Here is a 144,179-nt window from a genome sequence, read left to right as displayed (position 1 = left end):
TTAGATGGCATCGACATCCTCAGTGCAGTGATTTCAGTTTCGAACTGGAGTTCGTATATCAGTCGCATCATAATTTAATTTTTGAATCCATTGAATATCTTGCAGGAAAAGAAGAAAATGCTAAGCTTTAGTTTAGTTCAGATAATAGCGTACATTTAGATATCAGGGGCTATTATGTATACACTAAGTAAACATATAGATCCCCTCCCATGAGAAGGATAAATAAGCGGGTTATGGCTTCATCTGGGGGTATAATAATGGCGATGGTGTTGTATTGGTTCCATCTGAAATTGTGGTGGTGGTGGGTTCCTACAGAAGGACTCTGTGCTAGAGCTGGTGATGATCATGCCCATTCTAAATAACCAGCTTTGATAACTATAACTTAGCGTGAGACAACAATATGCTCAGATGACTCATACAATTGCGTATAACTGTCAAGCCCCTTCTGAAGTGGACGTCACGAGAAGGAAAGTAAACGAATTTTAGTTCCTTCTGGATTTTATACTTATAAGGTAGTTTTGTACTGATTTCATTTTCAGAAGCAGGGCTTCTACTGAAGAGGCATGTATTTGTTAGATAACGGGGCACATTAAGTCTATAGCTTAGCTTAAGATGACAACGTACATTTAGATAACAAACTTGGTTATGTGTACTGCGCAATTTCCTCCCCCTTCCTCAGGAAGGAGTACCACAAGAAAGATAAGTAAAAGATTTTTGGCTCTTCCTGCAGTTATAGTAATATGATGGGGTTGTATTGGCTCCGTTTCCAATGGTGGGGTGTATCTACTACCTGAAGGAGTCTGTGCTTATTAGGTAACAGGCTACAGTACATCTATAGCTCAGCTATTACGAACACCTCATCTGTCTCCTCCTGGGTAGGTAGGATTAATAAGTGGTTTCTCGATCCTCTTGGGATTATAATAATATTGATTGTAATGTGTTGCCTCCATAATTGGTGGTGGGGCTTTAACATCCTGCAAAAGAAGTCTTTACTATGCCTGGTTTTGGCATTAAGTAATGTCACAGTTCCTGTATTACTGCTTCGACCGGTGGGAAGGGGGTGATTATATTTTTTATGGCTTCTTCCATGCAAATGTGGTGAAACATGAATAGATTCCCTTAATGAGGAACAAAAAGGCATTATACAAGAAAGAGGAGTAAAGATCTTAAAACATTTCAGACTCACATGTTTTTTCTTTATCTCAATTATGATTTTAATCTGTTACATGCCTGTAATAATATAAAATTTTAAAAATGAAGAAAACAAAACCATTTATTAGAGAGTTTATTAAAATTAAATTCAATCAATACCCTCGGTGAATAAAAAAATTATTAGTTCATTAAAATGTAGAATAATTTTTTAAATCAAAAATTTAGTGGTGAAAGCGGAAAGCCGTAGAAGTGTGAGACGCTGATGTAAATATAGTAAGTAAAAAACATCCCTAATATATTTTGATTTTTAGAGAGCTCTTAAAAACTTGCTTTTTTATATTAATTTAGAGTTCATTCCGCAATTGCTTTCTATTCAGTGTCTTAGATTTTTTCCGATATTTTGCTTTAAATTCTACATTTTTTGATAATTAAGTTCACCATCTTAATTTTAAAATTAAGAAGTTGAACATATAAACGGCTTTTATTATATAATGCTATTTAATAAAAGCCGCAGTAAGTAAGTAAAAACGATTTTTTTAAAGATTTACTTTTAATTTAAATTGTATATGTTATGTTTGTTTATTATGAATATTATCTAATTGTAAAAATTACCTAATCTTATAAATAACTTCCTAAAATTAAGTACGTGATGTCATCTCTAAAATTAAATCAAATATGAAAAAAAAAAATTAAGCAATCAATAGATGATTAAATTATGAAAATGTAGCATTGTTTTCGGAAACACTAACATCACTTTCGGAAATTAGAGATAAAAAAATTGCGGTTTCATATAGAAAAAGTGAAAAATAGCAAAGATTTAGAGTAGAAAGTCTTTCATTTTTCTGAAATGAATACAATTCCTGCATAAATATTTATTCGCTCATCTAAATATATTCATATATATATAATATAATATATAGATTCATATATACATACAAATAAAAAAAAGCATAAAACCAGCGGACTAATAATGGTAAATAAATTAAAAGGTTATAGGAAAACACTTATATTTATTAAAAAAAGGAGAAAAATGAAAAAAAAAAAAAAAAAAAAAAAACACGGAATTTTCCATTTATATTCTTAACAATAGATGATGCTCCTTCCTTCGTTAACATTTAAAAAAAACTGACGTTAAGCCAAGTTTTATATTAAACTAATTTGAGCAATGTAATTAAGTAAATTGTATTAAGAAAATATTCCCCCTGTTTCGCTTCTAAAAAGAAGCATTTTTTAACAATGAATTTCTCATTGTCTTAAAATAATTCAATCACTCACGATTTAAATAATTGTTTTTTTATCAAATCACTCGAAATGATTGTATATTTAAGCTCTTAAATATTAAAAGATTTTTATCCTAGTATAAATTAAATCTTTAACAAATTCTATTAAATATGTTGGATTTTTTTCATTGATAATCATTAAAGAACACACACTTAAGAACACACAATCACTTAAAGCACACAACATATGGGTTTGCAAAGATGAAAAGGCATAAATTAAGATAATACATATTATTATGGTCATTGCAGTCTCAGTAACCCGATCAATTTTATTAAATCGATGCTTTCGAAACCTGTTGAAATACAAGTCATGAACCGTTCAATGGTTCAAGGTAAATTCAAAATAAAAGTAATGAATTGCAAAACATGAAGATTTTCCGCAGATCTTAGTCCAATAAAAATAATAACAGAATTGAAAATAATTCGGCCAAAGCTTCGTACTTCTTTAATACGAATTCATCCTCGATTAAAATATAAAGAGAAAACCACTAAAATTTTATGCAAAATTTATGCAAAAACAATTTTAGTAGCATAAATTATTACGCACTTCTATGATAAAAAAATATTTCGTAACCATATTGTTAATAATCATATGCCAAATACTCGTGGAGCCAATGATGGAGTCAGTGGCGAATTTAAGTATTTTGCGGTTTTATGTAGTGCATATTACGAGACCTTTATTTTGATAAGATGATAAATTTAGTTTTACATTTTAGCACATTTTCAATACATTAATGATAATTTATTTAAGGTTAATATTCATTTTATTAACTATGTGAATAGATATTTTTATTTATCTAAAACTGCCCAGGCAAGAGATTCAAGAAGTTCATCTCCCCGATTCACTTTTAATTGCTATAATTTTTGAAGGAGATTTTTTTTTTACAGATATGAGGAAACCTAAATGATGATATAATCTTGCAATCACACTCAAGGCATCTCGTTTGTTGTAAGATGCTTCTCAGTGATTAGACTTCAAATATGAAAACAACCTCGTACAGACTTCCACGTAATGCCTAATATTCTTATTGCTGTTTCTTTCGATAATAAAAACTAATGTCCTTGATCATTAGATGTATAACTGTTACGTAACTCCTTCGAACTGAAATTCCATTTATTCAGGCATTTTACAAGATTTTAGCATATTGCGCAATTGTAATTGAAAATACTCCGCGTTTTCTAGGTCTCCTGACATTGATACTATAAGAATAATAGCCCCCTCTCGGAAATGAAAGTGAGAAACTTCCGGCGTGGTGGTTGGTTCCTGCCGCCTTGGTGTGGGTACAAAAATGGTGTGTGGTTGATTACCTCCAAGTGATGGTGTGACTTCTACGAGATCACTGCTGGTGAGGAGCATTAAGACTGAATTATAGTTCATACTGTCCCGGAATAAATTACAAAAAAAAATACATGAACGTTCAATTTTGCTAGGTTTTATGTTACTGTTTAGAAAAGATTTTCGTGTGATAATTGTGTTTTTATTAATGTTTTCTAACATTTGAGCTCGCTTTTAAATCATTTAAATTGGGAACTTCATTAGAACTTAGGTTATAAAAAAAACATTGCCGCTGTTATTTTTCTAATTTATTAATAACAATGATTAAAATTAGTGCATCTGAAAGATTATTTCTATCATATTTCAGAACTTTTAACCAACGAATCTTTTCTTTATACTGTCAGCTAAGTTTCTCAAATACTTGGCTGAATAAATGATTAATATTACTGCTTCTAAAATGTCGTTAATTCCACTAATAATTTATTTTCGAATCTTGTAACTATTGCATTGAATAGTGAATCGAGAATATCATCAATTGACTGTAATTCCTTTGCAGAACCAGATAATGAAGAATTTAGATAATGTGATTTTTGTTCTTGCAACATTTGAGTATTCGAAGAGATTAAATTGTTAAACTGCAATTTGAACTCATACTTTCCTCATATTTTTCCGGAAATTTTGAGAGAGGAATTTCTGGTAAATTCGATTGTTAGAATGTTTGAAAACGGAATTGTATTTTGTTTGGAAGCTGTTGTTCCTTCCTCCAACAATTTGATTTGCCTTTAATTTTTACGCAACATTTAACCCTTTGCACTTGGAAAAGTAATTCGATGCATAATTATTCATCTAATACAAAGACTTGATTATTGCTTTTATATAATTGTTTTAAGTTGAATTCTCCTGTTTCATTAATTTGCATCTTCTTACTACTCTGCAAGTATTTTTAACAATCAAAATTATAAATAAAACGTCAAAATGATGCACCGTCTTGAATACTGAGTGAGAGTCACCATTCGCGTGAAAATACTTTTACTTACTTCCTTAGTTTCATTTATTTCCTTATTATACTGATTTGTATCCGATACAGTTGCTTCTATTTTAGTACTCAAAGAATTTAACGAGTTGTCTTTTGAGTTTAATTGTTGCAAAAATTAAGTAAAAGAATCCATTTCCTTCACTTCCGATTCAATGATTTTAATCAAAATCTGAGATTATATTTGTAATGGCATTTCTAATTGAAATGTGCTCTCTATTAAATGTTTTTAATTTTTCTAAATTTGCAAGTAGAGAAGAAAATTAGAAAATTGTCCTACCTTGCTGGTCATCTGAGGAAGATAATCCAAATCCTTTCGTAAGCACTGCTATATTGAAATAAACTGATGTATTTAATCCATTTGTGATCATTAAAATTTATTTTTCTTTTTAAATGCCATCTTCAGTCTCGACGTTGGACAAAATGTTTCTTTTAGGTCGCTGTTCTTGAAATAAACAGAGGGTCGCATAATATATAAAGATTATTGAGTTGTTAAAAATGTGACACATTAAAGTCGTATGGCTTAACACTGCGATGCGAAGAAGTACTTCTACATATGGGAGCAGAGATATAACTGAGTGGAGACCAGAAATTCCAAAATTGCGATTTCGCCGAAAGAAGAGGGTGACCCTATTTAGAAGGGGCGTGAGTTGCTACAGCAATCTTAACATTTTGGCACCAATAAATTTCAAACTGAGTTCAAACATTGAGTGTTACAAAACTTTTGCCGATATTTTTCAAATTATTTAAATAAGAGCTTGGTAAAACAAATGAATCGAAGTAGAGTAAGAACCGACAATGTATCGAGGATGGCGAAATTTCAGGGTGATTATCAAAGCCTCAGAATAAATGAGCAAATTACCATTGTCAACAAAATGCGAAAAATTTCACAGAAAGCTATTGTCGAAGTTTCAAAACTTGTAGCGGTAAACGTCTGTGTGATTACGAGAAACCTAAATCATCCGACCTTTGAAAGGCAAAGGTTTTGAGATATCTAGGCCCTAAATTAAAAAATAGCGAAATGTAAGAGAAAATTCACTTACCTGTCTTTCCAGGAACTTCTAAATCAAAAGAATTGAGGCATTCAAAAATGAATTAGTCCACAAAACATCGAGATCATTAATACGATAACGGTTGAGCATCCTCTATTTTATCATCTTTTTCATTTTCTGGACGAGGACACAGGCACAGATAATTATTTACAAAGAGTATTGACATGTTTCATTTCACGTGCACTCATTCTAATATTCGAGATTTCTTGACATGGAATACAACCCCCTTTCGTTCCGTTCTTACACACACTTCACTAACAAACTTAAACTTACTTTTCTGTGGGATCATGGGTGTTTTTCCTGACGTCATCAAGGCGCGCGTGCGCATAAGAGTTGCATCATATTATGGTTAAGCGAGGAATTCCAACACAAGGCCTGTATCATGACAACGCGTCGGCTTTCAGTTGTTAAATATTTTACCAAAACGTTCCCCCAATTCCCATCCAGCTTATTCTCCCGATCTCGCACTGTGTGATTTTCTTTGATATAAAGTATTTCCATAAGGTCTGACAATTACTGAGTTACTGAGAAATGCAGTGAGTAGCAAATTTCAAGGGGATATAGAAAATATGAAGCTTATAATTTGACTTTATATCATTGTTCGAGAGACGTCAAAAATGCATACTTACACAGGCGGAGGCATTTCTGACTTGGCAGCTGCCTGAGTCCGTTGAATAAAGGGATGATGGCTGATATATCAGTTAAAAATATAATTTGCTTATACTTTTATAAATAAATTTGTAAAAGTTATAAATTTCATGAATTACATTATATTATATTAGATAATTATTAATTCTGTCAAATATAATTGGACCTTCACATAGTTTTTACGGTATTTATAAACATTAAGAGTCAATTGAAATGCAATTATAACACAATTATGAATGTATGCATTCTTGAGTCGTTGTAAATTAATCTATACCTATATCTATACTTATAATAAAGCTCAATGTGTGTGTGTGTGTGTGTGTGTGTGTGTGTGTGTGTGTGTGTTGGCTCTCTACAGGCCAGGTCATTTGGCGTACAGCTACCAAATTTGGTACATGTATACATTAGAGGTCGGGAATATGCACCTGGGGTCCCTTTTTTTGGATTTTTAATTATAACTTTAATTATTAATTAAAAACTAACTTTCCCGCCAAAAAAATCTTCCATTTTCTCCACCGCCAACTTTCCCGCCAAAAAAATCTTTCATTTTTTACCATCGCTAAATGAGTAAGGCTTCAGTTTTTTTCCCCAACAGTAATGAGGCTAGGATTAACATTTTTCGGCCGATTATTTCAAACGATTCTGTTTATTTTCTTAATGTTTTATGCATTTAAAATTAAACATTGTTAATTAATCGATCTTTTAGATTAATTCTGAAGTACTTTTGAATTAAAATAAGACAGAATAAAGGAAATTAAAAATGTCTAATCTGCATAGCGTTACCCCAACTGGCGTAGAAAAATTCACGCATTTGCGTTAACGTAACTGGCGTTGAAAATTCACGCATGCGCATTGTGTTCTGATTTTTGACAATATTATCAACGGATGATTCTTGATTTAAATTATTTTTAGGTTAGTTGCATGCTTTTGTAATTAAATTGTATTTATGTTAGTTATATATTTTTTGTAAATGCTTATAGTTTTAAGTACATCAATTTTTAAGTAGTTTTTTAAAACCTGTTTTCGACCGATTATTTTAAACGATTCATTTTATTTCTTGAGTGTTTGATGCATTTAAAATTAAACATTGTTAATTAATCGATCTGTTCCTGATGCATCTGAGAAAATTTTGTAGACAAATTCTTGAGATATTACATAAATTAAGAAAGATATTCTTTAGTGCCCATAAAGTGTAAACGCTCAGTGACTCTATTTTCGGTAATCATATTATAAAAAAATGCTTTGTTTCTGTAAAAATATATTATTATATTAATTGTAGATTAATTCTTTCCACTTTAATTTAAAGCATAAATTCTACGGGAGCTAACAGAAAATTAGAGAGATACATATTACGTTATGATTGAAGGTCTTTATAATGTTATGAGTGAATTATATGACTATCAAAATTTGAAGTTTTAAAGTATTTTGATGAAGAATCTATTAAAGTAGGAATTGCGTAAAATATTTAATTATTAAAATTTAAATGAACATTAAGATTGGCGAACCAGCTGATCGCCAAAGGCGGCTAGTAAATAAATAAAAACCTTCTACAGATTCACAAAGTTAACCAAAAACTGTAAAATAAATTAGCGTGTTGATTAAATTAAAAAATATGCTAAAATGTGGATTAAATTAAATTAATAGGATTTATTAAATTGATCAACTTATTAAAAAAAGCTACCTCTTAGCCACGGAATTAGCCATGGGAGTTCGGGGTAACATCAAATAAATAGCATCTATGTGTATTCTGGAACTTTTTTTACTTTCCCTTATACGTAGTATGGAGAAAGTATAGTAATCGTCAAAAATTCCGAATTCAAGATTTTGACGAATCTCCATGTTTTAAACCACTCTGAGAAAAATATATTTTTGGGAAATGTCCGTCCGTGTGTTTGTCTGTGACAAAGATAAATCAATATATGTTTGAACGAGACGGTTGAAATGTGGTATACATTTTTTACATCAAATATTCAACCAAATTTTGCGCAAAATCTATTCAGAGAAAGTTTGTCTGTCCGGCTGTTCGATTACAAGTTAACACGATAACTACGAAACGAAGAGAGCTAGATAGATAAGATTTGATGCACAGATTCAACATCTATAATGAGGACACCTGTCAAATTTTGTGCCAAAACCAACAACATATTTATTGTCTGTCGGTCTGTATTTTCAGAAACCTGTAAACACGATCATTCGAAAACGCAGTGACTTAAATATATCAAATTTGGTATCGAAATGTGTGCAAACAAGTCCAGTTTAGAGTCAAATTTTTGTTTCAAACTCTAAAACAGAAATTCGATTTTCGGATACTATTAATCTCTTGCTGGGGATTATTCTCCAAAAAACTTGCCAAGGATGACGTGACAGTGGCGGTAAAAATGCTGAATTCACGCCAAAGGTTAATATTTCGTAGATTCGAAATAAGCCAAAGTGTTTACTGGCATGACAGGTTTATTAGAGAGTATGAGAGAAGATTTTTGGAGACTATTCCAGCTCGTTTATATAAAAGAAATGAAATCGAAATAACTCATATGCTTGATTTTAAACTAGATTATTTAAGCTTTATCATATGACCATAACTATGTTTAGTCATAACTTTTGTTTTATACATATGGATTAGATTATTAACTAATTTATAATCTAAACAAATACTCGACTGATTGCTTGTTTTAATTCAACGCTGTGAAAAACTCTACAGTTTAAAACATTTACAAATGGGAAACAGTAAACTTAATTCAAATTTCCAGAAAAGAAAAGAAAAGACGCGGCTAAATTGATCGCGGCAGGACCTTAGCTGATTTTGGACGACTGCCAGGTCCATTTCTGTGGAGTAAAGAACTATTATTTATAACAATGACAAATGGAAAAATACCATAACATCTAAATGAAATCCTAAACAATTCCCAAATGATGAATGCTTTCCTTTCTACAAATAATGCATGAAAATGAGATGAGCATGCATATTACAAAAATTACCCAAAGAACCACTGAAATTATACCATCATTTCAAATTCATCACAGTTCAATTCCAGTGTTCAATAAGCATTACAAAATTCCATTTGTATTTCGAGGATCTTCTGTACGTTAATGAAGGAATGGATACCACTGTTTATACGAAAGAGCAGAATTATCAATTCATTTCCTAATATCTACATCTTTGTTTGTAGAAATATTACGCAAATATGACGGAAAATTTAATTGTGTGGAAGAATTCTGGACAACGGAAATAATGTCCTGTTTAGAAAATGGTAAATTGCAAAATAGAATAAAATTAAAGCACTAGTCTTGATGTCATGCAATTTTGTTAGCAGAAAATATATCGGTATCCACTCTGATCGTGATCCAACAGCTAGTTTTTAAACTGTTAGACGTATAAATGTGTTCTCTGTTGGAAAAAATGCTCCAAATAAAGCAAAGAGATATATTTTGTGTTGCTTGAATTAAAAAAAAAATGTAATGCTTACAAATTTAAGTTGTTTAATCTTTATAAAGTTCCCTGGCCCTTTCTTTAATCAATACTAAAGGTGAATACGTGTGTATGTGCGCGTGTGTGCCGAATTTCATTTGCCCAATTTATTACTTTGAATTACATGATATGGAAGTATAAATGACAGACATCCCCTGCGCGATCAATGGGAGTAGCCAGGCTCCTACTTTTTCGTGTACCCACAAGTATAGCGGGAACCAACCACCATGCCGAAAGCTTCTCATCCTCAATTACGAGGTCTCCCCCCCCCCCTCCCCGTGGGACAGAAGACAATTAAAAATTTTGACAATTAAAAGATTAAACAATTAAAAATTTTGACAATTAAAAGACAAGACAATTAAAAGACTAAACAATTCAAAATTTTGACAATTAAAAGACAAGACAATTAAAATTTTTGACAATTAAAAGACAAGACAGTTAAAAATTTTGACTGTTTGCCACGCTTTGAAACAGCGGGGAAGTTCTTTCTTCGATTTTTCCACACACTCAAACAACATATACTTTCTTTTCGGTTCAATTATAAGTCTGAATAATACAGGAGTTGAAGTAGGAAGTGAAAACCCTCGACGGTCACGGTAAAGTCTGCAAGGGGGAGTATTTTTCCGTCGATTTCATGTGTAGTGATATAATAATGTGAATTTCGGACGTCTTTCTTTTGACTAATTAGAAACAAATTTTAATTTAAAACTACATTTTGGCTACTCGGCCATCTATGCATCCGAGTTAGACAAGATCCAAATGAGATCGCAATACCCTATTCGTAATTTGATTCATTTAAGCTCTTGCGATTTCTAGTTGTCATGTTCAAATACACGCATATGTACAGAGAGACAAATGGTTATCCCGCAATAGATTTCTACATTTCTGGTGATAAGATTGCGATAAATTTCATCTATACAGCTCTTTGTAATTTTTAACTATCTTCTTCACATGCATGCTAACAAACAGACATTCTTTATACACATTTTATCAAAATTGGATAGAACTCAACAATGTGGTGCAGTCCACAAATTTTATCAACCATCATTCCTCTAGTTCAATGTATTTTTAAAATATCACGTTGACAAATATAATTCTAAAAATGTGTTTTTCAGACTCAGGACATCCAGCACATGGAAATTTATCAAAATTTCGAAGTCCAATCCTTTGATGATTATTATACTTGTTTTCATATAAAAGAATAAAAAGTGAACCGGATAATCGTTATAAGTAAAAGGCTTTTATTAAACTCTAAAATAATTTTATTTAAAGAAAGGTTAATAAATAGTTAATATAATTTAAAATGAAATATAATTTAAACACGCAGTAAATGCTACTTTTAACTTTAAAAATGTATATTGACCTGATATCTTGAAATAGCCAAAACAATTAAATTTTCAAGTGCTATTTCTGTTAATAAAATTGCCCTGAATTGAAAAAGTGCTTCACTTGAATAAAATGTCGTCCCATTTAATATTCGTCACTAAATAACTCATTTAAAAAGGATTATATATAAAACTTTAGATTTAAAATTAAAAAATTGAATTTTCAAAAATTCTATATTAATACATTTACTACATATAAGAAATTTCTTAATATGAACAATGTGAATGAATCAAGATTGCAGAAATTAGTGTGAGTGGTCTCTTTGAAACTTTCTCGCATACTCTCTAATAAACATGTTATTCTCTCTCCTTTCACATAAAGTTGCAAATCTGAGGCAAAGCCGTAAATACTATGAGTGGCCAGATTTTATTTTCACAATCCCGCACATGATGTTGAATTCTTCATATTATAGCAAAGAAAACTGAATGTGTGTTTTGGACATTCATTTCTCGAACAATTGTAACCAAATTTTGACGCAGAACTACAAATATATTCATAAGGTCACTTGCCATCTTTGATTTATTTAAATAATTGTGTTTTTCGATTAATTGGATTTACATGAATGCAGAAGAGCTGATCAATAGACTTTCAACTTTTTGATACAAAGGGGTTCTCGAAACAACACTGTGAATATAAATAAAGATTTTATTCAAAGTATATACCATAAGCACTAAGCCTGTGCACAACGATCCCATTGATTAACGAGCTGAAGGATTCTTTGTTCCCAGAATTCCTGTGGCCATGACGAAACTCAATCCTTCACAGCGTCCTTGAGTTCGCCATCCGAATTGAAGCACTTCCATTTCAAGTGTTTTTTCAGGGGACCAAACACATGAAAATCGCAGGGCAACATGTCCGGGTTGTAGGGCGGATGGTCAAATTGCTCTCACTTGAACTTGTCCAGTTCCACGTGTATGACCCTGGAGACGTGTGGACTCGCGTTCATGGATCAGAGCAAGTCTTTTGTGAGTAGCCCCGGGCTTTTGTTCTTGATGGTCCTGCGTAGTCTTCGGAGTGTCTCACAGTACACATCGGAGTTAATGTTTCTTCTGATTCAGCAAGTAGCGGACCTTGGACGGTGAACTCAAGGACGCTGTGAAGGACTGGATCTCGTCATGGCCACAGTAATTCTGGGAACAAGGAATCCTTCGGTTCGTTAATCAATGGGATCGTTGTGCTCAGGTCTATGGTGTATACTTTGAATAAAGTTTTCATTTATACTCACAGTGTCTTTTTGTTCCTTTTCATTTGAACACCCCATGTACATTTGGTTCAATATTTGATGAGGATCTATATATATGCATAAGGATTTAGATAATCAAACTGTATACCAGATTTCATTTATCTAAATTGTTGCGTTTACATGTATTTTGAAGAATTTGGATTTAAATTTGATATGGATATATATTTTAAGCGTTAAATCTGTGCACCAAATTTTATCTATCTAGTTTTTTACGTTTCATAATTATCATGCTCATAACATGCAGACGGATAGACATAAACTTTCTGGGAAATAAATGATTTAAAATTTGATTGAAATCTGCAAATTTGGTTGAAAACCAGGCACCTGTCTAAAATTTCAAAATTTATTTAATTATTTATCATTTATCTTATTCACAGATGGACGTAATTTCAAAAGATATGATGTCCTTCGGACTCCAGGAGGTCTGAAACGTGAAAATTCATCAGAATCTTTATTTCGAATATTTTAGTACGTCCTGTTTGTGTACTTCATATCCTAGAAAGTAAAATATAATGTTTGCTATTATTTGACTTCTCCGGCATTTTACTCATTTCCCCTAATTAATTACTATATTGATTCTGATAATTTTAATCTAACTTTTGGATTTTTGTATAAGATTCCTTCCTACATGCCCTTTATCAGTGTTCGACTTTGAAGTTTAGAAAAGCTGGTGATTTAATTAAAACTAATTTGGAAAATTAGGTCACAAACACTTTAAAGCTGAGAAGTGCTGATACAAATACTCATTTCAGTGCATATTTTATTCAATTCAGTAATAACAAATGTCCTCTTCAGCAAAGAGATATGTCCTTGATTCCGACAGCAATCATCTGAATCCTTCACGTGCAATCCTTCGACCTACATAAAGAGATCACAAGCCAAACAAAAATATCTTGCTAATTTAAGCCCCTTCTGTTGAGAATGATAAATGAATCTCGGCATTCTACAAACTTGAACGTGTTGAGAATCTCGTTAACTTAAGGTTTAAGGGTGGACACGCCTGGATTTTTCATTTTGACTGGGAGCCAAATGAAAGAGAGCAGTTAAAAGTCGATTAGACTAGTTATTGTTGATTTGAGGGGCATCATTAACTAGGCGTAGTGGGTGGTCGGGTCTATTAAGAATCTAAACACAGCGAGTGGCCGTATTTAACACACATTTAAAATGCTAGAAATCGAAATGAGCTATTTCAGAAATCGATTTAATATGGAAACAGAATAAAAAACAAATAATTTTAGGGTTAGAGTAATAAACTAGCTGAACAAAAGCAGGCCATGATGCAAAGTTGATTTGCCAGGCCTTTAAAGAAATTTCGTGCAAAAAATTAATTTATTGCATTTAGCTATTTATATATATATACATATAATATAAGGAATAAATGAAAACGAATTACTAATAAAATTAAAAATATATAAATAATTAAATTGTCTCTATTCGACGGTTCTTCGGTGGAATCGGGTCTCGAACCCGAAACTCTCCGGTTTCGAAGCCGAGTTTAATTTAGTTTTAGTTTAGGTTTAGTTATATTAACGTCCCGTTGGAAGCAACACTAGGGCTATTTTGGTACGGAACCGCGGTCAGATGACGAGGACGACACCTGAGCTGGCACTCCCCCTTTCCACACCACACCACACCAGAGGGAGGACGTTTGGTCAGGACGGATTTAACGTGCAAGAGACCCCCTTACACGACGGTTCTTCGGTGGAATCGGGTCTCGAACCAGAAACTCTCCAGTTCCGAAGCCGAGACCTTACCACCAAGCCACCGCGTCCCTTTTTATTTTCAGAGTTCCGCACATGAGCAATTTGTATTCCATATTGTAATGGAAAAAATTGAATATGAAATTTGACATCTTCTTTCTGACCAACTGAAATCAAATTTGGCACAGAATTATAATTTTAGTAAAAACATCACGTATAGAAATTTGTTTTTCTAAGTCATTAGGGTTTTGAACTATCAGATGATATAGGCGAATGCGCAGACCAAAACATGGTCGAAGCATTGGCGGACTTTGTTTTAAAAAATTTCTTTCGGATCTATATTTTAGGTGCTAAAACTGTTTGCCAAATTTTATCTATCTAACTCTTTACATTTTATAATTATTGTGGTCATTGGGATTTGGATAGACAAGTACACTTACCTGGAATGGATTTTGTTCAAAATTTGATAGATATCTTCAAATCATGTGCTAATGCCACGTAACAAATTTCATATGTACCTAGCTGAAAACATTTTATTGTATTCACAGTCATAATTTCTAAAATGTATTTTTCAAACTCAAAGAGTCTAAAATGTGGAGATCATCCAAATATTGAAATCGGATTTTTTTTTAACAAGTACAATACTTTCTCTTTGTATACTAGGAAATAATAATATCTAATATATAAAAAATAAAGTTATTACAGCATAAACTTATAAAATAAATATAAATTGATTTGCAAATAATACTCTTGTTTCATTACTTCAAAAGTTTTATGGCAAAAATCGATGATAATAACATCATAATTTAATAATATCATCATATTTTTTTTCTATTTCACTCAAATCTGATGAATAACACATCTAAGATTATAAATACTCTTAACCTTTGCTAGATTTAAAGTAATCTTTCTTTATCTTCAATCTTATAGTGAGATTCAAAGTATCCCTCTTTGCTTGTTGGACGAAAAATGGCCAAAATTCACGAGATTTTATTGAAATGTATGCATATTTAGATTAAAACAAAAGAAAAAATAAGTATTTTTCTTTTACAAAAAAAAAAAAATCAGTTAGTAGCTCGTGGTTTTGTTCCGTACCACTGTTCCGCCTTCCCTTCTCGTGCCCGTCATGACAGTGGCAGGCCGTAATGGATGATGGTCGTCCTTGCGACGCCATCTGGAGTTTCAAAAACTTTCACATAAACTACTTTCACATTCTTTAATATTTTTAAATAAAAAATTCAAAAACTTATTTTTGATATCAGCATTTAATTAAAATTCGCTTTCTAACTAGTTTAGGTTAATTTCATTTAACTTTCCATTGTTAAATTATTTTATTATAGCAAGATAAAAAAAATCCGAGAAACCTTTGAAAAATTTCAGATTGTATCTCCCATGCATTGGCGGATTTAAGCATTTTACTACCCTCGATCCATCAACATGTTAATGATTTATTGTAATTTTTTTACTTTAGTAGTTTTGTAAAAAATGTATATGTTTTTATTTACTTTTTAAAATATGTACATTATGGAAAAAAAAAGATAAAAGTAATAAATTCTTGAAAGATAATAATCTTATTCACAAATAAAGACATTTAGTTATTATAATAAAATATAAGTAAATAATGCTTCAAACAAAAATGATATTAAAAAATTATTACTTGACAAGACATGATAAACGAATTATAACATAATTAATTAAATGAATAATTAATGATCCAATATATTATGGATAGTAGTTAATTATATTTATATAATCCTTAATAGCCGAAATATTATTACGAACATGTAATACTGCTTCCCTCCACAGTTAATCTCATAGTAAGGAAGAGATATTTACAGACATTCTCAATGTATATATTCCAAATGAATGTATAGTCAGTGATACGCAGTATTATCGACAAGCTTGTCTCTCTTGTTCTAGAAAATACAAGAATTAGGACGATATCTCTATTAGGAGCAGAGAATTTTTCAAAGTTCGATGGAAAATTCTACACCATATTTGATAAAATATTTAAGTTATTGCATTTATGAGCTGTGTTTTTACACGTTCCTGAAAGTACCCCACAGACAGTCAACCCCTTATTGGATTTGGTTCAAAATTTGATAAGTCTCTACATTATAAATGTCAATTGCGTACACTGAATTTTATCCATTTTGTTGTCTTCGTTTTTTAATTATCATGTTAACTTATATTCCAACAGCCGAAAGGACAGATTTTTTTCTAATGTATTATGCTCAACATTTGATACAAATGTGATGTGAAGGTCGTATACTGAATTTCATCCATCTAGTTCAATACATTTTTTTGATCTTCTTGTTACAGATAAACATTTTCTAGAAAACTTTTGAAAAATCTCAGGGAGGTTTAAAACGTGGAGATTCAAAACCTCGTATTCGAATTTTATGATGATTATATATATTGTTACAAACCTGTAATTTGCTTCTTAGCACGAATAGTGTCATCGTAAGAAAGACCGTTGTACGATCTGTCCTGTGCATACTGAGCGGGTGCCGCGTCAATTAACTCAGAGCTTGGCTACACACTTGGCAATCATTTGGCGGCTTGGCGATGAATTTGGCAATTTTGGCGACAAAAATGGATCATACTGGAAAGTTCAAGAAGTTTCACGATCCATCCAGTAGGAACTTAAATCCACCCAGACACATCCTGATTGGTCTGGAAGATTCTAGCCCCGCCTCCCGGAACTATAAAAGACAGGCACTCTCAAGCTGCAATGGTGTGAGTGAGTAGTCGGAGTCGTCGACAAGTAACAAGTCTTGGAGAGGATAGAGAAGCAATGGCGGATTGCTAGCGTTGTGTGGGGGGAGTACTGAAGTGCTGTGTGCCAAATCCTGTCGTGTTTTTTTTAGAAATATATGTGTAAAGTTTTAGAAATAAGTAAATGCTATAATTCGAAAACACAGTGACTTAAATATATTAAATTTGTAATGAGAATTTGTGACTACAAGTGCAGCTTTTTGTCAAATTTTTGTTTCAATCGGTTGAGAAAAACATGTGTAAAACACAGACTTGATTAACGCATGCTAGGAATTAATCGCCAAAGAACTGGCCAAGTATCACACGATAGATTCAGTACAAATGCTAAATCCCCGCCAAAAGAAAATGTTTTTTAACAATTGAAAGCCGGTGTCCTATAAGACATTTTTTTGACATGACAAATTTAATTAAAGCATGCGAGAAAATTTTAAGGAGACCACTCCGGCTGATTTACATTTGGAATGAACTGAAATGAATAATTGGCAGGAGAAATATTACTAATAAAATAAGTTATTCTAAAATGTTGTAAATGTTCAATCATATATTATATTTACAGGTAGTAAAATTATCACCAATAAAATGAGGTAAAGTGAAGGAGACTCATTAAAAATTTTATGATCGTAGTAAGATTATCAGGAAACTGCCATAAAAGTTCCAAAATATTTTTTAGTTATTGATGATAATTTATGAAACATGATCAAAATTTTTGTGTTTTTTAATGATAGTGCAAAAATGAAATTCAAGGAAAGCACAATGAATGCGCATCAATTCAAGTCATCACTAATGAATATTATTTTGTTGTTGCTTATAGCACTTGCCATGGACAAGCCCGCTGTTACGAAGACAGCGATTTTATGTCGGTGGGGGAGCCTCTCTTGTTTTTTAGTAGCGCCAACTAGGGCCAAGAATACGACTTTGCTGCTCAAACATAACTCATTCGCTTGCACAACCTCTTTTTACAGGAGAGCACATTCTCACAGGTTTAGGTTTAGTTATATTAACGTCCCGTTTGAAGCAACACTAGGGCTATTTTGGGACGGTACTCGTCATTTTGAACCGTGGTCAGATGACGAGGACGACACCTGAGCTGGCACCCCCCTCTCCACACTACACCATTCCAGCGGGAGGACGTTTGGTCAGGGCGGATTTAACGTGCAACAGACCCCCTTACACGACGGTTCTTTTGATGGAATCGGGTCTCGAACCTGAAACCCTCCAATTCCGAAGCCGAGACCTTACCACCAGGCCACCTCGACCTCTCACATCTCACAGATAGAACAGAGGAAGAACAGCCATGCCCAAACCGGGACTCGAACCCAGGACGCCCATATCAAGGGGAAGACTCGTTACCCCTATGCCAGGACGCCGGCTATATATTATTTTAATAATAGCTATCATATTTTATGATATATATTATTTTAATAATACCTATCATATTTTCCGTCAGAATAAATGCTAAATAATGGGAAAATAATAATAATAAAAATATTCATTATATCTCCAACGACTGTTTAATAATCTTAACTTGATACCAAATTGAATATTCAGTAACTATCTTAAAAAAAACAGTTCTCACATTGTCATGTTTTATTCACATTGATGGGCAAAGGAAAAAAAAAAACATGAACAAAGGTAGTAACGATATTCCAACTGATACAAGACTTGCGGAACGCAGACCATCAAACATCCCTGTGAAGCAGATAAAACAAAAGCCGGAACCGCTGCAACAGGAGGGAGAGACTGTTAAAACACTGAAAGACCCCCAAACCATCTGTCACTGAAAACAGAGCCATTACATATTTGGCAAATGTTTGCAGATGATTCGAATAATACGTGAAAAAACTGCCCTCCAATCTGATATCAAATGAAGCTCTATTTGTCCGCCTCGTTTAATGTAGCCGATCAATATCGATTTCGCAAAGCACTTTTCATTTTCCGAGGGGGAGAGTTATTTTTGAAGCCAATCATTACACGTTCCATGTTTGAAATCGACCATTAATCTTCTTTGCGGGTCTGATCGAAACCGCGAGCGACGCCTGAATACGCCACAATTAAGCGGGATGTGTTTTAATCTTCGTGATAAATCTCGATTATCGTATTTTGGAAAAGAAAAAAAAAAGCCTTGGATATTGGTCACACTATTTATATCAAGGCGGTTTTTCTTAACTTGATTATGAGGATTCTGACCATTCAATTATTGTTCCCAGAGCAGATCGTTCCATCAGAAAGATGGGCGAGATGATTTACAGCGGAGCCGCGATGAGTCGGAGCTGAAATGCACCCAAGACGATTTGGATAATACGAAAAAGCGGGGGAAAATTACATTTGGGGTGAATAAATACATATAAAATGTATTACGAAAGAATAATCGAGGAAGATGCAAAACACCCACATTACTTTTTTACTTATACAATAGGATTCGGAATAAATTCGATTGAGTAGCTATCATAGTAAATTCTAGTATTTTTTTTCTAAACAAATGTTTAATATTCTTTTGTTACTATTTAAGGTATCTGTCTGCCTACGGAGACAGAGTTTTGAAAAATCCTCTAATCAGCTATTTCAGTTCATTTTCTGGATCAATGTGATTGCAAATAATGAAAAATAATGATCAGGAAATTTTGTGCCAATTCAGGTTCTGTAAAATGTGTCTTGGGTAAAAAAATATTGAAAATTGCAACAAAAAGCAAAACACTTTATAAATAATTCTGTCGCACATATTCCAATTATTTTTATACACAACATACTTACAGCTATGGTGAAGGGAATGAACAAGAATCTAAGAAATATGTGCATTTTCAAAAACGTTATAGCAAATCGAGTATTTCTGTATACGAAATTTCACAAAATTCGTTGTTAAAAATTATATTAGGCGGCTAGTTCTAAAACAAAAACTACTCAATTCAAAGTTATATCCCTAGTTAATTGCCTTTGGAACACTTAAGGTAACATATGTACAAAATTTCAAGGTAATATATTAATAAGTTTTTAAGATATCATGCTTCATGAATGAATTCTTTTATGAAATCCAAGTTTTTCAAAAATTTCATTGGAAGTTTTCGTTTGTCTTGTACTAAAAATGCTTTGTAAGCACAAACAATGTTCAAAAGCAAATGTAATTGCCAATCTTTTCGGTATAAAAACTATTCAAAACGTATTCTAACACGCGTGGCTTGCTGATAGAAAATATTATAAAATAAATTATAATTCAGAGAGGCGTGTATTTGATAAAAAGTTGAAAAACATCAGCTTCGTTTTCAGCTACAGTGGTTTATAAAAAATCACCTATCTCAGTTTCTATTTATCGTAGAATTAAAACAAACATAGATTTGGAAAACCAAATAAATGGTATTTAAATAAAAATAAATGTGCGAATTTTGACCAGAAACTGCCTTTTACACGTACCTTAGGATGAAAATTATTTAACTAAAATCATATATTATTTATATAAAATCATATAAGATACCCTTGCGTAAATTGACATGTGGTTAAAAAAAAAAAAAGTGGTAAAAAATTTTATAATAAAATCACCGAAGGAAAATATTTCTACCACTTTGGTCTTGTTTCGCGATGTAAACAGAGGTCATTTTATCATCTCTTCTCCTTTGTATAAATTATAATTACTGTGGTGAAATAAATTGAAATTAAAATTCCAAAAGTTTCTGCTTTTCGGCCACGCATCTACAAAATTATGTTTATATATACGTATGTGAGTTACAGTAAATTTATTAAACTGATGATTATGCATAATTATCTCTGATTATTCATAATTATCAATAAGATGATTATACATAATTATTTCTGATTATTCATAATTATCAATAAAATGATTATGCATAATTATCTGACTATTCATAATTTTCAATAAGGTGATTATGCATAATTATCTCTGATTATTTATAATTATCAATAAGATGATTATGTATAATTATCTCTGATTATTCATAATTATCAATAAAGTGATTACGAATTATCACCAGATTAATCACATGTACCTTAACATATATATTTTTCTGGAAGAGGAAGAAATAAAATGTAGAAATTCGTCAAACTTTCTAGGTTAAATTTATTGAGGACTGCAACATTTTGTTTATCCTTTTGTATATTTTACATGCTACAAAATAATATAAAGAGTAGTTCTTAAATTAATTTTGCTCCCTTTGAAAATACGTGCAAGCCATTTTTGTCTTACTTAATCCAGTTCTAGTAATATCACCGAATTAAGCTGATTTCTGCAGCATTCTAGTGCTCCCAAGCGGGTGCAATGAGTTAAAAGACAGCATTGAAACCAAAAATGTTTATTTACTTTCTAATGATCGATTGGGATATTGCATGTTATTATTATTATATTAATAGTAAATTCTAATCATAGAGAAGAATGTGTGTGTGTGTATCTCTTTGTGTGTTTGTTGCTCTAAAAACCAGAACGTTTGATTTATAGCAAATATGGCACATGAATGTCTAAGAAGATGACAATGTGCATCTCGGGGAAAATTTTAATTAGTTAAAAATTAAAATGAGTTTTGCTGTTTTTCCATAATTAAAATATTATCGCACAAAAACAGATTTTATTCCTTTACAAAATTTTAAAAATTGTCATCTTAATTATACCATTTTAATAATCGTACAATTTCCCCCGATTTTTGTTAATTTTTTTAAAAATATTTTTTGGCTTTATTTCCAATAACTAATATTTCCATACATCTATCAACTGTCAAAATTTGTGGTAACTATCGAAAATTCAATCATGATATCTTCATAAGAACCAATATAATTAAGATGTATAAATGGAATTTTTTGCAAATAATTTCCTTAAGAAAATTGCGCAGTGAATTCATTGACTAAAATTTTATTTTTAAATGTTCTTAAACTGCTGCTAATAATAAAGGGAAACGCGAGTGTTGGCGCTTTACAAGCCAAGGTGTTTAGTTAAAAATGATCGAACCTGACACATGCACACTTTGGACAATAAGAATATGAACCTTGAAGTGATTTTTTGTAAAATTAAACGAATTTATTTTAAATGCAATTAAAATAAATTCGCTTGATTCAAAAGTTTAACCGGATATGATTAAGTTTTTAATTACATTCGCTAATTAAATTAAATTTTAATTAAAAGTTAAGCGAAATTTTAAAGTTTTTCAACAATAACTTCCGAAAATATTACAGAACGAAAAAAAAAATTATATCATCATAAAACTTTAAAAAAAATAATCAAAACCAAATATTTTGCCATATAATTATTTTTCAATTTTAAAAAAAATATATTGTAAGCGTATTTTGCAAAGTTTCTTTTATTGAAGTGAAATGCAAATCGTTTTCACTATACCTACTAACATTTCATCCCGATTTTCTTTCCATTGTCGATGATTAAAATATAAAAATTCATTTTATTTTGTCATGTTTATGTTTCAGTATGAAGTATATCTTTAATAAAATTTTTAAATTGAGTGGTACTTAGAACTAAAGTTTAATTTCTGGAGTAAGCAACGATGAATCATGTTTAATGTTAGCACATTTTGAAACGCTTCGATAGTATTGTTCTTTTAACATGATGTTTTGCTTTTTTTTATGTAGCACACTAAATTCTATAAAAAAAATTAAATCAGAGGAATTTTTACTGAATAATCTTCTAATATATTACGTAAATCATGAAATATTTCTGCAAAATATATGAACTTCAGAAATTAATGATTCTTCTTTCTGTTCTTCTATCTTTTAAAAGAACGGCTTCGATTTAGCAAGTAGGTTTTTGAATTCATTGATGTTTGTACTTTAATTTGAAATAAAAAGTGATTAAATTGTAATCTGAGATGACAGAAAATGAAGGAATGTAGAATGAATTTTTAAAATGGTGCTATCAAAATTAGAAGTTTAAAAACAATTTACTGGGGAAGTCATTAATAATAAGTTAAGTTTAAATGAAATTTTACATTAGCAATAATTCTAGCGAATCAGCTGGTCGCCAAAGCTGGCAGTCACTAATAAAGAATTAGTAACACTAAGCTTATAAGAAGAAAAAAAAAAAAAAAAAACACTGAAACCTTTGCAAATGAGTGTTGCCTGATAAATAAATAATGCATATAAAGGGGGGAAAAAAACATGATAAACTTAATTATCATTCAGCACATAAAAAGAATGTCGCTGAATAGAGATGTAACTTCAGCAGCGAAAAAATTAAGTACTATTCATCAAATGAATACAATATATTCTATGCGTGTTATTTTGCATACCAGACACTTTGATGTAATTGATTGAATGGAATAATGTAATTATTAGACATTTTTGCAAAAAAAAAAAAAAAAAAAAAAAAAAAAGGAAAAGAAAAAAAAGATCTGCATAATTGCAACGAATGTCAAAAAACTTTTGTGCTAGAAAAAAAAGAAGAAAAAAAAAAAAAAACTTGTAGCTTTTCTAAAATCTTTTGGAATAAATCTTCATAGAATCCAGTCATTTGATGATCAGCTCTAATGTTTCTTTCTTTTTTTCTTTCAGAGGTTTAATCTATGAGTCGCATGCTCACTATAATTCAGGTAAATGTGAACAATATTGCTTTTTTGATTACAGATATAATTTAAAAAGTTATTGTAGAAAGCTTTTTTTTTTTTTTTTTTTTTTGCATTAAGGTAGCAATAATAATGATTCAAGTGAAAAACGTTGTCATGGCGATATCTACTTTTTAAATAAAGGGCAATGGTTAATAATAAAAATATCACCAAAAGCTACAGATAGGGTTGCTTTGGAAAATTTTAAATGTCACTTCAATGGAGATTTTATGAAACAAACATTACCACTGAGCAGTGAATAACACATTTACGCAAATATTGCTAGCAGGTGAAATTTTACAAAATCACAACCAAAATATTGAGATAACAATGGTATTGCAATATATTCCAGAAACGGTGTCGAAAAATTAGAAAAATTAAAAAAATGACTTCCACTTCGTAAAAAAAGCTATATTGTGAGAGAGGGTTTAGAACAAAATATTATTGCTATAAAAAAATAACTTGCTGATTTCCCAAGAAGCTAAATATATGATGTTCTTAACAATTTGAAAGAAATGCTGTAATCTTTATTTAAGGATCTAATAATAAATCAAGCTCGTGATCATTAGGATTGCAATATATATCTTGACCACCATAAAATACAAATCTTAACTCTGTGAATAAATATATGGGAAATGCTGGAAATGAACATTCTGTTTAAAAGTTTTTGTACTTTGTTTATCCAGTGCTGGTATTTTTTGATCTTAGATGCACTCCAAAACCTTTTAGATTCTATTTGTAATCACTATGCAGTGCAAAGTGGATTAAAGAGATCCTAATCAAATATTGAACTTACGTTTTTACTTCATAGACAAGATCTGTATCTCCTAGTCCAAGGATTTGAGCTTTTAAAATTTTGTACATATAAATAAGAATGAAAATAACATTTATCATCATAAAAACCTTTTTTGATTAAAATCCACAATTGTATCCGAAATTCAACGTTTATGATTAATGAATAAAATATATAACAATTAATTATTCAATAGTCTGAAGTTGCAACGAGTTATATTATTACGAATCTGTAATATTACTTTTCAGCACAGTAAGATTGCTGGTAAGAATGATAATTTAATAGATATATCTAATCTACCCAATGCGAAGTCAATGACCGCCGGTTATGGCAACCATTTGACGACAAAATTGGAAGTTCCCGAAACTACTGGAATTTTGGCAATATATCGATTAGGAGCGAAGATATAGTTTTCTAAACGCATCTTTGCCCTGTCACGAAAACTTTAAAAATTGGTGAGACGGAGTTGAAAGCAGTCAGTAGTGTGTCTGCAATTGATTTCAGCTTAAACAAGTAGTCAGTTTAGAACAGTAGGCGACGATTCGACAGACGTAAGTAAATGAGCGAAGTATCACTCCTGTGTGTTCTCCCAGAGCGATTCGTCTTGTTGCGGTGATTTTTTACCGATTTGCTAGCATGTTAGTCTTTATTACGATTGTTGCTCTTGTGTACACTTCAACTGTGTATTTTGTTTCTTGTGTTTCGTGAAGAACAAAGCATAATTATTTGCCATTGGGCATGCTGTTTTTTTTATCATGCAGCAAACGAACAGATTTTGGAGAGATTTCAATAATAACTTGTATAATATCAATAATTTTTTTTAAAATAAGTGTTAAAAATGGTGCCAATTTACATTCATTAAATCTTTAGTATAAAAATTTTAGTGCTAAAAATAATGGAATGTACTTTTAGTGGTAACTGTTTCATAGTTAAAACACTTGCTTTAAAACAATCTAATCTAGGCAGAAATTCGAATTCTGTGAAAGAATCCACATTTTCGTTCCAAGTTATGTACTTAGTGCAAATTAAATTTAAAAAAAAAAAAATCTTTTTTTTAATCACTTGTCCAGAGGGTAAATCGAGTGAAACGAATGAAAAGAGACATAAACACATTGTTAATGTAAAGACTAGTTAATTCTTTATTTGAAATGTAGCACTTACTGTTGATAACATTAAAATCTATAAATCCATATTACTGTACACTTATCAATAGCACATTCACATAATCCCGTTTAATAATTCTAAACCAATAAAAGAAACATATTTAAAAAAAAAACGACATCAAACTATACAATGAAAAATATATTTGTTCAGATCAAAAGAAGAAAAGAAAATGAGACCAAACACATGATGTTTAACGCTTATGGTTCAGGCCTAAAAAATGATTTTTAAAAAATTAATTTTATGCATGTAAAACACATATACAGTGTTTGCAAATACTCTCTAACATTATTACAAATGTGCAAGGTTGCAATACAAAGGAAAGTCTTGTAATAGTTTGAACTTTCAAAAGGTCCCTCTATGCATTGCAAGTAATTAACATTGGCAGTTTGAGAAATAATTTGAAAACAAAATTTGTTCAGAAATAACTTGAAATAAAAATGGTATACAAAATAAACATTTAATTAAAACACTATAAAAATTGAGAGCAAATAAAAAAAAGTAATCATCCATGTCACTGAATAAAAAAAAAAAAAACACACGATAAAATATCTCATAATTACACATAAATGAGTAATATCTTTATGTTTCTAAGAAATACTTTGTTATATTCACAATGACTGCAGAAGATGAAAATAGATAAATTGGCATAAGGCTAATACATAATCAAAATAAAAAAAAATGCTTTTATATAAAATTAAGATGATGCTTTTTTAAGCTACATTATACCACAGATTATTAGAGGCAGATTTTATGACGAAGAACCCAAACTTGCTTTCTGCAGGTCTTTGATTCTAGAGATTTTAATAAGCAGATTAATTATAATTACATTGAATCATATAAAACATTTGAATGAGGCAGGTACAGAAGAACACAATTTTCATTCATTGATGAAAGATTTTTTAAACTGTTTGTATAGTTTGGAGGATTGCTAAACAAAAATTTGTAATAATAAGAATATTTGTAAATAAATAAATAAAAAAAAAGATAATTGAAAGAAAAAAAATAGCATATTAGGAAGAGGAATTAGGAAATCAGATATTAGCATATTAGGAAATCAGATTACATTATGGTTTGAAAAAAAAAAATATATCCTTTTACAAAATTTAGATAATTCAAATAAAATTCGAAATTAAATCTTGATTTTTACAACTATTTACTAATAGAAGTTTCTGAAATTCTCAACAAAATCACTTTTAAGAATCAAATGATAATAAAGTATGGAATTTCAAAGCCACAGATGTTTACTTCTTATAAAATGGAACAATATATATATAATGCTTTTCTTTCAAATTTAGCAGTTTCTTTTTACAACTCTCAGCAAAAGGGGAGAACAAAGCCCATTCCATAGCCTATGGTGAAAATTTTTTGAACACTAACTCTAACAACTGGCTCTGTTATCCTTTTATTGAAATAAAAATATTGGTATTAACCAGTTGTCATTCATTTTCACACATCAATATTCTCAAAGTTCATTGTAATACATATGTTGCTGTACTTCAACATAGGAAGAATCACAGTGATGGATGATGTGTGATACAAACAATATGATAGCAAAATCAGATTATTTTTTGTAAGGTTAATTAGATTACTTAGCAATAATTAGGACAGGTTTATTTAGTTACAAGAAGAAGAAGAAATAATAATTTTAATAATAAATAAATTAGCAAAAAAAAAAGGGATAGTCTAAATTAATGCATATATATTTAAATAAAAGTGGCAAAATTTATGCAGTGAAACTTGGCTTTTTAAAGCTGTTACGACATGTGACTTTAATAAAAATTTCCTAAAATAATTCAAAAGATTAGCACAGTTGATATTTTTTTTAACTAAAAATAGCAACAACGTTTTGTTTTTAATTTTTAAGAAATAATAAATTTTAAAACAATAAGTAATTTTAACTATTTAATTAATAATTATAATTAAATTTTCAAAAAAAAAATTTAAAAATATATTTTAAGAAACAAATAGTATGCAACTGCTTGAATACAACAATTACACAATAAAAATTTAAAATAAATAAAATTTACATTTAACTTATTCAAAGATTTTTGGTAAATGAGAATTTATTTTTTACTTGTGTTTCTTTTAATTAAATACACTGTAAAAAAGTAAGTTCTTCTGAGCCTTATTAATTAAATTAAAAACAACATCTTTTTTTAACAGGACAGCAAAATCATGGGTACTGTTCGAAACTGGTTTCAGTCAAACTACTTGTATAAACAGATATTCACAGTTTGGTGGGAAAAGTGCTTCTGTAATTTTGATGATTATTATTTTTTAAAAATAACTTATACAATTTCATTCTATGACATCTAATCCTTTTTCATTTGATCCACAATTATAAATTCGAATTATTAATGACATTTTAAAATTATGTTTATAGAAATTCAAGGACTGAAGAAAAAATTCTTATTGTCAATGAATTTGAACTTAAAGAAGTAAATGAAATGAATTTGAATTTAAATTAATACCAAGTCTCACAGCAAAATCAATATGTAAAGTAGAAATTAAACAAATGATTAAATATTTTTCTCTGATAGAACATAAAAAATTAATCCATTTCTAAATTATCAGATTCAAAAAACATAAATGAAAGAAAAATATGGATTTTGCACATCTACTCTGTCAAAATAAAGTTCCCAAAGTTTTTTCAATAGAAATTAAATTTGTCTTTAAACTTTAGGCCGGTAAAAACCTCAATGTGGAACTTAATTTAAAATCCAGTGACAATAACTATAAAAATGGCTTTGAAACAAAACAATCTTATTTTATTTTATTAAATTCATAGTTAAACCGTAATTATTCAATAACAACAAAAATGAATTACGGATTTAAAAATTACTGCCAAAAATGTGAGACTAATAGAAATACTGCAAAATGCAGCAAACTTCCAACAAAATATGAAACCGACTTTGTTTAAAAAGTGGTTTTTCAGGAAAAACTAACATTCTACTTCCTCTATAACTACACTTCCTGTACATGAATGTAACAAACATGTATTCAACTGTAGTTATACAAATTGTGCACTCTGGAAATAGGAATGTAAAAATAGTTAATGTGCTTGGTCAATTGACTACAGTACAGGTTAAGTGCAAACTATAAATAGTGATTTAGAGAGATAAGAGAGAACAAGGAGGGAAAATAGGAACAAAAGCTAACTAACTTAAATTCTTCACCTTATACCATCCAGAAAAAAATAAAAACACATCTTTATATACAATTCATAACATCAACATACATAGTGTAAAGATATAATGCATGGTACTTATTCCATGGAAATACATGCTTCATAAATAAAACTGATGAAAATACAAATGGCAAATAGTTTCGATGCAAAGCACGATAAATTTTGAAAATCATTTGTTTAAAAATATTGACTTTCGATTAAAATGATAGCACCTAATAAAATGTTAAAATCCTATTTTCTATAAAACAGTGCGATGATACAATCTGTAAGAGACAATGCTCTGCTACAAAAGTTGCACATCAGTAACTATGGGACACGTATAAGTTGCTCAATAATGTCTACCATTTGCATGGATGAATGAATTGAACACTTTGATGAAACATCACATCACAATTCTATGTTCATGATATGAGAGAGGACATATAAGCCCACACACAGGTAAATTGAGAGGGGCATTTACAAATATTTACACTACAAGATACTCAAAGAGGGGGTATTCTGGCAAGCGAAAAAAAAAAAAAATTAAAATATAAATATATTTAAATTATGCATCTATTTAAGCATGAAGAATTAATTTTTCTAAAAACCTTTCCTAATAAGTAAAGTTAAAAATAAAAATTAAGGTAATTTGAATTCTAATAAATCATATTAAATAACTCTTTTTAAAATTTATTTTTGATAAAAATATTAACAATATTACTTTAATTAATACAAACAAAAATCAGTTTAAAGTTGTTTCTATTAGTTAATACTAATTTATGGATGAAATACTTTGAATAAATGATTCTCCTCTTACAGAAAATTTTATTTTATATTTTGTAGCTTGTTGGGTTTTTTTTTGTACATTCATGAGCAAATTAAAAATCTGCATTATTTACTAAATTTTAGATTTTTTTTTCTGGATGATCTTCATTTAGTAGTTTGGAAAAAGGATAACCAATCTCACCGATTAACTAAAAAAATTATTTTAATTAAATAATAATCTCATATAAAATGTATAAAAAAAGCAACCCCCCTAAAAAAAACACTTTTAATCAAACAGATAGCAGGATAAAAATTAAAAAAAAAAATGAAGTTGAAAGAATTTTGTTTATGGAGAATGCTATTAAAACATATAGAATTTTAGAATTTTTTTATAATAAAGCTATTAGTAAATTTTGCAGCAGTAGTAAATTACAAAATATTGACCCCAATGATTAAAAAAATTGTAATAGCTAACAACAAAATGTAAGGTTATTAAATTAAAATTAAAAAAAAATATATTACAGTATATTTTTAAAATATTTCTATCATTATTGAAATACATACAGATTTCAAATACAGTTTTAAGAGAACCATTTTGGAGAGTTTAAATATGAAAATTAGAACAATTTTTCATTTCATAATGTTGATTAAATTTTTAAAAAACTTATAAATTTAAAACATAGAAATATACAAAAGCTTATTTCAAAGGATTGATCAGCTCACTTTTTGCAAAAGCATATCAAAATGAGATAGGCAGTTAAAATAAATCATCAAGCTACATAATGATACAAAACAGATATTTAAAATATATTTTTAATATATTACTAAAATATATTAATTATAATTCGTTGTTAATACATACACTTTCAAGATTCACTTTGTCACTATCACAGGGATACATTTTAAACCAATGCTAAAAAAAATCATTTTATTCTATCAAATAATCAATTTTTAAAAACCAGAAACTGAATTAGAACTCTTAAATTAACAAATCATATGTATATATTTAATTGAAGAAGCATTAAATAACAATTTGTTATGTAGTTCAAGGAAGAAAAAACATAAAATAAGACAGAAATTTCAATTGAATGAAAATTTAAAACTTAAAATCATAGATTTGAAATAATTGCAATAATTCATTGCATTAAACTTTTCAAAATTGTCATTCTGTACAAACTTACTAATACAATTATAAAATTTTTCACAAATTAAAAAAAATTACAAGATTACATATTCATAAAAACATTCAAAATAATAATTGGGCAATCAATACAATTTTCACACGCATATATTAATGATTTATAATAAATGAATGAAATAATTTAAAATTAGCCGCATTATCACAATGAAACAGACATTTGCATTGTTATATTTTATTGTTAATAATTCCATTGTTTTGGAATTGTATTTCCTTTTAACATATTCATGTCATAATAAGGCAATCATTCTAAACCCTTGATCCGAGCCATAGAAGGAGGGGGCACCAAAGAATTGAAAGATCTAATTCTATCAAAAGATATACCATGTATATGAGCTAGTTGCACAACAGATTCATATGTATAAATGTACATTAAATCTATTGTTATATATCCTCTTGCTGTTGTGAATCTATGCAGAAGAGAGCAATGTTCAAAGGTCATTCTTGATATTTGAACATTGTTCAAAATTATAAGGCCCATTGCAAAATACGTTCTTATTAATTTGAAGTAAGACTTCATCTGTCGATTCTTACTCAATCCTTTTTAAAATTTTGTGCCTTTACCCAAATTTTCGAATTTTAAAATATTAAGTCAGGCAATAACTTTGGAATTATTTTATAAGTGTATTTTTATGGAGAAATTCTAATTTAACTTTCCTAATTTTTGGTTGAATTCTAAAACATTTTCGCTTTTGATATTGGTTTCTGCATTTATTTCCTTTGTATTCTTTTGATGAATTCTTTGCTCACTTCTGGAAAAAAAGGTACGAGCTCTACTAAGAAATACTGCCAACGAACAAACAATTGTATGTTTTAATACATACAAATTGATAATAAAACCCTTTTTTTTTCTCCTTTTTTTTTTTTGCAACTAAACAAGTGCAATTTACAGGTTATTTTAAAATTAACACAATGACCTTCAGGGGTATTATAAAAAATGGATAGAAATGAGTTTTGTCATTGAATGCATTGCAAGTTAAGCATTATGCACTGGAGTATGGTAAAATGCTTTTTAAATGCACTGAAGTACAAAATAAGTAATGCATACTTCTTTAGCAATTTCTCTTGAATCAGAACATTATTTTAGTGAAGATAAACAAATATTTTGGTAAAATTTTGGAGTTTTCCAGAATAAACAAAAATACTCATGCCTATTATGCAGTGAGTATATCAGATTTATTAGCAGCAATGCTCAGTAGCTTTTATAAGTAAAATTGTCAAGAAATTCTTAATATTCTCCATTGTCTTCGTAAAAAACCCTTGCTTGGAATTTTTATGTAAATTCTGCTTTTATATTGTACAAATTTATGCAAGTTTGAGAAAGAGATGAAAAAAGTTATTAGGTATATTCCACTATGCCTGAAAGATTCCTGCATCAATTATGAAACATCCTGCATAATTTCAAAATCATATTATATTCGAATAAATTATCAATTTATTATGTGGATCACTGGACATCAAACGGCACTTAAAGGATGAAAAAGCTAGCTGCCTCTTCACATATGATATGTGATTTTTAAACAGTGAAAAATTGAAATAATAACAATGTTACATAGGTTAACGATTCACCCAACGTCTCATAGTTTCTTCCCAATCAGTGTTGCAACCATCATCATCATCATCTGTTCGCACATAGCTTTCATCATCAGTTGTCAAGGAAGAATGATGTTGAAAGAGGTCCAGATCCTATAAATGGAATTCAATACTGGACACTTTCTTGTGGACGGTGCTTTATGAGGTGATTAAAGTTTGAGTCTCATTTAGGGTGCAGGAAATGGTGCAGGACAAAAGATAAAAAAAAGAAGGAAAAATAATAAACATAAAGTTTGTTATGTGGGTAAAAATGAAAAAAATAATGAAAAATATCATGCATTTTATAAAATTAAAAAAAATATATATACAGGCAAAAAAATTAAGGAAAAAGGGAACATGCAATAAAAAGAAATATGAAAATAAAAACAAATTAAAAATATTTTTAAGAAATAAAACTAAACAAATTGTCAATGAAGTGCAAAACTCGAATTTCCAGAAAAAGACTAAAGAAGTGCAATATAAAATGATATATGTTAAGCAGATTTCATAGCAGAATAATGTCTTTGAATTCTTACACAAAGGCAATATGGAAAAAAATTACAAACTAAAATTTTCAACCATAAAGGCAATTAATAATTCATAAAATATTTCATATTGCTTTATTATGAAATTATTATTATTATGAACTAATTAAAACTTTTATGGATATAGGAATTTATTAGTGAACTTTAAAGAAAAGACCAAATTCATATACTTATATTTTAAATTAGATCAGTCAGAGACATTGATTTCCATTGGTTTAATATTATTTCTTCTTCATTTTATTATTTTTTAAAAAAAAAAACAACAACATAAAAATCAAAATATGTCTGGAAAAAAAATGAAAATTCAAAAGTCAACATGTTGACATTGGTCTAGCAAAAGAAAAAAATAAAACTAAATGCAAATAAAATTTATTAGAAAATGTTTACTTTTTCACTAAACATTATAGCAGTTAATTTTGAGGAGAAATACAAACAGTTATAAATGCAAATCAATAAGATTTACTACTAATCTTCTTAAGATTCATAAAGGAGAACTATTTAGAAGAAAAGTGATTAAAGATATTTGCAACTTAAATCTTTAAAAGGCCCATCTAGATTATATTCTTCATGTATATAACTCTATTACGCACCTTAGTTTATAATATTTACTTTTTATATATAATATAAATATTAACTTTTTAGCTAAAATGTTAAATATACACTGTAAAGTTTATTTAAAGATGCCAAATATAGTTCTATGTGAAGACTTTAATATACATTAAATGATTCAATAACAAATTATCAAGTTATTGTTTATCCTATACACATCAAGAAATTAAAATCCATAATATCAAAACATTTAATTGATTAATTGATTATTTTAACAAATATATCTTTTGACAAAAATGAAAATCTGTATTAAATGTAAATCTTGAAACATAGTACAGTATTAAAATGTATTTTTTCTAATTTATGAATAGGAAATAAAACATTGATAGTAGAATTGTTAGCTTGTTTGCTGTTTTTTGGCGCAAGAGCCATATGTGGCTATTCTGCACCAAGCAAATACTGATAGTAGAAACTGGCTGTTCCACAAACTAGTTGCTCAAATACAGTTAACCCATAGAAATAACTAATAGACATTAATTTTTTAAATAAGGAATGCTACTTTTTGTCTTATTAGATCAATTGGCTCATTTTCTGTATTTCCTCATTTTCCATGATATTTTTAAAATAATCAGAACCTGATCACATTAGGATTTAATTTATATATTAATCAATGCCTTATAAAAAATCCTCAACTAGAATGGCATTTAAAAAATAGTACTTTTCTGCACAAATATTATTTTTATAATAATTAAAGTGCAACAGCTTGCAGTTTATATCTTTTTGTTCACACAATGTCAATTAAAAAATGGGATCAGAGAACAAATATTTTCATCAAATGATATTTCTTCAAGTGTCAAGCAATTTGTTAATAAGAAAATCAATATTAGATACTTACTCTAGGATCATTATCATACAATTCTTGATTATCTTCATGAATTTTATTTGTATCAAGATGTGAAGAATTATTACGTGCTTGTATTTCTTTCAAAAAATGGTTTTCTTGTGCTCTCTGGCGTTCTTCTCGCCAAAGAGTAACTCCACCTTCTAAACTTTCAACAGCACTTTCTTCTTCAGTTTCAAAATCTATATATTAAAAAAAGCAAGAAAAGTTTTAAAAATGCCATTTAAATGAAAAAATATTAAATATAAAGAAATCAGTTTATGTTTAATGAATAGGTTAAATGTGTCTGCTAAAATATAGATTAAAAATATTAATTATATAGCACATAATGGCAGCTGAATTTTAAAATTACTACTTAAATTATCATCAAATTAGAAAAAAAAATAAAGGTGAAAATAAATGCACTGTAAGGCTCAATAAATACAAAGCAGCATTAGTAAACACAATGGCCTTAATTTTTTTTTAATTTAAAAATATTTAGATATTACTTTGAACAATTAATCCAAAGACTTAAAACATTCAAATCGAATTCTTTTATTCTGCATATGATTATATATAAAAAAAATCAATTCATATTGAAAGGACTCCACGAGGAAAATTTATATATGCAATAAACAAAACAGGTATAAAATTATTATAGCTTTAATATCTATTCTAATTTGATATTCAAAAGTACTTTTTTGAGAAAATTATAGACATTAAATTATTTATAAAGCATTTAATTGAAATTAAATACAACCAATATTTACATTACATAACACATATTGGCAAAAGAATTTTAAAATTTCTACTTAAATCATCATCAAATTAGGAAGCAAATCATCACAAGAATTACTAGTTCAACATTATAACTAATAAAGAGTTATTTTTTGACTATATATAAATAAATATAAAAAGTTTTGAAAATTATTCATACAACTATAATATTAACTTCATTAAAAAACAAATTTAAATCATGAAATGATGTAAAATACGTTTTTTAATATTCTCAATAATATTTTTGGAAGTTATCCTGGAAAAATGCTAAAATTCAGCTTAAATTTTAATTAAAATTTTATAAAAAATTGCTCTGAGGTGCATATTTTCACCCTCTAAAGGTACATATGTCCAAATTTGGTAGCTGTAGATCAAACTATCTGGCCTATAGAGTGCCAATATATATACACTCACACACACACAAGCACACACTTAACTTTATTTTTAGTTGAGATTTACTACCTCTGATGACCAGTTGGCATTACTAGAATTAAAGGTTGCTAAAATTTTGAATAGTATATTTTGTGTTTAGTTACAGCAAAATATTTTTCAAATTTTAATAGAAATTAATTTTTGAATTTTAAATTTGAAACTTTATTAGAGCAAATTTTTATAAATAATCAGTTAAAAACTATGACAGAAATCAGATTATTACCTCGACTACTACTTAATACTTTGCTGTCACAATTTCCATCTTCATCTTCCGAGCCTACAAAATAGAAAAAAAAAAATAAAAGCTGAAATACATATTTTTTCAGATAAATTGAAAATACTCAGTCTGTTAAAAAGTGTAAAATAACATTAATAAGATATGCAATAAAAACTCATAACAAATTAATGCAAAAAGCTACTAAAATTTATCAATATGTATTTATTAATAATTAAACTATATATTTGTTCCTTAAAATAAATAATCCATTAAATGTAGATGATTTTTTTTATGTTCATTTCTTCTTCAAAGAATTTTCTTCATTTCTTATTCTCATTATAAAATAATTTTAGCAATAAGGCCTCCTCAAATTATCTGCTAAACAAAGGCTGAACACATATTTTGTAGCTTAAACAAACATTAAATTAGAAAGAGCTTTATCAAATTCTGGAAATATAAATACACAAGAAAGGTGGAAAAAAGAATACCTGAGTTTAGTTCTCGTACTAAAGAAGACATAGCATTTGTAACAGAATCTGCAGCTACCAGCAGATCATTCCTAAGACTCCTAGTACTTCCTGATTGGTCGTAAGCCATCATGGCATTGTTAGGAACTCCTCCAGAGCTCTCAGAAGTTGGAGGATTAGTATCAGGAGTCGTGGGAGCGCTGCGGGATGAAGACACAGGATAAGGAGTTGATAAAGGTGGAGATTTGGATGTTGCAGAACGAGGAGAACTATTTGGAGTTGATCGAGGAGATGTCTGATGATTCTGAAAATTAAGTTTTGCTATAAATTTGGTAAATCCCATAATACAATACTGAAACAAAATTTATTGAAAAGGACATATATGATATAAATTCCATCCCATCTCAAATATTTATATTTTATTTATATTAAGTGATACTAAAATCATCAATGATAATTAAAAGAGATGCTTTCCATTCTTTGATTCTGTCTTTGGTAACAAGGCAGATGAGTATATAACATTCGAGTTTGCAAACTTTAAACCTTAAAAATTTTGCACTTTGCTGATTTTCTTTTAATCTATTATAAACATAAGAACACAGACATACTTTAATTACTGTAGAAACACTGCTAATGATTAATGGATGGTACTTTCGTATGATTTTAAATTACAATTATTAGTCTGAACTTTTTGAAAATGTGTCTTTTTCCTTATTCATATCATCTAAATCTTCTTTAATTTATCTATGATTCTTACTTAATATTTCATTGAAATTTAATAAACAATTTTTGAAAACAATATTTTAAAAACATATATAAAAAAGTGTTTACAATTTTACTATGAAATTTTGAAATAACATTTTATTGGAAACAATACATTATAACAATTGATTCATTGCTTAGCTTCTTGCTTTCTTCTTTTTCCCTTATTGCCTGAATTACTGAATAACAAAATAATTGCAATAGAAAGTTAAATGCAAAGCATAATTGATAGACATGACAGATTTTAAAAATTAGATTTACACCTACTTTGAGCATTTTCATCAGTGCCTCCAACTGGACCATTAGTTCTCTTCGACTCTCTTGCAAAGTGGATAAATGACTTTCTAATTCTTCTTTTCTTTGCCTAAGAGCTCGTAATTCATTTAATAAGGTAGGATTCTGTTCATTTTGCATCACAGCATCTTCTTGCTCTTGTTGTTTTCTTAACCTCACAATTTCTCTCATAATTTCTCTATTTAGAAAATTAGCAAAGAAAATTATACAAACTATAATTAATAATATATATATGAGAGAGAGAGAGAGAGAGAATAATCAGCACATAATTAGTTCAGCACCCACCTATTTTTTGACTCTAACTGAGCAATCAGATCTCGTTGTCTAGTCGTATCCATATTTAAACTCAAATCAGATGGACTTCTCATCTATGAAGTATTTTACAATCTTATAAAATGGAAAATGAATGTATCTCTCTTATACATGAAAATGGATATAGAATATTAACTCTCTATATGAGTTTTTACAATTAAAATTCATTTAACTTGAAACCAAAAGTGAACTATTTTGGAATCAGACACACAAAGCAAACTACAGAAATCGAAAACAGAAGCTGAATATGAAAAAAAAAAAAAAATCTATATAAAAAATCATTATATAAAAAAATCTTACAAATAAAATTGGAAAAATAACGTCCATTTCAAGGCAATTACATGGAACTTCAAAATTATACGTTTAGAATTTTCAATAATTTATCAATTTAACTGAAAATTATACATTACAAATACAACAAAAACACAAATTTCGTGCCAATAATGTGACTAATTAATATTTATTCATAAAAATGGAAAATACCTTTTTAGGGAAAATAATGGAATAATAAAATAATTCCCATATTAGTTTTTAGAATTTAAACTAGAGATATGTCAATATCAAAACTAATTTTACAACACTTATATGCTGAATAAATGTTTTCAAGTTGAATGATGTTAAATTTAAGCTGAAATTTCAAGCTGCTGACACAATGTCGGAGCAGTTTATATCATATTTATTTTTATTATCATTAAATCTTCTAACATAAGATATTATTAAAAAATAGTTCATCTTTTGAAAATGTTAATATTAATTGTGGAATAGAAAGTCAATACAAAAAGTACAGATATGTTTAAATCTTATTTCATTTATTAGGTAATGTAATTTTCAAATCATGACATCTATTAAGGTTAATACCTATTAAAAAAATTCAACACTTACTGTACTTCTGGTATCTGCTAATCGTGCAGCATATCTAGCGATTAATCTATGTTCATCATCGCCACGATTCGATTCTAAGCTGTGACAACAAAATATTAATAAAAATTGAATTAAATGTAGTTATATAAGAATACACGCAATTTTTTTTTAAAAGAAATTCCTTAACACATCACTAAAATTAATTTCAATGCAAAGATTATGCGATGATTTATTATTAGCCTCATTTCATGAAGTATACTAAGGAAGAAATATGACAAAACTTATGAAATTAACATGTCAAGAGGCACAGCCATCTGATGGTAACAAATTACAAATTAGATTTCACATCCTATCACAATGTTCATTGGTTACTACTATTCATGGCCTAAACAAAGAGATAAACAGATAGGAAGAGAATTCGAGCAATATTATATATACAGTACATTTATTAACTATTTCTTGCATTATAGAACTTACATTTACTTAAAAATATGCGAGTTAAGCACATTAACTGCCTATATACATGAGACAATTCCTTGCTAATTTTTAGAGAATATTCCAGATATGAAAAGACTATGTCATATATTTTTATCATTATTTCAAATGTAGAATTTTTTTAAAAAAATTTTTTCAAAAAATTTGCTTTGATTCATTTTTGATTTTTAAGGTATTAAGACAAAAATAAATGTAATCATATTATTAGCAAAAATAAATTACATACCATTATCCATTTTATAAATTTTTGCAAAACATTGCATAACAAACATAAGATTCAATTTACAGATTTTAATTATTCTCTTTAGCAACTTTTCTTTAATTACACAATAGCTTTAATAAAGTATACACTTTTTTGAGATTCTAATAAAAAATATTTTTATATTATTACTATGTTTAGTATAAAAAAATGTGCATTATGTGATATTATATATTTTTCATTAAAAGTATATGATCTCAGATTAAATATATGAAATAGCACATTTAAAGAATGTTGGATCAAAACTAAATGGATAAAATTTTCATTCCTACCTTCTTGTAGTTGATCTACCATCTAATGAAGACATATCAAAAGAATTATTAGCTACATCATGAAAACCATTGTGACTGGGAATAGGAGAGGGAGGCCTAAAATATGGCAAATAAGTTGTCTTATTCACAAAATATTTAAAATGGTTTGTAAAATATCATAAACAAAACATTTGTGAAAGTATTAAATTATGTAGATAAAACAATTATTCAATATAATATGACTTTTATTTCTGTAGATTAGATGTAATCTGTGTTAAAAAAAATAATGGAAACAGAATGCAATTTATAGATTTCATGCACCTTCTAATTTAAAAAAAGCATGACAAAAATTTATTTGATGATTTAAAAAAAAAAAAAAAAAAAAAAAAAAAAAACGAGCTTGAGTTTTCAGATAATCCAACACTTCTATAGCTTGCATTATCACATATATTTTTTGGAAATCATTGCATATCTAATGTAGTTCTGTAATCGGATATTTAACAAATTGCAATTAGATGAAATGCTACTACAAAATGCAACATCGATTTTATATAATTTTCTAATTTACAATATAAATTTATAGTAATAATTACAATGTATAAAGAAATAACTTATAAAATAGCTTAATACAATTGCATAACAGTATGCTTCTTTCTTATTAAATTGTTAATTGAAATGATATCAATTTACAAATAAACTTTACAATTATAAATAAGAAACTTTTGTATTTGAAATATTCTCTAGAATATGAATATTCGGTGTAATATAATTATTTTAAATACAAAACAAAATGATGTTAGTGAAAAAAGCACTAAAATCAAGAATAAGTGTTAAAAGGACATTGGTAAATAGATTTATTTAAAAGCATATTTAAGTACTCAAGCTTTCTACTTTATGATTTTCAGTAATTCAAATCACAATTAAGAAACTAACTAAATAAAATTTAAAATTTGGAATTGCTTTGTTCCTTTCTTTGTTTTCAATGAGAATGAACTATGATACTGATATCACAACTTTAGAATTACTCAAAACTGATGAATTTATAAAAGGAAAAGTATCTTATGTTAATATAGAATGAGGAAAAAAACATGAAGTTATTTTGCTTCCCTTTAGAGACACAATGGATTTCATCAAAAGATTTCGAAGTTATTTTGATAATCAAAACAGTAATGAATTTTTTTTTTCAAAGAATTGAATTCGAATCATAAAGTTGCATATAATATTCACAGATAATCAACCAACCAGATAATGAAAAGATGAGAAGTTTTTTTTTTTTTTTTTGTTGTTGTTGTTGTTGTTGGAATAGATACCTACTTGAACTTCATATAAAATAATATATTATGCCACAAAGATAAATTTTTTCATTTATATAATGAATTTTTAGTTTTTAAACTTAATTATTCTATTTCAATACTATTAATATACTAATATTTGCTTAAAAACTTTAAAATTATTACTTTAAAAAATTGCATAAACATTTAAAATATTAAATTTGTAATAATATATGTTTTCGATATGTACCTTTATGTCAATCTGTGAAAGATTTATAGAGAGTGCTTTACTTTACCTTCAATAATATTATCATAAAATAATATTCAAAATAAAGATATGATTTCACATACACAATATGTTGTAAATTCAAAGTCTTTTCAGGCTCTTCAGGAAACCTAGGAATTGAGCTGGTCTGTTTTTCTGGTACACATCGGAATGACTTTTTCAGAGAATGACCTAATTGCTTGCTTGGTGATTTCTACAATAAATTCATTTTAAAAGTAATTTATAAAAATTCTCTATATATCAAATGATAGATATATATGAAGGCAACAGAAGATTTTTAATTATGATAGAAACTTGCATAATAAGTGTATTCCTTCATTTCATGCTGACTAGTATGATTCCCAGAAACTCGTCCCCTCCAAAAACAATCTTGGCACAACTGATAATTATAACACTTTTGGCATCTGTATCTGAATCCCAAAAATGCTTCTCGATTGCAGCCATCACATTGTACAGGATGTAGAACTAAATAAGAAAGAAAATATATTTTGAATTCCTCACTTTAATGATATTATAACCTCCATTAAAAAAAAAGGAAAAGAAATTTTCTTGCAGTTTTGAATACCTAAAATTTAAATGTGTCATTTGATATATTAAATGTAAACATGCAATCAGTAAATGAATAAATCTTTTATAAAAAAATAGGAAAGAGCTGATATAAGCAAAACAAAGATTCTAAAGCAGATAAATTTGTTACAAAATTTTGCTTACATAATAAACTCATTTCAATACAAATAAAAGCCATTATGGTATGTTCTACATCCCCGCCTAAACAAATGGGCTGATTTCAACGAAAAATTTGTATACTCATTTTTTGATATAAGAATACTGTTAACCTTTCAAAGAGCAAAAGTTAATTAAATATTCAATTAATTGAAATTTTATCATTTTTTTGCAATAAATTTGAAGAAATTATTTTGCAAGAAATATTTTAATATCATCTTAAAATCAAAATTTTAGACTTATAGTGTTAAGAAATTCATTTCTAATAATTTTTTCTTGAATTTTTATTACTTTCTTTCAAATTTAATGGATCTAATTTTAAATTACAATAATACTAAACAATTCTGTTTTATTTTATCATAATTTTTTTTAAATTACTGTTTTATATCTTTTGGAATTTTTTTTATTGGTTTAAAGTAGTTATTTAACAGTGTCTAAAAGAACTGACAAAAAATTGTTATACATTATATTTTCAAATGATTTCAAGTGATCAAGGCCAAAGGGTAGTCAATCAAATGGTGTGGTATAATAAAGGGATTGTATACACTATATTTATACAGAATTAGCTTTTACATTAAAAATTTGGAGAATTAAAGTATTCTAAGCAACACTTGATATATCAAGTAATTCTTTATAAATTCCAATAAAACTATGCATTTAAAGTAATAATTGATAAATGAGCCATTTTATATTCTCTTATCCTTTAATTATAACAAAAATTTGTACCAAAGGAAAAGACTAATTTATATAGCGCCCAAACATTCACAATACTAATAAGACTACTATATCAAAAATAATATGGATGTGCATTGCTTTAATGCATATATCTTAACATATTCTAACTATTTTGTTCACTACCATTTAAATAATGCTAAATTACAATAATTAAAATGGTTCAAGAATATATAATAATTAATATACAGTAAAATGCATTTTATATATTTTAATAACTTATACTTGTATATTAACAGGTAGCTATCAATATAATTTTCTTAAAATACTTATACAGTATGGCTTCGAAACTATAAAATTGTATATTTTATAAGCTTTTCTTTACATGAATACATTCAATTCACATACATAGCAGATTTTTTTAAAGTGATAAGCTTGATAATGGAGAAACAATAGAAAAGATGAATTGTCTTTGAGAAAATAAGATGCAATAAATCAGCAGTCCTTAACCTATGGGCTAAAGATTGGCAATTTATATTTGTTTTAGGAGCTGCTTTTTTAAAATTGAAGATGAAGGTGATTGGATTAGTAAGATTTACAAAGATTTCAGATTCACTGAACTTTTATATAATCAGATTCTTAAATTGCTTTTTTTAAGAATAATAATCTTAGTTCCATTTTGGATTAATGTTTAACAACAGTTCTACAAATTCTAAATTCGTACTTAGACATTAGAAAGAGTTTTCTACTATTTATTTGTGACAATGCATTTTCTCACTTTTCTTTAAACATAAGTACAGAAACAAACTGAGTAAGTGAGATATTTGAGGTTGAAACTATCTAATCCAGATATTGATTCTCTTGTGTGAACAAACTATGTCAAAAATCCCATCTTTTTCATTGCACTATTATAAATACAGTTAGTGGGACTCTATTTTTTCACAATAGGCAGCCTAAACAATCATAAAGGTTGAGAACTACAGCAACAAGATATTACTGATATAAATACTGATAAAATGGAATAATTCAAGTAAAAATAACACAACAAAAATTACATGGAAAGTTTTAAATAATACAAAAGAATGCCATAAAACTGTTAAATAAAGAGCTGAGTTTATAATAATTTTATAATGTTAAAGAAATCTACCGTTTTCCACACTAGCAAGCCTATGAAGTAATGGTAACCAAACTAGACAAGGAGGAGCAGGATCTGACATGATGATATCCAAAAAGTCATTCACAGTCACTTTGCTTTGCTAAAAACAATAAAAAAGATCATTGGGACAACTAGAATGTTTAATTGTTACTGCCCCCCCTCGTAAAATTAGCCAGGCTGCATTCACATTTTTTTCTTCTTATAATGCATATAAAATAAACTTTGCCAATTTTAAAGTATAAATTATGTGAAAGGGAGATAAATGCTTGTTTCATAGCAGTAAATAAACAGAGTGTGCAATAAAATACAAAGTGATATAATTAATTTTTCATCAAAAGCAAAATGTAATCAAAACAACAAAGATGAAAAATTGCTTAAATTAAATCTTTTTGGCTACATTTTAAATTGCTATAAAAAGAACATGAAGAAAGAATTGAAACTATTATAAAAGCCAATAATTTAGTTTCCATCCTTGAAACTATTTCATATTAAAATTTGAAATTGTGACCTTGCCTATAGACTATAGACTCATATTCAATGGATTTATTTCTTGAAATTTTATGGATGAAATATGTAATATATTAAATTAAAAAATATTCAACTTTTTGCAATATTAAAAAGATAATAAATGCTTTTTAATAGTTATAAGAGGAGGAGGATCCAACAATATGAAATTTTGAGCAGAATATTAGAAAAATTGTTGACTTATAACTAAACAAACATGTATGTCCCCCTTAAAGATTTAGTATTCAAAACATGAATAAGATTCGGCATTAATTCCTGACTGACAACTGAAGCTTCACACTGCATTTTTACTTTTTTTATTTGCTGATATCAATGTTTTTCAATTCAGATCTACCTACAATTATAACTTGCACTATGTTTATTTTTATACACCAACTTGAAGATTTTAATTCATTGCTTCACTATTTTATATAATAAAACAGAGAATAACTAAAATATGAAAAACATAATAACTAAAAATATAAAAATAATGATATTTAAGTAACTGATAGTTCAATCATAAACAAATGCATGGAAATTCTTAAGCATAAAATAGAAACAAATATCTGTAATCTATATTTTGGTATGAAAATAAAATAAGCAGCAAAACATCCAACAAGTATTTCTTCATATTTTAAAGAAATACATGCAAATAATGATATTTTAATTATGACATAAATAAAAAAAAAACACCGTTTCTGATAGAATTGTTGGATTATGAATAACCTGCTTTTAACTTTTTTTTTTAAATATTAAATTTGTTAATACATACTGATAATAATACAATAGCCTTTCTCTTATTTGTTTTTCATGATGTATTTTCATGTTTATGTATATATGTCAGATAGATGTAGAAATAAACAAATTTTGTTTCTGAATCAATGTGCAAATCTTCTTTAAATATGGTATAGTTAAGAATTAAAAATACATCAACTAAAAAGGGAAAACAGAAGTTTTTAAAAATTATGTAGAAATAACCATGCAATTTAGAAGCTGGAATTAGAAGAATATAGAAAGTAATCAAGGCAGTTCGATCATTTACTAACATACTTCAAAATGACTGAAAAAAGTTAAGATACCCCATCAATGATCATAGAAGGAAGATTATCACGATAGCCAAAAGTAGGAGATTCATGAACTGAACACGGAACTTGTAAAATTTCTCTCAGAAAGTCTGCAAATTTACTTTGAACCAAAAGCCCATTACCGTCACAGATAAGAGAAAATATATCTGAAAAGAAACAGAAAATTTAGCTCATTTGAGTTGAATATCTTTAAAAATAAATAAATAAATACAAATGACATAAGAGATATAAAATAAAATAAAATATTCTATTATTACATAAAAAATAACATACATCTAAGTTTGTCCATCAATTTCCCAGAGCACATAGTAGCTAAGGCAATTTTTATAGAAAAGACTCTAACTTTACCAGTTTCTTCCCTGAAAAAAAATATAAGTAATATTACAAAAGCAATGCTAAAAAGGAATTGCAATAATTACGACTTTTTGAAAAGCTGGATTTTGAGCTTAGAATATATACAACAGGAAAAACAAAACATTATCCTAAATAATATCATTTGAAACCATTAAATAAATCAAATGAAATATACAGAATTATAACAAAAGATTTTTTTAAAAAATAATCTGTTTTTGGTGACCATTATATGGAAATTAACATTAATTAAAATAACCAGCAGACACCAAACTGATAAATTATTTTCATTAAGAGATTGAAACACCCTTCTAGTATGTTTTTTTTTATTTGAATTATTAACGACTTTCATTTAAAACAATATTCTCCAATGAAATTACTTTGATTGATGGAATGTTTAGATTTCTTGCACGTATGTTTACCTTAACAAATTCATCACAAATTTGCTTAAAAACTGCTTTTTAAGGCAGTACTTTTCAGTACCAAAATATAATAAAAACTATGCTTACAAAAAATTGGAGTAATTTCTTAAATTGTATATTGTACTCAGAACCATCTTCAGCTTTTTGTCCACAGTTAATTATAATTAGTAATAATTTATTACACAAACGTCTAAATTTTTTTTAATTAGAGTTTTTTTTTTTTTTTTTTTAATTCTCCGCCAGTCCTATAGTTGTTTAAATCAGCAAAAACTTTAATCATTGTTTTTTAAATAGACCTACATTATGTATCAACTACCAGAATCTCAGTTGTTTAGAATTATGGTACTAGCTCATTTGTAGGGCCCTCGAGTTTACTTGGCGATTTTTAGCTTGGACTAAGAACGCCAAGACGATGGGTTTTCTTTTCGATTTTCAGATTGTACCACAATTGCCAAGTTCCATTGCATACAAGATGTCAAGATTTCTCAAGATGGTTGCATTCTCAAAATTAGCGATTTTGAGATTGTGCCAAGATCACCGAAGCCGAATTAGCAATCGACAAATTGGCGACGGCTAGCATTTATTGGTGATTTAAAAAGGGGTCCGTAAAAATAGGAGCATAAATAATAAATATGTTCCTATTATCAGATGTACTCAAATGGCAATAAATAAATATAATCTTTTTGAAAAAAAAAAAAAAAAAAAAAAAAAAACTTCCATTACAGTTATTTATCATAATTTTAGCTAACAAATTAAACATCTAAAACATTGCACTGTAGTTTTGTTATCAACAATAACCAACATTTTATCAACCAATTGTCCTATTCTTTTTTCTTCATAAAAATAATTACAACTATTCTATGAATCATGTTATCAATAAATTGAATAAGAGCTGGTCGTACAAATAAACAAATCTGAAGTTCAATGTCAAACCAGTTTAAGAGCTCATCGTTTTTCCAAATATCGACGCATGTGTAATCTGATAATCTCGTTATTGTTTCAAACCGATGACAAATTAATTAAGACAATTCATAAGAATTCAGAGAATGAATAATTTGGAAATGAATTTGTAACTTTAGTTGGCGATAAATCGCCAAATGTGACAAACTTCTGCATTCTAATAACCCTAAAAGCGAAAAATTGATGCCTCAAAAGCGAGAAATCGAGAATTTGTTATCACATTTCTATCAAATATCACTTTTTATTTCATTTCATACAGTCACGTGTTGAAAATTACATTTTTCTAGATTTAATTTGCAGTAGTAATTAACTTATTTATAAATCAAAGTTTTTGTAAATGTGATGGTAACAAGTTCATAAAAGCCAATTTTTTGCAATGCTCGTGCAGGTTAAATTTTATTTTTATTTTGTGCGAAATTAATTGTTGAAAAATATAATTTAATTATATTTTTAAAAATTCATTAAAAATAAAAATTTAATTTCTAGATCAAAACATTAGTATCATTAAAACGATTATTCTTTGAACTTCAATATGATGTAAAAATCAGTTTTGTACTGTAATATTTTCGCCAATAAATAAATCGCTAATTGTCGATTACGCATTTTGAGGCTTCAATAATTTGTTGCCTACATATTTTGAGGCTTCAAAAATTTCAAGCCAAAACAACATCATGTTGTCACATGATAACTTCCTTACTAATTCAATGATATTTTTAATAGTTCTTATTCAATGAATTCAGCAGTAGGAATTCACTATTCTTGAGAATTCCTTAAATTTAACCGTAATTCATAAAAGATTATTTTAAAAGGTAACGTGATAGGAAATTTTTTTCAAAATCACGATTTAAAGTAGATGACATTCTTATTTTTTCGAATGGTAAACTTCTCCAAATTAGGTTTGCCAACGGGCATTTAAAATGTTTCTCACATATTTGAAGTAAAGGCGTAAAGTGGGTAGAAGATACTCCCACACTATGGTGACTAAACAGTGGAAATGCAATATTTCAGACTGAAATATCTTTGCTGATAAATCTATCTATACTAATAATAAAGATGAATATGTGCGTGTGCGTGCGTGTATGTGTGTTGGTGCTATACAGGCGAGACCGTTTAAATTATAGCTATCGAATTTGGGACTTGTATACACTGGAAATCGGTAATGTGTAAATCATAGCGATTTAAAAAAATATATTATTTAAGTTTAATTAAAATTTGTTTTAATTAAAAATTAAAAATCGTGTTAATTTCTGAAAATAAATCTTTCGCGTTTATTTCCGAAAATATTATTGCACAAAATTAAATTTTACTTTGTTTCAAAATTTAAAAAAAATATATATCTTTTTAATGCTGTAATTTGATAGACGCAATTTTTTGCAGAATTTTGGAAATTAAAAAAAAAAAATTAAGCCCAATTTCCAATAATAGATTACATTACTACCCTGAAGTTAAAATCGCTTCCATTGTTTCATTTCGATCAGATTGAGAGATTTTCCCCCCTCCATTTTTAAAAACTAAAAGAAGATTTCGTTTATATCGTTATACGAATAATAAATTGAAGTGTCTAAAATAAAGCGAAATTTACAGAATAAATGAAACATATTTATGTTTTTAATATCGCTATGTTATAACAATAAGCAGAACTTAAGTAAGGGAGTTAAAATAAGCTGGCATTATTATCAGATAATTTAAACGAATCATACACATTAAGTTATATCTAAACCATTTACCTGGAATCAAATATAACCAATATACCTGGCGAACCTGGTCGTCCTTGGACACTAACCTCTAATAATAATAAAGGTGAATGCATGTGTTGTGTTGGCATTCTATATGCCAGAGTATTTAATATACAGTGATCAAACATTTCACATATATACTTTGGAGATTAAAAATTTGCACTATGAAGAATTTTTTAAAAATTTTAATCAATTAAAAATACTATTTCATGTCTATTTAAACTCTGTTGCTCTTTTCTCTAATTATCCGCCCTATCCGAACTAACTCCGCCCTACTCAAAGGCATTCGTATAAATCCGTATCACCGCAACAGCATTGATGAGAACTATGGTTGAGTTCTAAGGACCATCACTTGCCACGGTACAACCCTTCCAGTTTTAGATACGTATCGTCATTGATGGTGAGTAGCAAATGCCACAAAATTTCTGTAACCACCAGAGTGACAAGAACCAACCACCATCTCGGAAGCTTCGCGCCCTCATTTTTTTTATAATTGTAAATATAAGAATATGGACCGAAAATTAGAAGAATGCATAGTTTATTGTAGAGAATGGCGTAAGGCTTCTAAATCAGTATGTCTATGCTATATATCTGCTACATTTGAAATAAAAATGAATTTTGTTTGAAAATATTAAGATTAAATTACAGAAAAAAAAATTAACTGAAATTTTTAGCAATCATTAATCCTGGCAAACTAACTGGTCGTCAAAGGCGGTTAGAATTAAATATGGTGGTGTATTATGTTTTAATAAAAGAAATTGTACTCACGGATCATAAGCAGACGTCAGCCAGTTGAGCAATAAGGAAGTACATTGGTCTAAATCAATCTGTTGTGTTGATGGAAGGCGCTTATTGAGTTGAAAATAAATGGAGGATACAAGGGTTTCTAAACGAGGAAGATTGATTTCCATTCGAGGTTCTAAGGAATTCAAACCATTCTCTCGGAAAGCTTCGATCACATTCCATATGTCTACTAAATGTACTGAAAGAGCGAAAATGCAAGTTATATTAAAATAACAAACAACAAAGGATTAAATCTACAAGATTATTATTAAAAAATACGAAACAATAAATCACAGTAAAATTTTTCAAAGAATTTTCAATTAATTGAAAGATTAAATGCAAAAAAAAAAAAAAAAAAAAAAAAAACGCGAGGCGGCAGAGAGATTTTGTCAGTGAAGAACAATTTTAATTCAAAGCAGTGGTCGTAATAAGAGACTATTATAATCAGAAACAGGTTTGCAGTGCTTACTTGGTGCGATTCGAATATATATATATTTATAAATAACTGATAAAAAAATTTTGGAATAAAACTGACAAACTCTCAGAGTGGTAACCCTCAGTTTTCACTTATTTAGATCCATGAAGAAGTTCTTCAACAATCAGAATCTAAACTCTGAAGGCGACCTGAAACGGGCTGTGCAATAACGGTTCCACTCGCGTCCATCGTCGTTATACGAAACTTGCATTTTCAAAATGGACTCTCGATAGGACAAACGCCTAAATATGAAAGGCAATAAAGTCGAAAAGCAGTAAATTGGCAATATTTACACGTCCTTTTCATATTGTTATTCATTGTAGTTTTTGTGATCAAAATTATGTATGCTACTTGTTGATACCTCACTGAACATTAAAAATGGTAACTTAGAGCTAGCATTTTTTGTATAAAGAATAAGAAAATTACGGAGAAAAATCACAAAAGTAATAACTTACAGCTAATTCTCTTCTGTATGAACCTGAGTTTGCAAGCTGTACGGTAAGAAGAAAATTTCATAACATCAAAATTTTGAGCCTCTAAAAAAGAAAAAACAATATTAAGAATTTAATACTTTATTGAAAAACTGTTTCAACACTAGATATAATTTCATAACTTACTAAGTTCAGCCATAAGGTGGCAGTAATCTGCACTTGGTCCCTGAGACACAGAGCCGCCATAGCTCATGTTGTCGACGTACTGCGTAGATTCCATATGCAGAGATTCAACTGAAAGATAAAGATTCCATTTCTTAAAAAAACGATATAAATGATGTAACAACGGGGCTGATACAATATTTGGCATGGCTAATTTAAAAAAAAGAAAGAAAATCTTAAGAAGATTCGAACTTTTAGTCCAGGGACTGATATATATATTTCCGTTTTAAGAATTATATGTACCAAAATAATAATTTAAGGAGTCAAAAGCCCGTAACTTGAATTATAAAAAAATACCTTAGTAAAAAATTAGTCATAAAATGCCCCTTTATTTCACATTTTTTTGTATAAGAAGTTATACAACGCATAATAATCGTTCAAAAAGTCGACCTTGAAATTTTGATGAATCTCTACGTTTTAGACCCCACTGAATCTTAAAAACCAATTTTTGGAATTATGTCTGTCCGAGGACAAGATCATTCTAAATCACTTTGAGGTAGATGGATGAATTTTGGTAAGTGATTTTTATACCAAACTTGTAAATTTCTCTCAAATTTTGTTAAATGAAATGTGCTATTTTATCTTATAACTAAAATTATAATTATGAGTCAAATTTTGGAGCAAATCATTTTAAAGAATAGATATATTCTATTTTTTTTTCTCTCAATGTAGCACAAAGCACTCATCTGCAGTGCGCTGAACATAAAGATTTAAGTGGCAGTGGCATTTACGGATACATGTGGGTACGTACATTATTTAGTGGATACATGGCATTTACGGCTATGTCCAAGGTACACAATTTTTTTTGTGAAAGAATAGCAACTTTATTAGAAAAGAGAGAAAATTTTGGGAAGATGACCCTTAATTTCTTATTAAACTGCGTTTATTTCTGCTTCACCGAAAGGCACTATATAAATTTCACTACAATTTTATCATGTATTCTCAATGCTATAATATTTCATATTTATAACTATTAAATATAATTAAAAATACACATGTAAGTGATTTTAACAATTTATAAATTATTTAAATTAAGAAATAATAAAAATTACAATGCATCATAAAGTTTTCAAGGTAAAATAATACAAAACTATTTGTTTTTCCCCTTTAATAGCAAATTGAATATATATTGTACAGCGATAGTCTTTGAATATATTATCACAACGTAGTAATAAAAGATGTTCAAATAATAGAAATAATGTAAAAGCAGTCTAATTTCAAATAGTTACCAGTTGGAAATTAAAATCTCAACACTTAGTGTTTAAAAAAAAACGGGGGAATGAGGAGCTATATTAAACATAAACTTAATTCAGATCAGAGCAAATGCTTTTTCTAAATATTACTAATAGTGATTTATTCTTGCATGAAAAATCTAATCACAGTTTAATTTATTTAATAAATTTCAAGACATCTGTTTAAAATCACCAGTCACAACATCCTTCAACTGAATTCAATTTAAAGGCAGCTCAGGGCTGCAATTTTTTAACCAAGATAAAGAATAATATTAATAAAAATTATTTCTAAACCGATATTTTCAAATACAATATGATAATTAATTTATTAAATTGGAATTGGTTAAATTATTATTGTTTTATTTGTTTATTTAATAGGAATTTATTAAATTGGAATTTCCGTTATTTCTTAATCTAATAATAACAAATTACTTCGCGAAATGCATAGATTTATATTTTCTTTTACGTTAAAAATTTCTATGGGAACATGTAAATGACGTTGCATTTTTTTCCCCGTTTTGAAACTTCTATGTATGCCATTAGAAGCATTATGATTTAGGCTTGATTTGCTTATCTGTATTTTTTAAAAATTTACTTTAGTGATTTTATTTTTTTAGTGCGATCAGGTGCACTAAAAAAATGCATTTATTATCATCGCAACGCACATCTATATAAAAGCAGTTACTAAGAAAGAAAGAAAAAAAAGGAAGGAAATGTTGTAGAATATATTCAAAAGTAGTTTTTTTAAAAAATTTATTTATTAAAACTAAAGGAAAAATTATTGAAATTAAACAATATAAGTGGCAAAGTTAATTTTTATCTTTAAAATATTTTTAAAGAAAGAAGTGTTAATTTAAAGTAATCTTTAAAGTGGAAAGTGAAAAAATGTCCTTTTGTGTAATAATATGTTTCGAAGTTTATGAGGAAAACACAAACTTCGATTTATTTTTAATTCGTTTAATTTTGATTAACTTTAATCTAGTTAAAAAATTTTAAAAATATTGTCTCTTTGGGCATTTATTATCTTAACTACGTGCCAAATTCGATAATTCTAGGTTAAACAGTCTGTTTCTATAGAATATTTACTAAATTTTTTAATCATATATATCGTACCAAGTATGGTACAATTTACAAATAGCAAGAAAGCAGTAAATTTAAAAAGAAAACCTTACTATGTTAAAAGAATGATTATATTAAAGACACATTTGACTTCAGTGAGCTAATAAACTATTCTAATTTCTCCCTTATGGTGTCTATAAGTCAGCAAATTCCAATATTTTCAGCAGAATTAGTGATGCATAAAACCAATGGCGAAATAACTAAATTTTACGAATCACTATGGTAAATACCAATCAATAAATAATAGCATAGTAGTCATTAGCAAGAACAATTCAAGTGGAACACAGAAATATTTTCCAGTATACCAGTCAAAAAAATAATTTCGTAGCAGTCATTTGCAACAATTCAAATGGAACACATAACAGGTGCATTTTTCATAGCTTTTAGACTAAAACGTGTTTTGTTTAACCACTTCCTATTCTTCGATCATTTTTCTAAGCAAATACGAGGAAAAAAATTAAAATTGTATGTCTTCTCACTATGTTTTGTAGATCAACAGAAATTCATAAATGTGTTATCTTTTTCATTCTAATATCAATAAACTTTAAACAATACAGCCCAACCCCGTAAAATCAGCGGTAGATTTAGGTATGTTGTTGCTGCTTAAAGCAATGCACATTATGGAGTTCCTCTTTTCATATCTCAAAAAATTAATAAACATGTCAATTATTTATTTTAATTTATGTAAAAAGTAACGAAAATAATAAAGTTCTTGAGAAACTAACTATAATTATAAATTCATAATTTAAGTACAGAAACTAAAAGCCATTAGTTATTACAATGAGATTATACGGAAAGATTATACTTCAACCAAGTATTAAATTGAAAATTATTATTTTGAAGGATCTGTCAAGTAGAGTATAACAGAATTAGTTAGATGAACCATTAATATCCGAACTAATATAAATAAATTTCTCATCTTTAATTATTTACTAATGCTAAGTGTTTTTAGTTTATTTGATAATGATTTTAGTAATAAAAAGTAAACACATTCTACAGTTCTAACATTTTATAACTCACAAAATTTTTGATTTCACATATTTATTCATTTGCAACATATTTAATCAACACGCCAGCGGCCCTTTGCTGCTGTATAATCGGAATCCGCTACTGAGTAAAACCGAAATATTATATTTAACCCTTTAAAGGGCCATTTTTTTAGTCATATTATGTTAAAATATTTTTAGGCTTGAAATTAGAATAAGAAAAGGGATTTATTTAACTTATTAGATAAATTTAATTTGATTAATCAATTAATTTGGTTAATTAATAATTAAGTAACAAATCAAGACACATCATTTTGTGTGAGATAAAGAACTGAAGCATTTAAGTTTCCGTCTTTCTAAAAAAATTTGTCAGAACTTACGCCAACCTACATAATTTCATACAAAGATTGATAAATTTGGTGGGAAGCATACTTCCCACGGCCCTAGAAAGGGTTAAAGACACGAGTTTTAACTGACAAACGAATCTTGCTTAGATACTACCGTTTATACTATGACATTTCTACCTTTTTTTTTTAAAGATGTCGATTTAACAAAAGCTGGCTAAATGATTCAAATGGTTTCAATATTTATATTAATATATTAATTATTACTTTCACTCATAAAAAGATTTGTTCTTCTCAACGATGCCAACGGGCCAGTTTTAAACCCATGACTGAAAACTAAAATCAAGCAAAATAATGGTTACAAAGTTAATAAAAGTTATAGAAATCAAAATACTATTTACAGAAAAAGATAGAAAATCCACTCGATAAACATAAAATTCTTCACACAAAATATAGAATGGCAAGGAGTTTTTTCTTTGTTGGATATCAATATATTTACAAGACTAAACACAAATTGATCATTAAACATTTGGAAACCTCTTCAGTAATGCAGTGAGGGAAATAATACTTAAAAAGGTATCTTTTTTCGCCACGCTCGTAGAAAGACACCAAAATATGACAATTAGACAAATCAACAACATGTCGTGGTTTGTTAGGAATAAGGGCATACAAAAAGATTTGCATGTCGCAACCTTACAAGACTTGTGGCATCAACATGTATTTCCGAATATATATTAAAAAAACTATCAAATATTTCTAACAAAAAATACCACACTTTCTGATAATTTAAACATTGTATATTTAACTAAGCCAACGGAAGATTTTCTTATCAATTTTTCTAATCTTTCTTATCATTTTTTGCCAAAGATTTTGTTATCTATTTCAACAGTATGGGACATTTTGTCTTCAGGCTTTGTCGTTCAGTGAAGGTTATTAACTATTAATTTCAGCAGTAACTCTTTTCTTTTATCGACTAGATCAAAATTTGATACAGACACGTAACACCGCTAAGAGAAAATCCAATTTCTCTTGTTGGTTTTTCAGGTATTGCATTTAATAACGATTGACAATCGAATTAATTATGATGCATTTGGCCTAACATATGAAAAACGTGTTACGTCCAGTGATAAAACTATATGCGAAATTCCACCCAACTAATTCTTTTTGCTTTTGATTTGTCGCAATTTCACGTTCATGAATGATTGATTTTGCCAAGACGGATTTGATTCAAATTCTAGTCAGAATTCTATAATCTTGGTATTAATGCAATACACCAGATTTCATCTATCTACAATGATTAAGAGTTAACCTTTCGATAGATAAACATGAATCTTTTTTTTTTTTTTTCGCCCTGGAATGGAAAAATATCAAAATTGTGGATAATAACAGATTGAGTAGGGCCACAAAATGCCTCAAAGTAAGTTATAAAGTCTATTTTTAAGAATGTTCAATTTCATATTTGAACACATTTTAAACATTTTGATGATCCATGTTTATTATTTTAATAATCTTTTTATTTAATAACGTTGCAAAAATATATATGTTTTAATTATTATAATTTTATTTGTTTATTATTATTATTATTATTATTGCGTGTATATAAGGAAGAAATAACTAAAGCAGCAGAATTCTTTTTAAAAAAAAATTGACAAAATTATTAGTTAAATATTTCTATATACAAATATATTTAATAATTAAAGCTTTATAAAAATAATAAATTTCAAACAAATATAGCATTAACAATAAGTAATTTATAGGACATCAAATGAAATATAATATGCCTAATTAGTGAATAAATAACATTCCAACATATTATAAAGAAGAAATTTCTTATTCTTTAATTAAATATTATTATAATTTAATGCACACACTGTAAGCCTAATTTCTACTACAATAAAGATGAATCTGTGTGTGTGGTTGTTGATGTTCAACAGGTCAGACCATTTGACCTAGAGCTTTTGAACAAGGCACATATATATTTCGGAGGGTGAAAATGTGCACCTTGGTGCCTTTTTTTTTTTTTTTTTTTGTTATTATAATTAATAAAAAAAATCAAGCGAAATTTTACAGCTTTTCTGCCATAATTTCCGAAAACATTATAGCACAAAGATAATTTTTAGGTCATCATAAAATTCAAAAAAATTATCTTTTCAATAATATTAATTTAATGTGCATGCAATTTTTTTTCTGAATTTTGGCAAATTCTTTTTTAAAAATATTTTTTTACCCAATTTCTAACAATAAAATTAACCCTACACTGCATGATTTTTTATTTTTCCTTGAAAAAAATATATATGTAATAGAGTGTAATGATAAAACATGAAAAAATATTTAAAAAAAATTAAGTCTAAATTTTCATTATTTTTTAATTAAATGTTAGTTTGTTGCCAAGTGGCAACATCATGCAGTTAAGCATAAAAAATAAAAAAACAAACTGTGCCAAATGGCTACACCATGCATTCCAGAGAGAAAAATTACTGTAAATGATAGTCTCTAAAACAGTTCTTCTCTTTATAAAAACATAGAGGAATTGAGCATTTCATGCACTGTACTCTTGTAAATCCTTTACAATTCAACATTTTACATCGTTGTTTATTTGTAGAATGCTCTGGCCAGTGATCAATTCTGTCAAATCTAATATCTTTTGGAGGCTCTTTTCGACAAGCTTTTTTTGATTGTTTTCCAACTGTTTCCTCTGCACTTGATGGTCTCCCTCTTTTTAGTGATTTTACTTGTCCATGTAAGCACAAAGTTTCTGCTAACTGCAATCTAAAAGTAACAAGTTTCATAGGCTTTTCACTGTTACGCTTTTGTTTGTGCACTCTCTTATACAGCAACCAAGCATTGATAATCGTCAGGTCTAATAAATGATAAAACAACCGAAAATACCACTTTTTGCTTCGCATTATTATTTTATACCTTCCAATCAAACTGTCAAGTAAGTCCACACCTCCCATGTGCTTGTTGTAAGTTTTTATAACGTAAGGGCAATTTACTTTTACATGACATTTTTGTTTCCTGTCAAAGCGCTGTACTTCACTTACCGGGTTTGTACCAGCAAATGTAGAGAGCATTGTGACAGTTTTATTGTCTTTCCATGATACATTTGACAGTTCACAGCCATCATATTCAGCCACAAATTCAGTGATGGATCCACGAACTTGTAACTTCAGCTCCCTTTCAGTTGGAAGTTTGCAGTCTGGAATTCTATTTCTTCTAATAGTTCCAAGAGATAAAATTCCCTTTTTCTTCAAATATACTTGCAGAGGAATAGAAGTGTAATAATTGTCAAAGTAAAGTTTGTGATTAACATTTTCTTGAACAGGACGAGTTAATCTAATAACTACATTACTACTAGCTCCTAAATCAGGCTCTTGAAGTATATTAGCAACATCAAGTTCTTTGCCACCATAAATCTCGAAATTGTATGCAAATCCGGATACTCCACTCAAAATGAAGAGTTTGTAACCGTATTTATGGGGCTTGTCAGGCATATACTGTTTTAAATGGTGTCTAGCTTTAGTAGCACACATTTGTTCATCGACACATAAACATTCTTCCATAGGAATGGAAAGGAAAGATTTTTGAAGTTCATCAATCAAAGGTCTCAGTTTGAAAAACTTATCCTGGCCTCCTTGCAAATCAGTTGAAAATGCATTATTGTCATTGAAATGAAGATATCTTCTTATTTTTTCAAATTCGTTAACGGGCATAGAATTTTGAATGAGAGATATTCCAACAGCAGGATTCCAGTACAATCTAAAATCTTTAACACTTGATACAGAACTCAATATACAAATTCCCAAATATTTTCTTATATCAGATGATGTTACATTCAGAGGTTTCTCAGGTGTCTGTTGTACACTATATAGAATAGTTTGTTCAGAAATAAAAGTTATGAGATCCGGATGAAAAAAATATGAAAAAAACTCATAAGGTGTTTCCAAATTCAAAATATTTTGAGGTAACTGTGTATCTCCACTGAAAGTTATGATTTCAGGATTTACTTGCAAAGACTTTTTCTTCCATACAAGTTTAATTTTTTCCTTTTTAACTTTCTTACTTTTTTCCTCTAATGTCTTGTTACCTGAAGTCGAACTTTCGTTTTGAATATTCACTTCATTTTCAGATGATTCAGAATCATTGTTATTGTCAGAAATATCTTCTGAATTTCTATTGAAGAGAACATTAGGATTAAATGTAGGATCTTCATCGCTATCATCAAAATCATCATCGCTTCCACTCGAAAGAGCATTCCATATTTCATCTGTCAATAATTTCTTTTTACCATCTGTATCAACAAAGTAAACAGACCTATGCTCTTCCATTATTCTAGCTTATAGAATTTCAAAGAAAAAATAAATTGCTTCTAATTATATCACAAAACTCATAATTAAAACTGCAAAGACAAAAAAGAAAGACAAAATGTAACATAAGTAGTATAAACAAAGCACATGCTTTCTGAACTACAGTGTTGAGTTGAATTGTTCATCGCATCCTTCCTGCATGATGTTGCCAAATGGCTACAGATACATATTGTGGCTTAAATTTTTTTTAAATATTCGCTTTATCATAAAAAGCCTAATAAACGAATTTTAATAGTTCATTTTATGCATATGATTTTTTTAATGGACCTAGGAAAACATTTAATAGTAAATAAAAATTTCAAAATATGGCCATTTATGTGATTGCAAAAGTCTACTGCTATGTCTCCATTTACTGTTATCCACGGACACCTACCGCCATCTATTGAGAATAAATGGTGATAACTGAATCAAAGAAGTCCAAACTTACTTTTAATGCACAGTGTTGCCTCATGGCTACATTTTTCTGGTCATGAAGATGACAAATCGCCAGTGTAGCCAAATGGCAACATGATGCAGTGTAGGGTTAATTGCTGCCCTAAAATTCAAGCAGTTTCTAATGTTACACTAAATATTTTATGGCATGATTTTCTTCTATTATAGCAAGCTAAAGAAGAAGGATTTTATTTAATACTATAATTTACAAGCCGAGTAAAAATAAAATGAAATTACAATACTACGAAAGTTCTAAAATTGATGAATGGGACATTTACATTTTTAAGATCAAATAGCACATCTAAAAATAAATAAAAACATCGATTTTATTTATTTATTTATTTTGTCATTGTTGCACTTTTAATGGCACATACGGTTAGGAAGTTATTAGATTTTATATCTAACTTCCAAATCTATAGATTTCATATCTAATAACCCACCTTTTAGATTTCATATCTAAATAGTTCAAACGAAATTTTATAATTTGTAAAATAGGAAATTATTTCTATTTGTAATTAGTCTCAAATTATTAAAGTTAGTTTCATGTTCATTTCGGAGCATTTTTCGATTCTCAAAATCACTAAACTAAAAATATTTTTGAAAAAATTAATTCCTTAGTTGAAATAATTATTATCTTTAACTAATCATATCGTTTCTACTTATACTCCATGTTCTTTTTGAGTATACCATGACTTATCAAGACTAGGCCTTTTCTAAGATTAATATTACTATTTTAACACAAAGTTATTTTATTTTAATTAGAAGTATCGCACTTTATTGTTTTGTTGTTTTTCAGTAGATGATTGATTCAGTAGATGATTGATTCAGTAGATGATTGATTCAGTAGATGATTGATTCAGTAGATGATTTTGTTGTTTTTCAGTTCATTTTATGATGAAAAGATAATATTGATGAAAGAAATATTCTTAATATTTTGAAGAGATAACAGACTAGTGAAAACAAAAATTCTGAAAATCAACTTTCTGCGGATTCTAATGTGAAACTTCAGGATGCAAGTACAGCTATTGAGGAAAAAATTGAAGATATCCCAATTGCATCAAACCACGTTATTGTGGATATTGAAGATAAAACAATATTGCGAAATTAATGACACGCATATTCCTGTTTTATTAGTACTATGAGGTCATGGGATTGGTCTCCATTAGGAAAGTTCATATACACTATGAACAGAATATATGTAAGACAATTAAAATAACACGACTTTAATGTCTGATAATTTGACAGAATCATGGACATGAAGTTATATCTAAACGATTTAATTGCCATTAATTATAACTATCAATCTTGGCAAACAGCAAATCAACAAAGGCAGCTAGCATTCAATAATTCAAAAGAAAAGCATTTCTAACAAATTTATTTATTCGGCAACTAAGTAAATATTTTTTTAAAAATCTAACTGTCTGCGGCCCCTTTAGGCAGCTGCCTAGTTGAAAATTAAAATTTGTAAGTAGATTTAAGAAAAATATTTTAACGCCAAAACCAAATTTGACAAATAAGTCAATTTTTTTTAATCTGTCTGCGGCCCCTTCCCTTTCAATCTGGCGGATGTAGGCAGCTGCCTAGTTGAAAATCAAAATATAGAAGTAGATTTTTAAAAAAAGATTATTTTTATATTTTGAAAAAGGAAAAAATAAAAATCACAAGGCATTGACACCAAAAACCAAATCCTCCATGAAAATTTCCGCACACATAATCTCAGCTACTCCTTTTTCCGACAAGCCAGAGAAAATGTCCCTGTTTTATATTTACTCCCCAGCGGAAATCTGCTGCCTTTCAACGCAGTAATTCAATTAATTCTCCGATCGCGGGCCAAGGTGAAATTCCACCCAGCTCTATTTTGAGGAAGAGAGAGAACACCCTGAAAACATCGAGAGAGGGCGGGGAATGTTGCAGACGCAGGTTCTCACACTTTGACCCCTAAATTTTTTTTCTTGCTTTATTTATTACTAGCACCAAGCGATGGCATGGAACAGACAAGTATATTTTTACTGGGAGCAGATTTTAGGCGATCTATATATAGGTAATACGCTGCACAAGAATGCTGGTATTGACAATCAATTTCATGGAAACATCACTCTTTGGGAAAAGGCTTCGTTAACGTTCTACACTGCCGACGAAATTTCAAATAGAAAAAATCGTTTTTTCTCCAAAAATGTATAGTGATTAAGAAAATGAATTAAATAAAGATGAAAAAAAAATTCAATTAAAAAAAGAATAATCATTTAGCAGATATCAAGGAAAATTTTAACTCCTTTAAATCATTGTCCGAATGTGTTTAGTGCAATGAATTATAGCATTTTTAAATGTAAAATTAAGTCGTAGATATTTTAAAATAATGATGGTTAATCCATAAATATTTCAAGTGCTCTAAGGTAAGTTAATTGCTTAAATTCGACAACATATTGCCAAAAGAGAAGGCATCAACTAAGAAAGAGGAATATAGATATATATTCCTCTGTTCTATATATATATATATATGTGTGTGTGTGTGTGTGTGTGTGTGTGTGTGTGTGTGTGTGTGTGTGTGTGTGTGTGTGTGTGTGTGTGTGTGTGTGTGTGTGTGTGTGTAATATTTAAAGGGTTAAAAATCCAGGTCGAAGATTCTTAAAACTACAAGTCACAACTTTCATTTGGATTAACAGAATAATAGAAATATATCAGATATCCGAAACCTGACAAATTTAATTTTTAACGATTTAATTTTGTTATTATTGTCACTCTTATTGCAAGTTATGACCTCTTTTCTCTAGCATGAAAAGCAATAAATTTGAACAATAAAATGAGTCCTCAATATGTGATGCATATCACGTGACCATGAAATAACTCTATTTTACAAACAGCAGTGATGATTAACATGCTAAATAAAACCTCGGGGCAATCACAATATTTGAGAACAATCTAAAGGCTGAATAAATAACAGCGGCATTAAAAAGGACTATAAAATTTCGGCTTCTTTAATCTGATTTGGAACGAGTTCATCCCACGGCTAATTATACAGCGAAGGGTGGCTCAATTAATAAGGGGAAGAGAAGAATTTTATGGGCCATAAAGACTAATTGGTAAAAGGAAATTAAGGAGATGCCACGTAAAAAATCACGCCCGAGACGCTTTTTACAGTTAGAGTGTAAAGTTACCAAGTGAAAAGTATGTATAAAAAATTTTGTACATTGAAAGAAGTTTCAGCAATTTTTTTACTCTATAAAGTTTATAAAGTAGTCTACTGAAACTATAGCATTTTTTATTTGATTTATCTGTGAATATTCGTTCCAATTTACGATTAGTCAAAACCCACTGAATTCATCTGTCAAATCACATACTCCGATTCGACAGTACATTCGATAAGAATAAAGAGGCTAGCAACAAATACGGCGTAAATAATCTAACTCAAACTTTCGTAAATTTTATTCGTAATTTCTGACTTTTGGATATGAATACGCAAGGATATAAAGAAGTAATTAAAAGGGAGAGCACAATAAAGATATTATCTTGCTAATAATACCTCCAGTATGATAATCACAGATTAATTAACGCAATTTGAAGTGGAAAATTTCAGATAGATTAGCAGAATCTTAAAGAAATAAATAAAAAATTCTGTTCTCTTACAGTAGGATCTTCTGAATCCATTACATTCACGAGTTCATTATTCATTATCACTCAATTTTTTATGTTCAATCCATTATGTTCAAATAAAAGAAAAATAATAATCACTAAATTCGGTTTGAACTAAAAAGTGATCCTTTAAATGAAAAAAATTAGACAGAAACACAGGCTTGGAACAAACAAACAAAAAAAAAAAAAAACCAGTTAAATATCATAAAATAATGAAAAAAGGCCAAAAAGTAATTTAAGTATGATTAAATCTTACAACTTTAAACGTGCAATTCTTGTAAATATATAAATTTATTTTGTACATCTATGAAGCGGCTCTAACAATTTGGATCAAATTTTATATTTAAATAGGGTTTTGGTTCTTAAATTTATCTATACAGACATCTTTTCCGAAAAAAAAAAAAGTGATTCTAAATCCCCCTCTTTACCCATTTTTTTGTAAATAATTTTTAACCTTTTTCTATCAGCTTTCATGTTGGCAATGTCATATAGCGCCATCTAGTCAATTTTTATGGTACTTGTATTGTTGCCAGAGGATGATAACTTACTAGTACCTCAAAATTTTGTGAGATGGCGCTATATGACATTATCCAAATATGAATACGTTTGGCTCACAACCAATAGTAACAATGCAATTGTTTTAACCAATTCGAATAACACGTTAATCTAAGTGCATTCATGATTTTTTTTATTTTTTTTTTATTTTTTTTTATTTAAATGACCAGTTCATATGTAGGCAAGATTGAAAATTTTTTATATTCAAGCTGCATATGATTCGTATCAAAATATTTTCACCGAAAAAATACGATTTTACAACAACAACAAAAAAAAAATGCCAAGCGAATTTCGGTCTCCCTGGTACTGAACAATAAAATGAATAAACTTATAAAAAAGAAAATTAATCGAGCTCGAATGAAAAAATTCGATTCCAAAAATGCAGAATTCCGCGTTTCTGCGAAAATGCAACGCCATATACAAAACCAGCAGAAGTGGTCTTCCAGAAATTTTCTCGCATACTCTCCCCCTCCGTAAGCATAAAAATTGTGGACTTTGGTAATTTCGCGAATTCATTTCATGACATTGCAGAATGATAATAAAGAAACAGATTAGATCTTTGGTGTGAACCTAGCATTTTTATTCTATCTATCATGAGAATATGTATTTTTGACGCCTTTTTTGCAAACAGATTGACAGCAAAATAGCCACAAGACAATTTACCAAATTTCAAGGATTTAAATATCATTGTGTTTACATATATATGAAAATACAAAATTGTTTAGTATCTATATTTTAGTTCTTATATATTTGTTAAAATTTTTATCTCACTAGCTTTTTTCGTTTTGTAGTTGTCGAGTTCACTTGTACACCAGATAGACTTCCTGTGAATGAATTTCGTTCAAAACTTGATAGAAATCTACAAATTCGGTTATAATGTCATATACCGAATTTCAGCCGTTTAGTTCAAAGCGTTTTTGAGTTATCGTGTTCACAGACAGACAGACATAATGACAAAAATGCGTTTTACAGACTCGGAGAAATCTGAAACATGGAGATTTCATGAAAATCTCAAATTAGAATTTTTCGGTGATTACAATAATTTCTCTATATTTCGTAATATAGTAATAAAAGCAATGTTATAAGAAAATATTAGGAAACCTCAACTCAATAACTTTCCCGCATTTAAAAAAAATGCAAATAAAATGTGATTAAAAAAATGAAAATAAAATGTTCCATTATTATGTAACATTCAGGAATAATCAAATTACAACTAGTTATTAAAATCGGATAGAAACTAACAGTGATGTTGCATCAGAAAAAAAACGTATTGCCAAAAAAAAAAAAACTTTTTAACGGAAGAAAAGAAAGGGCTAAGTGCGTATTCATAACTTCCGGGTTTACTCAGGTTTATTAATCTAAAACATCAAAAATGATTAATAAATAAAATTAAATTAAAAACTCAGACATTAAAACAGAAATTAGCTAGACGCCAAAAGAGTGCATTGGACATTTGTAGACAATTTTTACAAAAAGCAACAATTCTTTTCATCACATTCTCAATTAAATCATAATCATCGTGATAAAGTACTTGGTTTATCTAATGAAAAGAATGTCAAGATTCGGTATAAGTTATTTTCCGCTTTTCTGCATGTCATATATTTAAGAAGAAACTCTATACCTTTTGGTATCTATATTATGACTTTGGAATTATCCACAATGGATGAAGCAACAAAAGACAAATTCTCTGATGGTGAAGGAAAATATGTAGAAGTTATTTTCCTTGCCTTTCAAGGAGGCCGCAGTGGTCTGGTGGTCAGGTCTCTGACCACGGTTCAAAATTACGAGGTTCGTTCGAAAATAGTCTTAATGTTGCTTTAAACATTAATATAATTAAACTAAACTAAACCCCGCTTTTTTAAATGCAACAGAATTCTATTTATGCTTTGATTACATTTTATTTATCAAAATCTTCCAAGAAAAAACATCCATTCGTCTCATAATGTTGTACTAAATACTTACTTACAATCAATATGTTAGACAAAAAATAAATATTTTTTTATGCACATAAATCGTATAAAATAAATGCATAATTAGTATTCAAGATATGCGATTTAAGTATAACTTTTCTCATTTTTTTTCTTGTATACGTAATACAAAAAAAGTAGAGTAATCGGCAAAAAATTCGAACTCGAGATTTTGACGAATCTTCACGATTTTTTAGCACGAGAAACTCATTTTTGGAAAATATTCGTCTGTCTTTCTGTGACAGATAACTTAAAACCCTTTGAGCTAGACGGTTGAAATTTGGTAAACGACTTTTACACCAAATTTGTAGATTTCTAATAAACTTTCAGTAAATTCTGACCAGAGGAAGTTCGTCTGTCTGTCTGATAGAATATAAGTTAACAGGATAACAACAAAACGAATAAAGCTAGATTCAGTACATAGATTTAACACCTATAGTGTAGATACCCGTCAAATTTTCATCCACAACTATCAAAGGTTTGACTGTTGACTAAGGTCGGTCTGTACTTTCTGAAACATGCAAACGTGACAATTTAATAACGCAATGACTAAAATATATCAAATTTAATATGGAATTTTGTGACTATAAGTGTAGTTTTGTGTCAAATTTTCGTTTCAATCGGTTGTTAAAAACATGTCTAAAACACAAATTCGATTTTTGAATATTCTTGAAGCATATCAAGGATTAATCGCCAAATAACTCGCCAAGGATGACATGATAGGTCGGTAAAATTAAATCGGTAAAATTACTAAATTCACATCAAGGATGAATATTTCTTAACTATTGTATGCCAATGCTATGCAAGCTTTCTCTGTAGATAATACTGTTACAAGCCTGTATAGTTGCTTCCCCGCACGGTTAGTTCTATCACCGGAAAGACCGATTTACAATCATCTGTATTGGACGCTGCTCGGGTGCGGTGCCAGTAATGCCAGAAGCTTAGCGTCAAACTTGGAGATTATTGGGCGATAATATAAATAATGCTGGAAACTTCGAGAATTTTAACGACCCATCCAATAGGAACTGAGATACGCCTGATTAACCCAGAAGGTTCTCGGCCCGCCTCCCGAGAACTATAAAAGACCGGCAATCTCAAGCTGCAAGGAATTGGAGTTAGAGTCGTCGAGAGGATAACGAAGCGACGGCGGAATAGTCCAGCGTTGTGTGGAGCTCAAGCGATTGCAGAACTGAGCTGAATGCAGAGTCCTGGCGTTTATTGCGGAAGCAGCATCGAGTCTTGTGAGGAGCAGCCAGTCCTGTAGTAGTGTTTCGGCAGTTGGATACAGCTAAAGAGAGGAGATAGTGGAGAAATTCAGCCATTTAGAGAGACCGTAGAGCGAAGCTCCGAAGATTCCCTCTCCTGCTGAATTCTATCTGACCGTTTTGTGTGCTGTGGTCGTTATTACTACCGAGTAACTACATGTGGGCAATTGTCTGTTGTAGTGTGCTGCTGTGTGTACATCTCGGCTGTATATACTTGTCGTCTGTGTATTCGTCGTCTTTGTGTTAGTGTCCTCGTGTTCAGTAAACGTCGTCGTTGTTTTCTACTGAGGCCTGCTGATTGTTTTCACACCATACACCCACTACAAACGAACCCAGTGGGATCCGTAACAATACTTTTTTTAGAGAGTATGCTAGAAAGTTTTGAGGAGACTACTCGCACTGGTTTCATTTCATTTTCATTTTACATTAGTCCGTTGAAAGATACATACATGTTTCTTTACTGTAAGATTTTAATTCAACGCTGAGAGAACGTGCATGATATAAAAATAACTATAAATATAGCTCCCAAGCGTGAAGATGTGTTGCGTAAATTCTCTCCTAGATGGCACATTTAATCTAAATTTGACACCTATTTACAACTTAGAAGTAATAATCAAAGCCTGAATTTTATCCAACCAGCTTATTAGGCTTTTAAATAACCATTTTATAAAGAAACCCGAATATTTCATCTTCCAGACAATGAAAAAATTTAAAATACTAATTAAAATCAGGTTGTCATATTTTTTGACGCCACATTACTTAAAATTGAGCCACTGCAGCATTATTACAAAACGAAATTACTAAACAGACTTTTTGTTCGTTTTATAATCTAATACAAGTTATATACAGTGAATTTATAAATAAAAATCCACTCTCGTTTAAACACTTTTCTTAGGACAGGTATTTGCTTCAGTGTAGTTAAGTGAATTATGATTTGAACTCAAATTTAAATAGAGAATGAACAAAAACATACATATACCTAGCAAAATTTGGCAACGAAAATTAAAAACAATGACTGAAGGAACTAAAACCTACAAAATATTTAAAGAGTCAAAGTATAGAATTTTTAGAACTGAATGCAGATGTCTTGCTTGCAACTTACCGGAGTTCTTCAAAGGTTAAAAGAAAATTCAGGGAAACACCCTAGTCAATAATACTGACTCAATCTAAATCAAATGTTCGCTTTTATGCACGTGCGCTATGACTATTAAAGTTTGCAAACAGGATATGTTCAAGTCAGATATTTGTTCGTTTTAAAACGGGTTTTAGAATAAAATACTCAGAATGAAAACAAGATATAGAATAGCAAAGAAAAAACATACGCTGACATCGTTACATGATTTAGAATATCATTTTATTAATATGCTAATAATTAGAAGAAAAAAAAAACCTCTTTACTTTCTCGCATAATAAAGTATAGAGAAAGTATTTAAGTCGTCAATAAATTCGAACCGGAGATTTTTAACAAATTTCCACGTTTTAGACCACTATAAGTTCGAAAATCACATTTTTGGCATTATTTCTGACTGTCAACAATATAATTCAAAAACACTTTGAGTTAGTAGGGTGAAATTTAGTATAAGGTCTTTACACCAAATTTGCAGATTTCTATTAAATTTTGAGCCAGATAAATTCAGAGGAAATCTGTCCGTCCAGATGTAAGTTAAGACGGCAATTACAAAACGAAATGTGCTAGATGAATAAAATTTGGCACAGAAATTTAATTAGGATGTAGATAATATCAAATTTGGAACGAAATTCATTCAAAAGGTTGAAATTTTATCGGTCCGTATTATCACAAACATATAAAAGCGAAACTCGAAACACAATAACTTTAGTCACTATCCTGGTTCATTCCTTAATCTTAACGATCCTGGTTCATTCCTTAATCTTAACGATCCTGTTTCATTCCTTAATTCTTAATCTTAAAGACCCGAAGAGTTTATATAATGAATTGCAATCTGCAAAAAAAAAAAAAAAAAAAAGTGTGGAAACTTGGAAACTAATTTGAAAAGAAAACGAAAGCCGTCAAAGTGAGAGAGAGATGCAATAAAAATAAGGAATGCTTCATTGCTCGTTAAGAAATATGAATATTATTAATATTTGTAGTCATTTCGGACGAGAAAAAACGTTAAATGAAAAGTTTCTGTGTATGTTAATTTGGAGTCTAACCCAAAGTTGTAATAAGAATACGTTTTGCTAGAAAGAATTATGAACTCAAACTGATTAATAATTTTATACTATCCGGGATTAATCGCGTAAAAACTCACCAATCATGACACGATAGACAAAAATGCTATATTCAAGCCAAAGGATAATATTTCGTAACTACTGTACGCCAATGCCACGCAAGGCGTTCTCTGGGAGTTATTTATTAGAGAGTATGCGAAAAAGTTTAGGAAGACTACTCCTGCTGGTTACAATATTTTGATGATATTTATTTTAATATAGGTATGTAAAATTTATCATTTTTTTTCTTTATCTGTTGCGGATTTGGGAACAAAAGAAAAATATCTGATTAAATTTCATAAACGTAGAACAGTTTCTGATTTAAGCAGCTCAGTTCCTGAATGGACTGCTATCGTAATATTTAATTTCAGTTTTTCTAAATAAGTGCATTCAAAATTATTAGTTTTCCCAAATTCCAGGAAGTAAAAAAAGATTTATGCATTTAACGAACTGAAGACAAATTTAATTATTTTATCAATAAAATTAAGAGCATAAAAATGCCTATTAAAGACTTAATTTTCTTTAAAATGATGTCCTCATATTCTCGCAAATACCAAATTCAGCAAATGTCTATTTTTTCACCCTTGAAAGATATTTGTAAGTAAACACATTATAAATAGGTATAAAAAATTAAATAATTCAAAATAAGCATTTATACTTAATTTATATTCATTATAATTATTCCACAAAGTTTCACGTGGATTCTGAAATATTTGAAGGAAAAAAACATGCAAGCGGATTCATGCTTTTAATATTAACAAATATTATAAATATAAACACTGAACATTACAAAAACTTTTGATTCAACTGCGAATTTTTTGAACTGCAAATTTGAATAGCCCAAATTCATATTTGCAACTCGCATGTTAAACAAGTTATTGAAGTCATGCACGGAAAGAAAAGCCCATAGGCAAGCCTATAAGTCGCCTATTTGTTCGGCCGCCTTCATGCATGCATATTTTGAACGATCAACTGAACCGAGCCTGTATTTACACACAAGGTAGCTTCTAAGTATAATCGATAACAAAATTCCATTTCTACAAACAAAAAGCAAATTAGACATGCATAATAATAATAAACCACGATTCTTCCGTTTCAATGAACGTAAACACGTAACACAACACCTTGTTTAGGCACAAGAATTCAAGCAAGCAAGGTTAATTGAAAATCAAATGAAGCAACTGAATCAGGAACAAATAGACGGACCCATCACAAGGCAGATGTGATTTCATCAGATGGCGAACAAACTGAATCAAGTTGCAATAAAAACCATTAACAGATGTCGCGAGATATCTATCCTTGGTTAAGGAAGTTAATGTGATATTTTGTCATGAAGAAAGGAAGCATAAATGTTTATGAAGGGAAGCGAAGTAAAAACTAATCAAATCTGGGAAGAAGAAAAAAAAAAAAAGGGCCACTCGAATGTTGATGTAATGAATCTCCTTTTGATCGTTTGAGAGAGCGAACTGATATAACAATCTTTCGCCCACATTTTACTTTTTTTTTTTTTTTTTTTGCATTCTTAAATAGTTAGGATGTTTTAAAATAACCATCATCCTGACATCATCTCGATCTCAAGGATTAAGTTACAAAAAAATTAACATATCTCAATCAAAACAGCTGACGACCAGTTTACTTCCAAAATAAATATCTCGATTAACAATATAAATGAATATGTTTGGTATTAACGCTTTTCAGTTCAGGCTATTGATATCAATTTCTTTCCGCACACCATACTTCAATTTAATTTTTTTAAAGTATATTTTACAGCTCTATCTTTCATTGTTTCAATAACTACTTTTATACACACGTGCATTGCAACATCTTATATTTCTACTTAGAATAAAGATAAACATGTGTGTGTTATTGGCGCAATACAAACTAAACTGTATGACAAAATAATAAACTTAGCATATACATATTTTGGCGGGCAAAAACGAGCATCTCGGAGCGAATTTTAAAAAATGTTAATCAATTTTAATTAATTAAAAATTACACGAAACTTAGGTGTTTAATCGCGATCATTTCTGAAACCAAAACAACATAAAAAAAGAATTCTACAACATCTTAAAACTCAAAAAATTATGTTTTCAACTATATAATTGTTCTTCGGCGGAATTATTATTTTATTTTATAATTGATTTTCAAAATATGTTTTAAGCATATTTTCAAACAATGTATTTCGTCTCTACTAGTACTAACGGTGAATATGCAGGTGTTTGTACTGGCATTTACAAGCCAGATCATATGATCTAGAGCTACTAAACTTGGCACATCGAAAGGATTTTGCAATTTTTTTTAAATATTTATTAAAAATTATTTTAAATTTTGAAAATATAAAGTAATTTTTTATATATATATTTTAAAACTCAAGAGAATTATCCCCTCAATGATGCCATTTTTTTAAAGTATAATTTTTTCTATTTTTCATCTTTTTTTTTTTTATTTATTTATGTATATTCTACAATAAATTTCATAGTTGACGTGGAATTTGGAATGCTTTCTTTCATTGTTAATATTAATACTTGACTTTTTTTTTTCAATCTTTCAATACTATTGCTCTGTCCTGCGACATTGTTTGATATATAAAAATACAGATAAAAAAATTAAGGATACAGCACAGGTAAGACCTGTATAATAGTATGATTAATATGTCTATCACAGTTTGAAGATAAAAAAATAATACTATTTTGCAGATGAAACCATTAAAACCAAATTATACAACATATTAAATAGAAATCTTTAGCGAAAACGTTAATTTCGACGAACCTTGATCTCCAATGGCGGCTAGTTTAGAAATAATATTTAAATAGCATTTTTTATTAATGTATGAAAAATGTAAAAAACTTTTATTTCAACGAAATCGTCAAAAAAATAATTATAAATAAAAGCAAAATTTGTAAAATAAGAGATGCTAAGTGAAATATTCTGAGAAAATGGAATTTTAATATATTTTAATTTTTAATAAAGATTTAAGTTTTTTTTATATATATTGCGGCTTTTTTATGCAGTATTGTTTCCCATGTCTCACGCCTTCTGTTCTGATACCCAGATTTTGAATTTAACATATGTTCATTCTAATGCCCAGATAATTCATAATTATAAATAAAATAGAATTATATAAAAAAATTTTCTCAATTTCATTTCAGATGGTGCCTCTAGCACTGAATTAAAGCTAAATTTAATTAAGACATCTGAAAAACAAATTTTAAAAACGTCACTTGCTATCTGAGAAAACAACGGCACAAAATTTCAGAACTTGGAAGTGAGAGAAAAATCGGTTACAAAATTCCATCTTTATAAACAAGAAACAAATCGAGTCAAGTTAAACCCTGTAAAGACATTATGTAAATCAGCTCGAAACACTTCACAAATAATAGTAACGAAATAGAATTCGAGTGGGTATATATTGGAGTTTAAAAAGGATTTATCCCTCACTGCCTAATCACAATAAGTTACAATGATCAGATTTCCTGGATTTCAAGTAGGGCATTCTAAATATCAAGAAGGGGGATATGTTCATCCCATAAATCAGAATATCTTATCGTCTGGCAAGTAATGTTCTGGATAATTTTATCAGAAGCAAGATATTTAATAAATAGGTATTATGAAATGAAACTGGGATAATTTGAAGAAATAAAATAATTCTACTCCAAACAGTATAAAAAAATGTAAAGGAGAATTCTGAAGGAAAAATATTTTAAAATCAAATCCAATTATCCTTCAAAAATGTTTAATGTTCATTACTTAATTTTTAATTTAAAAAAATAACAATCCAGGTCACTTCAGCTTATTCACGGCGGAGAATAATTTTAGAACATTTTTTGGGGATCGTTATGAATTGTTAACAATCTTATCATTGGGACAGCAGAAATGGCTAGATTCGGAAGGAAATAAACATAAGTAATAATAATAATGAATATGAGGATTTGGGGCTGCTTATATTCGTCATAGTAGAGCGTCCTCACAATGGTATGGTGCGGAAGTATTAAGAAAGGGTGTGGGTTTAGGCTCTTTCCATCATCTGAATAGGGTTCCAAACCACATGACATGCTCCAAAATAGCCTTTATGTAGCTTCAAGTAAATTGAACCGGGACTATTTAGTAATCCAAAACAAACTAACTTTTCGTTATATGAAATGATGATCTGAAATTTCAATTTCGAGGTATTAGTTTGATTGATAATCAAAACAGGACTTCCAATTTATGAAGTGTTGATTTTTTAGTTAAGTTTAGTTATATTAACGTCCGTTTTAAAGCAACACTAAGGTTATTTTGGGACAGACCTCGTAATTTTGAATCGCGGTCAGATGACGAGGACGACACTTGAGCTGGCATCTTCCTCTCCACGCCACACCCTACCAGCAAGAGGTCGTTTGGCCCTCACGGATTTAATGTGCAACAGACCCCTTTACACGACGGTTCTTTGGTGGAATCGGGTCTCGAACATGAAACCCTATGATTCAAAAGCCGAGACTTTACCACCAAGTCACCGCGGCCCTTTTGATTTTTGAGACAAGATTTAGAAAGTTATATAAAATTTAACTTCAACGGTACAATGGTATAAATTAAATCAATAAAAATGTTTGTATTAGCGTACATAGTAATTTAAAACAAATAACACATATGACAAAAAAATAGTGGCACTGTTATAAAAAATTTGTAATAATTTTTCCAAAAGAAATATCCTTTAGATGAATCTGTATATCATGTTACAATACAACTAACAATATAAGAAACGGGAAACTGAAATTGCTATAACATATAAGACTGTTTTCAGATTGAAATCTTCAAAAGATAATCTATATAAAAGTGAAAATTCAGATAAATTAATTTTCTATAGAAATTCAAACTACAGCAACGAATTTCTTCAAATTTTGCGCATAAATATTATGAAGCATAACAAAGATTTTAGTGAAATTTCTGTAAAATTTAATTAAATAAGTTTTTTTATTAATTAAAAATAAATTTTTTTCCAAAAATTGAATTCTTATTGAATGAAAATATTGAAGACATTTTAAGCTATTCTTATCTATTTGGCTCCGTTAACGTTTATTAAAATTTCACACCATCCTTAAAAAATTAGGAGGAAAACTAAGCATTCGGCCATTTAAAAAATGGTTTGGTGCAGCCTGTAATTTTTCAATTAACAGTGAGATTTAAAAACCTTTTGGTGCAACTCATATTTGCTTTTTAATTAAAAATAAAGATACAGATAATAAGAAAATTTTGAGTTATTAGATAGTTCGAAATTTTATTCGATAATTATGCAGGTTTGCTTTAATGTACTCCATAATGAAGAAACAAAACCTAACTTTTAAGTGGTAAATAAAAAATACATTATTTTTAATGTTAACCCAGCAAAAAATAAGATATGAAAATATTTTCATTCCAAGCAACACCAAGAATATAAAATATTAAAAAAAATATTTAAAATAAGTACAAATATTACCCAGAAGATTGAATTTATTTTAAAGAAATATAACATTTATTTAAGTAATGCATTTATTATCGGAAGTATATCTGAAAGCCCTATTCAGCTGTTCTTGTTTAAATCCCTCTAACGGGCCTCAGACATCAAGGACCTGAGTCAGCGGACAAGATTGTAAGGATATTGAGCAGCATAGCATTGAAAAGGCTTCCATAGATCATATAACACGTGCAAGCACTTTGGATTGTGACAGAATTTGTACTGAACTAAAATCTGCCCTCGGTTCTAGAATTTGCACTCAAATAATCCAGCCTATACTAAAATAAAGATGTAAGGGCACGGTTTCCAAAACGTTCTCAATCGCGATCCCATATTGATGGTAAAACATTTTTGAGATCACAAATTTTAAACTAGAATTATTTATTTACTTGCGAGAAAACCAATATACATTTCGGATGCTTTTTTTGTTGATTTTATAATAGCCGCTTTCGGCGATCAGCTGATTAACAAGGAATACTGGTTGTATTAATTCTCTTATGATGCTTAGGATTTCTTTAAAAAAGTATTTTTAAGCATCGTATTGCGATACATATTTAAGCCGTGCTATTAATAATAGTTCGACACTTGTTCTGTCAATTATGTAATGAGAAAATTCCTTACAGAGTAGAATTTACTAATATCATCATGTTATTAAAAAAACATAATTATCCAGGTAATCCATTTTTAATTACACGTTATCTTTAGCAGAGCTTCCGAGTTAAGTTTCACTTTATGATTTTACATGTAAACTGCGCGAATAAGTATCTTACTTATTCAGTTTTCATTGATGGAAGGAAGTCGCACAATTAAATATTAAATGAAATAAGAAAAAAAAGACTTAAATTTTATGCAAAAAAAAAAAAAAAATGCACTGCTAATTTTTTTTTTTTTTTTTTTTTGAAAAATCATTAACATTAAAAGGAAAAATTTGTAAGATTTATACCAGTAAAAATTTATTATAATCAGTAAGATTTATGCCATTAGATTTATACCATTTCTTTCTAATTTTAAAATGGCGTCAAATTTATTATATTATTATATTTAGCGGTCATCACAGAAAAAGGCAAAATTTTGCTTAAATTTTAATTAACAAAAATTTTAAAAAAACATCTTTTCACTCTCCAAAGTTCATATATGCCATATTTGGTAACTCTAAGTCAAACATCCAAGCCTATCACACATATTCTATTTCCTTATCAGTAGAGATAGAAATGATCTATACCAAAAAAATTATGAAAAAAATATCATTGTATGGATATACACAAAGAATTCTTGTAATAAAGCTGTTTAACTATCCATATGAGTTCATTCATTCAAATAAATCAGAAATTTATTAAAATAATTTAAATTTTATTAATATTGCCTGAAATTACAAATTTAATAATATAATAAATGATCATGAATTCTTATTCAAAAATATAATTACAACTTTATACTAGGCGTATAAAGCATATATATGACATTTCGATAGAACGTATTCGTCGTGATGGTGTAATTCATTTAACGACGTACTATCAAGATTTTATCGTAAAAGCCGCACAAATAATGAAATTATTCATAACCCAAAGAGAGGAAAAAAAATCCGTTTAAAATAAAAGTGCAGACGACGAATTAACTGCCTGTCGTCAGAGGCGAGACATGCGTTAAACGAGGCATTTCACGAAAGTCGGAATAATATGGCAATTTAGACGCGAGCACAAATATGAATGAAGAGCATCAGAAGAAACTGCAGCCTTAAAATCGCAGATTCAGATCTCGGTTCGTAGAAAAGGAACAAAGTGGTAGCTTTTAAAAAACAATGGGACTTGATCTGGAGCCAGCAGAGGTTGTTCAGCCAGAGTAAACACACTTAACATTATGCGGCACACTGAATAAAGGTATTATTTGCTGCCATTGACAGTCACGGCATAAATATTGTAAAAAAAAAGGAGGAAAAAAAAAAAAAAAATCTTCGTGAGCGCAAAGAGAATTTGTTGACTTGAAAAGACTAAGAAATTGGAACATGAAGTAAATTTCAGTCTAGAATGGGCAATTTAATCTGCTTCGTGAATAATAATTTCCTTTTCTAAAACCAGCGGGAGTGTCTGGACGAAAGTTTCTTGCGTACGCTGCAATTAAAGTCTTATCATCCCTTTCACCCACATAAAATTATGGACCTTGGGTAAAATCGTGAATATCTTGCATGGTATTAGCGAACCATAGTAACAAAATATAGATCTTTGTAATGAATCTAAATTTTTTACTGAATCTATCTTGCGAATATTATTTCCAATGCCTTCTTTTCTGCCGAATGAGAACACAATTTGTCAAGGGAATACAATTGTACTCACAAAATAAAATATCGAATTTCATCGATTTAAATAATTTCTTTTACGGATTATTGTGTTTAAATGCCCGCGAAAGTACAGCCCGACAGACGGTCAACCCTTAGATTTGATTGAAAATTTGATACAATCAATACTTTCTGCGAAGAAACTGCACACATTATTTTATTTTCCCAGCTCTTTGCGGTTTGGAGCTACCAAATTCACTTATAATTGAACATTCTATTGAAAGTGAGATTTCCCATGAATTGATTTCGTTCAAAACTTGACAGACATCTACAATTTTGATCTTGTGTCCGTATACCAAATTTCATCCGTCTGGCTCAAAATGTTTTGGATTTATTGTGTTCAAAGACAAACATAATGCTAAAATTGCATTTTTCGAACTCAGAGAAGTCTAAAATGAGAAAATTCGTCAAAACTTCGAGTTCGAATTTTTTTGATGATTAAAATACAGGGTGTTTATTTAGTCCCGGACCCATTTTGATGCTTAATAACTCATAAAATAATAAAGATAGATTAAAATTAATAACATAAATGGTTAAATAGACTCAAAAAGTTTCATGACCCTTGTCAATGAACTTTCACGTGTGCCCCCTTCGTCGCACGGAGAATATCAAGTCGATAGTCAATTTCACGCCAGGTAGCGGCAAGTATGTCCGCATCCACAGAGCCTATTGCGGTTGTAATTCTGGCTTTTAGGTCATCAATGTTCGACACTCTCCTCCCGAAAACGTTGGAGGATCTTTTTGGTAAATTCTGAAATTTCTCTGTGCTTGCACTATCGATTTCGTTTCTATGAACCACCATAAAATCTGTGCTTTCTCTTGTGGTGTATGCATTCTCATTAATATCCGCTCGAATAAAACATCACATACAAAAGTACTACATAGAACAAACACATCAAAAGTAAACATAACATAGCAATAGTTGCCAAAAACAAAAGAGAAAAAATGCAATTAATAAGCAGACGATATTTAGAAAAGTACAGATATTTAGACTGGAAAATGAAATTATCTGAAATTAACCACACGCGCAGACGATATTTACAAAAGTAAAAATATTCAAACCTGAAAAGGAAAATATATGAGTTATTCCATCGATAAATGCCATAAGTTTGTTTATATCTTCATTATTTTATGAGTTATTAAACATCAAAATGGGTCCAAGACTTTATAAACACCCTGTATTTCCTCTACATTTCATATACGAGAAATTAAAAAGGTAGTAATAGCTAAGAATGAACGATTACAATCACGATAATCTTAATACATCAACTGCGTTATTAAAAGTAAGATTCCGAGACATTAGGATCAGAGCATTTATATAGGGGAAATATTTTCATGAATTATAGTTAACGTGCGGCTAATTTTATTCGAAGTCGCATGTTTTACACTGTTTGAATAACAAGTTTGAGTTCTTTTAATTAGATAGTATATGGTATAATTCCATAAGAAATCAGTTTTTAATACAGTTAATATTCATGAAACCCTCTTCGGAGTAATTCACTCTAAGCGAAGCCGTAAGGCTGTAGTGGTCTGGTTTTAAGATCTGTTTCAAGGTCACAAGGGCCTAATACAGAGAATATTCGCAGTGTATGCGAATTTGGTTCATGCATATTAAATTTTCCGTGCAAAAATATTCACGCCTAGAAGGGATTGTCGGTATCTGCAAACCAAAGGTTTCTCTAAAACCCAATTGAGGATCATACATTAGAACTGCAGCACCCCTAAAATTATTTTAAAAACTTATTTTCGGCTTTGCCGAAAAAGTTATTAAGAGACTTAGATACATAAATATTTAATTGAAAATTTCAGAGAATACTAATCATGGGAACCAGTTGGTCGCCTGAGGCGGCTAGTATAACAATATGATGCTTTGTGTGTGTGTGTGTGTGTGTTTTGCATAATAAAGAAAAACGAGAACGCACATTGCGTCTCTTTCCAATGACCGACTGAGTTCAAAATTTGATACAAACCTCTTATTCTTTGAGATATAACTAACGAATTTCGTTCACCTAGTTAATAGCGATTTGATTTATTATGTTCATATGTATAATCTCCTGAAGGATTTGGTCCAAAATTTCACACACGTTTTTGATTTTGGTAATAAAGACATATACTAAATTTAATCGATCTAGCTTTTTACAGTTATCGCATTTGCATACTACAGCATAGGGTCCCGGCATAGGGGTAGTGCGTCTTCCCCGTGACCTGGGCGTCCTGGGTTCGAGTCCCGGTTCGGGCATGGTTCTTCTTCATCTGTTCTATCTGTGAGATGTGTGAATGTGCCCCCCTGTAAAAGGGGGTTGGCGCTACTAAAAAAAGAGACGCTTCCTTGGCTTAAAATCGCTGACGAAGTCATGTTTTGTCCATGGCAAGTGACATTAGAAACAACAACATACTACAGAAAAACAGACAAACAAACTTCTTTTACATTAGACAGAAATCTACGATTTTGAGATCAAGACCATATCATATTTCGTTCGTTTAGCTACTTGTTGTGTTGAATTATTATATCTACAAACAGATAGAATGACATAAAGAAATAATTCCAAAAAAGATTCTTTGACCTCGAGGAGGTTTAAAATGTGGAACTCATATAAAATTTTCTAGGTAAATTTTTTGAATAGTTTCTCTTTGTAAACCATAAAATAAACAGATAGAGAGAAACAAGTGAGATTACATAACAGAACATCAATAAGAAAAACACTAAAAAAGAAACATAAACGCAGCGATGTTCATATCTTAGCGCTGCGTTTAGAGAAACCACAGACGACCTTGAAACAAATTAATTTATTAATAAATTGAGGTTGATAAAGTAAAATTCTGATGACACGATAAATATTCAGCGCACCAGTCTGTACTAAAAATCTTGAATTTAAAGATCAAAGAACGATAACACATAACCTAATTTATTATCAAAATCAAACTCCAGTTAGAACGTTACAACGACGAAAGAAAAAAAAATATATGTTCATTCAATAAAAATTTTAAATCATCTTTTGGCACCTCTAAAACACTTTCAGCCTCAGTTCGCCTAAGGCGACAACTGATGAGCTCAAACAAGCCCAATGCATCAAAATAAGAAAATCGAACTTTAATCTTCTAGAGTAAATGCTTTTAAAGTGCATTTCAGAGAACTCATCGATCTGCGGGCTTTTAATACAAAAGGAATTTGAAATGTGTACATTTCAAAATCGTTTGCAAACAAAGGATTACGATCGAAAAATAATTTTACTTGAAATGGTTTCCGTTTTTTTTTTTCCCTTATTTTTGTCTAAGGAATTTGAATACGGACAAAGAATAAAATGAAGTGTTTAAAATGAAAAATGCCAATTCTATTTAAATAGGTATGGCGATTGAAATAATCAGTTCAATAAATAAAAATAAACAGATATAAGAAAATAATAAGGGATGTCAGTTGCCTACAAGTATCGGAAACATATTCAAAAGCGGATTTCCAACCAATGGTTGCCAGGGGTCGCTAGATTGAGATGAACCCAGAAATAAACAGATTTAAAAACTTTATTTTCCTATTTATCAAATGAATAAGACTGTAAAAATACAAATTCTATGAATAATAAAATATGAGGATTATATTAAAATCAATTTTCAAAACAAATATAATTGATCGGGCTTCTGTCTGTTTCATTACGTTCTCTTAGTTACTGAAATATTTATTAACGCAAATAATAATAATAATAAATTTTTACAAAGTTAATAATTTAAAAATGATTAATCTAAAATAAATAATTAACACGCTAAAAATGTAAGACTAAACTGATCAGTTTATGAAGAGAGAGGTCTTATAATGTGCAATGCCCAGGACCGCAAAATATCAAAATCCGTAATCGAGTGCGTTAGAATTAAGATATTTTTGTCAGCAAACTGCTCCTTTTTTTTTAACGCTTACTTCTATTTTTAGCAAATCCTTTCCAATGAGATAGCTTATCTCTAAATACCATTCGCTTTTACTACAAACACGGAATATCTCTTAAAGTTTCTGAAGGAAGAAATTAAAGCATATCCATTTTTCACAGAAGTTGTTAAACAAATAAAGGTAATAATGCTTATAAGCAGATAAGCAAAACAGAATTGCGTCATGCAACATGGATGATGACAAATTTAAACAAAATGCTCTATAGAGCAGACCATTGAATTTACTACTACCAAATTCAGCAGGTAGTTAATTTTTGATTTAGTAAGTGCTGACTAAGAAACTTTTCTCAAAAGCTGAGAAGCTAACAGTTTTCAAAACTTTAATTATTTTTTAGTTAGAAATTGATGAAAAATTTTAATATTTTTCCTTATGTTAAAATATTTTTAGGCTTGAAATTAGAATAAGAAAAGGGATTTATTTAACTTATTAGATAAATTTAATTTGATTAATCAATTAATTTGGTTAATTAATAATTAAGTAACAAATCAAGACACATCATTTTGTGTGAGATAAAGAACTGAAGCATTTAAGCTTCTGTCTTTCTAAAAAAAATTGTCAGAACTGATGCCAAACTACATAATTTCATACAAAGATTGATAAATTTGGTGGGAAGCATACTTCCCACGGTCCTAGAAAGGGTTAAACAGCTCTGTTCCTTAATTTTATTTAGCTATTAGCTGCCTCAAGCGACCAAATAGTTCGCCGGGAATATTGGTTAAATTTAATTTCTATTAAACTGTTGGGATATAACTCCATATCTATGATTCTGCCAAATTGTCTGACATTACAGCCAAATTATTTTAAAAGAATAACAAACATTTTTTATAGCCATGTTATTTTAAAAGAACAACATATTTTTTTTATTGTACACACGAATCTTTCTAATTTATACTAGTCTTAGGACATCATAGTGTTATTACGCAGTATCCGGTTCATGTATCATCTAAATACCAGAAAATTGTAGCTTCACTCCTTTCATTATTCTTTCGAATACAAAGTATAGAGAAAATACAATAATAATAAAATCGAACAAGAGGTTTTAACGAATCTGTAAGTTTTAGATTTCCCAGAGATCGAAAAACCCATTTTCAGTATTTCGTCTTATCGTCAGTTTGTGACAAAGGTAATTCAAAAACGCTTTGAGCTAGATAGATGAAATTTTTATAAGGTCTTTACACCAAATTTTCATCAAATTTTGAGAAGAAGTCTGCCAATCCGCCTGTGCGAAAATAAGTTAATATTATAACAAAAACGAAGAGAGTTAGATAGATAAAATTCCGTACACATATTTAATATCTATATTACAAACGCCAATCAAATTTTGACGCAAATCCAACAAACGATTATCGGTCTATACTTTCAGAAGCAACTAAAACAACAACGTTAATGAAAATAACTCAAAAATGCAATGACAAAAATATCAAATTTGATATGTGATTATTTTTTAATACACCTGTAGTTCTGTTTCAAAATTTGGGGAAAGGGCTTCTACAAAACACAAATTCGATTTTCGGGTACTATTGTAGCGAATTGTTATGAGCGAAGATAGAACCTAGGACCTTGTGGTTCGCAGCCGAGTAACAAGACAAAAGTAATTGCTCGTGTTTCGTAGCTGTTATCTGGCTTATAAGCTTTTCAACACACTATTAATCGCAAGCTAGGAATTAAATGCCAAAGAACTCGCCAAGAATCACACAATAGATTTAGTAAAAATACTAAATTCATGACAAAAAATGAAAACTTCGTAACTATTGTACAACAATGTTACGCAAGGCGTTTTCTGCGTTCCTTACCCAAATAATTTTTGCGAGGGGTTGGAGAATAATACCTTTATCAGAGAATGCGAGAAATTTTTAAGGAGACCACTCCGTTTGTTTGTCTTTTACACAGATAATTAACAAAATCTTTCTTCCATGGCTTTCAACAATGGAAGAAAATCACACCATTCAATATTTGATGAAGCGATGAAAATTTTTCAATTGCTGAGCAACAATGTATTATATTAATTTAGAAATTAGGCTTTGTTGACTTTTTTAGAAAATATTTTTAAAAATCATCAAAATTCAGGAAAAATTTGCATGATTATTAAATTGTTATCATTAAAAAGGCGTTTTTTTTTTTTTTTTTTTTTTTTTTAGGATTGAAGCGACGTAAAATTAATTTTTCAACAGCAATATTTCCGGAAATTATAGCGGAAAAATACCAGAACTCAACTTAATTTGTAATTAAATAAAATTCTAATAATTTATTTTCAATATATCTAAGAGGCACACTCCCACTTTCCAAGGTAATATTTGCTGAATTTGGTACTGTATGTCAAATTGTTTGGCCTTTAGAGCATCAACACATACACACGCATCCATCCTTATTGACAGTAGAGATGTTTTTGTATGGGTACACGTAAATGGGGAATGTTCTCTTTAACGAAAATAAATAAAGAACATCGTTATAAGTTTTTATTTCCATTGCAGCAAGTTTACACGTGGTGAGTCATACTCCATAAAAAAAAAAAAAAAAAAAAAAAAACCACAGGGGGAAAAAAAAAAAAAAAAAACTTAAGTGAACAAAGTAACGCTACTGAGGCTGAACAGAGGAATAATAAATCTTTGGAATTCTATTAACAAGAATAAATAGTTTTTACAACCAAAACAATAGGAAAGTTGAAGTTTTCATCTTTATCGCTGTATTGCGCAAGCTCCTCTACACGTGGTTGACTTCTGAAGTTCGTAACTTCACAAAACCTTTTTCCACTTCACAGTTGGAAGAAAAAAAAAAAAAAAACTGTTTATATCAAAATCATTTTAAAAACCTGGTCTTAATTTTTTTTTTTTTTTTTTCATTTGCCACTCATCCACTCCCCTTTCGACATCACACCATATTTATAAATGAAAAAATATTTCGAGTAGCCCATCCAGTTAAAAATTTAAATAAATAAATAAATAATGGAGCATTAATAAATGCCAGACACAAGAAAATTCGTTATACGTATTTCCTCCTAAATTTCATTAAAATGCTCTAAACAGATACAAGAAAATTGCTAACATACATTTATTTCTGAAGGTTCATAAAAATATTTCAAATTGAAATAGCTTTCAGAATTATTTATGACTGGTTGGGTACCCCTGGTGACCAAATTACATGCAAATACATTTATAAATATACAAGAAAACAACGAGGAATCATTTAGCATCGTGCTATATGTGTGTCAGAACGTATTTCATAATAATATTTCAGTCATTTTGTTTACTAATCAATTAAAATTCAAAGCATCACAGAATTATCATGGTTCATATTTAACAGCAGTCCTTATTATTCAGTTCGCATTCGATAAAATAAATTAAATTACAAAAACATTAATTTGGTCGTTTAGTCTATGTTTCCAATGAAATGAGTAACGTCAAAAGTCTACTTCAATCTTATTTCCATAACGGATTTTCGACTAAGCAGTTACCTGGGGCCCCAAGACAAATCATTAACCCTTTCGCATAGAATGACGTGTCTGACACGCGTATCGAATCATGGATTTTTTAATTTTAAGTCTGTAATCAAGCGAAAGTATTAAGTATTTAAAAAGACAGAAATCATTTTGAAACTCTTCAATATCTCAAATGCACCTTATATTATTATAAGGATTAAAATTATAATAAATGCTCAAAATAGAATGTGCTATCAGATTAGAAAGTTAAATAAATTTGTAAGTCAAGGGGTTGTAGCGGATTGTTATGAGCGAGGTTAGAACCTGGAACCTTGTGGTTCTCAGCCGAGTAACAAGACCACAAGACAAAAGCAATACCCGTGTTTCGTAGCCGTTAGCTGCCTTATAAACTTTTCACCACAGGGTTAAAAATGTATTTGCCGCAGTTGCAACATAAGCAAACTTGTAAAATAATACGAATTCTATGAATTATAAAATATTAAGATTTATATGTGTATTTATATTAATATCATTAAATTATTTTTAAATAAATCAAATAATTTTTAAAAAATATGTTGAATAGTAATTATTCATCATCTAATTATGTTGAATTTCACTTGATAAATACTGTAAAATAATAATTTTTAATGTTGTAAACTTATTATATCTCTATAACTTTTCATAATAATTAAATGCTTATTTTATAAGAGAGGAAATCATAATTAATAATTAAGGTTAATTTTTCAAAAATTTTATTATTTTATTTTTAAATAATAAAAACACATTTTTAAAAAATTTCTAAAATAAAAATATCGACTAAAATAAATTATTAACATGTTGTTTAAGTTTAAAATGCGATAAAGTTTGGAATTAAATTGACCACTTTTTAAAAGAGGAAGTGAAATCCTAAGTCAACAATATGCTTAAATAGCCCACTGATTTTAACACCTTCTATAAATCTCTAACAGATAGGTAACCATTCAGATTCTGTAATAATAAAACGATGCAGAATTCCTTGAAACCTGAAATTCCACCCATATTTCAACAACAACACCTTAAAATCAACAAATGACACCTGAATGTGACAATGAAATCCCAATCATTTGGGCAATAGTGCGCATCAAGAAATCGTCAAGTGATCGGATTTCCAACTCCAGTGAAAATAAATAAACAAAACTATCCTGTTACTGAAGTGGCGAAGAGCATCTTATAAGACAGTAGTGATAAAATTGGCGCCAAGCAAGTAACCAGATCTATGCAAGTCGGCGCACTAAGCACTTATTAAAATGCAACTTCACGTTCGAGCAAAACAGCATGCGGAAAGTGAGATGTGGTAAGCGAGGATAACACTTCTTTATCAATCTGTCACACGTGGGCGGAATGATGAGAGTGTGGCCATCGTAGATAAAATAACTCCTTTTGGATGTCTGTGATGGGATTCATCCGAGAAACATACCTGACTGTAAGAAATGATCTTTCGCCAAAAAAAAGAGCGGCCGACGAAAGACGATTTTAAGAGCAACTGGTTGTCACAGTTAATAGTGACTAACATTTTTTTTTTTTAATCTTAAGATAAAACGTTTTGAATTTAAAATTTATAGAGGTTGCAAAAGTTGAGACGCAGAACAAAATATGGTATGCTGCACAATATGTCTGGAAAAGATAAAACTGATTACAATTTTGCACAGTGTATGATGCATATAATTTATAATATGAATAACAGATGCTGCATGGGGTAAATTATATTAGCTTTAAAACAGCAAACAATTTTAAAACTTGAATTATGTGGAGTAGATTAATTAAAAAGGGTTCGACCTCGCATGCTTATCTCAACAATTTCCTGATCTCCAACTACTGAGGGAGATGAAGCAAATTTACATTTTATTTCTTCTTACAAAGAGAAAGAACGGTGATTATCAAAAAATAATGAGATCTAGAATCCGATGAAATGATTTCCTTATCAAAATTGCATTTCTTTCGTTTTTAAATAAAATGAAAGGCTACATTTAAATTTTTCTATTTCTGATAGATGCAACAAGGTTCTCGTTGAATCAGTTTTATACTGTAACCTTAACAATGTCACCTAATTGAAAAAAAAAAAAAAAAATTATGCGAGTTTGATTAATCTCCACGTTTAAGGTGACACACAGGTCGAAAAGAAAATCAGCGGGAATTGTCTGCCCAAAACTTCTTCGCATACTCTCCTATACATCTATCACGCAAGAGAACGCCTTACATGACACTGGCGCACAACAGTTACGAAATATTAACTTTTGGCTTGAATTTAGCATTTTTACCAAATCTATCATTTTATCCTTGGCGAATAATTTGGCGAGTAATTCCTGAGATGCGTTAACAGTATTCAAAAATCGAATTTGTGTTTTAGACATGTTTCTCAAAACCAATTCAAACAAAAATTTAACATAAAACTGCACTTGTAGTCACAAAATTCCGTGCCAAATTTGATACATTTAAGTCAATGCATTTTTAAATTATCGCATTTACACATTTCTGAAAGTACGGACCGACAGACAGCTAACCTGTCATTGGATTTGGCTCAAACTTTGATAAGTGTCTACAATGTAGATGTTAAATCTGTGTACCGAAATTGATTTATCTACCTCACTACGTTTTGTAATTATCATGTTAACTCATATTGGAACAACCGGACAGACAGATATAACTCTGAACAGAGTTACTCAGAATTCTTCGTTAATTCTTAACGATTTATTAAAAAAATCTTCGAATTTGGTGTAAAACCGTATATTGAATTTTAACTACCTAACTGAAAGTTAGTTTTCTGTGTTATCTTTGTCACAAATAGACAGACTGATGGACATTTTCCAAAAATGTGTTTTTCGAACTCGGGGAGATCTAAAACGTGCATATTCGTCAAAATCTCGAATTCGAATTTTTTTGATGATTACTATATTTCCTCTATACTACAAATAAAAGAAATTTTTAAAAAATCCAGAAGTCCCGTTTATAAATAAAATTATTTAAAAATGAGTTACCCCAATTTGGTTAAATTGTGTTAACATGAATACTCTGTTGACAGCAGAAGCCAGTCTCAATTTTCGCATCACGTTTCAGAAAAAATGTCTAATAAGAATATTTAATATAAGAATTGTTATTGGTATTCATAATTCTTTTATTGTAAAGCATCTATATGCGTACATATTTTTATGCGCAAGCACTGTGACAATTATTTTAATGTTCAATGTGCACACACAATGTTATTGCAGATCAATGACGGATTTCGGTATTTTGCAGCCACTGACAGAGCACACTACGAGGCCCTTCTATTAATGAAATAGTCAATTTAGTTTCACATTTCAGCACTTTTTTAGAGCATTAATCAGTTATTTTAGGCTAATGTCTTTTTTATCCTATTAATTTTGTGAATATCTATTTGATTTTATTTATCTATTCTGATTCCAGACTGTCCGGCACTTGTATTTATATACAATAATACTGAATCAGAGTGTCGATTTTATTAATTCTCAAAACTATAGCTACTAAGTAACGAATACATAGAAATCTGACTATTTATACATGATAAAGCATTAATATTAATATTATCCTTATATTTGACAACAAATAAAATTTGTTGTTTAATTGGCAACGAGAAAAAATAAAATTTTCTTATCAACCTGCTTGCGGTCTTCTCTTAACCTGGCGGTCCTAGACAGCTGCATAGTTTGAAATTCGATTGTTAACATATCCCATCGTGTTGATCTCCGAAAGAATTATAAAGAATGTTCACTCGTACATCGTAAGAGGAAAACGGTAGACTTTAGATCAATATCAACAAAAAGGTTAAAAAATGAATTAGAAGACGATTCAAAAAGATCAAAAATGGTTTGAAAGTTAGTACACATTTGCCAGCTACTGATTTATATTTCAAGAAGTTATAAAATAAGAAGTCTGGGTCTCATTCCTTTTTATATGTTACTATAAAAATATTACGCATAAGAGGAAAAATATGTTTGGAATGTTCTGATACTAAAGGAAATTGTTCGAGTATAAAAGGTGACTACACTAATCTTGGCCTAATAGCTTCTTTCTAAATTCTTAGATATAAGCATATAATTTTTAGTCTGGAAAATGCTCTAAATGATGTAAAGAATTATATTTAATGATGTTTGAGTCAATAAAAACACTCCGCAAAAAATTACGAAATTTAATTTTTACGTAACCTTTCGGTCTTATTAGGCACAACAAAATATTCTTGGCACATTAATATATTAAACAAAAAATAAAAGTACCACTCTTTTATGGCTAAAATTGGTCGAGTTGTAAACCTTCGAATTAAATTATTTACGGTTAGTCAACTGCCAACCATGGAACGTACTATACGTTGATCAGCGGATTTTACTCGAGACAGCCTTAGAAATCATCTAAAATCATCTTAAAATGGAAATATTTAAAGCTTCATAATTGATCGGTTTTAATCACAGAAGTGAGGAAGTTTTTAAAAAAAAACTTTGCAAACTTTAATAAAGTGTCAAGCATATATTATTAAATAATACTAATAGGATTGGAAGAATATATACAAATGTAGATAGTAATTCTTTCAACAATCTATTTATAGACTCATACAACGTGTTATAAATCTTAATATCATTTAAAGTATTTCTGCAATTAAGAAGTGCATGCCTATCTCTAATAGTTAAGATAGTAATTAGTAGGCCACCGTTTATACAGCACCCAATCTAAAACCCTCATTAAAACTTCAATAATTTGAGCGATTCAAAATTTGACGTTTCAAATTGCAAAACTACTGTTAATAATTGCTGTAAGACTGAATCAATAACGTAGAAAGATGAACAAACGACAAATTGAACTCAAGAGAAAATTAAAAACAAAAGATTATGCATTGTCGTAATTGTTTTCCGCAAGATTCTAAGAAAGTCTTAGGTTTTCTAGAAACAAGAAGAATCATCGGATAGGCATAGATGACTCACAGTATTTAGAGTCACCATTTCCAAGACATAAAATCTTAACAATGTATTTTGCCCCCCCCCCCTCCCTTTACTTTCTGTCCTCGTTTTAATCGTCTTGCTACTTAGTTCTAACGGGATTGGAGAAAGATTCAACAAATCAGTCGATTAACTTCGTTATTTTTCTAATAACTGAAAGTGTAACAGAATTTAACAATGAGTGGGAGCAGTAAAGTATTTCTCTTTTCGATAACAAGCAATCTGGTTTTCGGTGATAAATAGTCTTTTTAGTTTTGAAAAAGAAGTTGAAGTAAATATTTTTTTTAAATTAAATATTTATATTTTCCACTGCCATTCAATGGGAATAATTTAGTACTTACCATATTTTTGTACTTATATAAAATTCAATTTATTGTGGCCAGATGATTGATTTTGGGATAGAGTAACAAGTTGGAAAACTCAGTTGTACCAGAAGTATCCCAAGCACACGGGGCCATTATAAGCTCATGGTTCCTATCCATATAATCGGAATCAAATATGATCTCAATGATGTGGCATATATGATGGGTTCAGATATTTTGCAATCTTACAAAGACTATCGAAAAATAGCCCTAGCGTACCTTCAAAATGGGATGTCGATTCACCAAACATTAAATCGTTAATTTAGAAACTAATAAAAAAAATTAAGATATTTTTTTACAAGAAAATAAATTGTTCTGCAATTATGTTTGCAATTCCTTCATACGCTTTGGAAAAATTCATTAACTATTATGGTCAAAATTATAAATGAGAGAAAAAAATATATTTACAAGTAGTGATTAACTTCATAAACCCTTCCTAGGGCCATCGGAAGTATGCTTCCCACCAAATTCATAATCTTTGTGTGAAATTATGCAAGTTGGCATAAGTTCCGATAAATTATTCAACAACATAGATGCTTTAATTCCTTATCTTACACAAAATGGCGTGTTTTGATTTATTACTTAATTAACACAATTAGTTAATTAATCAAATTAAATTTACCTAAAAAGCTAAATGCATCACTTTTCTTAAGCCAAACTCAATCCTATAAATATTTTAACATATCATGACTAGAAAAATATTGTTTTTTAAAAAGTAAAATATGTAAGAAATTGTACATCTTTTATGTTATACAATATTCTAAATGAGTTAAACTGTTAAACTTTTTAAAACTACATCACAATATTCTTCAAATTTCCATACTACTAAAATGAGGGGACCAAAATTCATTATGCAATTTTAAATTATACCGAAATTAATAAATATTAAAGTACTTTTTTTTTTTTTTTTTTTTTTGCAAATATCGATTTTTAAAAAAAAGATTCGATTACCAATAGCTAATATAATTCTTCAGAGAACCTCGGGTTTCTCAATCTCCCCTTTACTCTGCGGCATCATTTTTCAATCCATATAAAGAGGATTTAGAATAAATTACGAGAAGAAGTAAGACATCCGAGATATGTTTTAAGTCAGAATACAATTTCCAAAGAAAATTATTCAGGGAAAAACATGACTCTTAGACTAAAAAGGATTGTTTTTCAAAAATGATCGACATGCTCTAGTTACATTCTGTAAGCAAAAGAAAGACCGTAAGATGATTATCATTACATAAATAGTATAACAAAGAGGTAAAAATAGGTCAAATGTAATTTGAGAATTCCATGAAAAATGTACCGTCAAATTTTGATGTTAATCTGCTGTTTCATAGAATATGTTACGAAATTTTACACAAAATTCTTAATAGGAGGTTTTTTTTCCATGGGCGATTTTACCATTTGGATCTTTAGGCAATCGACAGGATACCACCATAATCATGCGGCGCTTGTGCATTGAACAATTGTGTCATTTGTTTGTCGGAATTACATTTCACCTAAAATCTTGAATCCCAATAACTGCTTACTATAAATGTATTATCAAGTATATCAGTGAATTATTAATGCTTAAAATACAAATTAATCAGTTTTGTTGAAAACTATCTTTTTAGTACAACTTAATTTTTTATTTACTGACGGTACTTTAAAGTACCGTTTAAATCCGGCTGATATCTTCATAATATAGTTATTTTTTTTCTAACAGTATTTAAAGAAACATGAAGAGAGTATTTCCAATGGAAAGCAGTAGATATCAACTAAAAACAACATTAAAAATATTTAACTATTTATTAAATTATGTCAATTAATTAAAAAAGCTTTTTCTTCTTCCTTGGGTTTATTCTGTACCAAAGCTTAACATATGATTCAAAAATTGATGGTAATATAATTTGGTAAATAAAGGGTTAAATATCAACTTAAATAAAATAAAAAAAATGAAAAAATAACGATTACCTATTAGGACTGCAGTATCATCTTATCCACTGTAATTATTTTAAAGACTTCGAACTAAGATCCTCCCCCCCCTCCCTCCATTTTCTATGCTATTTGGTTTTATTTTTCAAAATTAAAAAATGATCAATAACGGATATGGAAATTATAATAACAAAATAAATAAATAATAAAAAAATAAATGATGAATAAATAAGTAAAAGATATACTTGTTGCAGTTGCTCACTGATGAGCTCTCGAAAGCATTAAAATGCGTTCACTGTGAAAAAGCAACACATCGGAAGCCACCTCCTATTGAGTTTGACGGCTCTCGACTGCTCGGGCCAAAGTACGAGTTTCAAGCGCGACAAACTGTTATGTTACTCTTTATTATTATTTTCCTCCATTTTATACTACATTCACCTTCGCTCTCTCGATTTGTTTTTATACGTGTATTCCCGTTTGCTATTATTAAATCTTCATAGGGCTAATCTCATATTTCTAAATACGAGGATATCAATCCCGAAGTACCCAGAGATCTTTTCTCTTCTTTGGTCAATGATTGGGTAAGAATACCCACGCAGTTGAAATCAAACCGAAACTAGTTAGGGAGATATATTTATTGTTCCACAAGCGTGCAAAATACATTTTAGCGTTGGTAATCTGTTGTAATCATGTTTCACAGTTTGGAAAAAATTGGATTAACATGACCTGCTTTGTCAGTGCTGGTTATAAGAAGGAAAGGAGCATCTTTATCAAGGATTATCTCTGAAGACAATTGGTATGGAAAGAAGTAGTCGCTAGATTAATAGAACACATGAAACTTAGTAATTTGAAAAGTTAGGTTAGTTTAGTTTATTTTAGTTATATTAACGTCCCGTTTTAAAGCAACATTATGGCTAATTTGGGACGGACTTCGTAATTTTGAAAAACCATCAGATAGCGAAAACGGCACCTAAGCTGGTACTCGTCTTTCCAAATTTCCACACCACACTAACGGGAGAAATTTGGTCCTAATGGATTTAACTTGAACCAGATTTGCTTACACGGCAGTTCTTCATTGGAATCGGGTCTCAACTTTCGAACCTTCTGGTTCTGAAGTCGATACCTTACCACCAGGTCAGAGCGGCTTTTAGTAAAATTAAGAATGGTTGTCCTAGTGAAGTAGCACTTCAAAGAATGAGAGGTACTGTTAGTAATTGGTCAAACTACTAGGGAACAGGGTCACCTGTTGATCGGATTGAAAGCTTGGATCTAATATTTTAATCTGCAAAGCAAAACAGACAAAGTGACAATCAATGTACAATGATTTTTGATGCCGTTCAGTAATGTCTGCACACGATTAAGGTAATTTGAGTTTTCTGGCTGAAGATAATGATGTTGGGACGGAATAAAGAACGAACTTCTAATCTGACAGGGCGCAGGACGCTTAGTAGGACTGTAAAATTATGAATGACTGCCCTAAAGAAGCAGGATAACAAAGGGCGTAGAAGTACTGCTAGCAATCAGTTTGATGGTTGAAACAGAATGTCGCCACTCCATTTGCTGAAATAAATGTAACATTCTGATTTGAAGAGATTTTAAATTACGGGAAGGGAGTAATTGGAGTTTTGGAAACATTTAGTTCGGCGGAAATCATGAATCATAGAACGGTAAAAAATTGAGGAAGCACCTAGTTTGGTGGGTGTAATAAGTCGTAAAGCAATAGCTGTCAGAAAGTTAAAGCTCACTGCTTTGGAGAAAATTCAAATTGAGGGATAGTCATTAGATGAAGTAGGAAAGACGCTGAAATTCCGTTTTCCTGGACGCCAAGTGTCATGGTGATGTGAGGATGTTACATTACCACCAACATGATACTTTGTGGCGGTGGAGGGTGGAGCCGCTGTGAGCAAGATAAGAGCAAGCCAGGAATCACGAAGACGGACACGGGATTGTTCTCAATATATTGTGTACCTGATGGAGAAGATGGAGTTTGATCTCTCCAAAGCGACTAACTTGGATTATCCAAGTCTGAGGAGTTGTCAATGGTGTAACTGAGTGGTGGTATATACAATGGTCGACCACATATCTCCTATCGATACTGCCAGTTCAATGGTGACAGAGTGGTCGGTCGCATTTAATGCTGTTACAAAATTTTGATTTCAGTTTCACGTTTTTCCGATATAAAACGTTTAATCACGTATAACTACCTTTTTTTTTCACATAGAAATCTATTTTACTTTATCGTATACGAATTATACAAAGGGAATGCATTGTAATTGTCAAAAAAATATTAACCCGAGATGTTAAAGAATATCCACATTTTAGAGCTCCCCGCATCTAAAAGACACATTTTTGTAATTTATGTGTGTATGCGTGACTAATCGATTATAAGTTAACACAACAGAGAGATGTAGATAAAATGCGGCACACAGATTTAACATTAGAATTGTAGACATGCACCAAATTTGAAACAATATCCGCTAAAAAATTGACTGTTTATCAATCTGTACTTTAAAGAGTATGTAAGCATAATAACTCAAAAATGAAAATATATGAAATGTGATATGTCATTTTGTGATTACAATTGTATTACTGTGCAAATTTTGGTTTCAGTCGATTTGAAAAAAAAAAATTACACTATCATCATGATCATTAAAAATTTTACTTTTTCAATTATTCTAATTTCATTTTTGTGCTTTTTTGTTAATTCTTTAGAAACTTTAATCCAGATCATTTTCAAATATTACTTGTTTATACTCCTTTGCCCGACAACGAAAAGACTTTATGTTAATTCATTTTTATAAAAAGAGTTTCTGCATTAAAAGCATTTTACTGGAAAAGATTTTAATCCAGAAACAAGTCTAGTATATCAGCTATTTTATAGTAAAATCCAAAAAGAAGATCAAGCAAACAAACAAAAAATGAAATCTACGATCGCAAATTTCAAGTTATCATGTGAGAACATTATTATTTTTATGTCATTATTTATCTTAGTTAATTTAAATAATTAATCAGTTTAAACCGGTTTACGAAAGCTCATCAGCAATAACACATGTAATGTCCATATAATGTTGAATGCTAAAGCATTCTAAAAGTGAAAACCAAAATTTAGGAACTCTGAAAATCTTTTAATTAGCACCTTCTGCTGAACATAATATTATTTTCTAATTTATTTTTATTATTTTATCTTTTTACTTGTATATAAATTTGATGTTATAATAGGTAATTCAAAATTAAATCTTGTTTTAAGTATTTTTTAGGAATTACATAAGGAACCGATAACAAGAGGTAAATAATTTTTTTTAATAAATAGATTATTTATTAAAATAATCATGTTCTAATGATAAATACAAGATATGTAATAATGCATAAGATCATACATAATAATGTATAAGTCATTCAATTTTGAAATTCCATTATGTGTCTTCCATAAGAAAAACAGGTATCATCATACATAATAATGCATTTTTAAATGACATAAGAAATATTTCTCATGTGATTTTAACTTAAGTGAATTGATTCCAATGCATCTAACAATAAATTCTATAATATATCCTTCATAAAATACAATTATAATTCTTTTTTTTTTCCTGTTCTATTTAATAATACTAAGTTAGAGGAATACTAATGCTGTACAATAAATTATTGCACCATGGACATAAGTTTGAGTATTCAAATTAAAGAGCAAAATCCAGCAAATACTGATTACATGAAAATGTAGTTTATGGCTATTAAAAAAAAGCAAATTCAAAACAGAGTAACAGCAATCATCTTATTTTCTGAATATAAAATTCATATCCATTGAAATTATTATGTTAAATACATATTATAATTAATAACACATGTTTATTAACCACATGCCAGCAATTAATTCCCTTCCTGCCAAAAATTCCCAAGATTAAAAAGCTTTATTATTATTTCAATGACATGCAGTTAATGCACCAGTTGCATTTACTATAGTTATATTAACTTCTATCTATAAATTTTTTCTATGAATAATAATTCAATTCTGATTTTACACCAAATACCCACATAAGATTTAAAAAAAAAAAACTAAAGCAGATCTATATATCTAATTGAAATTTGTAAAAACAAGAAAATGTGATAAACAGTCACTAAAGTAGATTAGTATATTTATTCAAATGATTATTAATGGGGCAGGTTGAAATATAATGCTTCCAGAAGATCAGCTAAACTAATGAATGGGAAATAGCAATTAAAAAAAATAGAATAAAACATTGGTATGCTTCGGAATGTTTTTTATTCCATCAGCTGGAATTCATAGGATAGAAATGGTTTGATAGCTGACAGTATGTATATTATATTTTACAATTAAAAAGTAGCAAAATTTCTGCAAAGGTTAGTCATTTTTTTATAGCAAATACAACAAAACATTAAAAATTTAATCATATATATAAAATTTGATAAATTTTAAAAAACTAATTTTATTTTTGAATAATTATTTTTACATTTTTTATTTAAATAATAGCATATGCTGTAATAATTAAAACTTTTAAACTCGAATATACCTTACTTCAAGGAGTTTTACAAAATAAATTTTCATGTAGTTTGTACTTTTTAGAATAATGAAGCATTTTAGTTTAAAATACTTTAAATAAATTAATTCTGTAAGTATAATATATGATACAAATGCCACTTTGATTCATATTTCACAAAACATGTATTACTGAAAACAAATTACAGTGAGATCTTATAACATCTTTTATAAAATATGAAATAGTTAAAGGCAGTAATATTTGAAGCTTTAAATTAATTATCACAGCAATGTCAAATATGAAAATAATTATATTTTTTATATGATATTGATTCGAGAATATATTTTTTGCTACTATTTTACAAATCGGATATTTAGATAGTCCAGGTAAAATTAAATCATAATGAATTAAAATATAAACAATTCAGAGAAATGGTTTGTGTTCCACAATTTACTATATTCATTTTAAAACGGAAACCATAGTAAATGGTAATCCAAAAGATTGTACATGCAACTTCTGGAATATTCATTTCATATTAATAGCACGTGAAGTTTTTAAGAAAACTAAGTACTTACATTTCTAAAATAAATTCATATTAATTAAGTTACACTGCATTGATGGACATTTAAGAAATGTTTAATCCGCGATATTTTCCGTTAAGAACATATACATACCTCATAACACAAGAAATGCTTTTAAAAATGTCTGCTAATTGAAACCGAAATTAATTCCTCAACCTCACGAAGCATCACAACAAGCTGTTTTACTTTCAAATACCAGTGCTTACGACTGACACTTCTGCAATCCGGACTTATAAACAAAACAAAAACAAAAATATAATTGTTGCCACCCGAATTTCTCGTAAAACTGTATGTTTCTCCGAAATATGATTATCAATCAAATATGTTAGAAAAAAATAACATTTTCACCGGTAAAATAATGAAAATACCATTCATTCCTTTCAATATGCTTGAATTGTTTAAATTTGTCGGCTTTTAAAAAATTTAATTTGTCTACTTTCTTCCGATAGTCAAATCCTTATCTGTAACTGAACAGAAACAAAACAAAAATAGTCTGCTTACCTTTTTTTCGGGGTGGTATGTCAATTCAAATGCTAATTTTATCGATTAAATTGATTTTTCAATTTAATTGCAATTAAGAAAAAATATTGTAAGATTTTCTTAAGTATATATGATTACATTTTTTGTGTAATTTAATTTGTTTAAGAGTTAATGCTCTTTTAAAGTACTGGTTTGCTTTTCGTCTGTTAGCATAAAAATCAGAAAGAAAGCTTCTATGAGTTTTCCAGCTATAATATTTAAAGAAAAAATATCAATTACATTAAAAATTAGAGAATGAAATAAGAAATTTATTTTTGAAAATGTTTTTCTATTCCTTTAAATATACCTTCTAGTTCATAATAAGAATTTCATTATAAAACTGACTGACGTTTTATGTATTAATTTTTCTTTAGTCAGTTCATTTGTTTTAATTTAAAATAACTTTAAAAGCTTTGTCAGTTATTTGAAGACTTTCCAGTATTATAGCTTCATTTTATACTGGTGAAAGTTTAATCGTTTCTAGATAATAACTTTGTAGGGTTTTGTGAGTATGCTTACAACAGTAAGATTTCCCTTAAAACAGACACAATTAATTCTATTAAACTTTACTATCTATTGAGTATTCATTCAAATTTAATTTTACATGATACATCCACATTATTCTGCTTTCTTTAAGTGTTGTTAATAAAAATTTGTGCTGTTCCGAGTTTTTTAGGATACTGATATAGAAATGAAAGATTATATCAATTTCATTTATTGCTAATCATGTGTGTTTGATTATTAATAATTACTTTTATCTTTTCTATTCACATTAACTGCTTTTCTTCCTTTAATTCTGAGCAAGGAATCATAAATTATATTGACAAAATTAAAGAATATGGTTCTAATCACTAAGCTTTAATTTTTATAGCCTATAAATTTTCATATATAGTAACCAAATTGCATATTTTATTGTTTGATACAATTTGGCAGAGATTAGCATAAAATCTGTATAGTTCTTCAGTATAATCTAAATCTTAAGCTGAAAAATTATATTATAATGATCATTTCCATGCATTTGTTTTTTCTATTGACTTCTAGTCTTCTAAATATTATGTTTTTAAATATGTTCTATATAAAAGAATCAATCCTCAATAAATTTGGAAAATAAATGAAATACAAATTTGCTTATGTTTATTGCTAGTTTTTACGTTGAAAGTTTTAAATTGTTGCATTATTTTATTGAGTTTCTAATTTATAGCTTTCTCTGAACAGTTAATTCCAAATCTGTAATATATAAATTTACATCTTAGTATTAATTTATATTGCTATAGGTTAATGAATGTTTTAGAAATAATATAGGCAAATTGTGGCAATTCACTTTGTTTCTGAAGAAAAATATATTATTTACTAATATATATTATTTTGAGAAAAGAGAAAAAAATTATTCCCTAATGTGTAATAAAATTAAAACAAAATGTAATTGTCTTTTAGTTTTGTGGGAAAAAATGAATTTGTTTTACTCTATTAAAAAGTTTAATTTGTTTCTGTAATAAATTATTGTCATTGGCTGATTTATTTGTGTAATTAACCCTCTCACTGCATATCCTGTGATTTCCAATGGCAACGTAGAAGTAGCAAAATGTGCACAACCTCCAATTTTCATGGGGATGTATTTTTCTGCCCATTTAGCTATGCAACCCACTTTTTTCTGGTTCATGGTGTCATTTTGACTCTTCTGGTTTCACTCAGATCTTGGTTAACAGATAGCTTTAGTTGCCTAAGGTTCTGCAAATTATCAAGCATTTTTGGAACATTTTGCACCATCTTTGCAAAGCTCAGAAAACGTTTCGCAATTTTTGAACTTTTATTGATAAAAGAATTTCACAGCAAGAAGGTTAAGATGCTTAGATTTTGGATGCTACATTCATAAACTGTTATGCAAATCTTTTTAATGAATGTAATTAAGAACTACCATTTTATTTATTTATCTAAACAATCAAGGTAATTACAAAAAAAAATTCTTAAACTTTTCAAACATATTTAGTAGAGTCTATTTGAATTAGCTGTATTAAACTTGTAAAGAGATGAGTGTTAAGAAATTATTAAAATATTTAGTAGATCTTGTTGAAACACACACGCATATGTATATATATAATATTCTTTTTATCTGAATAAATAATATTTAAAATTTGTTTTTATTGTTTTTATTTTGTTTAATAAAATGCCTTTTTTAAATAATATGCCTTGATGAATCTAGGCATATTATTTAAAAGTTGTGTGAAGCTATTTTTAATTAAACCAGTCTGTAATGAAATACTCGAATAATCTATATAAGTTTAGACTGCATTAATGTTCAAAAAAAAAAAAAAGTCTACAAATATTTCCAGATAATAAGGCCATATAAATTTTAAATAAAGTTTTGGTATTAAATGAAATGGAGAAAATATATAAGTTGAATAAAATAAATAAAGTATAAAGGATTAGATGTCTCTTATAGACTTTCTAAGAGCAATATAAAACTTATCAAGACTTGGAAAAACAGTGATTACATTTCTAAAATGTGTTAATTTATTCTGTTTATTACTAGCTAATGCTAATGAATTGGAAATTATCTGTATAACATAAAAACCACAAAAGAGAGGAATTTTGTTACTATTGCGGCATATATAAATTTTTTAAAAAATTTTAATTTCCTTTTATCAATAGCCAAATACAAAAGTCATACTTTGTGCATTTCTCAAAGTCTTATGAATGTGTATTTGTGCTTATCTGATTATTCTGGTGACTGCATTTATAGAGAAGTACTATTTAACACTAAAATGTGAGTTGTGCCCGTACTTTTCACTCAGTTAATTGAAAAGTGGCCACGTAACTTTCTAAAAGATGTTAGAAGCTGTATTAATCAAAAATTTGCTGTTTACTACTTGAACTTCAAATTCATATTTGTATTAGTATTTAAAATATTTCATTTCAGTTTATTTAGTTTTGTTCTCTCCTTCCTTCTTCTAATGAGTGAATAAGATTGTTATAAAATAAAAGTTTAAAGTAGTAAGGATAATTTTTTAATATGTATTATCTGTTTTTTACTTTTTTAGATTAAAATGGAAGATGAAAATACTGCTCCTGAGTTAGCTGTTGAAACGGAAAATGTTCGTAGAAGTTCTTCAATTATTGATACTCAAATGATGCAGATACCACATGAAACATCTGCTGAAAATAATTCTTCTAAAAGTTCTGTGAAACCTACTGCTGAAGTACTTGCAAATTTAAAAGATGAATCAACTATTAAGCGAGTTGATTCTGACTCGAAATTCGGATTTATGGAAACTGTTCCTCTAGAACTTTCAATGCAAGAATCAGTACCTAATAGCCCTGTTCCAAATTTGATTGTTGAGAGTTCAGAAACAGTATCTGTACAAATGAGATCACTAAGTCTAACTGAAAAAAGGTCAGCTGATATTACACAAGTCACCTTTAATGCTAGACCCCTTGTAAGTTCAATTTTCTGAAACATTGTTTTAATTTATCTTGTAGTGAAATTACTTTATTATCAAATAATGTACTCTTTATTTTAAACTTTCTTTTTAACTTATGAATGATTACATTGTTTAAAAAAAATCTGTTACCTTATTTAAAAAATTTTGGCTATAGTAAAATGTATGAGAAAAATATTTTATATATATATTTAAAACGGCTAAAGAATTTTCAGATTTCATATAATAACTTATTTTTACATAGGAGTTATAGTATGTATCTAAACTTAAGAATAAAAAATCTGATTTTGAATTTAACACATTTAATATGTATAAAATATGTAAATATCCAAATAATTTATCATCCTCAATTTTAGATATCTTTGATATCTCATTTTGATCATCTTTAAATATTTAATTACAATATAAAGAATAGAACAAAGGACAGGGGCCAACTGATTCAATTACTGGAAGAATTACTATTTAGGAACTATTATCATTAACTGTAAATGTAAACTAATGTTTACAGTTTCTAATTTTAATAAAAGTTAGCTTTTAATTCAGATTTGCTAATTTGTTTAGTGCCTGACTTTGATTGAAAATTTTTTTTTGCGAATTCATTGGTTTATAGCTTATCTGATTTATATTGAAACCAGAAAATGCTAGAAAACAAGCCATTCAAAATTCATCAAAGCAACTATGTATCCATTGTTTACTTTGTTATGCATCAACATTGTCATATATAATACAAAAAAAATGTATACTTAATGCTAATATAATTAGCTAATTTTAATTCAAATTCAATTTATTTCCAGTCTGCAGATTGTGATACAAATACTCTAAGCAAGTATTTCGGTACTGAAACTACCAAGTTACAAAAAATAGATTCAGATGGACTGAATTTCTTCAATGCTTTAGCTGAAAATGCTGCTGGAAATGTTAAAAATGATTCTTCATCTTCATTGCTAGAACAAAAAGTACAAGGGAATCCAGTAGATAAAAAAGCAGAACTTGCTCAAGAAGTTTGTGAAGATTCTTCTGCTAGTAAATATTTTTAATTGCATCATAATCTGCTATCGCGTTTTAGATTAATAATTCATAATTTTTGATTCCTTAGTACATTTATGTTAGTTCATTGAAATTATTCTTTTTTCTCAAAATATTTAGGCACTGAAACTAATAACCCTCCTCCAATCCTTCTTAAATTTTTTTCTGAAGACAAGAGTGGAAATGACAGAGATGGTAAAGCTTTCTTTGATAAGATTGCAGAAGAGAAACCAACAGGACACCCTTTGGTACTAGAAATTAAAGAACCAATCATAAATGCCCCCGTTGAGGAGCCATTTTTAAATTCTCCTATAATAAATAGTGAAATTGAAGAGGCTTGGATTCCATCAGAAAAAACACGACAAATATTAGTATCTGTTATTACTTCAAACTCCCCTGTTACTCTGGATAAAAGTCAGCTCACCTCACCATGTGTTGTTCTTGAAGAAGATTTGGTATGTTCATAGTTTGGTTATAAATCCATTTAGATAGCTATTTATTTTAATGTTATTATATTAAACCACCAGTTTTTGTTATATATAAAAATGGTTTTTTTATTTGAATTTTATAAAATACCAGATTATACTGGAGGAAAGTAACCTTAGAACTTAAAGAATACTAATGTTGTAATAATTTATATGGCTGATAAAAAGAATTGCTTGAAAAATTTGATTTAAAAAGATCGTCTAATTACATGGAGTATATTATTAACAATTTTAGCTTTTTTTTTCTGATAATTTTTTCAAATTTACATTAGACTAATAAAATATTATTTATATTAGAAAGTTTTAATTGTATATTATTTTAAGCAGAAAATTATATATTTTAATCCAGCCTATATTGTATTATCATAAACATTTTTTTTTTCTTTTCACATTTTAAATAAGAGCAGAACATTTATCTTTAAAAATAGAAAAATAAGAAAAGCCAAACATTTTATTGAGCATGCTATTTTCTTATAGGATGATCCTGTGAAGCAACTTTTAATTCAATGCAATTCAATTCATGCTCAACATAGAAAAACTTTAAGTGATAAAGATGTAAGTGAAGATGAACCTGGATTACAAAAACTAATGGTATATTAAAAATTCATTTTTAGTTATAAAGTTCAGATATTTTTTAAATACTTGAGATTATTAGAAAATTTTAGATACTTAATTAATCTGTGTTTAATACATTAAATATGAAATCAATCCCTGATGAGCATTTAGATGTGGATTACTTCCTTCCAAATATTCATACCAAACTGGTGTGAAATTTTAATGTGATTTCAATATATTGCAGTTTCTGCCTAACTAATGTTTCATTTTGGTTTATGATAATCTAGTCTTTAATGATTACCAATGCCATATATTTTTGATAAATTTTGACATAAATTACTTTTATAAAATAAGTAAATCTATAATTTTGTTTTTAAAATTGCTTTAATAATAATATTGATAACAGTTTTTATGGATAATATTGATACATATAGCTGTTTTACAAAAACCTTATATGTTAATTGCATTACTTTGTATATATTTTTATTTCCTATTATAGAGTGGCTTACTAAGTATAATACTGTATTTATTGAATAATATGTGTTTGTGTTAGGCATAATGAGCTCTTATATCCATTAGACTAAATTCTCATAGTAAATAAAATAAAAATGTCCTTTTTTTTTTCGATTCTTCCATACCATATTTAAATTGTATATGCCTTATTGATATTGAGTAATGACTTTCATTTCACTTTAAATAATTTCAATATTTCTGAATTGTGTGTTATTCTGCTTTTAAATTTTTCGAGGAATCAAAGAAAAAGTGTTGCAAATCAGAGGAAATTAAATTGCATTGATTACCATTTATATTTAATCTGATGGGACTAATTACAATAGTTGCAAATAACAGAAAATGTAAAATTTGAATAATACTATGTATAATAATAGCCATCATAAAATAGAATTATTGAAGAAAACAATTGTTTTAATGGATGATACATTTGTGGTGTTCATTCTTATTTTTATTTCAAAACCTGTTATAAAGCATATGGTAAAACCATTAACCAGTATTTGACTTGTAATACCAAATGTATGTGTTTTTTTAATTCGTTTAGTAAAATTGAAAACCATTGGTCAACCAGGTGAAGAAAAATGTTAGAAAAAGATTAATAAAAATTACTTTTTATTAATCTTTTACTAATATTTTTTTATTAACCTTTTTGATCAGTAGGTTTTTATCTTCAAGATAAAGATGGTAATGAATTCCATTTATTGTGTTTAATGTAATTTTTTTAAATTATATAAAGTCTTTTGCATTTATTGTATCATTATTATATAAAAAATTAATTCAAAGCAATAAATGTTATAATCCCTTTCTATAATAATTTTTATAAATGAAAATTACTTTTTTACTCTCTAAACTTTTTATTTAAAAAAAAATCTATGTTAAAATTTGATTTAATTTTTTTTTTTTTTTTTTTTTTGTTAACCCATATTAAAATATCTGTAAATTGAGATGGGATACTTTATCAATTATAAAAAACGATAACTTGATATGTGATAATTCATTGATAACTCTACTAGGGAAGGTTACTCAGTAAGTTATTCGAATTCTCACGCTGATCACTAAATAGTATCCAGTGCAATTAAAATTGATTGATATTGATTGAATTGATTTTTTTCCCTCATAATTGGTATTCTATATAATGAGAGTATATTTAAAATGAGAATTAATTTTAAAGCTTTTGTCTATAGCCCAATGCAGCTTAAGAACATGTATAGCATTCACTTTAATACAATTTCCCATGTTGTGAATTTGAATTGTCACTAATATACATATGAAAATCTTATTTTTATTTATTTTCTGTATTAATATTTTTAGTATAATCTTATAAATTGACAATTTTTAATATTTCTTGAAAAGTATGTCAGAATGGTTATCTACTAGCATATTTAATGAAATTAATTATAATGAATGAAAAATGTTCCAATAGTTTTAAATTTATTCAATTTCTTTATTTACAGGAAGCTGGTTGTTATAATGCTGCTATTAATCTGACCAAAAAATTATTAAAAGCATGTGGTCAGGGTCTTGGAGATGAGGGCAAACCTTGTAAACACACTCCTTTATCTTTAAGGGTAAGTAAAATAGGATCTGGACAATATGCTTTAATGTTCTGTTTTAAAAGGACAAAAATTCAAATAATTGATTTTTATCTTGGATATATTTTAAGAATGATACTGAATTCTTTGATGTAGTAGAAAACAGCTACAACTTAAAAAGATATAAGTGATGAGCCTCAAACTCAGGTGATGTTAACTTTGATTTAAGCATTCAAAGCAGCATTGAATTTTAAAATGCCAGTATCTCTTAATTAGAGTGTAGTATCTCCATTAAGACTGTTTTTAAAAGAAAAAAAAAAAAATTTTTTTGAGCTATTACTTTTATGATCTTAATCCAAACATGTAATTAAAAAAAAGAATACAAAATAATAGAATCACCTTTTAATAACTTAAAAGATTGAAAATGAGAGTATAAAATAGAAATGCAGTAATTTTTTTTTATAAATTTATATTTCTGGGCAATTTTACATTTATTTAAAATTTTATTACAGATTGATGAATTTGTAAAGTTTCCAATAATTTTGCAATACCCTAAGTTTATTCCACATTGAATATTGCATTTTACAACATTTTTTTTTAATAAGAAATGGATGAATGGAATTTTTTAAATAAACTGAATGTGAACTGTGATTAATGAAAAAAATTTAAAAAATAGTACTATTTTGCGAGTTTTTCTTATTTAAAGTTGTAATACAAAATTATTATTTATTCTTAAGAACCATGTACATTAAGTCATATATACTGACTCTCTGCCCCACCCAAGGCACGCGGATAATAAATACTGAATGACCGAACGACCACAACAGTAACACTGACAGGAAGTGTGGTTGAATCCTAAGGGCCATTACTGGCCATGGTAACAACCTTTCCCTAAGGAAGTACATTCTGTCATTGATGGGAGGAGCCAGACCCCCACCTTTTTCTGCAACCTCCAGGGTGGTGAAATCCAACCATCCTGCTGGAAGCATGTCATCCTCATTTCGAGATGCTTCCCGGGCAGTCATGTACATTAAATTTGTATTGCATAGTTTGTGTATTGGCAAATACTAGTCCCTGAGGAACAACTACATATACTTATTCCTAAATGCATTACTTGTTTCAATGCACAACTGCATGAATTGTTCTTCCTTTTTCTCTTTCTGCATAGATTAAAATTTGCCAGTGCGAGAATTCCTATTTACTACTAATGCCTTTTTAAATTTGTTACTGACAAACTTAAACAAATGTAATTTTCTTTGAATATTGCATATAAATATGGGCTCTCATACTTGTATATCCTATTCTAATGTCATATCAAATTATTTATATATTTTTTATTATATTTATTTTATGAATATATTTAAAAAGAGATAATATGTTCAATTTACTTTATAATACAGGGTGTTTATAAAGTCCCGGACCCATTTTGATGTTTAATAACTCATAAAATAATAAAGATATAAACACACTTATGACATTTATTGATGGAATAACTCATATATTTTCCTTTTCAGGTTTGAATATTTTTACTTTTGTAAATATCGTCTGCGCGTGTGGTTAATTTCAGATAATTTTATTTTCCAGTCTAAATATCTGTACTTTTCTAAATATTGTCTGCTTATTAATTGCATTTTTCTCTCTTTTGTTTTTGTCAACTATTGCAATGTTATGTTTACTTTTGATGTGTTTGTTCTATGTAGTACTTTTGTATGTGATGTTTTATTCGAGCGGATATTAAGGAGAATGCATACACCACAAGAGAAAGCACAGATTTTATGGTGGTTCATAGAAATGAAATCGATAGTGCAAGCACAGAGAAATTTCAGAAGAATTTACCAAAAAGATCCTCCATCCAAAAACAGCACCTTGCGGTGGAAAAAGAATTTTATAGAAATTGGAAGTATCGAAGATAAGAAACGTTCCAGACGTCCTTGCACAAGTGATTTTGATGTTGAGCGTGTCAGAGAGACATTTTTACTCAATCCTAGAATATCTGTGAGATCAGCGGCAACAGAATTGGATATGCCAATTTCGACGGTGTACAAGGTTATTAAGAAAAAATTAAGACTGCATGCATACAAAGTTCAAATTGTTCAAGTTTTGGAACCGAACGATAGACCTAGGAGGATGGCCTTTGCAACAGATATGCTAAGGAGGATAGAAGATGCTGCTGATTTTCTGAAGAGCATAATGTTCTCCGATGAAGCATCCTTTCATGTTTCTGGAATTGTTAATCGCCATAATGTGCGCAAATGGCTCTGTGGATGCCGACATGCTTGTCGCTACCTGGCGTGAAATTGACTATCGACTTGATATTCTCCGTGCGACGAAGGGGGCACACGTGGAAGTTCATTGACAAGGGTCATGAAACTTTTTGAGTCTATTTAACCATTTATGTTATTAATTTAAATCTATCTTTATTATTTTATGAGTTATTAAACATCAAAATGGGTCCGGGACTTTATAAACACCCTGTATATCATTGTTTATATTGCCATTAATGGTTTTTTAATCTGTTGTATTTATAAACATTCTTACACAAATGTGAAGTTTTATATTGGTTATTTTTTTAATGCAGCTCTGGTATGTCCGCCTTGCTTTATTAGTAAAATTGCAACATTACTCATATGCAGAAATAGAAGGAGCTGCCTTTGGTGACTTAGATAAACCTGATTTGTATTATGAGTTTTATCCTGATGTTTATAAAGGCAAAAGAGGTAAAATTTTCAACATAAATTTAACTTTATTTTAATGAAATGTCGGTGCTGTAGGATATTAATTTATTTTAGTATTACAGAAAAATTGAATTTAAAGATAATAATTTCTAAATTTTGAACTATTAACAAAGAATAATTCATTATATGATTGCAAAATATTATAAAAAGTAGCTTGTTTTAACCTATCTGTTACATAAAAGAAATTATGAATCAAGCTGCTTTCTCCCAGAAAGGAATATTGCAATTTGTATTTTCGTTTTTCAGTAAATTTTTTAGTGAAAACATGTAAATTTTAATTTTTAAATTTCACAAGATTTAACAAACAGATTAAAGCATAGTAACTAATTTTTTAACAGAAACATGAATTTATTTATTTTATCATTTTAAAAGTCTATAAATATTGTTTTGTAAATTAATTTATGTTAAACAAAATGCTTTCATTGACTTTCTATTCACCAATTTTATTAATAGTATTAATTTGGTCATGTTAACCACCATTGATGAACAGCATATACTCAATACAAAAGAAAGTATTATTATTTTTTTAATTGAATTATAAACATAGAGCCCTCTGATTAATTGGTTTGCAATATCTAGAATTCGGTGAAATTAAGTTGTTAAGGCAGGTGGTTCTGTAAAATTTTTATTTGTGATGTTTCTCAGGTTCTGTAAAATTTTTATTTGTGATGTTTCTCAAAATTTTGAAATGAGAAGGGACAGATGATCATTATTGGCACATCTAGTGGTCAAAACATTTTATATGAAATAAAAAAAATTTGAAATTGTGATTGGGAAGCTAATTTTGCTGTATCATGCTTATTCATTTCCTAATTATTTCAACTGTCCAGAGTAAAAATTATGAAATGAATGATAAAATAGACTAAATTATGAAATGTAAAACAAAATTTCACATTCTGTTGGCAAAACATTTCCTAATTTAATTAATGTCTAAATTTTATTCTAAAGAGGCCTAATAGATTTCTTTACAAATGAAGTTTTAATTAATGACAGTTGCCTTCTGGCATATCAAAATCTTTTGTTAGAGGGTATTCAGATTGTGACTGTGAAACAAAATGAAACTTCATAATATAAATGGATACCTTTAGAAAAAACTAATATAGAAAAACTACTTTCTTGTCAGTTATAAGAATAGAGGAATTTCTTAGTTTGCATCGCATAAAATTAAAAAAAATAAGAAACAGGAATATTGTTCAAAATTTGTGGACTGCTGTATATTAGCACTTTATTGTATATTCATTTAATAACTTGAGCATTGCTAAGCATATAACTTATTAGAAATGCTACTTAACATTAATTATTTTGTATTCATTTTATTAACTTCTATCATATTATCTGTTTTATACTTATATTTGTATTGTTTATGTGTGTATTATAATATTAGAATTATTCATATTTCTTATTCCATTATTATTTCTATCTTATGCTTAATATCTTACTATCATTATTATACATTTGATAAATTTTATATTCTTTAACTTGTTATATTTTTAAAATTCTTGTTATAGTCTTAGATTTCCTATTTACTGATTTCTCCTTTATTGTATTGAAATTCAATTATATATTTTCTTAATGCTCTTGCAAGTTGTAAGAATTGAAAAGTCTAAAAGCCTCGCCTATCTTTCTCAATTGTCTTGTCTATGCAATTATTTACAAATTACTTGCTTATATGTTGCATATTGGTCAGGTTTCTTTATCATAGATACTTAATTAAACATACATTTCATTTGGAACCACCAGGGATTCTGTTGTAATTGAATGGTTTAGGATTTTATTTTTGTGGGGTGTGAAAATAAGGTAAGTTTGCTAGCTCAGATGTCATCTTTGTAATTTCAAGTTTGGTTCCCCCGGCTCAAATTGTGTTCAAAACAGCCCTTCTATTGCATCAAGGAGCATTAACATTTCTAAACTTAACTAAACTACTTCTTCTACTACTTCAAAACTAAACTACTTCAAACTACTTTTTGTTTCTTTTTTGCACTAAGAGATAACTTTATGAAATGCATTTTCATAAATGTTTAGTATATATTCTTTTTGAAATAGGTACTATGGTTCCATTTCCTCTACGTCTGCTGTTAGCTGAATTACCTCAGTATCAAGGTAATTATCAAATTGCTCTGGACAATCTGTATCAAATTCTACAAGTCATTCAAAAAGTAAGTTATGTTAACCAAAAGAAAATGTTTCTATATTCTGAAATAATTTTTGCAATATTTTAATTTTAGAAAGCAAACAAATATATTATGAAACTTAAAAAGAATCATTATTAAATACTATTAAAAATATTTAATTTTTATTAATGGAAATGTTGTATTAAATTAAGAACTATGTTCTTACTATTACTAAAAGGAAGACTAAAGAAGAATCTCCTGAAAATACAATTCATTAATATATATATATAATGATATATCTTAATCTAATTTAAATCCTAATTAATTTCCTAAAGTTAGCCTGTATTAACATTCTACCTTTTTTATTTAATTCTTACTGTATAAGCTCTGTAAAACTACTTTAATCAGCAAGTTTTCATGCTCCGAGTGAAGGGATAAAAATACTCAATGTTTACTACATTCTTTTAAAGATACCTAAATTCCCTTAAGTTGACATGTGGCAAAGAAATCCTTGTAAAAATCTCACAGCAATATGTTCAAAGGAAAAAATTTCTAACTCTTCCCAGCCACAAATCTGATAAATTTTTTTGTTTACATATCTATATAATATTTAGATTAATCATAAAAAGATTTTTCAACCACAGATTTAAAAATAAAATATAATCCATTTTAAATATTAAGTGATTATTATTGTAATTGAGAAGCAACTGACATTAACTATTGGATTATATGACTAATACATATATTAGATTTATTTTGTAAACTTTCTTAACATTGTTTTGAACGAGTTACCATATATTTTGAAAAGAAGCAGTATAACCTAGTAGATGGAATATATATTTTCAAAATCAATGACTTTTATGAATAAAAATTATAGAGCGTTTTCAGTGAAATATTTTAAAGTGCCATTCCTCAAATTAATATATTTTATACAAATAAAATGTCTTTTTACTTCTTAAAATTAACAAATAAACTTGAATAATTAACATTTGTGTATAAATAGTTAATATAATTTTTAAGATTTTTCTGATATGATTGGGGTAAAATGTGCATTATAGAGAAATGTGATAAAAAACAATTATGATTGATTTGAGTTATATTTTAATTCTTTTAGTAGATCATAAAATATAAGTATTTTAATAACAGTAAATTTCTTTGGTATATATGCAATACTAATAAATTTTACTTAAGTAAAATTTATTATTGATACTAGTATGAAATTTAACAATCTCTTTTTAAAAGCATTTTGCTATGATTTTATTTTTGTATAAAGTATATAATAACTTAAATATATTCAAATAGATATTGCAAAATGTACAAAATGGATGTGCCGAAGATGGTACTATGATCAAGTTATCAGATTCTAGACGAACAGGTATTAATGTTGTGCTTTTATTGTAATAATCTTTTAATAAAATTCGAACTTAATGGAATAAGATATTTTTGACTATTGCAATAAATGATTGTGGATTCTTGTATTAAAAATCCTTACTTAATATATAATAGTTTAATATTTTTATTTACAGCTTCTCTTGAAATATGGGGCCTAAGAGAAAAAAGAATTCTATATTCAATTTTGAATTGCATCCTTTCGCAAAAAGTGAGAAGTGCAGTTTCAATATACATTAAGATTAATTAATGATTCTAAATATTTTTTCTAATTTAAAAGTGTATTTTTTTATTTTAATAAAATTTTCTTAACAAAAGTAAATTAAAAGAATTATTTCAAAAATGGAAAAAATATTTATCTTCAATGATATAAACATAAATGTATGCATAAAATGTATTAAAAAATTGGTATGCATTACTTCACTATATAATGTTGCATAATTTTTTTAATGAATATTTGTATTTTGTGGAACTGTATGCATCTATTAAAATCCAACTCAAAACAGTTAATTCATGTAATTGAATTTTGAGAAATGCATAAATTATGGGTGGTAAAACTTAAGATAAGGAAACAATTGAAATTGTTATTTTCTAAATAGTCTTGAAAAAGACATTAAGAATAATTAAGTTTATGATTTGGCAATTCAGAAGAGTTTCAAGCACTAAATTTTGTGCATATATCTTCAAAATTAATCTTAAATTTGTATCTAGAATTAATTTAACTAATATCATTTATGACTATTGATTCATGTTCTTCATTTAATTTTTCTTTCGAATCCTGTTCATATTATAGATTTTAAATATTAGAAAAATCGATTCAACTTTAAATCGAGCTGTAGAAAGCAGGGGTTTTCATTTTTCTTAGGGTAAGAAAATAAAAGAAAATTTTGTTATTTCTTTTCTATTTTGTCTTTTTACAATGGGAAACAAATTTTGGAAATTAAAAAGTTACACGTAATTTTTTCAGTATTTTAGTTTAAAGTTGTTAAACTCATCTGAAGTAACAAATTAGTTTATGATCCTACAATCATGATTATAACAAAACGTTTCATAAATATATAGCTAATTTTTTAAAATTCCTAATTACATAGTTATTAATAATGAACTATAACATTCCTTAATGATTAATCAATAAGCATATTATATCAGCACACCATTTCTTGAATATTTTAGGAATCAATAATAAAATTCCTACTATATGATTAATATTCTATTGCTATTGCAGAATAAACTTTAGAAAAATAAATAAAAAGTCTGTACTTAACCATAAACAAGATTTGAAGACACAATTTCTTAAGTTGTGAACTCTGAATTTTATAAATATTTACCAAGCAGGTTTGAAAGCATTAAAAAATTGGTAAATGGAATTATTTATATATATATTTAGAAACATTTATTTGTGCAAGCAATTATTTTCACTTATGAAAGAACCAGATATCTTATTCAGAATTACAGATATTCACCTAGAATCAGTTTTGTAATTCATCTCTAAGGTCATAGGAAAGGAGAATTCTATCAGAAAAAAGCATTACTTTAGTGTTTTTTGTTTTTTTTATGAAAAAAAAAATCTTTTTCCCAACCCACTTAAGGCTTACTATTATTTATTTGGTCATGTAATCATTTAAGTTTGATACCTTTATTTCTAGCTGTTAAAAGGGAGGAAAAAAGTACTGTCTGTCCACGACAAGAACACTGCTAGACAATCGTCTATGTTTACGGCGGGCGTTATAGAAACAGGTTACTGTAGGAAGAGTTCATTTCGCAGAGGTAGAAATAAATTCAAGTTTCTTACCTTGGCACGTTTAGCGCCAAATTGGCGATATTTGGTATTTTTACATTTAATTCTTGAATATAAGTTTAAAAAATAATTCACTAAGCTAAAAATCATTTGCATACTCGGAATATTGAAAATATCTGATATTCCTGTTATATGTATGCAAAGAACAAAACAAATCAAATAGAAAAAATGAATAATTATTTGTATGTCTAACGATTGCACAAGAAGAAAAAAAATAATTAAGAAGTGAAATCATGCATGATAAATCATTAATCGTCTTCATTTTATTTGTTTTAAATTTATATAAGGTATTGATATCAAATTCTCCGCAACAAACGCGAGGTAATCTGTGTAATTTAAGATAAAAACTATAACATAATTAATCGTAATTATTTCATAATTTGTAAAGAAGGTTGCTTTTATTCTGTTATAAGGTAAAATGTTCATTGTTAAATAGGCTTAAAACCTTTCCAAATTTATATTTATTTATTCTTCTGATGTATATACTATTTCCAGAAACACAAAATTAACGATTGCCATACTATCAATTTTCAGATTTTTAAAAATCAAACTTTGATTTGTAACTTATTTTCAATATGCACAAGCTTTTTACAGCATAATTAATTTCGCAAAGTTTACATGTAAAAGTATTCTGAATTTGAAGATAATTCAAGTGTTCATTCATGCACGTACCAGATGTCCCGGACTTAAAGGAACCCAACTAAATAAGCCCAACATCGCTTTACATTATTCTATGAAAAACGCGGTAAAAGTTTGTTATTGTATTCCAGATTACCATTTATTTATTTCCCCCGGCTTGAAAAAGAAATACAATTATTTCAAAGAAAATTTTTTCTCACAAACTGTCAATTCAAATAATAGAGTGATAAATGAGCTTTTCCTTTCAGTGTATATCGGTAGTCATGAGCTCGAGCAATAAAGGATCGATCCAAATTCCTGTATGCATTTTATCACTTAGGGATTGAAAATTCTTCACTCCCAATGTTCTTCACATTTCTATTCAAAGCCCTCAAGTATTCTCAACGCCGTTTGAGAATACTTATCTGCTACCGTTTTACTATCACAATCAGTGCTCCTGAGTAGAAAGGAATCACGTTCAATATTTTAATCCTTCTAACTCACATTAACGTGCATAAATTTTTATTCTTGGAATTATAGTTAAGAAGGAAAGCTATTAAAACAACAGGGAGGAGAGAAAACAAGCCTGAATAAATAACTAGTTTTCTTTATTTTATAGAAAAAAAAGTAATGCGCTACCTATAATATAATATTTTTTCATACCATTATATAGTTGAATAATATTTAGCGATAAAAATTTAATAGAATTACTTCTTAATAATTGCATATACTCATTCAATTCCAGAAAAGAAATTGAATCGTTTTAATCTCTAAATATTTTCATATAGCATAATAGAATCACTATTTTGAATTTCAAAGTAATTCTTTTTTTTTTTTAAACTATAAATACAATTTCTCATAATTATTATTTAACACTAAGAGCAAAAGGTTAAAACAACGGGTTTTTTTTCCCCTCCTCATTTTTTTTATCTTGACAATGATTGTGATAGTAGATAACTAAATTAATTATACCTGTAGATTTAAGGAAATTACTCAATAATTTCGATGAAAATAAAATACTGAATTGTAAAATATACTTCTTTAAAAAATAATTAAATTCAAAGTTCCCTGCAAGAACTTATTTTCAAATAAAAAATTCAAAATCAATAATCAATTAATTTTACTTATACAAACAGCTGAGTATAATTTGCTTTAAAAGTTTCAACTGTTCATTTTTTTATAAATATAATCTTAAATGGATTTCTATATTTTCCAGTTCCATATATTGATCAATTCAAAAGGTGATCTTATTTATGTTAAAAAGTTTAATTCTAATTTACGACAATTATTTTATTAAATTTCAGTTTATAACATTAAATAAAAGTTTTTGATCCAGATAAAGCTATAAAAGTGTGTGTGTGTGTGTGTGTAATGATATTTTAAACTCTAATTTCAATTTAATTCATTTCCAAGGTTTTATCTTAATTTAGCCCATAGTAACGTGCTTGTGATTTTAAAGTCTCTCCTTTCTTAAATCGAAAAGGTATTTTAAAGAATGTCAAAATTTAAGAGAAAAAATATTAAATAATGAAATGCAATTAATATTAACCATTGAAAAGATTAATAAAATATAAAAGAAGTAAGCTAAACGAATATAAAGATACGTGCAACTACGATTAAAGCGAGAAGACAAATGAGCAACAGGTTTTCTTTTATCGCTTCACATTGACGCCAAGAAAAAGAATACCCCCCAGACTTCTATCCGATTCCACCCATTCAAAATGGATAGTCCCTACAGGAACCCGTTTCTATAACGCCCGCCATAAACATAGACGATTGTCTAGCAGTGTTCTTGTCGTGGACAGACAGTACAGAAGTATTACATAAAATAAAATTTCATGATTTCATCACATGTTTTATTTAATTGTTTTATGTTATAGGATTATGTATTAGCTGTTTCAATTGTTCATACCTTAATGGAGAGGAGTAAAGAAGAAATTCCTCAATTGTATTCAGCTTTAGGAAGGATATATCTTCAGGTATTTAACTTCAAGACATAGCAGTTTAATTGTTAAATTATAATATATTTTTATATTGAAATGTACATAAGAAATTTATAACTACTGTTTATATGCAACTAATTATCCTTATGCAAGATAATTGATCAGTATACACTCCAGAATATTAATATTAGTTATATCAGTAGCTTTTGGAGCACGATTGGTTTGCCAAAGATATGATTATATTTAATTTTTGTTAAATTGTTTATATATAACTTCATTTTCTTAATTCTGTCAGACGTATGTTTTATTCAAAGTGTACGTAGATCTTTTTAATGAAGACCAGTTTCATGACAACCTAGTACTTTTAGAAACATAAATGTCTTGTTTCTCTACTCTTAACTTTTGCAGTATTGTAATTTCATTTTCTTTTACCGTCTTATAAACAATACATATATTAAACAAAATCCTTCTCCTTTAGCTTTCATCTTTGAGGGAAAAATTGAGTGATTAAATATTTGGTGACACAATAAAATCGGATTGAATCTCAGAGTAACAATGTAATCGATTGTTGAAATTTTATTTAAAATTATAATTTTTAGCTGGTATAAAAATTACTTTGTGTTGTAAAATTTTTGGAAGTTATTGCAAAAAAAAAAAAAAAAAAACCTCTTAAAATTTTATTAAAATTTTTATGAATTAAAATATTAAACGAAAATTGCTCTAAGATACACATTCCCACTCTTCAAAGTTTATATGTGCCAAGTTTGATAACTACATCAAATTGTCTGACCTGTAAAGCTTGATTACACACATAAAGATGCACACCTTCATCTTTATTATTAGTAGAGATAATTTTGGTTATAAGTTCGTATAAATAAGAAATAATTTATTTTATTGAAAAAAAATAAACAGTTATAATTTATTTTTTTTTAATCATTGCAACAAGCTTACCCATGCTGAGTCATATTGCACAATAAAACTAAAAGACAAACTAACTCTAAACAAATAAAATAATGCTACTAAAGTTGAACAGAAGAATAATAAAGCCTTGGAGTTCTAGTAACAAAACTAAATCATTTTTATAACTAACACCCAGGCATATTTATCTTTACTATAACTAGGGAGAACTAAATTATCATAGTTTTTAATAACTACATACACCATTTCTGGATTTTATAAACCAAGTTAAATCAATTTTTTTATGATTATTTATTTAGTAGTACTCAATAGGAATTAGAGGCATAAGTTGGTAGTAAAAATTGGATATTTTGGTAACTTCTCGAATGATTTTTTAAAAAAAATACTAAATTATTCTCAATGTATAGTATACCTAAAAATTTAATCTTTTTTAGTCTTAAATTATGCAAGAAGTTCTTTTTAGTTTTAATTTATGCAAATAATAAACAAAACTTTACCATATTTAAAACATTCTTTTGAAATTTTGTTTATTTAAAGCAAATAAACTTTTTTTTTTGTTTACTTAAAATATTTCTTTCCTATAAAATAATTTCATTTATAGTATTTGTGTACTAAAAAATAATTAAATTGTAAAAACAATGTAACCTCCTGGTACTACTTATTGATATAACATGACTTTTTTATATTTTCTAGCTCGGTGATGTTAAATATGCTCATGATTGTTTTAACAAGGCTGTAACAGTTGCCAAAAGCTATTCACAAAATTTTCAAGTTGAAGAAAATATAAACAAGTAAGTTTGAGAGAATTCTCTCAAAATTTATTTCAATTAAATTTTAATATGCCTTCCACTTATTTAAGTAGTACAGACAAATCAAATGTTTAGCATTTTACCACATAGTTATATGAATTAAATGGGGGGAGGGGGGATAAATTATTTGCTTAGGTGATTTAAAATTCTAACAACTTTTCACTCTTTTCAATATAGTGCAAATGCACTTTGACTTATTATTCAGATCTGCAATTTAAATTTATATTTTTCAAATGAATTTTCATATATATATGTTATAAAAATTGTACATGAAATACAAAAACTCAATCTAGTACATAATAGGAAAATACATTACGCATATACAGGAAAAGTGAAATTATGTAATAGTTGAAACTAACAAAAAGTACTTAAATCACAGTCATATACATTGGGGGCTAATTTTACAGATAAATAAATGCAAGTGAATTTTAATTAATTGTAGGCAAAGACTAGGAAAATAATTCTCTAGAAGAAAATCTGTGATATAGAATGCTGTTTTCAAGTATACAAAGTATTGCACAACAAAATGAAAGCATTACATCTAACAGAATAATTTTGTTATTATCGTCTTTAAAAAATTATATTAGATTCTTTATCACATTTTTAATCAATCATTTTCAGATTACAGTGGAAAATAAAAGACCTAAGAGTCTAAGTGCTTCTAAAGATTCATTACCAACTTTTTAAAATCTAATGAACTTGCCTGACTCCCCTCCGCCATATAAAATTTCTCACAACAAATTATTATAATATATATTCCAAACATTTTAATCCTTTCTCAACCGAACCAAGATTTGTGAAGTTTATAGTTGTCAGTTCTTTTTCTTCTAGATCTGGCTGTTCAATGTCAGCCTTCTAAGGAGTTAATTGCTTGCACATCTGTATTAGCTCACTGACTGTCAGTTTTTTTGCCATGACAATACATCACTACAATCAACTTAATGAAATTGCTTGGCAAAATCAATAACTTTGTTTATAAGATAGAAAAAATCTTGAAAAAGATAAAGTTGTTTAAGTCATCTTTAAAAAAAAAAAAAACTTCGAACCTAATCCACGATTTATTTTTAATATTATAAATGATTTTTTTTGTTTGCAATATTTCAAGACTTCTCTATTTAATTTTCAATAAATTTAACTAGCAACTGCCATAAAAAATGGTAATTCTTTACTCGTCAAGGTAAGCATTATGAATGCTGTATATTCTGTGGATCATGAGATATTGCAAAGGCATATGAAAAATATCTTAGATGATATTGTGACTGATGAATGTAATAATAAAGTAATTATTAAAAAATTTTCAAAAGAAATGCTAATTTGTAAAGAATTATGGCTTTTACGAATGTTACAAACCTGTACAAAGGAGGATTTCAGAGCTTTTATAATTGGGATATATGTTTAAGTCAATAAAATGGATAGGTAAGGAAGAAAAATAATCTGAATTATTTTTAAGCTTAATTTACAAATTTCTGTTTATAATAAAGTTTTCAAGTGAATTGTAAATTAATGTCCCTTAAAAAGTCAAGCTTTTCTCTATAAATTATATGAAAGTTAAAAGAACATGATTACTTTACACTTCTGTTAATTTTGTATTTTATTGTATACATAACAGTAAATTTATATTTCAACAAATACTTTTTTTACTAAAACTTCCACAACTTTATTATAATATTTTTTTTATAGAGCATTGATGGCAATTGCTAATAATAACAATGAAGAAGCATATAAATATTATGAAAAAGCTTTTTCAATCTGCCCAAATAATGCCATGGTAAGTTCAAACTTAAATATATAGATTTTGCTGTAATTCTTTTAGTAACATATTTTTGAAGTTTAGGCTGAAGAGCTTATTAAATAAATTTTACTTTTAGATTTCATGTACTATTACCCGAGTTGTGACAAACATAAAATCCTCAATTGTATTTTATATAAATATATTCTTTAAATACTTTTTTTATCCTGCTTCATAGTTTCTTTTATTTGCAAAAAATAACACCAAACCACCAATTCAACTCTTTCTTTCAAGTACTCAACATTTTCTACTATACTAAAGTAACAATATCTTAGAACAAAATAAAATCATCCACTGTGAGGATTTCTCACTTCTACAAATTACCTGTAGTCTATTCAAATTCCAGCATTAAATTAGAACTCCTTAAATTTTTAGACGAAATTATTTAATGAAGATTTGGAGTATTTATTAAAATGAAATTTAGCTATAAATAGGTATCTGTCAAGATGTCTTTGTTAACACTAGTAATTTTCTGCATAACTTGACTTATTGTAGTTCACATTTTAAGAAACCCTGCATTAAATTATGAATTTAAAAGTATTGAAATAAAATTTTGTTCAAGACTACAATTCAGAAAACAAAATATTTAAGTATAGATATATATATTTAAGCTTCCCATATCCTTAACTTATAATCACCTTCTGTATAAAGATTTCTATAGATTACAGATGAACTTTACTCTGAAGCTGTGTGTATGTGCAAGTTAAAAATATTTTCATATTCTCTCGTACTAACATACTCTCATTTTCTTTTCAGTTGGCAAATAATTTAGCCGTGTGTTTGTTATATATGGGAAAACTGAAAGAATCTCTACATTTGCTTGAGAAAACCATACATAATAATCCTTCATCTTGTTTGCATGATGGTTTACTATTCAACATTTGCACTTTGTATGAACTGGAGTCATCTCGATGTGTGCAGAAAAAACTTGCAATGTTAGAACTAGTATCAAAACATGTTGGAGATTCTTTCAACATCACTTGTGTAAAAATTCCAATAATACCAAAGCAGTAGATAAATATGTTATTGAGAACTGAAGTTTTGTAAAAATTTTGTTATAAAATAAATATTTATTATACATGTAAAATCTATACAAATAAATATTGTTCAAGAAACATAAAAATCTTTCCTGCATGATGGACACAACTTGATACCAGTACGTTTCATGCAGTAATTATGCAATTTTATATCACAGTTTTGACATACTGGTCCCTATAAAAATAGTTATTATAATTATATAAAACATAGTTATGTGTTTATAATATTAAAATAGTTGTTGGCATAAAAAAATCAACTAACCTGAAATACAATGTTTTTGCATTGATAACATATAGAGATATTATCCATATAATTTTCTCTGAAAAAATGCTGCAGCTCAGCTATAGCTCTAGTACTGAAAAAGTAGTATCCGTCTTTCTAAAAAACATTTTGAAAATTCATTATTATATTGAATTTACAGCAATAAGAATTAAACCATGAAATAAATAATGGTAAACATAATCTTTCCTACCCTATAGTCTGTGTATTTTCTGTAGGCGGTTCAAGGTCACATTTTCTACCGTGTTACTGGCACCAGACAACCAATAACGAGGGAGATAATGTAACCTTGAACTGCCTACAGAAAATACACAGACTATAGTATAAGTAATACCTTTGCAAAAAAAAAAAAAAAAACATTAGTATGTATAGAATCAAGATAAATTAGTGTGAATAGGAAAAGTTAATTTCAAAATAGATAATGATTTTTACTAATACTCGTATATTTATTTCTATTATGTAATGTCATCACATACATCTGTTACATTATTTAGAGAAATTATTTATTAAAATTATTTTCAAAAGAATAACAGTGATTTCCATTTGTCATTTCAAAAATACAGCATAACAATTTCATTATTTTTATAGTTGATTCATATCAAAAGTTTTGTTAACAAAATAATATTGGCAATGATAGTGATTTATGTCATATAAATTTTAAAAAATGAATAAACAGTAATTTTTTTTAATGTAAAACATTAATTAAGATGTTATTTTAATTTAATAACATGTATCAAACTTAATATAAATGAATATTAATTTCTTACTTCACATAACCAGCCATCTACTACAAACATTTGTAGCATATCATTGACTTCTCTCTTTGAAATTTTAATATCAATTTCTAAATTTAGAGCATCTGTAGAGGAAATTTTCCCGTCTTCCGATTTGACAATAGAAATCGCCTGGAAAAAAAATAAAATGGAAAACTACCAAAGGTAAAAGTCTGAAATAATTTGGGATATAAATGTGATATGCATACACATCCTTATATTTTGAAATAATTCATTAATGAAGCAAAAAGTAATTTTATTACAATTTTTAAATATTAATTTAAATTTCACTGCATAATTATCTTGCGTTTTTGGTTTCACAATATATATAAATTTAGGAAAAAAAAAAAAAAAAATTTAAAGTTCAATATAATTAGCTACACAAATTGATGTATATACTGGGTAAATTCATTTTATAAATAATAGAAATAATATATTTTTCAGTGCTATCAATTATTCAACAATACTTCTGCTTTCAAAAGATATTTTTCTGGCTGTTCATGCTACTAAGCTCAAGATATATGCTAACATGCTTACTTTCACACCAAACAAACCATTAAAAATATTTACCAACAATGAACAATTACTGCTTACTTATACATTTATAAGCATGCAAGAACACTGACAATACAAATGGCTTTAAAAAAAAAACTATTTTCAAACATTTCTCTATTAATAATAAAAATGAATGTACATGTATGTGTAGGTTTTAGCACTCTTTAAAACAGATTGATACACATAGAACTACCAAATGTGACTAAGATATATTTTAGAAAGTGGTAATGAGCATCTTTCAGTTTTCACTCTTAATGAAGAAAACAATTCAAGGACTTTCAAGAACTTTTTTTGAAAATTCAAGGACTGTAAAATAAGATAATTTAGATATATAAATGAAAAAATTAAATTTAAATAAAATATTTTCACTATTAATTTTCAAATACTTCTCTGTTTACTATTATTACTTCTTTTCTAAATATTTAAGAAAAATACTAAGGTGATTTGTTATATTCATTGTTACAGGGTTGCTATTGAAAAATTGGAGAAAAAAATTCCCTGTGTTTCTTTCTCTATGTGTATGCAATTTATGAAATGCGCAAACAGCATTTATATGCTAGTTATATTTTTTAAAAAAATACACTTAATTTATTAGTGAAAAAACTAAACAAGAATTGAACATTATCTGAAATAATAGTATATAAAATGAATATTTATATTTATATATAGACAAAAATAATTTCTTTTTATTATTACCTAGAATTTACCCAGACAAATTCATATGTTAAGGGGGAAAAAACATATTGATTACTTCCTCATGTTCAATTCAAAGTTAACAGAATTAAGGATTCATTTGAATAAAACGCAAAATTCATGCTATTATAAAAAAAAGCATTTAATGATTTTTTTTTTTTTTTTTTTTTTTTTGCTTGTTCATATATTTGAGCATTAATTTCTGCAGACTTTTCAATGATTTGTTTTATTTTGGGAAGTTGCTTTGTATTTATGGGATTATCTTTGTTCCCATCAGAACTTTTTTTCTTCTTTATAGCATCATAATTCTTTACATAGACTGATTTTGCATACTGTTGCAAATATCTAGAAGCCAGAACATTTAAGAACCTCCATGACAGTTTATGGCATCATATATAGACCAATTCAAGAATCTTTTTTCAGAATTTCAACATGCATATACTAATTGATATTTTGGAAGATTTATTTTTAAAACTTTTCAAAATCTGAAAATCTTTTTCGACCTCAAAACATTAGAATAGAAATAAAGCAAACTAATTTTTTATTAAAATAATGAAATTGTGACATATCTATCAAAGACATGCTATTTTAATAGCCTTATACCTGTTATGTTCTTTGTATATATCAATTATCTTAATATGTCAAATAATTTCATCATATTATAAAGTTAGTAAATTATTATTACAAATGTAACTGTCGGATAACTTTTTTTCTACCATTCGTTGTACTGTAATTTCACTTTTGTTCTTCATGTAAAACTACAGAGATATTAAACAAATTTCTACTTTTCTATCTTTCAAACAAAAATCACATTATTAAACATTTGATAGAAAGCAAAATTCTTTGAATTTTAGTTTAACAATAAAATCTATTGCTCAAAGTTATATTTTAAAAATATTTCCAAAATTCAGGAAAGACTTTCATGCCATTTAAATTGATGTCACTAAAAATGCAATTTATTTAATTTTAAATTGGTGTAAACATCAGTTTTTGAAATAATATTTTCAAGGATTATTATAAAAAAAACACAAAAATTTCATTTAATTTTTGATTTTAATAAATTTAACAAAGACAGAGTTTTTATGAACACCCCTTGAATTTTACTTTATTATACTTTTAGCTCTTGAAAAGTTCTTAATTTTTTCATTAGGTCCTTGAAAAATAAGCAAAATTTGCAATTTTTTGATTTACAGATTGGAGGGAAAAAATCCTATCCTCGAAATATTGCTGTATGATTTTAGATGGCATTATAATAGTCAATTTTCAGAAAAAAAGAAAAAGTGAGTACTTTTCCGTTAGTCGAGTGCAAGTGAAAAATTGCCCCCAAATTTCTTACGCCAAATTTGCGTTTGGTTCACAATTGGCAACATTTGCGCCCGGCAAACGGAAAAATACCAAAAAGAGGGAAATAAAATATTAAATCAACGTTTTGTTGTAGTTATTACATTTGAACACATTTTGCAATGATCATTATGCTCTAGAATAATATTATTTAATGCATTTGTTAAACACGACTCAATTAAGGTTTTTTAAATTGATTTTCACCACTTTTTTTTATACCATCTGAAATTACCAAACATTTTTTGGAGGGAGGAGGGGGGGGGGGTCAGTGAATTCTGACAGAAAGAAAAGTACTTACGATAATATTTAAAATAAGAAGAACCTTTTTTCTACCAGAAATAAATTTCTTTACCAATTTCCCCCCCCCCTGTTAAGTATAATCTATCTTAACAAATAACATACTGTTATTTTAATGGCTTCTGGAAAATGCCTGATTTAAGTTAGGTCTGATAATTAAATCATTAAATAGTTTGTATTTTATTAAGAAATAAATAAACATTTTACAAAATAACACTATTGCGGTTTAAGTACAAATTGGGAAGATCCAAATTTTAAAGAAAACTATTAAAAAAAGCAAATTTTATAAATGTTATTAAAAATAATATATAAATGGAAAAACTAATTAGCTTACAAGGCCTTTAAATACTTCCAGCTCTTGCATCTTGTAATCTGATGCTAACCGAGATATATTGTTATTATTTTCATTAATGAGAATGTAGAACATTTCTGTACTTAATTCATCTCTCATAGATTTGATTGCGATATTTAGAGGTTTCAATGCTAGATTAATCTCCTTGATGAATTGTACTAAATCTTCAGGTTCAGGTGTTTCTGGTCTACTGGAATCATCTGAAAAGAAAAAGTTTTAGAAACTAAGAAAACAAGTTTATTATTTAGTTTTATGATGCAAATAATATTTTGATTTTCGTAATGGCATTTTTAAGAAATGTTATAACAGTTGAGAAACAAATTATCTTGAAGACATAGGAAAGCCATTCTAAAAATTTATATTTTAAAGTATTTGATGTGCTTAAGATTTCATATAAAATAGCAATATTAATTTGACAAAAAATCCTGAGTTCTGGTTAACATTTATATATAAATGTTAAGACATTGAAGTCAGTATTAAGTCCAAAGTTATTTTTTTTCTTTAAAATTAAAATGTATCTATGTACATTTATGTTATTATTAAATGCATATTTATTAAATGTAAATTTATCAATGTATTAAATATATATTTATTCAGTGCACATTCATTAAATGTATGTAAAAAGTCTTCCTATATAATTCATAATCTGATGTTTTAAATAGAAAAAGAAATTTACTAGTCATAATAAAAAAAAAAAAATTATATTTCCTACCAAGTATATATGATAATAAATAGTATATACATTCTATGATGCTTGTAAAATACATAATTTAACTCTTTAATTGTTTGTTTTTCTCCATTATCTAATTACATAATAATGAGAAATATGTTGTCACATTGATTCCACTATTCACTCAATGAACAGCTTCAATTTCAAGAGTACATTCAACTCGGGCGTTTATGAATTCATATCAGCTTATGCTCAAAAATATGATAATTCTTTGAACATATCATTTACAAGTGTGATAGAAGAGTTAACATGGTTTGAAACTACTGTTGATCAGTAATATTACATATAAATTTCTATGAAAAGAATCAATTACTTATAATAAGGGGATAGCTAAAATTTTCAATAAAAAAGGATAAGATGATAAAATGTAAATGATTAATGTAATGATAAATGTCATTTTATCATCTTTAAGCATGAATATGGCAAATTTATCTAATCATCAACTACTAAACCATTTCAGATTCCTGACATTTAAACATAAGAAGACAATGATTTAGATGTTTAAAAAGTTCTAAATATTTATTTACAAAATCAAATTATAGAGCATGGTACTTGTCAGTTTTAACAGTGACCAAAAAGCATAAAGAAATTTTTTTGCCAAATTATAAAAATATACTCATGTGCATAAATATATATGTAATAAATATGTGCATTCAAATTGCATATGAATCACGTGCTCTATAATTTGACAGATGAAATTGCCAATTTGGAGGATATTTTTCTTTATGCTTTCAAGTTGCCATTACAACCAACAAGTACCTGGAACACTATTATTACATGTTAATTTTTGTAGTTTGCAAACTTTAAAATGTAAATTGCAAATTTACATATTACTACCAATATATTCTATATGATTAGCAGAAAAGCATTTTAAATTTTATTAGCCTGACAGCATATTGAAAATTTATTTATTTAAAGATCATTAGATGTACTGGTCATTCAGGACATTTAGCCCTCCAAACAAGCGAGGAAAAGATGAAAGAATGCAAAGATTAATAGAAAATAGGAGAAAGGTCGTTAGCTTAGAAAACATGACATTTTGCTGCATCTATATATATATATTTGAAAGCCTCAATTCAAAAAAAAAAAATGTCAAACACTGCTTTTATTAGATCAAGTGAAGAAAATAATAGTAGATATAATTAAACTGGCAAGGAAATGATTTTACATCTGAACATATGCCTTTTTACAAAAATGAACAGAAAACAGCAAATTACATGAAATATGTTTTACATTTACATTTTGTCCGTCATAATTCAAAATTTAGAATTATTCTATGCCTTATTTACTACAAAACTCAATAATGAGAGTTATTACTAAAATATGAACAGTTATCATTATATTTTTTCACAGATCCTGTAATACTTATTAATTCCCAAATGATAAAATTTTCTTTCCCAAAGATTTAAAAATTAAGTTTAATGAAAAACATTCACATGTCCTTCTGAATGATAGTTTTAAATCCTGAGATAAAAAATACTCTTTAAAGATGTAATTCAACAGTAGTAATAACAAATTAGATATAACTGATGATATAATATAAATTTTTATAAATATCAAATTTATCAGATGGTTGAAAGATTTATTTCAAATTTCATATGTATTTAAGTAATATAATTTTTCATGATGTCTACAATTCATCTAACAATACTGTGTTTCCAATGAATAACAGATAGTAATTTGACAAAAAATAAGGCATGATTAATTGCTTGATTAAATATTTTGAAATTTTGGTCAAATAATAAAGATAGCCTTTGAGTCACTGTCCTGCTATTTAAATATATGACACACAATAAATATAATGAGTACATAGCAAATCTTTAATAAAAGAAAATCTCAAAACAGTCCTTTTTTTTTTTTAAGTAAAAAATGCAGAAAATGGTCTTGGACCACTTACATACATGGAAAGTGTTGGAAGATACATGTTGGAAGGTATATGTTATAAGAAGCCCTCTTATCTTCTGACTTCTTGTTTTATTAGAGCATTACCATGTATTGAAAGAAACTGAAGTTTCCCTTACAATTTCAGAGCATCAACAAAAAACAACTTGCATCTGCAAATATTATGAGACATAGCATTTTCTATTAGTATTAATCATTTTTTATCCATATTTGGCTGAAATACGATGTACTGAATAAATTCAGAGTGGGAAATCCATGCAGGGTGGATATTGGTATGCAGTATTATTCAGTGCAAAAAAAAAAAAAAAATGCTTTACCTAATAAGCATTTTGTAAATCTTATTGATGCCTAGAAATCATATGAACACATTTGAAAGGGCTTTTAAATAAGGGGTACATATCATTAAAATAAGCCCAAACCGACGATCATAAACCTTGTTGCTGGTTTAAAGAAGGAAGTAAAAAAAAAATAACTTCAAAAATGTAAGAGTAATTTTTGAAAAGTAAAAATCAATCAAATAAAAAAACAAACTCGCAATTTAGAAGAATAACCGAATAACAATGATGCAAAAGCAGGGGTTTCGATGGCATTTTCTATGCAATAATGTCAGCGTCTCTGAAATAATAATAGTCCATCTGTTTACTTTATATATACATATAATATTACTACTATGGTTATAATTCAACATTAAAATGAATTTTAATGTATCTGATGGAGCCACTTTTTTAAAAAAATGCTACTTTTTAAATTTATACTACTATTACTTTTAAACATTGTAATATAATTAAAGCTATGGTAACTAGATCCAACTAGATACTTCAATCTAATTTTTCAATAAGATAAATTGGAAGTTTTTGCGTTCTACTAGAAGAGAAGCTATCAAATTTATAAAAAGATAACGGAATTACCATTGCTTATTCTTTGACATTTCCGAATTAAATTCCAAACTTCATCATTACCACATATCTTCTTCCACATGAAAACCTGTAGAAAATATTTATATTTATCCTCTAGGTTCTTCATTCTTGTTATTTCAAAGGAATGTCAAATGCCTAATTGCAAAACGAAAGCAAATGTTCAAAATAAATAAAGAATATTTGGATTTTGTTGATTATTGCAATTCTGTTGTATTGATTGATTGAAATCGGGCGCGAAATTTGCTATTCATGCAAGGATTTTTCACAGTTCATGTGTATAGATTATTTATTTATTTTTCATATCTTAAATTCCATAACATATATTCAAAGGAAACTGGAATAAATTTATCTCTTAAATTTTTGAAGTGCCCGAACTATAAAACTAATGAATTAATTCACTCAACTTCGTGTCAATGTTCATGAAATAATTTAGATTGTTTTCAAAATATCATTAATAGTATCTGAAGAATTAAAATAAACATATTTTTATAAATATTCATATGATAAGAACAAAATGTTATTTATTTAACTATGGTCCAAAAACTGAATGACTTGTGTTTTTTTCAATAACCAGCCTGAAATACAGCAAGTTCTTTTTGGCAACAACCATTAAGTATTTTATTTTTCATTTTCCTTCCATTCTACCATTGTCATCATGGCGTTAGAAACTGTTTCGATGATACCTGCACCAGGATTTAAGTTTGACAACTGTTTAAGGTAATTCAACCATTTTGCTAAAAGATAATACTAAATATTCGTTCTAATTAGTAATTTTTTAAAAAACTATTATACTTTTATGACAATCGAATAACTATTTTATCTTGTTTTCGTATTTGTTTGTGAACTACCGGTACAATATTTTTTCTTTTAAAGAAGCTCTTCAAATTTTATTTGTAAATATTACTGCTATAAGCACTGAAAAAGAGTAATCCGTTATTAGTTGTTTATTTAAACTTTTGAGTTTTTGCTGCTCTTCGGCTTAAAAGTATGACATCATCTTAGATTATCGCATATTCTGGTTTCTTTTTTCTCTCCCTTAATTTAAAACACGTCGATGTAGTAGTGTCTATAAGCTAGTTAATAAAAATTATTAACCTAGCGGAAAGAAATTTAAGATTCATAATAAGAATATTAGCTGTTCTACAATTTGCTGAAATTGGTTAGAAACAGTTGAATTAGTTGTCCTAGAGATGACTTAATTTTTAAAACATTTCTGTTATTGAAAAATAGATCCTATGTTAAACCTTCTAAGCAAATATTATAAATTTTGAATGGAAAAAGTCGCCTGAAAATGAAATTTTCTGTCATTTAATCATACTCATTAAACACAGAAACTAATTAATTTTCTTCATATTGTGTTTTATTATTACTCATAAATCGTATGACTAATCATGTGTTAAAATTGTAAACTATATACTCCATTATAAATAATTTTTCACAAAAATGAAGAACCTAATACACTATAGGTATATTTTAAAGTCGGTTATGATTATTTAGCTCCATTTATGACCATTTTAAAGTACCAGTTAAGTCAGGAAACACAATCAGTGACTGCATAAAAACTTTGCATGTGGATGTGATTTTCCACGTTTTTGAATGTTCAGGAAGCAAATCCTGTTTTTTCATGGTTGTCAAGTTGATAATATGTGAATAACTATTATAATAATTATTTGTTTCTGCCATTCAAATGAGATTATAGTCTCTTGCCTGCAATTTTTTAAAATATCAGATCAAAATAAAAGATATAGCATTCTACACTTTCATTGAAATATAATTTGTACAGTCTATTAACAGAGGTGAGAAATATCCATGATCAGATTGTGATAAATATATTAAAAATTGCATATATAATAACATGAACGTTTCATATTTTGTCTGATATATTATACAAGTCAACAACAAATTTACAATACTACGTTTTTGTTCCAGGAATAATCCAACCATTACAAAAGGTTTTCTGCAATTTGATTTTTATTTTAAAAAAAACTATTGGGATAAATAAGCGCGAATGTAACACACATGTATATGTACTTATAAATTATTCTACATGAATGATCACAAAATAAACATATATATTATATATATATATAGTATAATTAACAGTAGGTGATGGCATTCTTTTGGTGATAGAGCTAGGTAGATCATTATTTTAAACATTTTTTTATTATTATTATTTTTAGCGACATTTGATGCAAAAAAGCATTGCGTTGCTATTTAATTATTCACATGTGAATTTATTGATTGATTGATTATTGTTTATTTATAATAAATGATAAACTGAACTATTTTGAATAGATAAGAGAATTTTGTTTAAACAATGAGCTGTTCAAAATCTGTATTTAATATAGATTGAATGGATAGAAATATGAATGCTTACTTTGCTGAGTGAGTTAGAGAAATTTCACAAAATCAATTTGCTCCACTGCTCACTTTGTTAGAAAATAATAAGCTTAAGTAATATGGAAAAACAAGCGTTTATCAATCATACACAAGAGAAAAACATGGCCAGTTAAAGTCATAATTGATTTTAGACTTTTTTCTTAAAAGGAATATGAAAGATGATATGCCAAGATTGAAAACATTAATTTTGATGACTGAAAATAATCTGATTTTGAACTTTCTAGTTTAAAGCTGAACTTTTATGGGCATAAAATTTGTTACTTCACATTCGTCCTTTAATGCTTTCAATGATATGTCAGAACATATGTTCACTGTTGGTGAAATAACCAAAAGATGTTCTTTGGCCCGTACATTATTTGTCACTGAATTAGCTCTGTTTTTTCAACTATCTCTTAAAAAAATCTTAAAACAATTTTTAAAATATGTAATATGTTTTCACAAATCTTTGACCGCATTTCAAAGAAATACCAAATGGATCTTACTGTCGGATTACAAATTAATCAATAGAATCTCCACAAGATATTGGAATTCAATATTTTTAAAGCATACAACTGCTCCTGAATTGTTGAGAATTTTAAAGAAGTGGGACTGTTACTTTTATTGATTAGTGTAGATGGACCAATTGCAAATTTAAAATTTTTAAGATGTTGTCAAAAAAGAACTTCTATGCAAAAATTAATATGAAATTTTAGATCTAAATGCTTGTTGACTACACATAATCCATTGAGTGTTCTGGTATTAACATGAATGTACTGAATGGAAAGTAGATGCTACTCTAAGAGTAATTTATCGAATATTTAAAGATAATCTAGCTAAACACGTCAATTCCATGGTCTTCTGAATTTTTATTGAAATTTTGTTCTATCTGCTGAGTAGAAAATATCAGTACTTTCAAAAGTATACTAAAAGTGTTTGGTAACGTAAAGAAATACATAGATTTCAATTTTTTAAAAACTTTTCCTGGATCAGCCACAAGTGATAATATTATAAATGCTTTTCGGTATAAATTGGTCATGACAAAAATTGATTTCTCTTTATTAATTTTTTCAGCCATTTCTTTAAAATAATCAAATAATGATACTTTATATAAAAAAATTTTCCTTTTTTGTTAAACAGTTAATGAAAAACATTGTCAAAAGAACCGTAATTGAAGAAGCAAAAATATTAGACACTTATTTTTGATACAGCTTGGTGATCCTAAAAATCTGGGGCTCAGAAAAAATACGGATATTGGAATAATGACTGCAAGTTGATTGCAAGTGAAGCTACTGAAACTAAAAAAGAAAGAGGAGAGGCTTTTTAGCAGAGTGTTTCATATTTGTGAAGAGTACTATAAAATATATATATATTTGAAAGCTTATGCAAAAATTGTTATAATTTGAAAACTGCATTTTGTTTAAATCCATATTTATTGAAGAACCTTGTTTTTTTTCTACTCATTAAAACTATGGAATATTGTTATTCCATTATAACTAGCACATGAGTTCTGTTTCCCATTTCCTCTTATATTGTATAAACATACAAAGAAAACACAGAGAATTTTTTCCCCAGATTTTGGTGGCAACCCTGAATACATAAGATGGAAATACAAATCTTAAAATATAGCCTTTCTCCTTTTTTCAGCCTTTTTTTTTTTTTTTTTTTTTTTTTTTCCCCTCTCAAATTTTAAACAAAGCATATTTCTCAAATTCTAAACAAATCGTATGAATAAAAGTACAAAACTGCATCATTTTTTTACTAATAATTGCTTACAAAATTAAATGAAACATAAAATATTACACATTCTTTTGTGACTTTATGCTAAAAATCAGCTAATAGAAAGACAATATGCCTATTAAATGCATTATAAATTTAAAGTTGCTAAATTATGCAATAAAATTTAAAGTGAAAGAAACCAAAAATTTTAAAAAGTGGTGTTTTAAAATAAATTATTGAACATTTGTATAAAAAGTACACATTCTGTGTAACAAAAGTAAAAATAAAAATTTCAGAAGGCAGTAACACAACGTTGACATTGATGAAAATGTGTAAATCATAGATGAAATTAAACAATAAATTGGCTTAATATTTAAGCTACAAAAAAAAATTATAAAAAATCAACTTTGAAAAATTTATCAAAATCTAAATTATTTTATAAAATAGAGAAATTGCCGATTTCTCCTTAAGCATATTTTTTGGAGGGGGATTCTAAAATGGCATATAAAAATCATTCTGTAGTGATATGTTCTAAAATTATGGGGGGAAAAAACATTTTATCCTCTTTTAGAAGAGCATAGAAATTTTTTAATAGCATAGTTAAACCTTTTAATTGTTAAGAAACCTGTTATGTTTGTGGATGTCAGTGATTGTGGACTTGTTTATTGTTTAAACAAATAGATATTCAATACTCTTTGTATATATGAGTATTTCTTAACAAAACGTGCTCCTAATCATTAACACATATTTGTAATAAAAAGTGAGTAAAGTTATAGGTAATATGAGGTATGTGTGTATTTTTTCAAAGAAAATAAAGAACAGCTTCCTGTAGAGTGACATTTTTTTCTATCACAGTTCTTTAAATTTTTAAATTCATTAATCAAACACAGTTTATTATCCTTTCCAGTTCAGCCTTGTTTTGAACTTGAAACATGCTCTAAAGATCTTTACTGGATCTTTTATTATTTCCCATTTATATGTTAAGGCATCAAATTGATTTTTGGGCTTCAACTGCTGACTGTTTTTAAGAATATCTATGCTTTCCAGCATCTTTTACATTTTGTAGATATTTGAGCATAGTATGTATTTTCATTATGGTATTTATTATGTATTTTCTAATATAGATTGTGAATCATCTTAATTCTGTGTTTAAATAAGTTGCATCTTAGATGTTATTATGAGTTCTTAAATTCATTAGTGGAATAATATTTTGTTGAAATTTGATTTATGTCATTACAGCTATATCCAAAATCAATTTGAAGTAATTCATTATATACTTCTTATCTGCAAATAGTTTTTGTATTAAACTTAAATTACATAACTGCCTGCAGATAACTTATCATATCTCCATGTTTTACTTTTAGCTCCTATCTTATAGTTATTATAATTTATTCTTGTATCAAATAATAAAATATATTTTTAAAAATGTGATTCTAACTAAGCTTATCTTTTTAATAGAAATGCATATTTGGCATCTAAAGGATTCCCTGTTCCAAAAGCTAAAAAGACTGGAACTACAATTGTAGGACTTGTGTATGAAGTAAGTTAATTTTTCAAACTCTTATGCAGTTTTATTGATAAATTAACACTTCTTTTTACTTTATGGAAGAAAACTAGTTTTCTCATATTACCACTGAAATTATAAATTTTGTTATGGCATCTTAAAAAGTTAACTATAGAAATTATTTCTAATTTATATATGTTTTGAGGGAATTAAAGCCTGGAACAAATATGATACATAAAGGATAACCTGCTAATATGCTGCTTAATTAAAATTCATCCAATTTGTAAATAATTTAAATAATGATTCAAAATATATAACTTCTTTCATATCATGGTTTTATGATATATGTAATTTCACACATAAATAAAATTGCTTACATATAACATGTATTATCTACATGACATTTTTTATTGCACTAATTAGTAGATTACCTGATATCTTTGGAAATGTTTTGAAGGGAGATAATTAATTCCTGACATGCAATTAATACGCATGTATCTATAACATACATACTTTTATAAAATCTTGAGTATTATGGATATACTTTTGGAGTTGCTGAATTTATTCATTGAAAATGAACTATCTTGATATTTTCACCATTTTGTATCAAGTAAGCAGTATAAATGCATGTAAAAAGTACAATATTTTTAGAGAAAAATTGAATTTATTTGATTAAATTATTAAATAACATTGAAGTTGTGTACTAATAAAACTTTTAATTTGTTGATAAAACTAACATAAAAGAAATTTCTAAATAGCTTAGAAGTTAGGATGCTTTATGCCAGCATTTCATTATTCATTGAAAATCAGTGTTGAAAGGTAGAAAATTATATATATAAAACACTTAACTTATGTGGCAGAGAAATTGCTTATTGTCGAATGACAACTGTCAGATTTAAACAAACCATTGTATGAATTTCAGACTGCTTCAATGTTAAAGTATTAGAAATTTCCTGGGGTGGTTTGCCATGTCACCAAAAAGTACATTCAGTCAAAGGAAAGGAAAGATAAAAGAAATCAAGAAATAGACTTTAAACATAAAATTTGAGTGCAAAAGTAGACTGAAACATCTCTAGGTGGTTAGCCTATGGAAACTGATACTCAGACAAATAAGACATAAATTTTCTTCTTTTTTTAATAATATCAATTTTTTTTCCATAGAAATATTCCCTTTATTTTAATATTTTAAATGAAGTTTGATAAACTATATATAAGAATATTTTTCAGTGTTGTGATGGAAATCAAACTCATATATGAAAACAGTCACAGTTGCCAATATTCACTTCATAGTAAAATTTTTACTCCATTTTTATTTCCTTTTTTTAATTTACAGCAAGCTGATTTAATTGAATTCATGTTTTTCTGCCATGTTAAATAACAATTTGATATGCTTTTTTTATTAAAAAATACTTTTCATAAATCTTACTATTGCATAGAAAAAATTAGTCATCAAAAACAGATATTAATTTTTAAATAAACTGTGAAAGTTCATGAAATGGTATTTCAAATTGAGATCTTTTAAGACTCAATTTGAATCAACTTTAAAAGTCTCTTAAAGTCATGTGTGTCTGTAAATGGATTTAACAAACTCTACATTATTAATACTATCACTATACTATTTTGATGTTTTTATCGATTATAATTAAAAGAAGTACTTCAATACTATAACAATTATATTCTTTATTAGGATGGTGTTGTCCTGGGTGCTGACACCAGAGCTACTGTGGGATCAATTGTTGCCGACAAGAACTGTTCAAAAATCCATTATCTAGCCCCAAATATGTAGTAAGTAATTAAAAATATTAAACCAAATAAAATAACAAACTTTAAAAATATTGTCAAGAAATCAGCTATTCATTGGGGATAAAAAATTTTACTTAATATTAAATATTTATATATCATATGTATAATTTCTCCATTGTCCTGTTTGACTACAATGGTCCTTCTTCCATCTAAGAAGCTGTTAAACTGAAAAAGATAAATAAATAACTTTGATGCTTCTGTTTTATTTATTTTTATTTATATATTTTAAAAGGCAAAATTATTAATCTTTTTGTCTCTTTTTTTTTTTTTTTTTTTTTTGCAGTAATTTTAGAACTTTTTTGGATGTTGGGTTATTTTCATTCATATCCACAATCATGTGTTCACAAATATGTTAAATAAATTCTAAAAAAGAGTGATAAGTTTTTATGTAAAAGTTTTAAAATATGCCTGTTATAAAGTATTCAATAAAAAGTTAATAGATTTTGACATACTTTTTTTTAATAGGAAGAATAATGTTTGCTTTCAATGCAACAATCTTTTATTTTTGTTATATTTTTACTTAATGTCTGACATTTTCAACCATTTTCATTGGGAGATAAGTTATCAGAAGTGGAATTAGTATCCCTTATACCACAATCAATATATATAAAACCAAATGTTCTTTCCAAGACCTTCATACTTTTAACGCTAGTTATTATTTTACAGTGGAATAATTTATTTGCTTATAAATTAACTCATATTTTCCTACACTTCTTGATTTTAGAATAAGAATTCTAATATTTTTCCTATTTTAAAATAAAATTTTCTGCCAACAAGATCTTTGTTATATGTTTAAAAAATCTCTCAGCATTAAAGTTGAATATTGTATTGCAGATGAAGATTTATAATATTTAACTTGCATTTTACACTTAATGCTCTATTAGTTTTTCAAATGAAAATATTGTTAAGTAAATACTGATTAACTACTCATTGAATCTTGATTCAAATTTTACTTTTGTGTCATATATCTTTGCAAATGATTAATTATTAGAAAATGCTTTAAAATGTATCATATTTTAAAATATAAGCTAAATTTATCTCTGTTTTTAAAGTTGTTGTGGGGCTGGTACTGCTGCTGACACTGAGCAAGTGTGTCGCATGATTGCTTCACAATTAGAACTGCATAGATTAGCAACTGACAGAGTTGTGCCAGTGGCTGTTGCTGAAAACTTAATCACTCAACATCTATTTAGGTGGGTTTAATTTTTGATGGAGTAAGTAAATACTGAAATTGGATATTTATTTATAAAAAAAGTAATAATGTATGTCTCTGTTAAACCATGCCTTTCTTATCCTCACTTATCTTAAAATTTTATGTGAATTTTTAAATAAAAGGCAGATATTTGGTTCTGAATCTTCGTCTTATTTTAATGAAGTGCAATAAATTTTTGAATCATTACGTTAGCATGAACTTTATGGCATTTTTGATTAAACTGCAATATTTGGTTTTAGAGTTACAGTTTTGAAATTGGAAAATCATGATCTGATTATTGATTTCCTTTCAAAATCTACTGACAAAGCTGAATGCTTAATGAATCTGCAATCGAGATTCAGTAAATTGTGTGTGTTGATATGATGTGATAATGAGAAAAGTGCAGCACCAACTCTAGTGTTGTCTTTGTCTTCTTTTGATTTATTAATCAAAAAAAATTTAAGGTTGCTCATAAATTATATAACTTGTTAGCCTCATGTTGTATTAAAATATGATACTAAAATGATTATATATTTTTGGTTAATGCTGAAATTATCTCTTCATTTATGAAATAATACGATTGTAAGAGTTCATTTATTAATTATTTTTTTTTAATTACTGAACATGAAATTTGCTGAAAATTTATAATTTTGAGGAAATGATGAATGTGCATAGTTGGTTTTATTTTAACTTCCAAAGTATAGCAAGTTTTCCAAAAGCAAGCAAGTATATGTCATAAATGTTATTTACAAGATTTTAAGTGTAGAGTTTTCATATATAGTGTTGATATATTCTTGGAAATAATATTTGGTGTATTACAGAATTGTTTAAGCAGCAATATATTGAAATATAACACACTTTTATGTAAGAATTTTTTTGTTATTGTGATGTAATAAATTGTATAGAATTCATAATTATTATAAAATAATTTTTAAATCGATGGCACACTTTATTTAAAAGTTTTTGCTAAATATAATGCATATGTCTAATAGTTTGCATTTTGTAAAATAAAATTGTTTAGTCCTCAACCATATTGTTTATGCTGCCTTTCTTACATTTTTTGCATTCTAATACATACACAAAGTATAGTAGAACATAATTTTGTAATATAAATTAAAATTTTATTTATGAGAAATATAGAATATCTGCCACTTAGAAAATGTCTACATTGAAAGGAATGTTAGTTGTTAATGTTTTTTTTTTATTATTATTATTTGTTTTTTTACTATTGATTTACAAATTTATTTTCAATGTTCCTTGAATTGCAGCTTTTTATACATTTCCAATGCATGTATTTTATCTCTTTTAAATGTTAGAAGCATCTTTTCTTTTTTGTGGTTTGTTTTTACTTTTTTTATATATATTACTGTGGGAATAATATATATATATATATATATATATATATATATATATATATATATATATATATATATATATATATATATATATATATATATATAATTTTAAAATGGTTTTTACAATATATGATTTGAAATCTTTTTTTAATTATTTTGCTATTGCCTAATTGAAATGAATAAAAATAAGCACTTTTTTCCTATATAAACCAAATTTATGAAACTAATTCTTAAGTAATGCTTTCTTTTCTTTTAAGTAAAAAATTTATTTGCACTATTATTATGCGATTATCTATTAAATATTAATTTTTTTATGTTGAAATGCTCTCTCCTGCAGTATTATTTGAAACAAATTTTAATGTAGACAAATGTAAATCATTAAGTTTATCTTCTCTTTATGTGCTTTGAATTTTAAAAAAGAATGCATGGAAAAAATTGCATTTTCAAAGAAATTCATTTTTGAATTCCATACAATTAATGATTTTTTTAAATTAAAAAATTATTCAAGTTATGAGCTTTGTAATATTTATAATACTAATTGAAATATTTTCTATTTATTGAAAATGCCATTAATCTAAACTTTAATAAACTTAATACTCTAATTTCTATTATTGTGATACTTGTAATATTGCTACATCTTTATGTAAAACTTTATAACTTGTTTAGGTATCAAGGATATGTTAGTGCTGCCTTGATTGTTGGAGGAGTGGACTTAAGTGGTCCCAGTATACATATTATTTCACCATATGGCTCATCAGAGAAGCTACCATTTGGTACAATGGGCTCTGGTTCTTTAGCAGCAATGTCTGTTTTTGAAAAGGGTTGGAAACCTGACATGAAGGTAAATGAATGCTTATACTCCTATTGAAATTTTTCCATAAGGTGATTTATTCAACATGAACTTGTGTGTTTCAATGAAATAAACAAAAAATTATATTGGTCTTTCATTAATCAGTGTTAAATAAATTTTTAATTTGAGTTTTTAGTTATTTAAACTCATAGTTATCATTTTTAGTAACAGCTTTTCTGCCTTCAAATTGTTTATATCGTTTTTATTAGTTTAAAGAATAGCTTCTAAATTGTTAAAATTTAACATGTTGTTTTAAAATGATAATATATTTATTTTCTTTTTTAGTATAATTATTTAATTGATTTCTGGGTTGCAGTGTAGTTTTGTTTATTATTTGCTGAATTGTTTAAATAAGGAAGTTGTATACATTTGTAGTTTTAGAAGTAATTATTGGCTTGTATACTTCTAACAAGATAATATTTAGTCTAAATTATCTCAAAAGTACAGCTCTCTGCAACAATTCTTCTATCAAAAAATATAATGAAGTTCCTCAATGCTGTGAACAGTTTGCTTTGTTTATTCAGCTCAACATGGACATTCTTAGGAAACTGATGAAACTTTTATCCTGTCTCTTTTCATTTTGAAATATATTTGAATGTTCATTGTTTAGTATCCCCTTATCAGTTTGGCTCTTTGGTTAAAATTCAGTTTTACTAAATCTTCTGATTTCAATCTTATTAATAACCTACTAAAAATACATCAATATTAAAAATACATCATAAATAGGAATGCATTTCATTTGTTCTTCAATTGTAGAAAAAAAAAAAATGCTTTTACATTTTACTAAGTTATGTTCAAATCAGAGCTCAAGTTTCAGATGCATTGCATTGCAGAAAAATCACTTAAACCTTGTTTCGGAAAAGTGTTTTGATATTCATTAACAGGTTTTTTAAAAAAAATTTCTTCATCTTTTATTAGTATTTTATTGCTGTCTTTCTCTCATAATATCTATTTAATTTATCATTGACTTTTTAATAATTTGCTATTTTTTGTGAGATTTTGTATAATTATGTAAATAATAGTTTTTTTACAAAAAATTTTGCTAAGTCAATAACTTTAATTCACTTTATCATTCAAGATAAAATTTTTTCCCCACCTTTCAGTTGGATGAAGCTAAGCAGCTTGTACGTGATGCTATTGCTGCTGGTATTTTCAATGATTTGGGTTCAGGTAGCAATGTGGATTTGTGTGTTATCACAAGAGCAGGAGCTGAAATGATCAGACCATTTGAAGTTGCTAATGTGAAGGGACAAATGTAAGTATATTCATGTCATCATTAGAATTCTTATATAGACTTTCCTTTGGAAGTTAATCGGTCTGACTACTTACAATATCATATTTTGTTGCATTTTTAATTAATTGTAAAAAAAATTGTGTGTATTTAATCATTTATTTTATTTAGATGAACTGTGGTTCTAATCTAATTGTTAAAGGGAGGGATGGGGTGGGGGATTCTGAATTTACAACTAAATATAGTATAATCTGCTTTGTTTAACTAAATTTCACATTGACAGCAAAGGAATTTGGAGAGTTGATTACTTTGTTAAGAAAGCCATTAAAAAGAAATTAGTTTTATTATAAGACAAAACTACAGAAAAAAATTAAAATGGGGAAATCCATATATTATTAGCAAATATTATGGAATTATTCAGATAAAAATACAAGATTAAAAAAATTTGTTTGCAGAAGTTGATAAAAAAAGAATTTTATGTCACTTTTATTTAAAGTTGATAAAAAAAGAATTTTATGTCACTTTTATTTAAAGTTGTTAAACTAATTTATTAGTATCTTCATTGCTGCTGTGCTGTAATTCAAATTGCACTAAATGTGCTACTAAATGTGAAAACAGCAAAACACCAGAGAGATGTTTATTTTAAAATAAATCAGAATTCCAGAAATGAAATTGTTTGTCAAAAAAAGTATGCAATTTTTTAAAAAAAAGTTATAGTTCTGCAGCACAAAACTTTGCAATTGAAAAAAAAATCCATTTATATTTAACATATTAATGAATTTGTTCCAAGTTTTTAATATTTATTTTAACAACACTTATCTAAAGGTTACTACAGATCAGTAAAGCAAAAAAAAAAAAAAAAAAAATATTATTGCTTTCTTATTGGAATGATATGATGAATTAGCATATAGTGTTAATTCAGTGTTGTGCACTGATTACTTAAAAAAAAAAAAAAAAAAAAATTATAGGCTGATTTGTGAAAATATTAAAACTTATATTTCTAAAGTTGTAATCGGATTTTGTTTCAATGATAACATTTATTTAAATTAATTTTTAAATCCTAATAAATTTTATTCATTAAATTGTGAAAGTAATTGCATCTAAATATTATTCTTTCTCCAACAGACAAGGAACCTATCGCTATGCTCCTGGAACAACTGCTGTCTTGTCTTCAAAAACTGTTCCCTTGGAAATTGTTGAAACTGTGACTCGTCCAACTAGAGATGCTGCTGAGGAAGCAATGGATACTGCTTAATTTTACTTTATATTAATGAAACTGTTGTCTGTAAACTTTGCTTAATGATGAAAATTTTTCAATAAAAAAAGATATTAAAAAGAAATGAATCAGAATTAGTTTTATTATGAATACCTTGTGCAGGTAACATTTGATCAAGTTGAAGATATTAATATCCTTAATTTGTTTATTGTATTATTTACTTCACAAAAAGATTTTTGGCATATTTTTCTATTAGCAATTGATTTTCATACCAATACCATACCTATTTGTTTATTGGAGATAGTCTGCTAATTGGGTTTCTTGATGCTGTGTTGTCATTTATTTGTAACATTTATGACTGATTGAAAAAGTCATAATTTGTCACTAAAATAGTTAATTTTCAATATACAGGGGTGTTTGTGCTCCGGGGAAACCCCGGAATTCCGGGGATTTTGAACTTCGATACCCGGAAATTCCGGGGATCGTCGTTCAAAAGGAAGTAGGAATAATAATGAATTATTTATTTTGATCTGGGCGATTTTGTTTGCTTTGAAAGCAGAAAACGCAAGGTCAGCGTGTGTGGTGAAAACTTTTCCTTTCTTTCTCCAAAGGCAGTGATAATGCGTGAAAAGGGGGAAAAAACTTCTTTTTTGTTCTTTCCTTATTGCGAGTTATGACTCTTTCCCCCGTTTCTCGGACATTCTCTTCTGGATTCTTTTCGGCAAGTAGGCGCGGCAGAAAAAAAAGGGAGAGACTTCGCGACCAGATGTGCGATCACGTGACTCTGGGTTCAAATGTCTTATCTCTCCTGGCGTGGCGCCAATAAGTAGAGAAGGGGGATTTTTCGCCGTATTAGCTATTTGTCATTGATCGCTTCGCAACTTTTTTTTCTCCGCTGTGTAAAATTTTCGTTTCATTTATTGATGCACGTGTAAATTTTTCGTTTCGCTTATTGAAATATTTTTTTATTTATGTACGCAAGAGAATTTCATTTAGAAATTTCAGCATATGAAACAGAAATTACCCCTTAAAAATTCATATCTAATTAGTTTTACAGCATTAGATCCAGAGCTAAGAGGTAAAACCAGTACAATATTAGCTTTTGAAAAATTATCATCTTTTATGTCCCATATTTTTAGTGATAATGAAAAGTCAAAAGTAGAAGCTGAAATAAGGTTATACCAGAGTGATATTGATATCACCAAAGAAATGTTCTACACATCTGATGAAAGTGGAAATCAAGTCAAGTGTACAATTGATAAATATTGGTCTAAAGTTTTTAATTTAAAAGATGATTTCACAAATGATTATAAGTATCCTACATTGGCTAAATTGGTCAACATGGCCCATTAGTGGAAAGTGCATTCAACTTAATGGATACACTTGTCACTGACTATAGAACCTCTCTTAAGATTGATTCCCTAGATGCAGTGCAGACTATTAAATATGATTTAATGGCTTCTAAAGAAACCTCATGTGAAAAATATGGCTCCAAAAATCCAATGACTGATCCAATTCACAAAGATCTCTTACTGAATATGAACAGAAGTTGGAAAACATATCAAGAGGACTTAAAAACATGTATTTCAGATGAGTCACCTATAAAAGTCTCTGAAAAACCTTCTACATTAGCAGAAAAGCAAACTGCTTCTACCTCTGCATGTGCAGTTCTCGAGGAAATTTCTTCGACTGTAAATGAGGAAAATAAAAGTCAACCTTCTTGCAATTATGAAGTTCACCACAAAAGAAAGACAAGCCCACAAACATCAAAAAATAAAAAAAAAGCAGCAGAAATTAGATAATTTTTTTTAAAGAATTAATTCAGGTAATTTAAAATATTTGCATAAAATGTAGTAGTTTATATGTTTAAAAATTTATGGTTATTAATTTTGCAAAAAAAGTAATTCATTGAACTTTTATAATTAGGTCATTCAATACTTCATAATTGTAATTTTTCATTTCTCTCCCCCCCCCTTCTCGAAACTCCAAAATGCCGGTAGTAAGTCCGTAAAAGTTTCAGGGGATTTTTTGGGGTCCCACAAACACCCCTGAATATAATTTGTTTTCATCACCTCCCATTTATGCTCAATTTTTTTAAAATTGGAAATTCAAAATCAGAGGCATGCATTTTAGATTTACTTGGTATCAGGTCATTTTTTAAATTTAAAGCTTTTCTTCCAAATTTGGTAAATATTATAAACTTTTTTTTTTTTTTTCTACATCATAACCTGTGATGACAGCCATTTAATTCAGAAATGTTAAAAATTTCTCAGGATCTATATAGTAGTTAAAATGTATCGTTTCAGGGATAATATAAAATTCCTTCTTTTTTTTTTTTTTTTTTTTGCCTTGTTTTCTATACTTTTTGCTTTTAATATATTTCACAGAATTTAATATGAAGTAAGATAAATTTATGCAATAATAAACCATCCAAAATATTTTGGAATGTAATTATTTCTACAAAATATTATAAAAATTCTATTGATACATTTTTCTAAAATTAGGTATCATATAATAGATAGTTTCTTGTGCCCTGGCATTATGCATTATTTAAGATAAATTTCAATTTTAAATCCAAAATGTATTGTGATGGTTAGTTATTGGTATATTTGCATCTAATTATAATTTAGGCTGGAATTTGTTTTGATAGTTAAAATGGTATTACTGAAAAGAAGAATATTTTTTTTATAATGGTCTTTCATGGCATTTATTTTTGCATATAACACTTAATCTAATCTCTATAGTCTAGATAAATTGTCTTAAAACATAGCAAAATATGAAAAAAAAAATGCCTAATTGCAATTTTGTTGTTGAGCTCGCTGTCCAAAACAGGCCTAGGTTTGCACCCCAATATGTTACTGGGTAAAGACATGAAGGGAGTGGATATTTCAACACCCATTTTTCACGTTAAAATATAAAGTTTTTAATCTGTGATGGAAACTTTAAATTAAAAAGTATAGGTATTAAAAGGACCTATAGAATGAGACAATACAGTAACTTAATTTAAACAGGTGTAAGTTTTCAAAAATTGCCAATTTAGATTTTTTTTTTTTTTTAATTTGAGCGAAATTTTGAAATTCTACTTAGAAGTGCATCATATTGAAAGAAGTGACTGGTAGCTCACTTCAGTATGTTTTTTTTTAAATGCAAACAAAGCTGTCGAAAAGTCTATAACCACTGCTCTATCAGTCAGAATTCACGAACATTGAAAAAATTTTCAACTCTAAAAATGTTTCTCTAACTTTCAAATTGTGTCATATTAATCAATTTTAACAACAATGATAATCATTAATTTTAAACTTAACATTTTGTGTCAATTATTAAGCTGAGTTCATTTTCCGATGACTGTCACGGGCGCAAACGCTGCTTCATGATACTTTTCGAGAATCAGTTGCCTTCTGAAATTTAACTTTCATCATCCCCGTGAATTCTGACTGATCGAAAACTACTTGTAACCATTTTTAGACGATCCCTTTTAGCAAAATCAATAAATAATTCAATATTGTCCTGAAAATTTCAAAATTATTCCTTTCTATATAACATATATCAAAAAAGAATTTCCCTCGGTTTTCTTTAGAAAAATGGAAAATATATTTCCAACTTTTTAAAAGTTACTCCTAATCTGATTAAGTTATCATTACTTTCTATAGATTGTTTTTTTAATACCCCCAATTTTTTAAACGTCTTCCTCTCCGGTTTTATTGAAATGCGAAACAAACGATGTTAAAACCTCCAATTACTTATCCATTTACATATTCGAGTGTAAAGTTAAAGGCCATTTTTGTATAGCCAACTCAGCAACTTGAGACAATAAAATTGCTGTTATGTACATTTTCCAAGGAAAAGTAATGGTCCAATTCAATTATTAATAGTTATGTTATGAACGT

General features: G+C 28.1%; 5 protein-coding genes across 8 annotated transcripts; 2 read left to right on the top strand and 3 right to left on the bottom strand.

Moving 5' to 3' along the window:
* Positions 1-30,050: 30,050 nt before the first annotated feature.
* Positions 30,051-96,227, bottom strand: LOC129963182 (dystrobrevin beta-like). 2 transcript variants are annotated; one of them, XM_056077343.1, is made up of 17 exons: positions 96,089-96,227; positions 50,360-50,467; positions 50,198-50,278; positions 49,253-49,466; positions 45,289-45,374; positions 45,010-45,161; positions 43,418-43,526; positions 41,174-41,340; positions 40,941-41,068; positions 39,340-39,435; positions 38,335-38,413; positions 37,426-37,508; positions 37,114-37,318; positions 36,106-36,388; positions 35,624-35,677; positions 34,207-34,394; positions 30,051-32,400 (listed from the first exon to the last, which is right to left on the bottom strand). In XM_056077343.1, exons 2-17 carry the CDS (start codon positions 50,451-50,453, stop codon positions 32,377-32,379), a joined length of 2,043 nt encoding a protein of 680 aa, XP_055933318.1. In that variant the 5' UTR covers positions 50,454-50,467; positions 96,089-96,227; the 3' UTR covers positions 30,051-32,376. The 2 variants fall into 2 exon arrangements, with proteins under 2 accessions (XP_055933318.1, XP_055933317.1); XM_056077342.1 differs by having other exon boundaries at positions 30,051-32,331.
* Positions 56,551-58,404, bottom strand: LOC129962843 (piggyBac transposable element-derived protein 2-like). The gene is made up of 2 exons (XM_056076842.1): positions 58,046-58,404; positions 56,551-57,940 (listed from the first exon to the last, which is right to left on the bottom strand). The coding sequence occupies exons 1-2, from the start codon at positions 58,402-58,404 to the stop codon at positions 56,551-56,553; spliced, it is 1,749 nt and encodes a 582-aa protein (XP_055932817.1).
* A 238-nt stretch (positions 96,228-96,465) lies between the features above and the next one.
* Positions 96,466-119,202, top strand: LOC129963615 (trafficking protein particle complex subunit 12-like). 3 transcript variants are annotated; one of them, XM_056078089.1, is made up of 14 exons: positions 96,466-96,511; positions 99,553-99,948; positions 100,746-100,974; positions 101,098-101,432; positions 101,940-102,053; positions 103,982-104,095; positions 106,638-106,776; positions 108,838-108,950; positions 110,208-110,280; positions 110,432-110,505; positions 114,591-114,689; positions 116,265-116,362; positions 118,061-118,148; positions 118,926-119,202. In XM_056078089.1, the coding sequence occupies exons 2-14, from the start codon at positions 99,559-99,561 to the stop codon at positions 119,181-119,183; spliced, it is 2,124 nt and encodes a 707-aa protein (XP_055934064.1). In that variant the 5' UTR covers positions 96,466-96,511; positions 99,553-99,558; the 3' UTR covers positions 119,184-119,202. The 3 variants fall into 3 exon arrangements, with proteins under 3 accessions (XP_055934064.1, XP_055934065.1, XP_055934063.1); XM_056078090.1 differs by having other exon boundaries at positions 96,483-96,584; positions 101,940-102,017; XM_056078088.1 differs by having other exon boundaries at positions 96,483-96,584.
* Positions 119,203-119,231: 29 nt separating this feature from the next.
* Positions 119,232-127,365, bottom strand: LOC129963616 (non-structural maintenance of chromosomes element 1 homolog). The gene is made up of 5 exons (XM_056078091.1): positions 127,038-127,365; positions 123,480-123,697; positions 120,254-120,391; positions 119,469-119,585; positions 119,232-119,381 (listed from the first exon to the last, which is right to left on the bottom strand). Exons 1-5 carry the CDS (start codon positions 127,150-127,152, stop codon positions 119,277-119,279), a joined length of 693 nt encoding a protein of 230 aa, XP_055934066.1. The 5' UTR covers positions 127,153-127,365; the 3' UTR covers positions 119,232-119,276.
* A 264-nt stretch (positions 127,366-127,629) lies between these two features.
* LOC129963370 (proteasome subunit beta type-7-like) lies at positions 127,630-140,416 on the top strand. Its single transcript, XM_056077705.1, has 7 exons — positions 127,630-127,763; positions 132,600-132,681; positions 134,333-134,430; positions 135,501-135,641; positions 137,662-137,836; positions 138,949-139,100; positions 140,202-140,416. The coding sequence occupies exons 1-7, from the start codon at positions 127,702-127,704 to the stop codon at positions 140,329-140,331; spliced, it is 840 nt and encodes a 279-aa protein (XP_055933680.1). The 5' UTR covers positions 127,630-127,701; the 3' UTR covers positions 140,332-140,416.
* The last annotated feature ends 3,763 nt before the right edge of the window (positions 140,417-144,179 follow it).

Source organism: Argiope bruennichi, chromosome 3 (genome assembly GCF_947563725.1).
Source record: "Argiope bruennichi chromosome 3, qqArgBrue1.1, whole genome shotgun sequence".
Taxonomy (NCBI): Eukaryota; Metazoa; Arthropoda; class Arachnida; order Araneae; family Araneidae; genus Argiope; species Argiope bruennichi.
The sequence above is the reverse complement of the archived record's forward strand: the minus strand, read 5'-3'. Positions and strand labels throughout refer to the sequence as shown.

Bases quoted from the DNA above. Each gene is read 5' to 3' on its own strand.
- LOC129963182 (XM_056077342.1), bottom strand. From the start codon at position 50,453: ATGGAATCTACGCAGTACGTCGACAACATGAGCTATGGCGGCTCTGTG. The intron at 45,162-45,288 runs GTATGTTATTTT...GTTTCTTTTCAG, and splicing joins ATTGATGGACAAACTTAGAT to ATATATTTTCTCTTATCTGT. The intron at 36,389-37,113 runs GTAGGTGTAAAT...CTTAATTTTCAG, and splicing joins CACTGATGAAAATGCTCAAA to AATCATCAGACATCTCCTCG.
- LOC129962843 (XM_056076842.1), bottom strand. From the start codon at position 58,404: ATGGAAGAGCATAGGTCTGTTTACTTTGTTGATACAGATGGTAAAAAG. The intron at 57,941-58,045 runs GTTACCTCAAAA...TATTCTATATAG, and splicing joins ACTTTCAGTGGAGATACACA to TGTACAACAGACACCTGAGA.
- LOC129963615 (XM_056078089.1), top strand. From the start codon at position 99,559: ATGGAAGATGAAAATACTGCTCCTGAGTTAGCTGTTGAAACGGAAAAT. The intron at 102,054-103,981 runs GTATATTAAAAA...CTTTATTTACAG, and splicing joins CTGGATTACAAAAACTAATG to GAAGCTGGTTGTTATAATGC. The intron at 110,281-110,431 runs GTATTAATGTTG...TTTTATTTACAG, and splicing joins ATCAGATTCTAGACGAACAG to CTTCTCTTGAAATATGGGGC.
- LOC129963616 (XM_056078091.1), bottom strand. From the start codon at position 127,152: ATGAAGAACCTAGAGGATAAATATAAATATTTTCTACAGGTTTTCATG. The intron at 123,698-127,037 runs GTAATTCCGTTA...TTTTCTTTTCAG, and splicing joins ATGTCAAAGAATAAGCAATG to ATGATTCCAGTAGACCAGAA. The intron at 120,392-123,479 runs GTAAGCTAATTA...TTTTTTTTCCAG, and splicing joins TGGAAGTATTTAAAGGCCTT to GCGATTTCTATTGTCAAATC.
- LOC129963370 (XM_056077705.1), top strand. From the start codon at position 127,702: ATGGCGTTAGAAACTGTTTCGATGATACCTGCACCAGGATTTAAGTTT. The intron at 132,682-134,332 runs GTAAGTTAATTT...ATTCTTTATTAG, and splicing joins TTGTAGGACTTGTGTATGAA to GATGGTGTTGTCCTGGGTGC. The intron at 134,431-135,500 runs GTAAGTAATTAA...CTGTTTTTAAAG, and splicing joins TATCTAGCCCCAAATATGTA to TTGTTGTGGGGCTGGTACTG.